This window comes from Myotis myotis, unplaced genomic scaffold, assembly GCF_014108235.1.
Source record: "Myotis myotis isolate mMyoMyo1 unplaced genomic scaffold, mMyoMyo1.p scaffold_m19_p_3, whole genome shotgun sequence".
Classification (NCBI taxonomy): Eukaryota; Metazoa; Chordata; class Mammalia; order Chiroptera; family Vespertilionidae; genus Myotis; species Myotis myotis.
Window position 1 is genome coordinate 117,607,512 of NW_023416335.1, and position 144,179 is coordinate 117,751,690.

Here is a 144,179-nt window from a genome sequence, read left to right on the forward strand (position 1 = left end):
GCAACATTACAGTTATGAAGTAGCAACGAAAGTAATTTTATGGTTGGGTCACAACATGAGGAACTGTATTTAAAGGTCCAGAAGGTTGAGAACCACTGGCTTAAGGAATGGAACTACCTTGTACCTAATTGCAAATACTTGCATGTGCTTGGTTGGGTATTGTTGTCCTACATTACTGGTATTTTGATGTCCTGGTCTGTAGCTCCCGAGCAACAATTAACCAGTGCAGATACCAGCTATTCAGCTAGCATATAATCCAAAGCAATTAAATTATCTAATACAACTTTAGCCAGAGCCTAAGGCCTCCCTTAGAGACGCAGGCCAACACTCTAACCACTGAGCAACACTGGCCAGGACAGTTATTTTCTAATCAGTAACTTGAGATATGTTAGGGATTTGCATATGTATTCTGACTTTTGGGGGTGTATCTTTGGCCAGAACAGGAGCACATATTAATAAACGTTCACTGAACTAAACTGACTTGCTACCAGGAGATTCAAAGATTGGGTAGAAAAGAAAAAGCACATTAGATTGAATAGGAAAGGAAAAAACATTCTGGGCCATGACCTTTTTCCCCAGTAATCCCTCCTCTTCTATCTGTTGCTGTGTAGTAGCACCTTAAGTTTTTGCTTGTTTCCATGGTTTGCTTGGGGTTCACGAACCCCAGTTGAGGTTTGTGTCTGTACAGCAAGAAAACGATCTAGTCTCATTTAGTCTGAGCGTATGGTGCTCTTTTGGGTTACAGGAGTCAGGGAAGCCCTCCTGAAAAGGCGTTCTCATTAAACGTCGCAGTTCCTAAGATTCAAATCGCTAGAACTGCTCCCCTTGCCCTTTCCAAAGTGGGCAGACCACCCTCCAGGCTGGGTGACTCACTTTTCTCTATGAACCTCCTTCTAGAGGAACAGTGGGAAAAGGTCAACGGCTACATCAGTCTGGTCTTTGCTTCACTTTACATCCTAGATATTCTCCCTAGAGTCCCATGGCTCTGTACTTACCTTGCCTCAATCTATAGTCCATTATATACTTGTAATTTCCCCATATGAATAATGTAATCACATTACCCTCGGTGCCTTTAAGAGGTTAGGCATGAAAGCCAGTGTATTTTTCTGTATCGCAGAAAAATCTCAGCTCCATGACTTAACTATGTGACCTCAAATAAATTGCTTAATCCTCTGCTTTATACAGTAATACTGAGATTAAACAGTAAAGTTTATAAGTTCTGAGCGTGGTGCCCAGCACAGACTATACACTCAGTAAATGGGCGATACATTGATAGGCAGAGATGACTTGGTAAATGAGATTTAAATTAGGCGCTCCAACTTAGATTTTGCAGGACACTGGCCCAGTGATAGTGAGGCCCAGAGTTGTGTCCCCTTAGTAATAACCTTGTGATGTGTGCTCAACAAAGTGCAGTGCAGCCAGGCTATTTAGAGTGAGAGACTGAAGCAAGGCATGGGGAAAGGGGATGCCAAACCAGATCTTGTGATAGACCATTCAAGCCCAAATATTTCATACATGTGAGAAATTCTCATCTGTCCAAATTCAAATAACAAACTCGGAGACAGAAGTATGGCAAAAACAAGACTTTTAATACGTTCTCAAGAGCAAGTGCCCATCCAAATGTACAGGCACACCTGGAGCAGCAATCATAGCCCATTTATTCAGTCCCTCCTCCGGTTCCTCACTGGCTGAGTATTATGGGGTCACCTGTTTCCTCATACGTCACCTAGGTCTCATTGTCTCCCATTGGGCCATTTTAAAAAAATTGGGTTGAGGCCTTTTCTAGTTGCGTCCACCTCCCCACCTAGTTGGGGCCGGTGCCTCAGGTGTTTCCACCATAATGCTGGCCCACGTCCACAGTTCTTTGCTCTTAGGTCCTCTTCCCTCCTCTCTATGTTCTGTTTGCCCTGGGGAAATTCAGAAAATTCCATCAAAAGCCGACCCTGCTGGAGATAGATCACAGAGGCCCACTTCCTATAACACAAACAAAAAATCCCACTACAATACTTCTAAAGGCACTATTCAATTTCCCTTGTTGCAAAAAATACTATTTGAAACTAGTAGGGCATTAACTTGACCTTACTATATTATCACAAAAGAAGTTAATCTGCATTCGTAATAATGCAAACAACCTTGTACCAACCACACTCAGAAATTAAACAAGATGCTATTAGGAAAAACAATTAACCAAGAATCTAATAAGTTCTGTAAAACCTTGCTGAAAGAATAAAAGAGCCAATAAATGCATATAGCATGCTGCAGGTATTAAGATGTCAGTTCTCCCCAGAGTATAACATCCGATATAATAAAAGGCTAATAAGCAAATCGACCTAATGGTGGAACGACCAGTTGCTATGACGTGCACTGACCACCAGGGGGCAGACGCTCAACGCAGGAGCTGCCCCCTGGTGGTCAGTGTGTTCCCACAGGGGGAGTGCTGCTCAGCCAGAAGTTGGGCTCAAGGCTGATGAGTGCAGTGGCAGAAGCCTCTCCTGCTTCTGCAGCAGTCAGGACATCCCATGAGGGCTCCCAGATTGAGAGGGCACAGGCTGGGCTGAAGGATGACACCCCTTTCTCACCCTCCCCCCCAGTGCATGAATTTCATGCACCAGGCCTCTAGTATTTATATAAATCCAGTCAAAATCCCAATAGAATTTTAAGAAAAAACTTGACAGGTATTAAAGTTCATCTTAAAATGTGTCCTGAAATAGACATGCACCTCACCCCACCCTCACCCCCACACCAAAATAATTAAGATATGGTGAATTTTCTTATCAGGTACCAAAATAAAGCATCAGCCTCAATAATTAAAGCTGTGGGGTATTGGTGCAGGAATAGTAACTGCTTGCAAAGTGTCCGAGGTTTATGCTATGCAAATACTTCAAATAGATTATATCCTATCCTATATAAGGATAATATGCAAATTGTCCCCTAGACTGGGAGTTTGACTGGAGTTCGACCAGGGGGCAGGGCTGGCCCAACCACCCGAGACCCCTCCCCCCAGCCGGCCCCACCCCCGCCAATTGGCCCCCCCACCCAGATTGGGGGCAGGACCAGCCGGCCAACCTCCCACATCCTCTCATTGGCCCCGATCAGGGCGGGTTGGCCAGACCCCACCCGTGCATGAATTGGTGCACCAGGCTTCTAGTTATTAATATAACCACCCATCTTTATTAGCCCCTTTTCAGATGATGAAGCTGAGGTCTAGAAAAGTTAAGTAACTTGTCCAAGATTTTATAGGGTCACAACAGGTATCTGAACCCTACTGATTTCAGGAGTCCAACCTTTCTCACAAGAAAAATATTAGCATCCACTATCTGTAGAGATCCTACAAATCATTAAAAAAAAACACAAAAACCTCCTAAATAACCTGGTATAAAAATGGACAAAGGATATTAATATATTAAAAAGTTCAACCTCACAAGTACTTAAGATTAATATCGTTTAGAGATTGCTGGAAAATGGGTGCTCATACAAACTACAGAGGTATATATTTTACATAGCATTTTTGGAAGGCAATCTGACATTAAGACATATAATTTGTATATGAATCTATCTAGAATCAATCTATCTAGAATCAATCCCAAAGAAACACTAAACATAAGCATAAAGAACCATGTACAAGGATATTCACTGCAGTTTTTTCTATTATATTGAAACTAGACACCTGGTGCATGAAATTCAGGCACTGGAGTGGGGGGGGATCCCCTCAGCCCGGCCTGAGCCCTCTTGCAGTCTGGGAGCCCTCGGGGGATATCCGACTGCCCCAGGGTGGGAGAGGCTCCTGCCACCACCACCGAGCTTGCCAGCCCAGTTTCTGGCACACTAACCACCGGGGGGCAGCTCCTGTACTGAGCGTCTGCCCCGTGGTGGTCAGCATATCATAGCAACCGGCTGTTCTGCCATTTGGTCTATTTGCATATTAGCCTTTTATTATATAGGATACTGGAAAGAAGCTGCCTACCAACAGGTATTAGTTGGAATAAATCATTGTACATCCATGCTACAGAATAGTACATAAAAAATAAATCTGCAAGGACAGGAACAAAAGTTTATGATATAGCATTCAAAGGGGGAAAAAGCAAGTCACAGAATACATAGATTTTTAACCCACTTGTTAAAAAAGAAAAAGAATCTAAGAGAATGAGAAAATGAGAGAGGAAAGAAGAGAAATAGAACAATAACATTTGTATACATCAGCCGTGGGCAAACTATGGCCCGCGGGCCGGATCCGGCCTGTTTGAAATGAATAAAACTAAAAAAAATAAAAAAAGAAAGACCGTACCCTTTTATGTAATGATGTTTACTTTGAATTTATATTAGTTCACACAAACACTCCATCCATGCTTTTGTTCTGGCCCTCCGGTCCAGTTTAAGAACCCATTGTGGCCCTCGAGTCAAAAAGTTTGCCCACCCCTGGTATACATGTTCTGAAAGAGTCTAAAAGAATATATGCCAAACCATTAAGGAGTGAATACTCTGGGGAAGAAAGTGGAATCAGGGCCTCGGGGTTGAAGGGGACTTTTACTTTTTACTCAAACTTACTTTCTGTATTCAGTCTTTATTAGTACATTTTTAAGGCAAGATTACAATTCTGTGAAAACGCTAAAAAACGACCAAAGGGAATAAAAGAGCAACAATGAGAAAATTACATATTAAGAACTACTAACACCTGCAAAGATTCAAAGCAACTGACACAATAAATTTTATTGTTTACTCAATGACAGGCTCTGGACAAAGTGAAGACAATGGAGACAATGACATGTTTAAACTCCTATCATAAACTGATCTGTTACAAATTTCCAGTGGTTCAGCACATTAAAATGTAAAATATATAAAGAAAAAAAACCAAGAAATGTAGATATTCAGATTTTTGCAGTAAAACGCAATATCCTTTAAAAAAAAGTTTGTTCTAATTGCATATTTAATTCTGACAGTAATTGAAAACACAAAATCACATTTTCCTAACTGCCCCCAAAACCTGGTTTTAGGGACTGCAGTATTAGAGAAGTGTGCAAAAATAAAAACAAAGCATTTATTAGAGCTTAGAAACAAAGCATTTTCCTTATTTTAATGTGTCAAGGTGCAAAAAATTTAAATTCCAAAAAGCCAATCGTTGCTATATGTGGATAAATAAAACAGACTTGACAACACTTTTATAATCAAACCCAACATTATACTAAAAGTGTGTGTGTTTGTGTGTGCATGCATGTGTGTATACACACACATTTATGCAATATCTATTTTAGAAAAAAGGTACCTTGGTGAAATGCTTCTGAAAATATTCGCTTGATGCACAGTATGTACAAAACCTTCTATATAAAAAATTAAATTATTTTCAATGAAATTCCATGTTTACATCCCGTCTGAAAACTGTAATTGACAGCTACATAGGTCTACCTAATGGTTTCTGTCTGAAATCATGGCTAAGGCCATTCTCTTTCCAAGGGCTCTCATTTCACCCACTCTATGTCACTAGTACTAATATAGACAAATATTACACAGATGCAATCTGACACGCCTATGTGTTATTACCTGGAGCTGTTAAAACAGGGGATAGTTTATAGTTGCTACAAAGAATACTTTTTTTTTCTTAAAATATATTGTTTCTCTATTCCAAATTAAGCACTTACTTAAGACATTAAGAGGCTGATGAGCCACTCCATTTGGTGTCAATGTCAATAGCCCTATAGGAAAGAACTCTGTATTGGAATAGCTAGAAAAGTTGCCACTAAAATCGTAGTGCATCTTTCACCTGCATAGAATCAATTTGGCTTAATAGCTCTTTGCTCGCAGAACACCAGTCTGGAGTTCAAATATGCTCTTGAAGGTTCATTTCAGATATGAAAAAACATCTCATATAGCAATATGAGAAGATATAGGATAATAAAATCTGTTAAAATATGTTCAACAAATTTTACAGCATGCCTCATCTAGAGTAGCTGTTAAAGGTTAAGGTGGGAAACGAGTATGGAAAAGACTAGGGGCAATGAAGTTGAGTAGGTCAAATATTTACAACAGTAACCATTTCATTAAGTCTTTAAGCAAATAACTGCAATGACCTGATACCTCTAGCTCATCATTCTACAAGCACTGAGAATTTGAAGCTGCAAAGGTGAAAAATGGAATACCCTTAGAAAAGGGGAACAGTCTGAGGCAAAAGTTGTAGGTCTGTAAATATATATTTATATGCACACACACAATTGTGTGTATTCTGTATAGATTTATGTACATATTCACAAGATGCCCTGCAGTGTAGTTCAAAAGACCTTTATCAAGAAACCAACTGATTCGGTCCTAGAGTTCATACCACCTATATAAGAAACACATGTGCATATATTCACATAATGTAAACTGTATCAACAAAAACATTGCTATTAAAACCAGGTTAAATAGGTTTTACTAACCAGCGATGTAATCAGAACATTTCGTATACTGAGAATCAAAATAAAGAAAAATATACAACTGGGTTTCAAATTCACAAGAAAAAAGAAGTTTAACAGGGCAAATCAGAACAAAGTTAAAATTCCAGAGTAGGGAAAAATATCAAAACTTTAGAAATATCTTGGGATGCAATTAAATTACTGCATCAATTTTAGAAAAATAGACTCAGAATAAATGATGGTGCAATGGATTCTCTAAACGCATCTACCCATATGTTTATCTTTTTCCTCTTTTGTTTCCAGCTGGAGGTTTCTTCAACTGAAGGAGTTGTCCTCCTGTTCCAAAACCTGCAGAGGCAGGATTGGACACCCCAAATGTCAAACCAGCTGATGCCGTGATGCCAGGATTGCTGAAGTTAAACCCAGATGTACTTGAGCTGCCAAAGCCTTATGTTTAGGGAAAAGAATATTCATGTCAGAAGTTAAGTCACAAAAACAAATATAAAAAGTGAGGATGAGAGGCAAAGTTCTAGCTACAAGAATACAGAATCTATAGAAATAGTACCTATCGTATGGCCCTAAATTTCTAACATAAAATTTTATAAGAGAACAACTTAGCAAATAGTTAAGTGGCACCATTAGGGACAGAAGTTTAACCATCCAGGTCAAAAGAGAAGTGTTAGGGCAAATAACTAAAATCTGCAGACTTCAAGCTGCCACTTTCCTGGGAATTCAATATGCCAAGGTGCCTTCCTTCTCAGTTCCTCCAGAAACATTTTATCAACATGTTAAAGATACTTTCACAACCTTTGGACCCACTCTTGCAATTTTAAGTCCTCTAAGAAAACAACAACACACAATTTTTAGGACAAGCAATACACCAAAGAGTAATACCTACTGTTTTAATTTTATAAGAGCCTGTGTAATTAAGAGCAAGTACTACTACTGTCTAGTTAACATTCTTACAATTCTGATGCCACTGAATTCTACTATCTTCCTCTGTTGGAACTTGATTTTAGACGCTATTTAATATTAAACAGAATTTCCTTCAAATTTCCTCAATTTCAGCACAATTTAACTGGCATTACATCATTAATTTAGACCTATTTTTTATCCCTGAACGCTGCACATTTAAATAAGTCATTATTTACAAATACAGAGAAAATGCAAAGTAGACAGTGTTTGGAGTTTTCTACCAGAAGAGTTAGAAGATTATATCTACTTCAAATAACGAACAAAGAACCCAATTGTAAGATGGAATGTAATAACTAAAGAAGATCTCTTTGGAAGAAAAATCATTCTCCTGAATGAATGATAAAAACTGAGTTAAAACTTAAACCCAAATGGGTTCATTTTTATAATAATGAAGAAAACTGTTTAACCATGAAGCTAGTCTTTGGGTTCAAAGAATCTCTTAGTTAAGAAAAGATATAATTATTTATTTTATCAAACTAGTTAAGTGTTATTAGAAATATTTTATAAACCTGAGATTTAGCTTATGAGATAAAGCTATATGGTTAGGCTTGCATACTTCATCCAGAGAACAGAAACTAAGCCAGGGATCTTTTTTGGATATTGGAAATAACAATACTTATGCTTTTAAATTAAATACTTTGCACCATTAAATTTGTCTGAAATTCAGGCTGAAACACACAAACCTGCACTAAGACTTCCTGAGGGTTTATTTGTTGTTCCAAATCCAAATGTGGAGGCCCCTGTGGTGCTGCATCCAAAACCAGAGCTAGTTCCAAATCCTAGTGGAAGGGCAATAGAGAAATATACAACGGCATGTAAAACACAGGTTTAAAGGACACTAACAAGTAAAACCCCAAACTATCAAACAGTCTAATAATACAGTGTTGAAACACACGGCCTTATGAAGGGTATCTGCTATTTACTCCTTTGCATAAAACCTCTTGGGAAAGAACCAGATTAACCCTGAGATAAAACATTTATATGTATTTAGACTAAGTTTATGACCCATTTGTAATTTTTAAAAAACAAGATCCTTCCAAATGAACTAGAAATTTCAGTAATCATTCAAGCATGATTTCAGTCAAACAGAAATAAACAGATCTACTTGGGGATATTTCATTTTGAAGGAAACAAAAAGGCTAAATTTATAATAAACATGACATTCACAGTAATTTAAACACAGAATACTGCAATGGTGATTTTACTCTGCTTTTTTACCCAAACATTTTCACTTAAGAACCTCTGCCATTGAAAAACTGCATAACTACATAATAATCAATAGGAGGCTGTTGCCATAGCATCAACCAATGTAACAATGAGAAAAAGGGAGTGGAAGCATCATGTTTTGTCTTAGTAATAGGACACTCACAATTTAAATAAAAAAATATTTTTCATTATATAAATTCCAAGAGATTTTGCTAGAAGACTCGTTTTTACTCTCCTAAAAGCCAAGTGCTTAAAAATAAAATTCAAATTCTTTTTAGGTTACTTTACAACAGCTTATCTAAAATATTGAGTTTGATAGTCTTACTGCCTCTGATGGCAAATTGGATTATAAATAGTAAGAATTATGCTGTTATGATTCTAGTAATTCCTAATAAGGTCTACTATATAAAGCTATAATAGCTTATAAACTTCCCCTCTTATGAGATGTATAGTTTAGTGGAAATAATGGAACCTTATTCATTATATGGCAATGTGCTCCATAAAACACAATCAACTTTTAATCATCCAGATCAGGTAATTATGAATGCATTTGTATTTAGCATGTTTTTACAGACTTACCTTACTAATTAGAATTAACTTATGAAACTATTAAAATAAATACAATTGCTATGTATACAAATATGTACACAGGCAAATATACCAAAAGTTGAGCTGTTCAAATTAAAAAAAATTATTTCCCCATTTAAAATGTCCATTTTCAGAAAAAGAAGATAATGATTAGGTGACTGTACATCCAGTAGTTTGAACTCCAAACTGATGTTAAGACTACTAATTTTAAGTTAAATTTATTGAAACTAAATAAATTTGAAGTTCACATTTTAGCATATTGCTTTGAATATAAGAACATCCCTGCCATTTAATTTTAATATTTTTTAATATTCACTATTCACAGATAAAATGATTTCTTAGGTTCTAAGTCTAATACTATACAGCACAGATTATGTTTGGAGAATTGTTTTTGGCAGATGGAAACTTAACTTCCAAAACAGTAGATCCTCTTAGAAATTTTTTACAGGCTGGTATCAATTCAAATGTATAATAGTGTAATGCAATTATTAGAAAAGTTAAAGTGTACCTCCAAGGTTTGAAGAACCTAAGCCACTTGATTGCAAGCCAGTGCCAATACCTGAGCCGAATGGCGTTCCAAAACTAACTCCCAGAGATGGCTGTGGCCCTGGTATAAAAAAATAAAAAATAAAAAACGGGAGGGGGGATAAAACAAATTTGCCTTACTCTTTCAAGATTAAAGTTTAAGAAATTGTTTTTTAAAATGAACAGTAATAACTTTAAACAAATTCTATTTGCTAAAACTTAGTTTTCAGGATGTCTCCCCAGCCTAATTTATCTGTCTCAACTGATTTACTTACCCCCCAAATTTTTTTAATTAACTTGTTCACACTAGACAAGAGGTTTACTGCATTGAAAGATGAATGTTAGTTTAACCTGCTAAATAATTTGAAATCTTTAATGTATTGTAAATTATAGTTCTTTCATACTTTTGCTTTTAGAATTATTTTAGCTCTCCCCACTTGCTTTCTGATAAAATTAGTTGGTGTAATCAGTAAAGGATTTTTACTTTTTTTGTTTTGCAAACAAGCTCCTTACCATTAGAGTCAAGTCTCAATTGATCAAAAGAGACTGAGGCTAACATGGCAAAACTATCATGTTACTTCATAAGAGTAAGTACCCAAAAAACTAGGCATGATTTTTTTTATGAAATATAAATCATATATATACAATAAGTAGATAAAAAACAAGACAATGTTTTATTTTATTAAATTTATTGTTCATTTTAAAGCAAATCAATTACACAGTAACATGACAATTCCAAATTGTTCACAAAAAGTGATATTAAGTCCTATTGTTAAGCTCTGTGCTACATTACACCACTTATCACCTGATTAAATAAGATAGATAATGAACATTTACAAAGGCACTGCTGTGTACCTTGACAGATTCAATACATTCAAGATTTCAATTCAGAAATTTCTTTCCAACATTTTGGAAAATGTACTCAGATGCAGAACGATTAGTCATCCTTTTCCCATTTGAAAGATTTTAGCTGAGTTTGTTTGGCAAGAATAGCATCAAACTTGCCTCTCATTTTAACTATATACTTTTAAAACTAAGCAGACTACAAAAATCTAAAAATCTCTCATTTGATAAATAATTTATGAAAACTATTCAATAAATTTCATAGTACAATCTTCAGTCTTGTCTTTTTCAAGCACAGTGATCAGTGCATCTCAAAGTTGAGGGATCTGCCAAGTAATATACAGATTGAAATTTAAAATTTTCAAAGAATTCAAAGCCTTCAAGTTGTTCAATGAATGAGGTTTGTATATTCAAAAGGTAGTGTAAATTATAAAGCATTAAAAAAAAAAAACCTGAAGAACTACATTTTGCTACACTGAGACAAAAACTGGACTTTTCAAATAGCTTCCACCCAGAAAACAAAGAATAAGAACTAACAGCAGCCAGAGTTCTCATATTACTATTAAAAAATAAATTAAAAAAAGATTAAAATTTTCACACCCAGTTTGAGATCAATTTGAGACTAAAATACTTGACAAGCAGCTCTTTTGTAAAATGTTACTACAGGAAAAAGAAACTAAGCATATTAATTTCTTATTTCTAACAAAAATACTATGTAGAAAACACATGTCCAGTTTCTTTAACACTGAGAGACTTAAGTGTCACATATTAATAGGAGGCACTGCTGGTGGAAGACCCTAGAGAATAATGCACACCACAGCCCTCAGCCCTACAAGTCATAAGAGTTACTCAAATAGCATGCTTTTTATTGAGACAGGGTCTATTTTTAAGAGCAACTCTAATCATCAATATTCAGGATGTAGGTAATGAAGAACTCTAATGATGACAAGACTTTCCATTGCACAACAGGTACATGATATTCTGAGTTTTGTACCTTCACACAAATTCTGAAGGCAACATTATTTATAAAACTAGTAGGCAAATGTATAACATTTTTAATAGTTAAAGACTCATAATAAATATCTCCCATGCCAAAGTATTAGCATATATATTATACTCTGGCCAGCATATAAATTAGTTTCACTATTAGAAAGCAGAATCTAAATCCTTCAGGCAGAAGTTACGTAAACAATTCAAGAAGTCTGTTTCGAAATCTGAATACTCATTCAATGAGAGGCTCTTTAGTGCCATAAACAAAACCAAGTTAGTAGTAATATATTCCAATGATCGCCCAAAGTGAAATCTTCATGTAGAGTAACATTTTACAAAAGTTACGGTATAATATACTCACACACAACAAAATCAAGTTTAATACTGTTAATTCATATTTTCCAGAATAAGTTCTACCCTTTAAAAAGTAAAATTGCATTCACAGGAAAAGAACTAAAGTGCTAAAAATTTTTATAATTTTCACTGACCACTCAAACATAGCTAATGTAATTAGTTTGGTCATATTCTAAAATAAGTCATATCTTAAAATAATAGTATTTCTTAAAAAAACAAAAAATGCCTTTTCCCCAATTTGAAAAACTTCCCTTACTGATTTAATGGGGAATGTTCCTTTGGTTATTAAATACAACAAAAATCATAAAACCACAGGAAACTAAAACAAAATACTTAGTTTCCTATTTAACACTACATCTTAAATGTCCAAACCTACACTAAAAGCTGGAAAGTAGGAATTCCTACCAAAACATCTCAGCACTCCTTGAAAACAGCAGCTAAGTCACATGAGAAAAGTCTTATTTATGTAAACATCAAGAACTTTTAAAAGTGTCAAAACACAACAGCAAAACTTACCCCCAGCACATTAGCTTAAAACAATCTACCCTACATTAAAATTATACTGGAAAAAAGCCTAATGTAAATTTTAAGCTTTTAAAGAGGCTTCAGAAATACTGGGGGGTGGAAAAGTGTACTCAAGCTCTACCAACATGTAATTTACCCATGTATTCATGCTTATTTCATACATAAATAGCCTGCTGGTTTTCAACAATTCTCTTCAGCCTTCAGAAGCAATAAGCATAAGTCACACAAGTCTGTCCTATTACATCTTCATTAAAAAACATCGAAGAATGATCAAGAAGTCACTTAAGTGCATACCTCCACATCCAAGAAAGACCACACACCATCTTCAGAAGGTAGTAGCCCAAGAAGCGATCTGCTTTTTTACATTAATGGAGTCAAGATTCCATATGCAAAAAAAAGCAAACTGCCTCTAACAACTCAAATCTTGTACAGATCAACAGTGATATATAAAAATAGCACACAAGCTTTACCTAGCTTCATCTAGATCATTTTTAAAATCTGTTACTGGTATTTAAAAAGATTTCACCGAAGTCATAGGACATAAGGAATAAGTCGTTTGCATAATGTAATTAATAGAGTTGTTTCTAAACAGGGTGTAAAATAAACACAAATCTAACAGACTACATAAATCTTGCTATAGTGGTGGCATGACTAAAATAACTAACATCTAAATGGGGAGAAAGCAGAAAAGAATGGAATATGGAGCCTGGTAGGTCTTTAAAAAAAACCAAAGGGGAAAAGAGAAGACAAAATGAAAAACTGTTATGATTGTTCAGCTTCTCAGTTCTAAAAATTCATACAGCTCAAAATGAAAACACTGCACGACTTTTTAGGTTGATAAATTACAATCCCTACCACCTGATTAAAAAATCTTATGTGGGTTTCAAAACTTCAGAGAACAGAGAAAACAGTCAGTTCCCCCAAAGTCTGACAAAAGTCACAGACAAAATTAAAGCAAATGAGAAAAAGGCTCCTCAACATGATTACTCTAAATTAAGCTATATTCGCCATCACCACAGAAAGCAAAGACCATACCTATAATACTGCCAGAACCTAGCACATAATAGGCACTCATATTTAGAGAAATGAACATATATCTTCATATATCCATAAGCCCAAAATGTATGAGTGAAAACCTACAAGCCTCTCTAACTTAGAATGGAAATCCTTTATGCGCAAGGAACACTTACCCAAACCTATGCTTATCTGATCTATTTTAGGACTGATATTTGGTTCTAAAAAGTAAATTGGGACTATGGTTGGTCTGATTAATTGGTTAAAGAATCATGAGAACTTAGGATCATAATTATGGGATAGGGATTCAATCCCAAAATGACTTTTTCCTCCATAACTTGAGAATACAACCCTACCTTCCAGCCAGCTAGAGAACTACTATACAGTGCTCCTATGAGCCACTATTCACATGGGTCCAGCCATGGAATGCGGAGGACTTGGCATAAATCCATCAGCAGCTGTTTACTGATGGGAAGTCAATTCTGTCATCTCCAAATGTGAAGAACAATTTTTTAAACTGCCAATAATGAGAAACAGAGAATGCTTCCCTATAGAGGCAGCATGAATGCAATCTACATTTTTTTTTTTTAACTTATTTTGTACTATAATTTATTCCTGGACTACATGGAACTCTCAGAAGGATACATGCTAGAATAGTAGGCATTACTAAAAAATGTATGAATGAATAAAAATAAAAAGTCAATATCCATTAAGACTATATATTTTTCTATATTGAACTTCAAGCCTACCAAAAAAGGAACTGCAGGAGAAAAGACAAGTAGCAATCTCCTAAAGACACAGGACCAAACTGAACACTGCAGAGCTGACCACAAATACGATTCTCTCGTGACAAGTGGAATTATACCAAGGACTAAAATAATCTACATTCCAGTATCTCACCAATGACTTATATCTGCTCAACTTTCTATTCACATTTCTTAATGTGCAATACAGAGCATCTCGAAACATCTTTTTCCTGCTCTTGCTTTTTCTTTGTTCATTTTGAAAAGGTACAAACAAGTCTAGCATATACTTTCTTCCAAATGTGATTTAGAGGGCCTGTATTCTTTCTTATCATTATACATACAAACAAAACTATTGGCCTTCAACACACCTTGAGTCAATAAAAACACACTTCATCCTGAATGTTAGTATTCTGTAATCACTATGTATGAAGAAATAAGAATGCACCATCTATCAGTATCATACATGAAAACTGCAATGTATGGCTGGATTATCTGACTTTAAAACAACAAATGATACAATCACGATTTTAGAATCTATTACTTCTAAATGTAATTCAGTAGTGAAACACCATGTTCTAAAGGGTATTTATAGCAATACAGCAAATAACATTAAGTAAATTCACAATATTCAGTATCTCGTTGCTATATAATTATTGCTAAGACTACCCTGCGTTTTTTTTATCAGGTATGATTATAAGTGTGTCCATCACAATTTTTAGACTGTATTGTATTATAGAAATTTCTTCAGTGCTAACACAAGGAAGACTTATAAAAATGCACATAAATGTTCTGCATTTTAACAGTAAGAAGCTATAACTTGAATGCATTCAGACCTGTAGCAGGCTGTTGCTGCTGTGTAAGTGTTGCAGCCATGGCTACAGCTGCTGCATTTGGAATGGTGCTGAAAGGGGTGGGTCCAGTAGTAACTCGGGGGGCATTCTGCCACTTCTTGACTTCTGCTCGCCTGGCTTCAAACACATCTACAGCATCCCCCAAGAACATCTTTCTGTAGCCAAGGTACTGTTCCTTGAGCACCTACAGGAATGAATAAAGAAAAGGTTAATCAAGTTTTGTGTTGACTTCGGTAATATGTGAATGAATATATGAAATAAGTTAGCAAAGACAGATCAAAGACAGAGTCAATATTATGAATTCCACCTAAATAAACTAGTAATGCAATGCATGGCATGGGAAGTGAAAAGTTTGAGAGTTCTAACACGCCTTTGAATATTTTCTTCCCCATTTTTTTCATATCTTTACAATAAACTGCCTAAAGTATTCTGGCTTCATGAAGCCCTCTTCAAAATGAGTTAGCTAAGCTTTAAGATATTAAAAATTTTATTCTAAATATTCCAATTTTTTCATGAAATTTTCTCCTCCAATGCCCAACCTTTTGATAAATGTTAGATTCAAAAAACTTGAAAATAAAAAGCACTAAATATATATATGTTAAATACATCTTCTAAAAGGCCTGGGTGACACATATTAAAATAATGTCCCTTAGCAGAGAGAACTAGGATGGTAAAAAGAGGACCTTTATCAATATTTGACATTTTGCAATGAAAGTGACTCATGTTGAGCTTGTGTAACCAAATGGCGGGGGGGGGGAAGGGCTTGAGGGAGGGGAATGAGTTTGTAATTTCAGAGTAAGAAAGAAAAATTACCAAGTTCATAAACTGGCTGGTTTACCGAAGGCAGCATCTGCCTTGATTCAAGACCATGAATAGAAATGATTATTTTTCACATCAGACTTATTAAATAGTTTCATTGAAGGTTTACCCTAATTTAGATCAGTTTTAAACCACTTTTTGAAGAAACGTAGAATTTTTATATTTCCTACCTGTTCTAAGCAGACATCAATAAATTTTAGGCTTTTTTATTATATCAGAACACTTACAAATCCTTTTATTTATAGTATTTAAGAGCTATCATCTCCTTTTGTGTGAATGTCACTAGTTGATGTTCCAATTTCCTGCCTCTATAATGGTGGGGCTGCCAAGAACTGAATATTGGGGAAAATACAGTCAGAAGTAGGGAATGTAATATGAGGAAAAGCAGATCTTTTAAAACTGATCTCCCCCAAGTCCATCATCCCTTCTTCTGTGTAATTAGCTGCACATATCCACACAATGTTTAGTATCAATAGCCCATAAATTTTAGTTCTACTTCAAATACTCAGAAAAAATGACCTGCCTTAGAGACTTGAAAAGAACTGGTTTAAAAACACACACACACACACAAAAAACCTGACATCAGTCCACGATTTATATAATTCATAATTAATGTCTAATTTTGTTAAATGTCACTGAGCCTCACTGGATCAGGTAATTTAAGGCTGTTTCAACAAATTGTCTCATGAAAACATTATTAAAAAAAAAACAAAAACACCTCTTGTTACATTTCTCTAAGTGAAGAAGTCCAGAAATCTAATGCAGCTGAAAATAAATGGCAAACAGCAAATCTGATCATGGAAAATCCTTTGTTTTTTGAGAATATGTATTAAAAAAAAAGAGTAGGTCAAAATTTCATGTAAAGTTTATTCAACATGATCTGGGGCTGCTTTGTGTGTCTGTCTTATTATGTTACAGTCATAAAAGGAGAGTTTTCAGCCCGGCCAGTGTGGCTCAGTGACTGAGCACTGGTCCATGAACGAGGAGGTTAAATTGTTCTATGCCTGGGGTGTGAGGTGTACAGGAGGCAGCAGATCAATGATTCTATCTCGCCACTGATGTTTCTATCTCTCTCCCTCCCTCTCTCTGAAATCAATAAAAACATATTAAAAACAAAACATTCTTTTGTCCCACAAATAAATAAATAATCCACTTGGTCTAGATAACCAGAAAAAATAAAATGGCAAAAAAAACTTACCTTTACATTTTCATGAATAGACTGAAGTTGTGCAGCTAAAGCTACAAATGTCTGATAAATTTTCTGCATAGCCATTGACAAATCTATAAGAGAAAATTATATTATCACATAAATATATACAACCAATATTAGTTTTCTATTATTGAGTCCAATTTCTGGTATGGTTAATGTATAAAAGGAAAAAACTACATCAGTATTTCCATGGATAAAAGAAAATAGCAGAGTGAGAAGACTAAGAGAAGGATGTCTATATCAGGAACCTGGGGGAAGGGGAGGAGCTCCTAAGACTTTTGCCCTTGTTAGCATTGATAATTCATAATAATGCATTTTGTATTTATAGGTAATAAAGATCTAATCAAAGACTTTTAAGAAAATTTTCGTATGGCAGCTTAAGACAATTACCAGTAGCTAGAGTACCTACTGTTTAACAACAGCTTAACCTCTCTCCTACAAACAACAAAACAAAAAAGAGTGCTATAAAAAAAAAAATTACCACGGAAAGCATGTTACCTTGAGGAGCTATGTGTGAATTATTTGCTTGAGTGGCAAGATGGTTTTCTAGTTCTTCAATCTGCTGTCTGTATTGCTGAAGCTGTACCTCAAACTGCTGAACCAAGATTCTGAAGTAGCTGTATAAAAACATAAAATCAGATCAAAGTTTTAAAAACATTATTTTCTTTATATTCAAAATACCAAATAAATAAATACATATGCCCATTGATGTAGGGCCCTTTGAGTTAGTCTGAGACATACTGTATCTTTAAATGGTGCAAATATTATTGAAACAGAAATCCAAACTCATAAGCTATCAAAAATAGATGTATATCCTTTTACTCCAATCATTAAAAAAAAACACCTCAATTAAGAGATAATCTAAAAAGCAATTGAATAGTCTCCAAAAGTATCAAGGTCATCAAAGACAAGGAAAGATTGAGTAACTGTTACAGACTGGAAGAGATTAAGTAGCAGTAACAACTAAATGCAGTATGAACAGAATCCTAGAGTAGAAAAAGTACATTAGTGGAAAATTGGTTCCTGGAACAAAAAAGCACATTAGTGAAAAAAATCAGTAAAATTCAAGTAAATTCTGTAGTTTGGTTAAATTATTTGTGCCAATGTTAATTTCATGTTCTTATAATTACACTAGAGGCCCACTGCAGGAAGATTCCTTCAAGAATAGGGCTTCCTGTGGCCGGAGCGAAGCAGAGAAGGGAGCGAAACCTGCTGAGGCAGGCTTTGCTCCTGCCTCAGCCGCCCTGTTTGTTTCCCTCCCGTCTCCGCAGCTTCACTCCCTTCTGCAGCACTTGGCTTCCTTCTAGTTTGTCTTCAGACTTCTGCGTAAGCAAATTAACTGCCATCTTTGTTGAGTTAATTTGCATACTCATCTGATTGCCTAGTGGGCGTAGCAAGAGTGACACCAATTTGCATGTTTCTCTTTTATTAGTGTAGACTATGATTATGCAATATGTTAACAGAGTAAGGGAAAAAAGAAAATTCTTTCTTATCACCACCATTTTTGCACATATTTTGCTAATTCTAAAATTAGTTTAAAATAAGTTTTAAAAAGTTTAATTGTTAATCAGAGTTTATAAACAAACTAGAGGCCCGGTGCATGAAATTCATGCACAGGTGGGGTCCCTAGGCCTGGCTGGCGATCAGAGCTGGGCCAATCGGGGCCCGAAGGCCCCAGCAGGGCCAGGAGAAGCGGCAACGGTCCCTGGGGCCGGAGTGGAAGGAACGGACGCTGATGCTGCCACAGCACGGTTCCCCGCCTCCCCCCCCCTCCTTCCCTCGCTGCTGCACTGCCATTGCAGTGGGCAGGTGGTGGGCCAGTTGGGCCTGCCAGCTGTGGGCAGGAACAGGAAGTGGGAGGTTGGCTGCCAGCTCAAGGAGGGAGCAGGCCCTCAGCCCCCATGGGAAAGGGACCATGTCGCTGCCACCCACCCCCAGTTCCCTGTCCCAGCCCAGGGCCCTGTACTGATTGGGCGATAAAGCCTGCCGGCCAGGGAGAGGAACCACAGGAGGTTGGCTGGCCATGGGAGGTTGGCTGTGGAAACGCACTGACCACCAGGGGGCAGCTCCTGTGTTAAGCGTCTGACCCCTGGTGGTCAGTGTGCGTCATAGTGACCAGTCGTTCCAGTCGTAATGGTCGCTTAGGCTTTTATATACATAGATACTTACAGTTCCTGTATCTATAATCTGAAAACACTATAGTGTAGAATAGAAAGAGTATGAAATTACTACTACTGTCCTGATAAATTTAACCAGAGAATGCTGAAAAGATAGAAAGGGACCATGAATAGCATGCAAAGCAGTCTGAACATTATTCTATATGAAATTGAGAACTGTGAAAGCTTTTTGCAGTGCAAAATGATACAATTCAACCCATTTCAAAATTAGCTCTGATGGCAGAATAAAAAGACACAAGAATAAAATACTAGAGGAAGTGCATTGAGGAAGCACATCCCATGCTAATCTAAGTAAGACAACAGAAATATCATTGCCATTCTTAATTTCCTGATTTTGATCATAATATCCTTTTGTTTAAGAAATACACACTAAAGTACTTAAGCATAAAAGCATCATGTCTGCAAATAATTCAAGTGGTTCGGGGGAAAATGTATATAAACTTAGAGAGAAAAGAACAAAAGTAATAAAAATGTTAACATGTAGGGAATCTAGAAGGAAGATATATGGGAATTTTTTTGTCTCATTCTTGAAACTTTTAAGTTTTAAAACATATCATAATAAAAAATTGTAAAAAAAAAAGTTAGAGACCAGGAGCCAAACAGACCTCTACCACTTACAAGCACAGGACTTCATCTCTTTGTGCCTCAGGCCTAAGACGGGAATGATACCAGCTGTAGAGGTTTTGTGGGAAATGAGATAAAGCATGTAAAGTGCTACGCACACTGCTTGGCATATGGCAAGCAGTTGAAAACTATTAGCTAGTATTATCTCTAGCAACACGAAAGGATATAAAAAGGAAACATTATATTTATCACATGTATGGTTACTACATGAATATACAAAAGTTGAGTGAAGAAATTACAGGTGGATTTTTTTTAAAGATATATATTTTTTATTGATTTCAGAGAGGAAGGGAGAGGGAGGGGAAGGGGGAGGGGGAGGGGAAGAGGGAAGGGGAGAAAAGGAGAAGGGAAGAAAGGGAGAGGGGGAGAGGGGGAAAGGGGGAGATAGAAACATCAATGATGAGAATCATTAATTGGCTGCCTCCTGCACATCCCCTACTGGGGATCAGGCTTGCAACCTGGGCATGGGCCCTGACTGGGAATCAAACCTGTGACCTCCCGGTTCATAGGTCGACATTCAACCACTGAGCCACCCCAGCTGGGCCAGGTGGATTTTTTTCAATTTTAACTTTACTTATCTACATTTTCTAGTTTTTCTTTCTAAAGATTTATTACCTATGTAAATAAAAACTATGCAAATAACTTTCACTTACCCTTCAATAAAATGAGGATAATAAACTATCCTCGTAGGGTTAACATGAGAATTAAATGGAAAAACCCATGTAAAGCGCCTATTAACTCAGGCTTGCTACAAAGTAAACTAAAAATTCTTAGCCTGTATATTGTTTATATTGGTCTGCATTTTTAAAGTTTAAAGAAACATTTGTTTTAAAAATTCCAATAACTTACTCAGCAGGAGCTGCATTTTCATGTTGGAGTCCAGGTGGTGTTTTCTGGGTTCTTAAAGCTATTTCAGCATTCTTTAACTCCTAATATACCAGAGGTTTAAAAGAAAACAAAGGGCCAGTTAAAAGTTAGGCTAAAAATACCAGTTATCTCTGGTTTGAAACTTCAAACAATGTAATTCCTGGAAGTTCATGCTGTGAGAACATAGTATGGATGAAACCCATTTACAAGTTGTAAAACCTCTTTCGAAAGAATACAAACTATACTTTTAACAAACTTTATGATGTTTATAATGAGCTGCTGATCTACTTTAAAAACAATGAATTTCTGTAGGAGTCATGAAGTTAATTTATCCACAGCAACAGACTATGCTACTATTTAAAAATCTTTAATATAAATGTAGAAAACACTACTGTAAAAAAAGCAAGGTAGCAGTAATAATGTTGAGGCTGATGATGGCAGCAGTTAATATTCTGGGTACTTACTATGTATCAGGTACTATGTTGAAGGCTTTACTTATCATGGTTAATCTTCAATAACGCTACAATTTAGATATTACCCTATTTACAGATGTAAAAATGGAGTTAGAGACATTAAGTAATTTGCCCAAGGCCATGTAGCTGGAAGACCTGAGAACTGAACCTAGGCAGCCCAATTTTTTTAAAGCTTACATACACACTCAACCATTCTTAAATTGCCTTTGGCTGGTCCTCAATGCCATTTCTATTTTCTAGTTGTTATTCAAGGCTAATATTCTGTTTTAACCCCTTACATCTCACATTCTTATCATTTCACTGACTTTTCAACTTCTACTAGTTTCCCTTACTTCTTTTTTTAAAGGATATTACCTTAATCTTTATATTCCCTGTAGCAACCTCTTGCCCTCATTTTATTGCCAAACTGTTAAGTCTCTGTTCTTCCCACCTCATTTTCATTCTTCCATACTATCTGACTTGGTACAAATGCCCTGAAGAGTTCTAGACCAGGGGTCCTCAAACTATGGCCCACGGGCCACATAGGGCCCACCAAAAACATTTATCCGGCCCCCCGGGGTGTTTTTGCCGCCCCTGCCGGTTGCTAAGCAGCCGACTGGTCCCAGGCCCACAGTGCGCATGTGTGGAATGTACACTGCACTCTCTGACTCCCCTCCTTCTGTCTGTCTCTCGACTCCTCCTCTCAGTCCCGGGTGTGATCGGACGAGTCACGAGCTTGCCTGTGCAGAGCCTGCTGCTGCCTGAGGACCGAGGTAAGAACAAGTTAGGATTTATTTTTTTTTGAAGTTAGGAAGTCTATTTTTTTTTTTATTTTGCAGTTAGTAGGGCCTTTTTTTTTTTTTTTAAGTTAGGAGAGCCTTTTTTTTTTGAAGTTTTGTTTTTTTACTTCAAAATAAGATATGTGCAGTGTGCACAGGAATTTGTTCATAGTTTTTTTTAAACTATAGTCCGGCCCTCCAATGGTCTGAGGGACAGTGAACTGGCCCCGTTTAAAAAGTTTGAGGACCCCTGGTCTAGACTATTCAAACTCTGACCCCTGCCTACTTCTCTAAGCACTGACTCTTGCCAGGCCCAGACTCATACTCAGGGCTCCTACTAGTAAACTGCTTGCAGATCCTCAAATATGCCTATTTTATGCCCCCATACCAATGCTTGTTATCCTTCCTTCCTGCCAGCTTGAGGAACACCTAAGTTTGTTTCAAGAACCAACACAAAGGTATCCTACTCTGAACAGATGATGTAAGTACCCACTTAAGCCCTTTGTGCCTCATCAGACCTTGTACTGAAACATACTACCTGACAGATTTAACTCACTCTCCCTAAAATATTGTGTTTTGACCCCAAATGCCTGTTGAAATGCTGTGTCTAACAGATACTTAAAAATGTTCACTGAATGCATGGCGGCCTCAGCAATGCCTTCAACAAACCACTTGGCACTTGCCCTATCCCCCCAAAATTTTAACCATCTTACTTACTTAAACTCTTGAGTTATATACCCTCCCAAAATGATGTATATAAGATTTTGCTTCTGTAAGGTTCTAGTCTACATAATCACAACACTGCTCCTCACCTCAGGATTGCTTATATTTCCCAGAAAAGCTTCCTCTGAAGAAAAGATTTTGGTTTAAATAAGATCAATAACTACTTCACTAATGGAGTCAGACTTTTTTTTTTTCAATTGGTAATTCACTACACTCAGGTAGATCACTAATTCCTGTATATGAGAAATAAGAATAATCTTAGATCACATTTTTTTGATAGCTCCTATAAAATTTTCTAAACTCAATTCGGATGATTTTTTCCTTAAGAAAATTTTATTTGACTCATATCTTCATTTTGCTACCTTTATACTCTACCCAATCTTTTATTATTTCATTCATCCCATTAGACTTTTAGAACCTCTAGAGTTGTCTTTTTATCTCTAAAAGACATTATATTAACAAGTATGGTATGTAACAGGTATTCCACAAATATTTGTAAAAGGAATCATCCAGTGTAAACAGTAGAAGAACCCCATTATAGCATTCATTTAAGTTTGCCTCCTCTATTACTTTATTAATGACCCTTTCCATATAATTTCATATTTCCAATATGAAATCCACAATTTCATGTAATGTTTAATCAGAGTCTAAACATTGTCCAATCTAAAAGCATAACTAACGTTTTTCCTTTAGAAAATAAATATCTGAAGATACATAAAAAAAGAGTAAGTGGGAAGGAAATGTGGGGAATACTTTTCATATTTAGCCAAGGAATTTGTGAGCAGGAAATTTGAAAGTAAACAATAAAGCTTTTGAATCTCCTTTAATATCATAGGTTAGAATAGCTATTTTAGAAACACATTTTTATTAAAAACATCACAAAGTATTTCCCAATAGTTGACTTGAAGACACGTAAGCTGGTACAAACTTCCAGTGATAAGTCCTAGAAATGTACTATACAGCACAGTGACTACAGGTAATAATAGTATACCATCTATCTGAAAGTTGCTAAGAGAGTAGATCTTGAAAGTTCTCATCACCAAGGGGGAAAAAAAGGTCTTTAACTATTTGTGATGATACATGTTGACTAGACTTATAGTGGTGATGATTTTGCAATATATAAAAATATTAAATCACTATACTGTATATCTGAAACAAATGTTATATCAATTATATTTGAACCTATCTATATATATATAAAGAGCCAGGGTCGGTAACATCCACAATGACCAAAGGCTTGACTGAATGCCCAGGCTGCGAGCGCAGCAGGCTCTGGTGAGTGGGGACTTGTTGCAGCAGGGATGGGGCTGGGGGAGGCGGGGCCGGCAGTCACACTCACGCACTCACAACCCCCCCCCCCAACACACACACACAGCGCCCACCAGCTCAAGCTCAGTCTTTTCTCCCTTTCTTTCCCTCCCTCCCAGCTCACTCTCAGAGCCTCTCTCAAAATGAGGACCCAGGGCAGGTGATGGTGGAGCTGCCCCCACTGGCCCCGCCCCCTCCAACCAGGAAAGAGGAAGTAGGAGGGAGGCAGGGAGGCCTGGAGGACTGCTGAGAAAAACAAAGAGAGACAGAAACTGGGAGACTGGGATGAAGAGAAGGAAACAAAATAGCAATATTAAAATATTTCCTCAATTAATAACCTTTTAATGTGCACAAATTACGTGCACCAGGCCACTAGTGAGTGTGTGTGTGTGTGTGTGTGTGTGTGTGTGTACACACACACATACTAGAGGCCCGATGCACAAAAATTTGTGCACTGGCGGGGGCGGGGGGTGTCCCTCAGCCCCACTTGTGCCCTCTCACAGTCTGAGACCCCTCAGGAGATAACGACCTGCTGGCTTAGGCCCACTCCCGGGTGGCAGAGGGCAGGCCCAATCCCTAGGTGCCTGCCCTGCAGCTCCTGGTTGGGCTCAGAGCAGGGCCAATTGGGGAGTTGAGGCGCCGTGGCCTGTCATGCACAGAGCAGGGCAGATCGGGAGGTTGCGATGCCACCCCCAGTCACACTCAGGGTAGGGCCAATTGGGGGCTTGGGGCGCCGCCCCCTGTCACACTCAAGGCAGGGTCGATGGGGAGGATGCGGCTCACCCTCTGTCACGCACAGAGCAGGGCGGATCAGGGGGTTGTGGTGCCACCCCGTCATGCACAGAGCACGGCCCATCAGGGGGTTGGGGAGCTCCCCCCGTCACGCAGAATAGGGCCGATAGGGGAGTTGGGGCACCGCCCCCTGTCACCCACAGAGCAGGGCTGATCAGGGGGTTGGGGCACTCCCCCCTGTAACACTCAGGGCAGGGCCGATGGGGAGGTTGCAGCTCCACCCGGTCACACACAGAGCAGGGCCCATGCGGGGGTTGGGGCGCCGCACCCTGTCACACAGAGCAGGGCCGATCAGGGGTTTGGGGAGCTCCCCCCTATCAGGCACAGAGCAGGGACAATCAGGGGGGTGGGAAGCCTTCCCCTGTCACGAACAGAGAAGGCAGATAGGGAGGTTGTGGCCCCGCCCCCTGTCACACACAGAGCCGCAGGGCAATCAGGGGGTTTGGATGCTGCCCCCTGTCATGCACAGAGCAGGGCGGATCAGGGGGTTGGGGCGCCGCCACTGTCACAGTAAGGGCAGGGCTGATGGGGAGGTTATGGCTCTACCCCATCACACACAGAGCAGGGTCCGTGGGGTGTGGGGGTTGGGGCGCCGCCCTCTATCACCCACAGAGCAGGGCCGATCAGGGGGTTGGGGTGCCGCCACTCTCACACTCAGGGCAGGGCCGATGGGGGGGTTATGGCTCTACCCCGTCACACACAGAGTAGGGCCCGTGGGGTGGGGGGGTTTGGGCACTGCCCCCTATCATGCTGATCCCGGTGCCGGGAGGCATATTACCCTTTTTTTTTTAAAAAAAAAAAATATATTTTATTGATTTTTTTACACAGAGAAAGGGAGAGAGATATAGAGTTAGAAACATCGATGAGAGAGAAACATCGATCAGCTGCCTCCTGCACATCTCCTACTGGGGATGTGCCCGCAAACCCAGGTACATGCCCTTGACCGGAATCAAACCTGGGAACTTTCAGTCCGCAGTCCGATGCTCTATCCACTGAGCCAAACCGGTTTCGGCCATATTACCCTTTTGCTATATAGGGTAGAGACCTGGTGCATGGGTGGGGGTTGGCTGGTTTGCCCTGAAGGGTGTCCTGGATCAGGGCGGGGGTCCCCACTGGGGTGCCTGGCCAGCCTGGATGAGGGGATGATGGCTGTTTGCAGCTGGTCACACACCCTTCAGGGTGGGGGTCCCCACTGGGGTACCTGGCCAGTCTGGGTGAGGGGATGATGGCTGTTTGCAGCTGGTCACACACCCTTCAGGGTGGGGGTCCCCACTGGAGTGCCTGGCCAGTCTGGGTGAGGGGCTGAGGGCTGTTTTCAGGCTGGGACTGAAGCTCCCAACCGCTCCTTTTTACTTTTTTTATTTGGGGCCAGCTTTAGCTCTGAGGCTTGGCTCCAGCTCTGAGGCCTCAGCTGCTGAAAGTAGGTATCTGATTTGTTTCAGTTCTATAATGGAAACTCTGTATCAACTCCAGCTCTGAGATCCCGGCTCACTGAAAGCAGGTTTCTGGGGTTTTGTTTCGCTTCTATATTTGTTACAATGTTCAAACTGCAGGCTCAGAGGCCGGCAAGGCAGGCGGGGAACGTTGGAGCCCTCCGTCACTGAAGCAAGCAAGCCCCTCATGTGCAGTTTAAGCTGCCTGGCTGCCGGCCACCATCTTGGCTGGCAGTTAATTTGCATATCACCCTGATTAGCCAATGGGAAGGGTAGCGGTCGTAAGCCAATTACCATGTTTCTCTTTTATTAGATAGGATAGATTAACCTCAATACCATATATTAACTAAGACTTAAGACTAGCAAGTCAACAATAGAATTTAATACCTATAATGCATACAATTTTATTTAATAACTGATAGATTAAAAAGACGTTTTTCTGTCAAGCTATTTTCCTCTTGTATAACAATTATGCCCACAGGCACTTCTATGAAATAAAATAGTTAGTAGAATAAGCTTTAGAATTAGAGTATTAGACTCTGAATCCAAGCTCTCCCACTCAATAACAAAGCTCTTTGCCTGTTTTCTTATTTATATAATGAAGTTAATAACCGTAGATATGACATAGGGCTGTAGCGATGACCCCAGTTTAGGGTTAATATATAAAAATTGTTCAGAATACTGCCTCCTCCGTAGTATGCACTAGATAAAAACTAGTAACTATTATTATAGCAATTTAAAAGTGTATGAGCTATACCAGTGATGGCAAACCTTTTGAGCTCGGCGTGTCAGCATTTTGAAAAACCCTAACTTAACTCTGTGCCATGTCACATATAGAAATTTTTTGATATCTGCAACCATAGTAAAACAAAGATTTACATTTTTGATATTTCTTTTATATATTTAAATGCCATTTAACAAAGAAAAATCAACCAAAAAAATGAGTTTGTGTGTCACCTCTGACACGTGTGTCATAGGTTCGCCATCACTGAGCTATACGGTTTTCTTAAAGCACTAGAGGCCCAATGCACAAAATTCGTGCAAAAATAGGCCTTCCTTCCCTGGGCTGCCGTCACCGGCTTCCCTCTGGCACCTGGGAAACGGGCTTCCCTTGCAGCCCCGGCTTCATCCAGAAGGATGTCTGGTCTAGTAAGCATATTATGCTTTTATTATTATAGATGTTTAATTAAACTTCCTAATTTAAAAAAAAGAGACCTATTTCCATTAAAAAAAAAAGAACCCAAAATAAAAAAACCATTATGATAAAATAACTTTAAATTAGTTTACCTGAGCAGTTTCTATTTTCAATTTGTCAATATTGAGAGTGTTTCTCTGTAATCCACTGGCAGCCAATGACAGAAGCTGCTTTAGAGCTTTAATATCTTCTTGTACTTTAAGCATTGCTTTTGAAGACATTCTACTAATTTCTTCTTGGACCTGTTTTTGTTCCTTCACAAATTTCCTTAAAGAAACAGAAAACTGAGTTTTTAAAAAATACACCTTTGGTTTCCCCCACAAGAAAAAAAGTACATTTACAATAGGTTGGTCAGAGTCTAAGTGTCTTAAGAAGCAAAAACTAAAAATTCATCTACAGCTCTCATGCTTTTTTCATAAAATTACAGCTACACAATTTTAATACCTATTGTTCTGCTTTTCCTCTAATTTCTAAACACATTTAAAATTTTAACCAAAGTTACAATGTTTAGGAGGAAGAGATGTTCCCCATAAAATATATTCTCCCATTCAAAGATATTTTATGTAGTTACAACTCGACACACTTACTGGAGATTTTCAACATCCTGGCAGATGACAGGAGGTAGATTTTCATCCTTCAGGGCTTTACTGTCCCTAAGAAAAATGCCACAGATGTATTAAAATCATAAAAAGGTGGTAACTCAGCTTTACTAGAATGTGTTGATAGAAGAAAATATAACAAATATTCCCCATTTATAGCTTTCTTGGATGATTTCAACGTTCTTTATAAAGAACAAATTTCCTGACTTATAAAATAAAATAACTAACAAATTATGTGGAGATTCCTTTACTAAAAAGACTGGCATCTATGTAAATGTTTAGTTAGTGACTGACATTTGACTAAATATTTAGAGGGAAAAAGTGAGAAAACACTACAGACTAAGTTCCCCCTGGCTCAAAAATTATATGATTGATATTTTATTCGGTTCAAAAATATGAGAGCATTCATTAAAGAAATTCGCAAAACTTTTCATAATGAGATGCTCACAATATTTTACTTTATTATTTTTAAACTTCAGTTTATTCTTCACAAAGTAGACCTAGGAATAGCTTAAGGGACTTAGAAATATTTAATGAAGGCAAGAATAAGTGACTTTGGCAGGCTGTAATGGAATCATGAGTTAGACTTCAGTTGCAGACCCATTACTACTTCCTGAATAAGCCTAAGCAAATCTCAGTCTCTCTCAGCTTCCTCGTTTATATCACAGGACTAAAATATACAAAAGATAATTGTGAAGAATGAAGTTGATCACCTATTTACAAATGCTTTCTTTAACATAATACAAATTAAGTGTGAAAATATCTCTAATAATAAAAGCGTAATATGCTAATTAGACTGGATAGCCAAACCACCTTCTGGACGAAGCCGGGGCTGCGAGGGAAGCCCGGGTCGTGGGTGCCTGCTTGCAGCCAGAGGGAAGCCCGGGTCCCGGGTGCCAGAGGGACGCAGGTGCCAGCAGCCTGGGGAAGGAAGGCCTACTCTTGCACGAATTTCGTGCATTGGGCCTCTAATAAAAATAATAATCTTGCCGAAACCGGTTTGGCTCAGTGGATAGAGCGTCGGCCTGTGGACTGAAGGGTCCCAGGTTCGATTCCGGTCAAGGGCATGTACGTTGGTTGCGGGCACATCCCCAGTAGGAGATGTGCAGGAGGCAGCTGATCGATGTTTCTCTCTCATCGATGTTTCTAACTCTCTATCTCTCTCCCTTCCTCTCTGTAAAAAATCAATAAAATATATTTAAAAAAATAAATAAATAAATAAATAATCTTCAAACATATATATGATGTATATGGAGGCTATTATTATTCCTCTTCAACCTTGGGAAATACATGGTACTGGCACAGTAATCTTCTATAATAATAAAAACGTAATATGCTAATTAGAGGGGACAGCCGAATGACCTTCTAGCAAGCTCCCAAGGGAGGGGCCTGCAAATGGCCCTCAGCTCCTTACCCAGGCTGGCCACGCCCCCATGGGGTGAGGATCCCTGCTAGGAGGAGTGGCCAGCCTGAAAACAGCCCTCAGCCCCTCACCCAGGCTGGCCATGCTCCCCCAGCAGGGAACCTCACCCCATGGGGCGTGGCTGGCCTGCAAACTGCCCCAGCTGTTTGCCCAGGCCTGCACCATCCCCAGTGGGGACCCCCACTCCAGTGGGGGTGTGGCCAGCCTGCAAACCACCACAGGCCCCTTGCCCAGGCCGCCCCACCCTGATCCAAGACACCCTTCAGGGCAAACCAGCCGGCCCCCACCAGTGCACCAGGTCTCTATACTAAAAAAAGGATAATATGCTAATTAGACTGGGAGACCTTCCGGACATTTTTCTGGACAAAGCCATGGTGGCGGGGCCAAGGTAGAGGTGGTTAGGGGCCAAGAGGGAAGGGCAGTTGTAGGTGATCAGGCTGGTGTGTGTGTGTGGGCCCATTGGGGGCGAGCAGGCCGCCAGTGGGGGTCAGTTTGAGGCTGGCGGGAGGGTGGGGGACATTTAAGGGTGAGCAGGCCGGCAGGCAGAGTGGTTAGGGGCAATCAGGCAGGTGAGCAGTTAGGAGCCAGCAGTCCCGGATTGCAAGAGGGATGTCCGACTGCCAGTTTAGGCCCGATCCCACAGGCAGTCGCACATCCCCCAAGGGGTCCCAGATTGGAGAGGGTGCAGGCCGGGCTGAGGCACAAACCCCCCACCCCATGCACGAATTTCATGCACCGGGCCACTAGTTTATATATAAAATAAAAGGTACACAGACACACACATATATTTTCATTTATATATATAAAAAGTGTTCCCAAAGTAAAGTTCCATGAATTGCTCAAGATTTAATAAGTTAAAAAAATACATATATATATATATATATATATATATATATATTTACATTTACATTTACATTTATATTTATAATTTATATACATTTGCATTATTTGGGGGAAAGCCAACCACTCCCTAGAAAGAACTGGTTATAAGTTTTCTTAAAGATTAAAAATTTGACCTTTCATAATCTTTTAGAGCAAATGTGTATTTTATTTTTGACAAAGACTGGTTAAATAATTTTTCTTCTAAATGCCTACATGGTTCCATGTACTTCCAACCACACCATTTGCATACAATTTAATAAATAAAACTTTTTAATTACAATATTTTAAAAGTTAAATTGTAAACTTACTCTGGTCTTGTTCCCGTTTTATCACCTAGAAAATTCAAGAAACTTTGTGTAAAAATAGGCAATTTAACAATGTACTATGCATACAAGTTTAAAGTTAATGCAAACTAAGATATAAATAGAAACTGTTAAGCATTTCTTAGATTGCCCCTTAAATATCATGACTTGTCACAAACCCCAAATACAGCAAGTTATGGAGATATATTTACATATATATAAAGAGTTCTGTATCTGATTTGCATCTATTTCTTTAAAGGATAAGAATCTTCTTTAATAAGACAATGAGAGAAAGACAAATACCATTATGATTTCACATATATGTGGAATCTAAAGAATAAAATAATATAGAAACAGATTCATTCATAGAGAAAAGACTGACAGTTGTCAGAGGGAAGGGGGGTTGCAGGTCTAGGTGAAAAGGTGAAAAGATTAAGCAGTACAAATTGGTGGTTACAGAATAGTCACAGAGATGTAGATTACAGCATTGGAAATACAGTCAATAATATCATAACTACTGATAATACATATGGGGCCAAGTGGGCACCTGAAGCAATGGGAGGACCACTCTACTCTAAAGTATGTGATTTTCTAACCAGTTTGAGCCGAAACTAATACAGAATAATACTGAATGTAAGCTGTAATTGAAAAATTGAAAAAAGAAAAAAAAATATTTGTTTTTAAAACTACCTTCCATGAAAAATATCCCTGCCTGGCAGTTTAATTCCTAAGAGCTTTACTTGATACTTTTTAAGGCCCAATCAGTATGAAAATACTAAAATATATCTGATTACCTGAACTTCTCTAAATATTTTATAAATGCAGAAAATTTTAAAATAAGGTTTTTGTGTCTGCAAAGCAAACAAAAGCCCTCACAGTAATAACATCTAAAAATAGAAAAAAGTAAAAGTGCTCCTTAAGCAAATTAATCAGTGACCTGCATGTTAAAGTACAGAAAATACAGAAACACACTAAAACTCAATGGTTCCTTCCAGCCTTTTTCTGCACATGCACATACACTTTTTAAATCATTTTTTTTAATTATATCTATCTATCTATCTATTTTAGAGAGGGAGGGAGAGGGAGGGGGGAAGGGAAAAAGGGAGAGAGGAGAGGAGAGAGGAGAGGGAGAGGAAGGGAGAGGATGGGAGAGGATGGGAGAGGAAGGGAGAGGATGGGAGAGGGAGGGAGAGAGAGAAACATTGATCAGCTGCCTCCTGCATGCTCCCTACTGGAGATTGAACCTGTAACCCAGGCAGGTGCTGACAGGGAACTGAACTGGTGACCTTTTGGTGCATGGAACTGCACCAAACAACTGAACACACTGGCCAGAACCTTACACACATTTTTTAAAGCAATCAGGATTTTCTTAGCATGTTGTGAATATTTTCCATGTCAATTAAAATGACTTTAAAAGATAACCGAGTGCATAGATGATGTAGCTGTATCACAACATTTATGCCCAACCCTTTCTTAGCAACAAATGTCTATATCTACTTGTGCACTACTTGATGTGCATTCCAAGAAGAGGAATTTATTGGTCAAAGAGTATGCCAGGGTAGGTCCTTTGACATATTACCAAAGTGATCCCTTACAACAACTAACCCAACTAACCCAACTTACCTTCCCATGTACTAGGAATAAGTGTATCTTTTCCATCACACTCTCAACATCAATAAACACGTTAAAAAAAAAAAATCATTGCTAGTATGTAGGCGAAAATGCCACTTCATTATACTCTTAATTCATATTCCAATTAGACAAGTGGATTTTTTCTTTCGTGAACTACCTGTTTATGTTATGTATTTTTTGAGGTTATTTCCCTTACTGGCTTCTAAGAGCTATTTCGACATTAAGCAAAGTAATTCTTTCTCATATATATCACATTTCTTGTCTTTTTTTCCCCCTAAGCCTTGCCGAAACAAGGCCACCAAAAATTTGCTTGCCTCCCCCAAAAGAGGGAGAGATGTATTTGGGAGAGATTTTCATGTCTATTTTTAAAACTAAATCCTTATAATTGCAAGATACATCTTGATTTCAGAAATGTTAAAATGTGCAAAAAGCAGCATCTAAAAATCAAGCATTTTACCTTAAATTTGTCATTTACCTTTTATCTCTGAACACGGGGTTTCTTTTTGTTTAACTCTTTAATCCAACTAAGTTTTTCATATTTTTTATCTCATTAATCCTAAGATATTTTTTCCTTTCTTAGTTTGACATTTCTGAAATTGGCACCATTGTTCTATAAACAGGGTCTTAGATTTGATGAGACAGTAATATAAGGTAGGGATTTCATTGTTTTCAAATAGTTCAACTATTTTATTGGCTAGTTATTATCTTGCTATTTCTTTGATACTCCATTTTACTATCTTCTATATATATAAAAGGCTAATATGCAAAGTGTCCCCTTCAGAGTTCAACTGAGATTGGGAGTTTGATCGCTTGCTATGATGTGCGCTGACCACCAGGGGGGCAGTGCAGAATGAAGGCCTCGCCCAGCAGCTGGGGAAGGAAGGCCCTGGCTAGCAGCCAGAAGGCCCTGATCATTCCTGATCACCAGCTAGGCTCAGGGACCCTACTCGTGCATGAATTTCGTGCACCGGGCCTCTACTATTTTATTAAAAAAATTAACACACACACAAACGTGTATATAAAACTTGCATCTGTTTTGAGACTAGTGTGGACTCCTGAATAGTCTCTCTAGCTTACACCTCAGTAATACCTGTGGACTACTATAAAGGCTTCTTAACAGTTCTCCACATCTACTCTTGGCTTCCTGCACATTATTCTCCACATGGTTGTCAGATGCTTTCTTACAAGACAAATTGCATCATGTCACATTACCCAGATCAAAACCCTTTGGTTGATCAGTATAATTATGAAACTTTTTAAAAATATATTTTATTGATTTCAAAAAGAGAAAGGGAGAGGGAAACATTGATGTGAAAGAGAAACATCAATCAGCTGCCTCCCGTATGCCCCCTACTGGGGATCGAGCTCACAACCCGAGCATGTGCCCTGATCAGCAATCGAAATGGCAAACTCCTGGTGCATGGAATAATGCTCAACCAAGTGAACCACACTGGCCAGGGCTAATTATAAAACTATTATGGCATACAAGGCCTTTCATGATCTCTGGGATCTAAATCTTTCTGTTCTGCAGGTATATTGGTCTTCCAGCATTCTCATCACTAGGACTTGCTCATGCTGCTCCCTCTTTTTTTTTTTTTTTTTAAATATATTTTATTGATTTTTTTATAGAGAGAAAGGGAGAGGGACAGAGAGCTAGAAACATCGATGAGAGAGCAATATCGATCAGCTGCCTCCTGCACAACCCCCACTGGAGATGTGCCCACAACCAAGGCACATGCCTTTGACCGGAATTGAACCCGGGATCCTTCACTCCACAGGCCGACGCTCTATCCATTGAGCCAAACTGTTTAGAGCCATGCTGCTCCCTCTTTACGGAATGCTGTTCCCTACCACTCTTCATCTGATTAAATCCCACTAATACTAAGGTCTACCTAATATCGCTACTAGAATAAGAAATCTCTTGACTGCCTTGACACATATAACAGATGAGGGAAATGGGGACGTTATACATATAGTCATGTGCATTAATTATTCTATGTGCTCCTTTTGCTCAATTCTAAAGTACCGTATGTATCAGAATAAGACCAAGGGAGAGGAGGTTAACTCCTTTCATTTTTCACTCCTTTGCTTCAATCTGCTCTTTCATATGGAGCCTAAAAGTAATTATAAGACAAGTAGTCTTAAAATAGAAGGATACTAGGCTATTACAACTGAGTAAAAAAATAAGTTGCTAAAACACCTAAGGCTATTTTTCTAATGACAGAGTTTCTAGAAATACGACATAAAAATAAGAATAGGACCCTATGTTTAGAATTTAGTAAATTTTTATTCAAAGAAATAAACCCGAATTGTTTAAGTTTAAAAGGATTTTCCAACTTTTAGGATAGTAATTCACCCTAGAATAAACAGTATCTCTTTATAATAAAACCCATGTCCAATTTTAAAAATTCTTATATAGATATATGGGCACTGACTACTATAAACCTTCAACCACTACCTCATTCTAGTTCTGAGAGGTTCAATGCAATATATATGTATATACTCTAGTAAGACATGCTTTCATCAGAAGCAGAAAAGATGTTGTAAAACAGAACAAAAAATCATACACAGGTCCTAGTTTGGCTCGGTGTATAAAGCGTGTCAGCCTTTGGACTGAATGGTCCCAGGTTCAATTCCAGTCAAGGGCACATGCCCAGGTTTGTGGGTCCAATCCACAACGTGGGCCTGATCCCCAATGGGGGGCATGCGGGAGGCAGCCGATCAATGATTCTCTCTCATCACTGATGTTTCTATCTCTCTCTCTCTCTCCCGCTCCTTCCTCTCTGAAATCAATAAAAATATATTTTAAAAAAATCATACACAGAACCAACAATAAAAAACTTTTCAAAATGAATTTGGCTAACTTTTAAAAAGAATATTCAGCATAGCAAGAAGAGCATTTTACTACTCACTGGTGAGTACATAAATTGGTAAAACCTTCCTGGAAAGCAATTTCACAATATATACCAAGAGTCTCCAAAATGTCCCTGTCTTTAAACCAGTAATTCAATTTCTAGGTATTTGCCCTAAAGAAATAACCAAGAATATGAACAAAATTTAAAATAAAAGCACATACTTAGACAGTATTTACTATGTGCCTGGCTCTGCTAAGGTTTTACAAACAGTAATCCTCAAACTAAATTATAAGTAGGTACTGTTTCTCCCACTTATAGATAAAAACAAACAAAAAAACTAAAGCACAGAGAGGATAAATAACTTGAATAAAGTCAACAAAGCTTGAAAATAGTTGAGCCATAATTTGAACCCAGGCAATTTAGCTCCAGAATTGACACTTTTTAAATTACAATACTACCCTGACTCTCTGTAAAGTTGCACAATGCAGTGATACTTTCCAGAGTAAAAGAACTGGAGATAAGCACTATCAATTAGATGATGGCTGACTAAATTGATATGTCAAGATTAATATTAAACAGCATTAAAATGTTTTAAAATTACTGACATTGACAAGTATTTGTGATATATTATTACATAAGGACAGGTTTCAAACAATATGTGTCATGCTCCCAAATAAAAAACATAAATCAATACATTAAGATAGCTAGATAAGACATAGGCACATACAAATCTCAATTTTCTAGAAAAATAAAACCTTAAATGCACAGCACACAAAACATTGATAAAAATACAATGCAAACAAACTTAAAAGTAAAAACTTTACTAATGAATATATTACATATAACTAACAATCTTCCAGACATAGGAATTTAAGTTCCCTCACAGGACTGTTAGAACATAAAATTATAATAACATTACTTACTCTTTTTATCTGATGAACTACTAAAATCTATACCACCAAGGCCTTCATTGCCTGCAGTTGAAGTAGCTGCTGTGGTTCCCAAAGCCAAGCTTAAAGCATTCTGTCCAAGACCTACAAATAAGCTAAACATCATTTATAAAGTTCACTGGAAGTCTTTATACTGATTACATCTTCTGACCAAAGCACTCCAATGCTTTTAAGTTGGATTCCAGATTCTCTTCATACTTGATTTAGGAAAAGAGCAAGAAACAAGTCTAGAGCAAGAAACAAGTCTAAATCTAAACAAAGACTGATAGTCTTGCTTGGATTCAACAGTATATGTAGTTTGAATGTGACTTTTTTTTATTAAAAGGGTCAGAATACATGTTAATTCAGTGTATGTGGACACTCAATTTTATGTTTGCAAACCCTCTCTAAAAAAGAGTTTTAGTATGTTTCCAGGTGAATACATCTTGTCTTACAATCATGATTTGGAATTATATACTTTTAAAATATTCTAGTATTGAATGTATTAATTAACTTGATAGGTGGAGTTAGTTAAGGAATAATTTTATAATGAAGTACATCTATCAAATCATGTACATTTAAAAAATCTTACAATTTTATTTGTCAATTATACATCAATAAACCTGGGGGTAAATAAGTAAATATCTAGTATGAATTTATAAGAGTATAATATAAAACAAACTGTTTTACTATCAATGAAACTTAAAGAATTAATACTTGGAAATCTTACAGTTCAAAATATCATACTCCCAGGTTCTTTGCATAAAACTTTTTTTTAAAGTAGACTTCATTTATTTAAATCCTACCTTACAAAAGAAATTAGAAGAGTTAGACTATAGTCAATTTTAAGTCAATATATACTAGTGAATCCATACATTCCCAAACTGATACAATTGTGGGTGGGTTTTTTTTAAGACAAGATGCCATTTACTTTAAAAACAGAGAAAACAGTGGAATGTATTGTTAAGAGCATGGGATAACTGAAAACTGGATTTAAATCCTGGCAATGTATGAAAAACCATAGCTAAATAAATAGCTTATTCAGTTTTTAAAAAACACCAATATAGGTTAATATAATCATAAATTAAACATTGAATATTGTGTCAAGAGCCTAAGAAAAATCAGGACAGATCTAAAAACTCAATAACAAGACACAAAAACAATCCCCTACCTCCCCTTTCGATTATTTTTGTGTCTTACTCTGATAGGAATCTTTAGGAGAGGTATTTAAATATTTATCATGCAAAGAAATGTATGTTATAGTCATCTAGTGATTTGATTATTAGAAGACATTTTTAATACCTACAAAGTTAGACAATAATGACAAAGTATTTGAAAGATCAATGAAATTTGAACACTACAAATTTCTACAGGTTATCTTCACCAACTCCTTTTCCCACATTCTATTGACTTGGAATTACTCCATTAAATTTAGTATTTGAATAGAAGACGCAAAAGAACTATAGCTTAAAAAAATAAAAGAACTATAGCTTTAACAGAAATCAAGTCACATTCCTTCATCTCTCCCACACAACCAGGTAAAGTAAGACACATATTAGTGAAACACTGAACTAGCCATTATAAATAAATCTAAGAATTTTCAAAAATTCTGTGATTTCAACATGTAGCAACTATTCCTAATATGTAAATTGTTAAACAGAAATTCTTGATGTTACATTGTTAAGTAATTATACAACCTCTTCAAATAAAAGGGAAGCGTTTCTCACTTCCACAAAACCCCACTGGCTTTCCTAAATTGACATTAGCTATCGCCAAAATTCAAAACATCTGTAGAATCCTTGACATAAGGCTAATTTCAAAATAAGCATGAAATGAGAAATCAATCTGAAATATTCATTCAATAGTCTCTTGGCAGGTAAGCTGATACTTAAGTATTGCCTGACTATAATAAAATTACTTAATATTGTTATTTTACACTCTTGCCTTCAAAGAATGCGAATACCCTTCCTGACATCTATAATAGAAAGCCACTCCTAGAACCAGGGCTTAAAAAGTCAAGATATCTTACCATGACTGTAGATACTAAATGATGCTAGACTATTCAACTGCTATTTATTAAAAAGATAAGTTTCTCTAGAAATTTTATTGACTCATCAAACAGGTCCTCTTCATTTCTTTATCTAGTCAGTCAATATTGAGAAACGGGAAAATGTATTTCTAAAATACTGCTAAGAGGTCCAATTATGCATTGAAAAACATTACAATTGTTTTCATACTAAAAGAAAAACTTAAATAAGACAAAGCAATCTGCTCAAAATGCCAAAATAAATTTTAAAACAAATATTTACTATTTCTAGAGAGTAAGTACCCTCAATTACCTGATGTTGCTGTGTTTGTACTCTGGAAAAGCGAACCTCCCAAACCAGCTAAGGCTCCCCCTAAAGAAAGGCCTGTTGATGCAGTCGTAGTTGTGGCTGTCGTTCCACCCAAATTATTGAGAGTAAATCCTGTGGATGCTATAAAAAGTGAGACTGTAAACCTTCAAGAGGAAACACTGTTTCTAGAACATAACAAATATAAAACACTTTCTTTAAAAAACTGATGTCCATGATAAAATTGGCTCTTGGAAAAACTACTCAATAAAGATAGAATTATAGCCGAGGCCGGTTTGGCTCAGTGGATAGAGCGTTGGCCTGCGGACCGAAGGGTCCCAGGTTGGATTCCGGTCAAGGGCATGTACCTGGGTTGCAGGCACATCCCCAGTGGGGGATGTGCAGGAGGCAGCTGATCGATGTTTCTAACTCTATCTCTCTCCCTTCCTCTCTGTGGAAAATCAATAAAATATATTTTTAAAAAAAAAGAATTATATACTAGTACACTTATGAATAAAGAAAAAAATGAGTGACAGAAAAAAAAGACTTTGGGTAATAAAAAAAAATGGTATCAGGTAACAGATTTCACACAGTAATAAAGAGTTTTCAGCCAGGCCATCAACTCCATCTTCAAATTTGAATGAATTTAAGCCAGGCAAGTTTATGCAAACTCTTTATTCTTCCCTGTAACCAAAATACTCTTTGAGAACAAATTATATATTAATGGTTTTACATTTTATTTTCTTATCTCTTCCCTGCTCCGCTCTCTGTAAATAGAGACCAACTTCCAAGATAGTATCTGCTGCTTTAGTGCCCAATGTTGATCTTTTACATAAATCAGTAATTTAATAGGTCAAAGTTGCTGAATAATTTAAGTAAAAAGTTCCCCAATCTGAAGTTATATTTCATAAAGGTGGCTACCTATGTACACTCACCAAATAAAGTTAAAATTTAAACATAAAATGTGACTTTCCATTCTGCCTCACCTGCTGGAGTTGATGTCAGAGCAGATGAAAGGGTAAGACCACTAGCTGAGGTAGAAGTAATAGGCAAAGCAAATGGTGTGGCAGATGCTGCAGGTTTACTGAATCCTAAACTGAAACCTGTTGTAGATGCAGATGTAGTGGCTGGAGTTCCTGTTTTAAAAAAAAAATCCTTCTTTTACTATAATTATATATATATATTATACCATACACAGTCAATCAGGATCCCTACAAGTTGGTGATCCTATTTTTTATAGATAGAACAAGGATGTACTTCTATATGTATGAGAGAAAAATATAAAATTTAACACCAAATGATGGTGAATAGTGAGTGAAAAGATGGTCCTGTGAGTTAAGAAAAGCAAAAGAAAATTGAATCAATGTGATAATACTGAAATTCAATTTAGTTGTACCCCTAGATCAGGGGTGGGCAAACTTTTTGACTCGAGGGCCACAATGGGTTCTTAAACTGGACCGGAGGGCCGGAACAAAAGCATAGATGGAGTGTTTGTGTGAACTAATATAAATTCAAAGTAAACATCATTACATAAAAGGGTACGGTCTTTTTTTTTTAGTTTTATTCATTTCAAACAGGCGGGATCCGGCCCGCAGGCCATAGTTTGCCCACGGCTGCCCTAGATTGACCTAAAACAGCATTTAACCTTTCTTTCCTTAATACCTAGCAGAAAAATGGCCCATCCTCTCCAAAACTATATACATGACAATTCTCTACTGCTTAAGATCCTCTTTCTTCTGGTTCCTGTGTTTGAAAGCACCCAGAATTCTTCCTACCCCCCTTTTGTAGATCTCCTTTTCACCTGTTCACTTCTTAACTGATACTCCCTATGGCAGTGATGGCGAACCTTTTGAGCTCAGCATGTCAGCATTTTGAAAAACCCTAACTTAACTCTGGTGCCGTGTCACATATAGAAATTTTTTGATATTTGCAACCATAGTAAAACAAAGACTTATTTTTTTTTTAAGACTTATATTTTTGATATTTATTTTATATATTTAAATGCCATTTAACGAAGAAAAATCAGCCAAAAAAAAAGAGTTCGCGTGTCACCTCTGACACGCGTGTCATAGGTTCGCCATCACTGCCCTATGGTTTACTTTCTGCTCCCTTACTTCCTAAAAGATCTCACCCACTTTCAGAATTTCAACTATAGGTACATGATCTAAATCTACACTTATCTGAGTCTGCATTGGTTAGCTCTACCCCTGATGTCCCTTTGGACCCCTATATTTCTCCCTTTTAAAAAAAAACTTTCCTAAACCCTCTATGGTTAATTCAGTTACTCAAGGCAGAAATCACAATCACTTTTGACATCCCTTCGCTCCCTGCATTCTATTAGCCACAAATCCTGTCAATTCTACTTCAGAGATATCCCAGCAATACAAGCATACTCTAAAACTTTAATTCAAGCCACCTCTCTCTCAATAAGTAGTACAATAACCTCTTAATTTATCTGTTATCAGCCTCCTCTAGCCTATAACCTATTCTTGGAATTACCTGTTACTCTTTTTTTTTAAAGAGGGATGGAGGGAGTGAGGAGAGAACAACAAAATACCCTCGTCATTCCCCCTGACATAAGGTTCCCATTAGCTTTCCACTGTCTCTAAAATAGAGTCTAAAGTGTTGGCATATAATCAATCACCTTTCCTAACTGGTCCTCTTGCTCCTCAAATCTCTCCCTACCATTCCTACCGCTGAAACCTAAACCCCCCGAGAACAAAGTATTTTTCCTATTTCCCTGGATCTTTATATAAAGCCTTTGCACTTTCCACTCCTCCGTCTAGAATGTTTCCTGTCCCTAAAATGAACTCCTACTCCTTCCTTCCTCTGCCTTCCTTAATGCCTTTCATACATCTGCTGGAGCATTTATCAGAATACCTAAGAACATAGTTTCATACTTGCCTATTCCCTTCACCTCACAACAGACTGAGTGTCTTGCTCACTCACTCAGCAGTTCCTGACATCCACACCTAATGCTAAATGTTCAGGGCATTATGCATTTAGCTGCTCAAAAATTTAAATGAAGAAAAGTATAAATGGCCTACATTTTGGCTTTTCCTAAAAGCACTAAGAGGAAAAAAAGCCAAAAATTATCCTTCTGGATTGACTTTACCACAACTGGAAGTTCCTGCTAGAGTACAGTGCTTTGAAATCATGTATGAGTTCTACAATCTCAGAAAATAAGAGGACCCTATTGCTTGCCCAATTGTCAAAAATTTTGATGGTAAACATGTAGTTCTGTTGACAATAGGTAAGTAGCAGCCAAGTGAAGAAAGTACACTAATCTTGAATTTATTTCAATTTTTAATTGAGGTTCCTCGATATCCTTTCACTCTTCCATTGCCTTTCACACATTATTTATTGCCATCCAAATTCAAGGCAGGATATAATCCTAGTTATTCACATTTCCTTCAGCAGATCACTGTAGAAAACTACAATTTTTTTTTTTTCAGCTGGAAGGGAATCCAAAAACTTGTTATAGTCCAATGCCCAAATTTTATAAATAACTAAAAGCTGCCCGGTATTTCAGTGACCAAAAATGTCCTCACAACTAATTAGAGGCACAACCAGGGCTTAATTCCAAGACTCTGGCCTATACTTTGTTTTTTCCACTAAAAGGACTCAAAAGACTGAAAAATGTATTGTGAAATAAATTTCAAAGAAAAACCAAATCTGAATTAAAAATATTTTAATTAAAAAAGGATTTTTAAAATACGCAAATACTGATGCTATTCCTGGAGACAAAAAGAGAAATAAAATGTAATCATCAGTGGAAGATGGCATTCTTTTGGTTTTTCACAAGGGCAAGACTTGGAATCACCTTCAGGGAGTGAGAACACTGCTAATGACCAAACATATCACAATTTCTTGTTCCACCATAACCATTAACTAATATAAACACTCTTCCTATAGCACTGATTTTCATATTACAAGCTGTAAATAATTTGATTAATTAGCAAATAAGATTTATAAAATGAAAATAATATTGCTTATAACAAAATTAAGCAAGGAATAAAAAAAAGCTACTAAGAAACAAAAACAAAAACACCTTGGCACACAGAGCTAAAGCGCAATGGCTGGTCTCATATTTATTACTGCAGTTATTTCATTTTTTATGCCTGGCTATGAAAGTGTTGCAATTAATGCTGGAAGGCCTATGCAAAAGGTGGTAACAGAGACCAAGAGGCTCTGAGGATAGAGAATAAAGGATAAATAAGGAAGCAACTTCAGTGAAACATATTTTTAGCTTTTAATAACAAAACAACTGTAGTACTGAACACACTTTTTATTATTGTAATGTCCACCAGAAATCTTACCCTCTTGTCCTTTTACCACTTAAACTATTAAATTATTTAATACAATAATTTAAAATATTTCTTAAAAATGTAAATTATAGCCCTGGCTGGTATCACTCGGTTGGAGGGTCCTCCCGTATACCTAAAGGTTACAGGTCCAATTCTTGGTCAGGGCACATACCTGGGTTACAGGTACAATCCCAGTTTGGAGAGGTATGGAAGGCAGCCAATCTATACTCTCTCTCACATCAATGGCTCTCTCTCCCTCTTGCTCTCTAAAAAAAGATCAGTAAGTATAACCTCAGGTGAGGATTTAAAAAAATTTTTTTTTAAAGAATGTAAACTATAATGTTATAGCAAAATAGGGTGTTGACTGCCCCATATATGGTAATTAATTAATGGCCAAATTGGTAAACTTGTCTTAATCTTCATTAAGGTAAAACATTGCATTATATCAGTGGTTCTCAACCTTCTGGCCCTTTAAATACAGTTCCTCATGTTGTGACCCAACCAAAAAATTATTTTCGTTGCTACTTCATAACTGTAATGTTGCTACTGTTATGAATCGTAATGTAAATATCTGATATGCAGGATGGTCTTAGGCGAACCCTATGAAAGGGTCATTCGACCGCCAAAGGGGTTGCGATCCACGGGTTGAGAACCGCTGCATTATATAATCTAATATAAAAATTTAAATTATTTTTATTTGCCATATTTAAAGAGCTATAACTTCTTTAATTCTTTAAATGTATGTGTGTTTTTCTCCCTTATGCAAAAGTAGATCATAGCTAATGACTAGGCCTGTCATTTGCCCTTAATTCCACATCCCTATATTTTCTTTCATCTTAGTATTTACCATTTTTTAAGTCTACCATCAATAACAATACTTATAAAGGAAGGAGATTCAGTACAGACTTGAAAAAGGATAAAATCCCAGACCTACTCTCTGAAAATGTGACAATCCTCACCTGTATTTGTTCCTCCTAGAGTGAATCCAGTGGCAGGCTTAGATCCAAAGAGCCCAGTTCCAAAACCACCTGAAGGAGCAGATGTACTTGCTGGAGTCGAGGTGCTTCCAAGAGTTCCAAAATTGAGGCCCACAGAAGGGTTGCTTGTTTATTAAAAAAAAAACAAAAACACAAAATAAGGTCCAGTAGAGCCGATATTGACTTAAGAGAAATGAAATTAACTCTTCAAGGTTAATTTCTTTCATTTAATACTAGAGATCCGGTGCACGAATTCATGCAACAGTGGGGTCCCTCGTCCTAGCCTGCAGGATTGGGCCAAAACTGGCTCTCCGACATCCCCTGAGGGGTCCCAGATTGCAAGAGGCCACAGGCCAGGCCAAGGGACCACACTGGTGCACAATCAGGGCCGGGGAGGGACATGGGAGGTTGGCCAGCTAGGGAGGAACCACAGGTGGGCTCCAGGGCATGTCTGGCCCATCTCACTCAGTCCCAATTGGCCAGACCCCAGCAGCAAGCTAATCTACCAGTTGGAACGTCTGTCCCCTGGTGGTCAGTGCACATCATAGCGAGCAGTTGAGCAGCCTTAGCATATCATTAGCATATTACAGTTTGATTGGTTGAACAGATGACTGGATACTTAGCATATTAGGCTTATAATATATAGGACTAGAGGCCCAATGCATGAAATTAGTGCACTGGGGGTTGGGGGGGGGGGGCGGGGAGTGTGTGTCCCTCAGCCCGGCCTGTGCCCTCTTGCAATCAGGGACCCCTCAGGTAGGGTCCCTAGGCCTGGCAGCAATCAGGGCCTATTGGGGCTTTCCTTCCCCCGGCTGCCAGCAGCTGGCCCCGCCACTGCCACTGCTGGCCTGGGCCTCCCTCTGTGGGGCCATCGCTGGCCAGCCCCACATACCCGCCACAGCATCACTGGCCGGTGGCCTGGGCCTCCCTCTGCGGGATGATCATGGGGCGATGGTGGGGGCCCCCCAACCAATCACATCGCACCCTAATTGGCAGGCCTGGCGCCAGTGCATGTCATAGCGTGGTCGTCCGGAAGGTCGTCTGGACAGTTGTTCTGCTCTTCAGTTGATTTGCATATTATGCATTTATTATTACAGATATCTAACGCATCTCCATAGGATACAAAAGGAACTAATAAGTTTAACCAAATTTAAATATTTTTCAGTTATCTTTAAAAATAAATCCACACATAAAATTAATCTTTAAAAAAATACAGTACCAATCTTCAAGAAAAGCATAATCTAGAGCAGTGATGGCAAACCTTTTGAGCTCGGCGTATCAGCATTTTGAAAAACCCTAACTCAATTCTGGTGCCATGTCACATATAGAAATTTTTTGATATTTGCAACCATAGTAAAACAAAGATTTATATATATTTTTTTTTAAATATATTTTATTGATTTTTTACAGAGAGGAAGGGAGAGAGATAGAGAGTTAGAAACATCGATGAGAGAGAAACATCAATCAGCTGCCTCCTGCACATCTCCCACTGGGGATATGCCCGCAACCCAGGTACATGCCCTTGACCGGAATCGAACCCGGGACCCTTCAGTCCGCAGGCCGACGCTCTATCCACTGAGCCAAACCGGTTTCAGCAAGATTTATATTTTTGATATTTACTTTATATATTTAAATGCCATTTAAGAAAAATCAACCAAAAAAATGAGTTCACGTGTCACCCAACACGCGTGTCATAGGTTCGCCATCACTGATCTAGAGCAATTAAGATTTCAGATCCCAAGTAATCGCAAACAGAACCACACATTCTTATTCTGCTTTCACCTGTTTTGTTTGAAAGTGAGCTATTTAAAAATGGCCACAATGCCCTAGCCCAGTGGTCAGCAAACTGCGGCTCGCACACCACATGCAGCTCTTTGGCCCCTTGAGTGTGGCTCTTCCACAAAATACCACGTCTGGGCGCGCACGTACAGTGCGATTAAAACTTTGTGGCCCATGCTCAGAAGTTGGTATTTTGTGGAAGAGCCACACTCAAGGGGCCAAAGAGCCGCATGTGGTGCGCGAGCCGCAGTTTGCCGACCACTGCCCTAGCCAGTTTGGCTCAGTGGATAGAGCGTCAGCCTGCGGACTTAAGAGTCCCAGGTTCGATTCTGGTCAAGGACACATACCTGGGTTGCAGGCTCGATCCCGTGTCGGGCATGCAGGAGGCAGCTGATCAATGATTCTCTCTCATCATTAATGGTTCTCTCTCTCTCTCCCTCTCCCTTCCTCTCTGCAATCAATAAAAATATATGTAAATAAATAAATAAATAATTTTAAAAAATGACCATAAGGAAATTCCTTGAATGTGGATCATTTTCCTTTTGAACGACTCCTTTACAATTCACATAATTAAACTCATTTGTTCTTCCCCAACATACCCAGAAATGGAAAAGATAATCTAAGTTGTCTTCACCATCTCTCTCTGCTACATTCATTACCATATTTATGAGGTGGGGGTGTAAGGTATCTTGCCAGAAAAAAAGCAGTAAGAATTGGGAGTAGGGGCAGTAGGTGACAGATAAGAATGAACATATCTTGGCAAGAGTAAAATGCAGTCCTGGCTAGTTTGACTCAGTGGATAGAGTGTCAGCCTGTGGACTAAAGGGTCCCGGGTCCGATTCTGGTCAAGGGCACGTCAGGGTTGCAGGCCTGATCCCCAGTAGGAGGCATGCAGGAGGCAGCCAATCAATGATTCTCTCTCATCACTGATGTTTCCATCTCTCTCTCCCTCTCCCTTCCTCTCTGCATCAATAAAAATATATATTTTTTAAAAAGAGTAAAATGCAAATCAAAATTACCCCAATCAAGACTGTGGCCCTAGCTGGTTTGGCTCAATGGATAGTGTCAGCCTGCAGACTGAATGGTCCCAGTTTCAATTTCAGTCAAGGGCACATGCCCAGGTTGCTAGATCCTCAGCACCAGGCATGAAGGAGGCAGTCTATCAATGATTCTCTCTCATCATTGATGTTTCTCCCTCTCCCTCTCCCTCTCCCTGTCTGAAATCAATGAAATCCTACCTAATAAAAGATCCTATCTAATAAAAGAGAAACATGGTAATTAGCGTACAACCGCTACCCTTCCCATTGGCTAATCAGGGCGATATGCAAATTAACTGCCAGCCAAGAAGGTGGTTACCGGCCAACAAAGATGGCGGCTAATTTGCATACATAGGCATAATGATGGGAGGCAAAAGGGGAAAGATGGAAGAATGGTGGCAGGCAAGAGCTGGGGGGCGGGCAAAGGCACCCCCAGCCAGTGATCGCCATCAGAAAACCCAGCAGGCCAGGCGACACCCCCGGCAGGGGTGCCCGTGATCGCCATGGCAATCGGAGGAAGAGCAAGCCGGGGTGCAGGACCACAGGGGCCAGGGGTGCCAACTGGCAAAAGGAGGGGCGGGGCCCCAGGCACAGCGGCACCCGGCTGTACCTGCAGTCCCCTGATCTGCGATCTTGAAGGGAGAGGCGGGGCGCAGGCACGGCTGCACCCGGGGGATCAGGTGCAGCCGTGCCTGTGCCCCGGATATGTGATCATGAAGGGAGGGGCGGGGTAGCAGGCATGGCAGCACCCTGAGCACTGAGTGCAGGCCCAGTTTGCAGCCTGCCTGCGGCCATCTGATCTGCAATCCCGAAGGGAGGGGCTGGGCAGCAGGGACGGCAGCACCCAGGGCACCAGGTGCTGAGGTGCCTGTGGTGCCCTGATCTGAGATCGGGAAGTGAGGGGCGGGGTCACAGGCATGGCTGCCCCTGGGGTTCGGGTGCAGCCATGCCTGAGGTCCCCGGATCTGCAATCCCGAAGGGAGGGGCGGGGCAGCAGGCATGGCAGCACCCTGGGCACAAGGTGCAGCCCCAGGGTGCAGCTGTGCCTGCAGCCCTCTGATCTGCAATGGCAAAGGGAGGGGCGGGGCCACAGGTATGGCGGCACCCAGGGGACTGGGTACTGAGGTGCCTGTGGTCCCCTGATCTGAGATCAGGAAGTGAGGGGCGGGGCCACAGGCAGGGGAGATTGGGCTGGTGGGGCGACCACAGAGGTCAGCCAGCACTCACGCCCCCAACCGGCTCTCCCTGGGAGTCCGGAGTAGAGGGCGCTCTCCCTGGGAACCTGGAAATCCGCCTCCCAGGGCAACTGTGCAGAAACCAAGCCTGCCGAGCCATGGAGAGGGCGACCTACCTGGAGGCCACGCAGCTTTTATAGTTGAAGTCGCCCTGGATGAAGGACTGGGTGTAGCAGCGATCAGAGTCGGCCAAGTCAGCCATGGAACCCCGGGTCCCCGCCAAATGACTAGAGCACATGGACTTCAATGGTCCTCGGTCACTTGCTGAGCAGCAGTCAGCCTGGACCAGGAATCAAACCCAAAACCTGACAGAATGGAACCCAAACCTTGCTGTGGCAGAGGAGCTCCGACCCACAGCAGGGGCCAGGGCACACCAGAGGGATATTGTTGAGGGGCCCTGACAGGCAGCACCCTGAGCAGTGGGTTAGAACCTCCTCCTGATACAGCAAGGTTGCAGGTTGGATCCCTGGCCAGGGCACAGACAAGAAGCAACCAAAGAGAGCATAGTAAGTGGAACAACACACTGATGTTTCTCTCGCTCCCTTCCTCTCTCTAAAATAATCAATCAATAAAAATGAAAATAAAAAATAAACCCTCTGGCCCTAACCAGTTTGGCTCAGTGGACAGAGCATCGGCCTGTGGACTGAGGGGTCCCGGGTTCAATTCTGGTCAAGGGCATATACCTTTGTTGGGGGCACATCCCCAGTAGGGGGTGTGCAGGAGGCAGCTGATATATGTTTCTCTCTCATCGATGTTTCTCACTCTCCCTCTACCTTCCTCTCTGTAAAAATCAATAAAATATATTTTAAAAAAATAAAAATAAACCCTCTGGCTTGCAGAGTTGCTAAAACAGTTAGAAAGCAAAGTCTCATCCCTTCCCGTTTATTCAACAAATACTTCATATGCTCCTTCAATAATCACACTGGGAATGGGTGTTTGTTTGTTTGTTTGTTTTGGTTAATCCTCACCTGAGGACATTTTTGCATTGATTTTTTTTTTACAGAGAGTGGGAGGGAGAAAGACAGAAACTAATGAGAGACATCAAATGGTTGTCCCTTGCTGAATCCCCGACCAGGGCCCTGGATTAAGCCGGCAACCCAGGTATATGCCTTCGATTGGAATCCAACCTGGTAACCTTCAGTCTGCCTGCAGAAGCACTATCCACTGAACCAAAGCAGCATTATTTTTTTTTCTTTTTAAGTCCTCCTCTCAGGATATGTTCTTTTCATTGATTCTAGAGAGAGAGGAAGGGAGAGGGAAAGAGAAAGAGAAAGAGAAACATCGATCAGTTGCCCAAGCAACCCACAACCTGTGTATGTGCCCTCACCTGGAATCGAACTCATGACCCTTTGGTGCGTGGGAGGACACTCTACTGATCCACACCAACCAGGGCCTGGAGGTACAATGAGTTCCCTCAGAGGGAGTGCTGCTCATCCAGAAGCCGGGCTCATGGCTGGTGAGTGCAGCGGAGGTGGCAGGAACCTCCGCGGCAGCACTGAGGAGCAGCAAGCCGAGTGGTAGGGAGCAGCAAGCAGGCGGACCATAAGGAGCGAGGGGTCCCAGACTGTGAGAGGGCACAGGCCGGGCTGAGGGATTCCCCCCCACCCCAAGTGCATGAATTTCGTGCACCGGGCCTCTAATATATATATATATATATATATATATATATATATATATATATATATTACATATATATATTTTATTGATTTTTTACAGAGAGAAAGGGAAAGAGACAGAGAGCTAGAAACATCGATGAGAGAGAAACATCGATCAGCTGCCTCCTGCACATCCCCCACCGGGGATATGATATGCCTGCAACCAAGGTACATGCCCCTGACCGGAATCGAACCCGGGACCCTTCAGTCCGCAGGCCGACGCTCCATCCACTGAGCCAAACCGGTTTGGGCAATATATTTTTAATTGTATTCATCAGCAGAAATTCTCTTCAGAATTTTTGAAAGAACAGCCAATAACAAGTGATGTGAACAAAGTTCACAGCTTTTCAACTGTTCTCATCAAGCCTCAGAGGCTCCAATTTGCTATTTATAGGTAGGAGAACAAATTATGAAAGTAGGCGAAAAAAAAAAGAAAGAAAACCCAAAAACTTGATCACTCAATAGAATTTCAAAAATTACACAGGAGAGTTAACAGAGATTGTAACAATTATGAAATCCCACTCATCCTACATATGGAATCTTTATTACTTCTCTCCAGGCCCTTCCAAACAGACATTAATTATCAAGAGGACTCAATGTCAGTTTTAAAAAGCTTGTAAGCCTGGGAAGTTTCAATTTAAGGGGAAGACAGTAATGTTACGGCTGGGATCCAGTACCAGTTCCCCATTGTGCTGATATGTAGGTGATACTACTTAATCTTTTTGAGCCTCTATTTTATCTGCAAAGTTGGACTAACAGTACCCTTAGGATTTTTTGTAAAATTAAGAGATCAAGCAGGACGAATTAACTTCACTCAATGCACGTTGTTGCTATTGCTATCATTAGGAACATGTATAAATTCTACTAAACACATTATACAATGCCAGCAAAGCACCGTGAGGGCTATAGAGAGGGAGGAGCTTAACTAAAGAGGTAGAACCTGAAATGAGTCCTCAACTCTGAATAGGAAAAACAAGAGGACATACACTAATTGTGTCTTAGTTTACCACTGATCTTAAAAATGATAGCAAGCTGGGGTGGGGGTGAGGGGTAGGTTGTCAGGGCAGGGCTGTAAGGCCTCACTAACAAAGCACAGATCTTTAAACACTCAAACTGAGTTTAAAAGAAACATTATTGGCATATTTTAATGATATCAAATTTAAAAAATTATTATGCTCCCCTTCCTCACAAATCAGTGATCTTTTTTAAAATATATTTTTATTGATTTCAGAGAGAAAGGGAGAGGGAGAGAGAGATGGAAACATCAATAATGACAGAACCACCGATCAGATGCCTCATGCCCCCCACTGGGGCTTGAACCCACTACCCAGCATGTACCCTTGACTGGAATTGAACCTAGGACCCTTCAGTCCCCAGGTCGACACTCTCTCCACTGAGCCAAAACACCTAGGGCCAGTGATCCTTTTTTTTTTCACTGCTATCTCATAAATATGCAAAAGATGTACAGTGAAAATATATATTTTAGATAATTAAAATATTTAAAATTTCTTGATTGAAGACACAATGAAGTGCTTCATAATTAAAGCTGAAAACATTACCAAAGAAAATACATCAAAGTGAAATGGTATTACTTTATCAGAGAAGCAAAACAGAAATGTCTCTGTGGCAGAGAAATTTACTTGAAGAAAAACAAAAAGCTACCCCAGACCTGACCCCTACCCAGTATTATCTGCCACTGACTCAACAGGATGTGAGCCAAGTTGACTCCAGCAGATCAGTAATGTGCTTTTAACTTCCCCAGCTTGCCTTAATGTGGACTTAATAACATAATAGCTAACATTTACTGAGCACTTAGCAAATGCAATATGCTCCATTTTCTACATGCTTTATCTCATTCAACAACTCTGAGGTAATTATTATATTCCTTTTCCAAATGTGGGAACTGAGGCTTGGAGAGGAACTTTCCCAGAGTGATACCAAATCACCAAATGGCAGCAGGAGCAGTCAGGCCTCCAAATTAGTATTCCAATGGAGAGATGTTAGTCTCTCCATTTGTTAATTTATCCACGCCTTTCTAAAACCTGTGTAAATGTAATTTATTGCCAATAGATAATTCACTTACTTGATCATTCAACAGCATTTATTAAAGTCCTTATTATATCCCAGGCACTGTTATAGGGACTGAGGACTAAGGATGAAATGGTAAGTAAGGCTCTGCGCTCTAGAAATTTCCAGTAAGAGAAAGAGATTAATCAATCAATCATTCCTTCAACAAATATATATTGAGCTTCACTGTGTCTACTGGAAAAACAATACAAAAAGGTCTCCACCCTCATGGAGCATCCATTCTATTGCTTGGATCAGACAATAAATAAGTCAACAAAAATACATAATGAACTGTTACAACTGTGGTAAGTGCTATGGTACAGGGTACTATAAGGATATAAACATCCTATAGGTCAGAAAAAGCCTCTCTGGGGAAGTAACCTTTTTAATCCCAAAAGTAGGCATTAGCTTGGCACATGGGGTATGAGGTAGTAAGGGAATTCAAAACAGATGGAACTACCCTAAAGCGGGAAGGGGTTTGGCCAAGAAACTGAGAAAAGGCCCAAGTTGCTAGAGCAGGGTTTTTGGAACTAAGATCAGGACCCTTTGAAATCAATTTAGTAGATAATAAGCATTTTTTTAAAATGAAATGCAACAGAAGAGAAAATATCAGTGCATCATATGAAGTGAGGGTATCTTTCTTGAAACTTTCAGTTACTTGTGTTCCTGAATTGGGTGATAATATAAATGCAATTTAATGGGTCTGGACCACTGAATTGGAGCAAACTAAAATGAGGAAAAATGGGCTCAGGATAAGCCTGTTGAAGAAGTTCCAGATTATTTGAGGGCCATAGCAAGGTTTATTTTTACTTCATTCCAATGATAGTGAAAAATCATTGAAGGGAGGCAATGTGAATTTTTAAAAAATATCAACCTGGCTACAATGTAGTAAAAAGATTGACATAAAAGTAGATTTTTGAGATTTAATTGAACTAATAAGTAGGAAATGATGGGCGCAGTTCTAATTTAACAAGGGAAAGGTGACTGCTTGAAAACCAGGTGGAAATCTTAAGTATTTTCATAAGAATGTAAGCTTCAGGAGAGCAGGACTCTTATTTGCCACCTAAAACAGAGCCTACTACACAGGAGTGTGTCCAATAAATATTTGTTCAAGGAATGACAACAGCTTGCAGCACTGAAAATGAAGCGAATAGAAGTAATTAAAATTACCAAGCCTTGCTGATTAAGTGTATAGAGTGAGAGAAAAGGAGGCATTAAGGAAAACTCCCAGATTTCTGACTTGATGTGTAGCCTGTGGTCCTCCTCCCTTTTTGACTACAATGCTGAAGGTATTTTTGCCTTTTTAATCGACAACAATATTCTCTAAGCTTCTATGCACACGTCTTGATTTAGTAAACACCATCTTTATCTTCAAAAGATTGAGTTCTAAAGATTAAATCTGTCATTAATAAAATGATTTTTAACTATTTTAATTGCCTCTTTGGGGGTTTCTGCTAGTAAAATATTTGTCACCGGTGTAGCAGGTTGCACAGAAAGGGATGAATATATTACCTACATTTTGCAATTTAATTAAGACAATGTGAGTCATTAAAACACAACATTCTCACTTTTGCATCCTGTTCAAAGTTATGCTATAAGAAAACAAAAACAACAGGACAGCTAGAGTCCCAAGAGGCACAAAGACTTGAAAACTCGTTAACCACGAACTCATCAAAGCTCTGTAATATCCCAAACTAAATTCATTATCAGGGAGAAACTTTGGTCCTTAAATTTTTCTACTCTTTTTCTAAAGCCCCACAATAAGCTGTATTTCATTCATTCGTACCACATTCATTCTGTGCCGGAGACGGGCAAACTGCTAGGGCCTTCCATCCAGCCAGACCTCGCCAGTGGAACCATGTCCGAACCATCGTAGATTCTGGGGCCACAACACAGAAACCATCCCCCCTCCATCCGCCCTCCTCGCAGCCAGGCCGCACGCAGTGCCCGGGCGCGGCGGCGAGCGGGAAGCCCACGAAGCTGGCGCGGGGCAATGGTTTTTCTCCAGGCCGACCGAGAGAGAAGCCGGCGGGAATACAGATGGGCGGGATTACCCTACGGGAGCCTCGCTGGGAGGACCTGGCCGGGAAGGCGAGGAAGTGCGGTTACCTAGACGCCCCTGTTCCGAAGGAGAAACCGCCGCCTGTGCCAGTCCCGCCGGCGGCTACGGTGGTGGAACCTAGCGTGCCGGTCCCGAAGGAGAACCCCGTAGACATGGCTGCTCCGGCTCGGCGCCTTCAGAACGCGCAAAGGGGTCTAGGATGCTCCTCTCGCATCAAAGCCGAAGCAGGCCGGGAAGCATTGCTTCCCGCCGCAGCCAGGACCTGGCGGCGGGGAAAACCAGGTCGAGGCGGGCGGCACAGCCACGCAGGAGAACGTCCCAGCGCCCGCGGCGCGCACACAGCCCGCCGGAAGCGAGGCCGCCGCGCAGGGAACTCTGGGATGGGGTGGGGGCCGGCGTACCGCGCAAAGCACCCTGGGACTGAGGTTGGGGCCCCGCCTCCTCTCTGGAGGTAGACTTCCCGAGTTCAAACAAAACCACACTATTTCTCTTTTAGTTCCATTTCGGCAGCCACGCTAACGTTATCTGTATTCCAGCGCTGTTGTATCTCCATTAATGCTTATGTCCTTGCCTACTTCCTAAAAGGATGCGCAGAATCCCAGAGTTGGGAGGGCCCTGTTGATCATGTCTATCCTCGCCCGCCCCCCCGCCCCCCTTTACAGGAAAGGTGATTTTAATCGTTCGTTGCCTGCCACTCTTTGAAAAACGAGGAGGTGTGTGCCTCCTAACAGTTTGGCAATCAATCAATAACAATTCACTCATCGGTTCAAAGACGTGAGCACCACCTTGGGCTCCAAGGCATGCGGGGCCCGATGCTGCGGCCACCAAGAAAATCCAGGAGAGCGTCCTTTCGCAGGTGGGCTGGCTGGCCCTGTTCGTGGTGCTGAGCAAACAGAAGCGGACAGGCCCTCCGAATGGCAGAGGATGTAAACTCTGTAAATAGTGTCAGCGTTTCCTGCCCGCTGACAGTGCGGGACCTGGGGGCGGAGCGCGGCTTCCCTCCCGGACCGCTGCCTCCCTCCTGGCTTTGCGGCGCTCCGATGCCACTGCTGACACTAGAGAAACTGCAAAAGAAAGGCATTTAAAAAACGACAGAAACAAGTATACGTATAATATAAGGTGAAATTTAGGTGTTCTATGAGCAGCCCTTAAACATAAGAAAAAAAGGGGGTTTAAGGAAGAGATCCCCTCTAGAGAAAGGATCAAGAAAACCTTCCTGGCGGCGGTGCCTTTTAGGTGCTGCCATCAACACGTGGGTCTTTATTTTTCTGTTGGGAATTGTCGCAGTACTCCTCCTGTAAATGCGATTTTTTTCTTGCAATAAAAATTTATCCATAAGTAACCACCAGATTTGCTCTCCTAAAACAGGATTCTCACCAGACATTGCCTTAATAAAACAAAACAAAACAAAACAAAAAAAACTCAGTGGTTCCAGTCTGGCTCTTACTAACCTCACATCTCACAACTCCCCTTAATGCAGCACTTTCTCTTCTGCTGAGCTTGGGCATTGCCACCTGCTATGGACTGAATTGTGTCCCTCCAAAAATTCATTCATTTCAGAGTAGTTTAAATTATGCTGCAGTAACTCCAAAAATTCCACAGAGGGGAGCACTGCAGAGATGGCAACTGGAATATTTGATGAAAGGTATTACAATCTGCCACATGCCTCTAAATTCACCAAGTTTAAAACTGGACCTCACAGAACCTTTCTCAGATAACTTCTGTTTGTCTTATTAGCAAAAAAGAAAAGAAAACACTTTACATCTTATGTTCTACAGAAACAAAACTCCAATGAAAGCTATGAAAGCCCAATTTGGTTATTAAATTTTAAAACTTGACAGTAAAATGATAATCACACAATCTTTATGCCTATTTATGTCTAAAACCTATCCAGCCAGAAAACCATGAAGCACTGGAATTTAACCTCCCTTATCTAGGGAGAGTAACACATCCTATTCCAAATGATGCTCCAAATATTCTTCTTGAACATTATGGGGCCTGAACCCTATGGGACCTGAACCCATGTATCAGTTCTGCATGAAATACTTTTTTCCACGATGAAGCAAGTGATTCAGATTCTACATTCTATGGCAAGCCCCTTTGCTCCCCCCCTTTTATATTGTGAGAATTCTATTAAGAACCCCCATATTTTGCTGATTTACTGGTTGTATGATGACATTGTTAATGTCATAATCAAACCAAATGATCTGAAAAGCAATAGCACTGTGAAAAATTTCTAATTTTGATTTTCATTAAAATATCTAACTAAGCTTTCTTCAATGGTATGTCCAGATCAGGATAACCCTTGGAGAAATATCAGTCAAAAGGCTGCAGCACATAAAGGAAGTAGGAATCTCACATCTATTTAAAGAGATCTGTAATATGTATGGTCTGATCCTATAAAATAGACAAGAGAGAAGTTACCTTTAAGATACTGTATATAACCAGTTGCCTTCTATCTTGAATTTATTCTTGGAAGGAGTCTGTTAACTTTGAAGATTTAGATAGTGTCCTTCCTTGTTAAAAATACTATTAAATTTTTAAAAGATCCAATGACAAAATTTATAGAGTTAGATCAATAATGAAACTGTGACAAAATGTTAAGAATTGGTGACTCTATAAGCAAGGTACAGTGGGGCCTTGACTTACCAGTTTAATTCGTTCGGAGACAGAGCTCGTTAAGGAGCTCCTTGTTAACTCAAATTACTCTGTCAACTCAATGCAAAAAATCAGCGGAGAGACAGCTGGTATCTCAAAAAACTCGTTAGTCGGGACACTTTTTTTTTTAAAATATATTTTATTGATTTTTTACAGAGAGGAAGGGAGAGAGATAGAGAGTTAGAAACATCGATGAGAGAGAAACATCGATCAGCTGCCTCCTGCACATCTACCACTGGGGATGTGCCCGCAACCCAGGTACATGCCCTTGACCAGAATCGAACCCGGGACCTTTCAGTCCGCAGGCCGATGCTCTAGCCACTGAGCCAAACCAGTTTCGGCAATCGGGACACTCTTAAGTCAAGGCCCCACTGTATATGGATGTTCATTGTTGTACTCTTTCATTTTTTTTGTTGGTTTGAAATATTTCAATAAAACAAGGTTGGGAGAAAAGACTAAAGTCAAAATAAGTTTCCAACAGATCAGAACAGGAATGATTTGTTTCCTGACAAAGTTTTCACATATAACCCAAGAAATGAGAAAAATGAAAGCAATCTAGGGAGTTTTTCATGAAGGTCAACATATTTAATTTAACATGTGGTCATTTAAAAAAAAATTATGTCCTTCCTTTTGGTGAGTGTGGGGGATGGGATGTGAAAAAGTTTTCATGACCTGGTAATGATAGTGAATGAGCATAATAGGAAAAGAAGCTTGTCAATGTCAAAATAAAATTAAGAAAGGAAGCTATCTTGTTGCCACTAATTTTCATTCTTCCCTTTTTCCTTAAAAAATAATCTCTATTCTGTTCAAAGTGGCACACTAACTAGATAAACGACTACATATCCAAGCTTCCTTTACAGGTAAATGTGGCTAATTAGATGTAAGTGGGAGACATAAGATGAGTTTTTTAAAAATATATATTTTTATTGACTTCAGAGAGGAAAGGAAAGGGAGAGAGAAACATCAATGATGAGATAGAATCATCAATTGGCTGCCTCCTGAGGCCCTCTACTGGGGATCAAGCCTGCAACCAGGCATATGCCCTAGTCAGGAATTGAACCTGTGACTTCGTTGTTCTTGGGTTGATGCTCAACCACTGAGCTACACCCAGCTGGGCATATAAGATGAGTCTTTCAATACCTGTCTTTGAGACTAGAACTTGACCATTGTCCTTCTGATGGCATGTTTCAAGACAATTAGATAACAGGTTGTTGTTGCTTGTCTTATTGTTATAGTCCAGTTATATTCTATTTAAAGGAGGAGATAGCTGGTGTACATCCCTTTTGCCTTTCTCCTCCTTCTTCCTTCTACTGCCTGGAACTTAGACAATGCTGGGTCTCCAACAGCTGTCTTAGACTATGAGGAACTTAAGAATAAAGTCATGTGCTAAGGAAGGTGTAGCAGAAAAAAATATTATGAACATAGATCTTCGATGATACCATAAAGCCAGAATACCAATCCTGGTCTGCCTACCTTCAGATTTCTTTCAAATGAGAGAAAAATCAACTTCTGTGTTGTTTAGGTCATTGCAGTTGGGTCTCGATAGTTAAATTTAGTATACTATTTTTAATAGGAATTCACACTAAATGGTGCATTTCACATGTGTTACTGAAGAAACATAGGAAATATCCAAGATGAACCAAGGTCCAAAATATCTACAGGACTGGACTATAACAATAAAATAAGCAACAACAACCTGTTATCTAATTGTCTTGAAACATGCTAACAGCAGGGCAATGGTCAAGTTGTAGTCAAAAAAAAAAAAAAAGGAGGAGCCAAAGAGGAAGAATTGATCTACATTTATTCTTTTAGTCTTTCAAGGAAGGAAGTCACTATACTTGATGAAGGCACATATTGTGACCAGTGGACCAATGTCAACTGCTGCGAACCAGGAATACAGTCGTAAGACTTTTCCATGGCATGAATGACATCTTTCTCAAGCCTGTCTAATTCCCTTTGCCCTGATCAGTTTTCCCATAACTTAATTAGGCCTCTTTTGGTACGAGGAATAGAAATTATTTCAAAGTAGTTCAAGTGTGAGTGTGTGTGTATAGATATATATGTGGGGGGGGGTGGTAGAGATGGGAAGACAGAGTTATTGTACAGATACAAAGAAGTTTCAATAAAATCTAGAAAAAGTGATATAGCTAGGCCTCAAGTATATCAGAAACCAAGATCTAGCTGGTAAGAAATTGACTGAAGAGGATTGCACCTCCTTCAGGGAATTGAGACCTATAGATCCCAGAGGATAGGGGAAGAGTTAACCAACTGACTCAGTGCCCAAGGGAGAAAGATAGGACCATTCAGGCATCTGCCACACAAAAATCAGTGATGCCAGATTATAATAGGACTAGTCAAGTAAGACCTGATTTTCAGGGAGCAAAAGCAGGAGTTAGAGGCTAGAATGGGGAGAAGGTGGAACAAGCTTGTCAAAACAGATTCCCCCCACCTCTGTCCCCACCTCTTTGCCCCCTGTTAGCAAACCTGGGGGGATATTGGGAGAGAGAAGAAGATTTGAATTGTATACAAGAACACATTTTTATTTATATTAGACTGAACTAAGTGACTTCTAAAAACTAGATTGTTCTAAAACCCACAAGTGACTAGTACTTTTCTAGGAGCTCCTAATGAGGAGAGGTGAAAGGAGAGGTAACAAAGCAGGCTTGAAGGGTAGCTGTGGAGAAAAAGAAAACTGCTGCCTACATCACCTCTTAAGAACCCAGGATTCAAGAAAATGGTTGTGCAATATAGAGCATGACCGACCACTCTATCAACTAATAGAATTATGTTTACTGTTCAATAGCAGGTACAAATGGACAGAAAGACCAGACATAGATACCATTTGGATAAATCAAGGTTTACTTACCTAAAGGATTCAGAGAGATGATCACACAGTTAGGATACACAGAAAAATGATTAAAATCTTCTTTAACACAATGTGGAGCAAGCTTCTAAACTCTCAAATCCTGAGAGAGCAAGAGTACATTGACCTTCTGGAAGCATAATAATATGTCTCCCTCCAACCCAGCATGGGGCTAAGACAGTCCTATGTTGCCTAACCTGGATATGTGCACTTTGCTGGGCCAGGGGTACCTCCTCAATTGCAGGGTTACAGAATACATAATATGATCACTTGAGTACATTATACAGTGCACTCAATTAAGAACAAATATTTTGTCCTTCACTCAGCATCCCCAAATGAACACAGCCTGATTCAGATAAACCTATGATCAGTGCTGAAGAGTTAGAATGAGTATCAGCAGGTATTCAGACATCTCTGGGGATACTAGGATGCATTCTGCTTAACACACACATATACACAACTATTATTTATTGAGAATTTATTGAGGCCAGCCACAATGCCTTAGTATTTCTGTTCAATTATTTCATTTCACCAACACAAATAACTCAAAGGAGGAGATGATAAGTACTACTATTTACAGATAAGAAAACCAACAATTAGAGAAATTAAGTACTAATAACTTTACTAAACTCACACAGCTAGTAAGTGGCAGAAATAAGATTTAATTTCAGATAGTTTTCATTCCAAAAATAATTCTGATCATAGCCTTCATCTTCTGCAATAATATACCTAAAAATAAAAGTTGAGAAATATAATCAAGTGAAATGTTCTTGCTCTTTTAATGATTTATGTATTTGAGAAGCACCCAGATTAGGAAATGTGAATGCTTTTATAATATCCCATTAACTGGTAAACAGTAAACATAATTCTAAAAGCATCAACATTTAAAGTATAAAATGTTTTCTCACATGACAATCATGGCATTAGACATCTCTGGTGCATTTTATAGGGAAGCTAAGTGGATTTAAAACAATTTTATTGATTGATAGAGAGAAACATCGATTTGTTGTTTCATTTATTTATGCATTCATTGGTTGCTTCTTTTACGTGCCCTGACTGGAGATAGAACCCACAACCATGGCGTATGGGGACAATGCTCTAACCAACTGAGTTACAGGGCTAGGGCCTAAGTGTTTTTTGTTTTTTTAAGAGAAAAAGTATTTATTTCCCAATACCCCTAATAGCTTTTTTTTTCTTTATTAAGATATTACATATGTGTCCTTATCCCCCCATTGTCCCCACCTCCACCCCTCCCTGGTTTTTTAAACAGTGTAAAAATAAATATTAAATATTAGGAAGAAATGAATGAAGATCTTTTGCCTCAAAGCTTTGGAATGTTAAAACAGGGCAAACTAACTTTTTGACTGGGCACAAAACAATGCTGCATCTCAAACAAAAAAGCAGATATTATTACTACTTGACTGATGGCTACCAGACTGAAAATTGAAAACATAGTTTAGAATTAGTGTCACTATATTAGCTTATGTGCACCAATAGAAATGCCTTCCTTCCATTAATATAATTGTTTCCTTTTTCTTTCTCATAAATATCCCTTGCCTTTGTCTGCTAATTGTTACACTATTCGGGTTTCTCCCCGAATCAGTGCTTTCTGGATAGCTATTCCTTTCCTTACCTCAAGTAAATATTTGTCGCCTCTCACTTTGGCTTTTTATATTTATGTGATTTCATAGTATGGGGGATTTTGATTGTTTCAAATAAGGCTAAACTAAATATATCTGATTATTTCCATAGACTAGATTCTTATGAATAGAATTGCAGCTCCAAGTAAAGAGAAAGCATTGACATCTGGTGCTGCCCACTGGTAGGGCGATGGACTTCAGGGACACCTTGCCCTCACCCACCAAATTCTCTTTTCGCAGCATGTCCTAAGGATTCATTCTTAGAAGAGTCCTCAGGGGCCCCCTCCACAGCCTGCCCTCCTGGTCCTATGCCAGCTTCCGTGAGGCTGGCGAGCCCCCCACTGGCAGGGGGCACTGTAGCATCTGCCGCGGCCCCAGACGGGGCAGGCGCCGCCCTCCCCCGCCGACGCTCCGTTACACCCGCCCACGCCCCTCGGCCGCGGGTTTGGGGAAGTGTTTCTAGGAGACGGCGCTGGCCGACTGCGCCTGCGCGGCGGGCTCGGCGGGGGCGGGCTGCGGGCCTCGGCGCTCCCCAGCGGAACTGGTTCCTGCTGGGTCTGGGTCGCCGCCGCCCAGGTTCTCTCGCTCATGGTGCGCCTGTGAGGCGGTCGACGTGTCCTCGGCATGGAGCACATCCGTACGACCAAGGTAGTGGGGCGCGGGAGATCCGTTTGCCGCCGGCCGGGTCTGACGGGGCGGAGGCGGGGGACGGGGAGAGCTCGGTGGGCCTGCCGAGGGCTGCGGACCGGTCGGGCGGGGCCTGGCCCTCGGCCCGAGGGTCCTGGCCCGGCCTGCCTGGGAGGGGCAGGGGGAGTTTGGGCCGGGGGGCTGGGCGGAGGCCTCCTGCACCCGCGGGAGCACGGTCTCGCTGTCAGTCCGGTTGAGGGGCGATGATTTGGGCTGCTTGGGGTTCATTCCCCTGAAATGTGTCGCCGCCCGCTCAGCACTTTCTTGGGCAAAATTGGGGCTGTTTGGGCTGCGAGGCCTTTGCCGCAGAGTCCCGAAAGCCGGTGGGACTACAGATGAGCATTTCGATGTTGTGTGAGCTTTTCTTATTCACGGCTAATGGTCTCGAGTCTCACTGGTTCTGGATGCAAATTTTGGGGAAGCTGAGATCAGCGCTCGGCCCCGCCTCACTTTCTGGTCTCGGTCTCCAGTCGTTGAAATTCGGTGTTTCCGTCTCTGTGTTCAAACTTTAATGTGTTTACAGTCAATAACCCAACGGAGGAGTTACAGGGAAGGGAAAAATATTACTCCATATTTTAAAGCGTCTGATGGAATTGTTATGCAACTGAGCTTATTAAACCCCATGCTCAATTTTTGTGTGTAAATGGCATTTTTTTTGGCCTTTCACAAACACGTATTCCTCTGATTCCGTTACAAATGGTAAAACCAAAGGAAATGACATAATAACATTACCAAATTATTTTACCAACAATATTTAAGTTAGACTTCAGCCAAAACCGGTTTGGCTCAGTGGATAGAGCGTCAGCCTGCGGACTGAAAGGTCCCAGGTTCGATTCCGGTCAAGGGCATGTACCTGGGTTGCGGGCACATCCCCAGTGGGGGGTGTGCAGGAGGCAGCTGATCGATGTTTCTCGCTCATCGATGTTTCTGACTCTCTATCTCTCTCCCTTCCTCTCTGTAAAAAATCAATAAAATATATTTAAAAAAAAAAAAAAGTTAGACTTCAACTTTGGGAGGGAGGAAATATAGAGACCAGAAGAACTGAACAACATGATTTTAAGATCTCTGGGAAGAGGACGACTCGCTGTGAATCATAACTGCCCCCATTTTGCTGAAACCAGTTAATTGCTGCTCATCCTTTTACCAGAAATACATCATCTTCATTGGTTCAGTGGAGAATTTGAGATGTCATTAAAATGTTTCACAAACCTTTGGATTTTTATTAGAGCTTGTTTTTAACATTGCATGTATTATTCTCTTATACAATAAAAGGCTAATATGCAAATTGTTCCCTCCACTGGGAGTTCACCAGGGGACAGGCAGCAGGCCCCCCTCTCCAGCCCCTCCCCACTCCATCAGGGATGGGTGACCCCTCCCCCCTGGCAGTCCTGCCCCCACCAGCTCCCCTCACCCTGATGGGGGGTGGGGCTGGCCAGCCAACCTCCTGCTTCTATGCCCCCCCCCACCCCCCAGCCCCAGCCCAATTGGCCTGATCAGAGTGGGCTGGTGGACCCCACCTGTGCATGAATTCGTGCAGTGGACCTCTAATAGCTAATAAAATTGAAAATCTAAAAACTAACTCCCTTTAAATAGTTTGTTGTTGTTTTTTTAAGAGAAGAAAGATAAAGGAACTAAATGAACTAAACAAACTCTAGAATTCAAGTGGCTGGCACTTAAAATTTGAAAACAGCCCTAACCGGTTTGGCTCAGTGGATAGAGCATCAGCCTGCGGACTGAAGGGTCCCAGGTTCGATTCTGGTCAAGGGCATGTACCTGGGTTGTGGGCACATCCCCAGTAGGGAGTTGAAGGAGGCAGCTGAATCAATGTTACTCTCTCATCGATGTTTCTAACTCTCTATCCCTCTCCCTTCCTCTCTGTAAAAAAATCAGTAAAATATATTTAAAAACAAATAAAATTTGAAAACAGAAGAGTAAGTAAATAACCAAACTAGTAGATGATGTAGAGATGGAAAGGACTAGAGTAGGCATCAGGTTAGGTTCTTGTCCTGGTTTCAGGGTTCCAGACATATATTAGATAATATCTGTGTGTGCACATGACTTCCTTCTATACCAGGTTGAACCTCATCTTTGCATCTCACACAAGGCTTGCTACAGCATACAATAACAAAAAATAGGTAATTGGTAAGAGTGAACAGAAAGTTGGAAAATCTAGGACCCCTTGGCTTATTTTAAGACCTTCTGCTTTAAATTAATGATGTATATTTTTGTTTTTATTTGTATAGTTGTAACTCTTCTTATTTTGTTGTTTATTGCTGGTGACTTTCACTTGGTCTACTGTTCCTCTTTAACTACCAGTTGATGGTATTTAATTTTCTGATTTAGTCTCTCTTTTTTTTTAAATTTCTTTATTGGTTAAGGTATTACAAATGTGTCCTCATTTCCCATTAACCCCCAACCTCCCCCCCCCCACCCCCCCTAATCATGCTCTCATCCTCCTGTTGTCCGTGTCCATTGGTTTGGCTTATATGCATGCATACAAGTCCTTTGGTTGATCTCTCCCCCTTACCCCTTCCCTCCCCTAGTTTCCCTCTGGGGATTGATAGTCTGATCGCTGTTTCTCTGTCTTTGGATCTGCCCCTGTTCATCAGTCTATGTTGTTCTCTATATTCCACAAATGAGTGAGATCATGTGGTATTTATCTTTGTCTGACTGGCTTATTTCACTTAGCATAATGCTCTCCAGTTCCATCCATGCTGTTGCAAATGGCAATACTTCTTTCTTTTTTACTGCAGCGTAGTATTCCATTGTGTAGATGTACCAGAGTTTTCTAATCCATTCATCTGCTGATGGGCACTTAGGCTGTTTCCAAATCTTAGCTATGGTGAATTGTCTGGCTACGAACATAGGGGTGCATATATCCTTTCTGATTGGTGTTTCTGGCTTCTTGGGATATATTCCTAGAAGTGGGATCACTGGGTCAAATGGGAGTTCCATTTTTAGTTTTTTGAGGAAACTCCATGCTGTTTCCACGGTGGCTGCACCAGTCTGCATTCCCACAAGCAGTGCAGAAGGGTTCCTTTTTCTCCACATCCTCTCCAACACTTGCTGTTTGTTGATTTGTTGATGATAGCCATTCTGAAAGGTGTGAGATGATACAGCATTGTCGTTTGGATTTGCATCTCTCGTGTAATTAGTGACTTTGAGCATGTTTTCATATGTCTTTCGGCCTTCTGTATGTCCTCTTTTGAAAGGTGTCTATTTAGATCCTTTGCCCATTTTTTGATTGGATTGTTTATCTTCCTTTTGTTAAGTTGCATGAGTTCTCTGTAAATGTTGGAGATTAAACCCTTATTGGTGTTATCATTGGCAAATATGTTCTCCCATGCAGTGGGCTTTCTTGTTGTTTTGTTGGTGGTTTCCTTTGCTGTGCAAAAGCTTTTTACTTTGATGTAGTCCCATTTGTTTATTTTCTCTTTAGTTTCCATTGCCCTAGGAGCATTATCAGAGAAGAAATTCCTTCGGCATGTGTTTGCGATTTCGTTGCCTGTGGATTCCTCTAGTATTTTTATGGTTTCCCGTCTTATGTTTAAGTCCTTTATCCATTTTGAGCTTATTTTTGTGTATGGTGTGAGTTGGTGGTCTAGTTTCATCCTTTTGCATGTATCTGTCCAATTTTCCCAACACCATTTATTGAAGAGACTGTCTTGACTCCATTGTATGCTCTTGCCTCCTTTGTCGAATATTAATTGGGCATAGTGGTTTGGGTCGATTTCTGGGTTCTCTATTCTATTCTATTGATCTATATGTCTGTTCTTGTGCCAGTACCAAGCTGTTTTAAGAACAGTGGCTTTGTAATACAACTTGATATCTGGTATTGAGATCCCACCTACTTTGTTCTTCTTTCTCAGGATTGCTGCAGCTATTCGAGGTCTTTTTTTATTCCAGATGAATTTTTGGAACGTTCGTTCTAGATCTGTGAAATAGGCCGTTGGTAATTTAATGGGGATTGCATTAAATCTATAGATTGCTTTGGGTAGTATGGACATTTTGATGATGTTGATTCTACCAATCCATGAACATGGTATGTTCTTCCATCTGTTTATGTCTTCCTCTATCTCTTTTTTCAGTGTCCTGTAGTTTTTTGCATTTAAGTCTTTTACCTCCTTAGTTAAGTTTATTCCTAGGTATTTTAATTTTTTTGGTGCGATGGTTAATGGGATTGCTTTTTTAGTCTCCCTTTCTGTAAGTTCACTATTGGTGTAAAGAAATGTCTTAGATTTCTTGGCATTAATTTTGTATCCTGCTACATTGCTGAATTCATTTATTAAGTCTAATAATTTTTTGATAGAGTCTTTAGGGTTTTCTTTGATTTAGTCTTATATTTTCATAATGGGTCCATGCTGGTGGTTTAGTTAAGGTCCTTCTACGGTTTTTTTAAGGACTGAAAGGTTTCTGACTAATTTTCTATTAAAATTACTTCTCAAGTGTGCTCCTTTATTACTTTGGGTTATTTTTCTAGCATTGGACCATTACTAACTACCCTGTAATAATCTTAAGTGGCTGTATGTGGACTGCAATTAAACAGATATTTGCTAGGTAGTTGTTATGTGTCAGGCACTGTACAGACACTAGGTATACAACAGTGAGCAGAATAGACATGGACCTCATAATGCATTCTGATAATTGTTGGATGGAATATTATAGTTTCTTAAATTATAGTTATAAGAAAACTTTATAAGTTATAAAGGTAGATTTGAACATAGCGAACTTTTTGTTTCTATTATGCATAGCCTTCACTGGGACATAGTTAATTTGCTGCAGAAATAATTGTATTTCAAGCTAAAAATGAATTGCTTTAAGTTTATTTAGCTGTTTTGAACTCTATGTAGTTTAGTCACTATGATCAAGAATTGACTGTGGAATAGTACTATTTAATTAGTGATTCTTTCTATGTTGTTCAGACAGCTATACAGTTGACCCTTGAACAAGGCAGAGGTTAGGGGTGCTGACCCCTGTGCAGTTGAAAATCTGTTTATAATTTTTGACTCCCCCAAAACTTAGCTATCCTCAGTATCCAAGGGGGATTGGTTCTAGGCACCTTCCCAATGCACCCCTAAAGATAAAAAATAAGTGGATATAAAAATGGCATAAATTAGTGCATACAGTTATCCTTCTGCGTATGTGACCTCCCAACCACGGATTAAAAACAGTGCATGTGTTTATTGGAAAAAAAAAAAAAATCCATGCCCGGCCGATGTGGCTCAGTGGTTGAGCATTGACCTATGAACCAGGAGGTCACAGTTTGATTCCAGGTCAGAGCACATGCCTGGGTTGCAGGCTCGATCCCTGGTAGGGGCATGCAGGAGACAGCCAATCAATGATTCTCTCTCATCATTGATGTTTCTATCTCTCCCTCTCCGAAATCAATAAAAATATATTGTTTAAAAATCCATGTATAAGTAGACCCACACAGTTTAAACCCATGTTGTTCAAGAGTCAACTATATTGAAAAAGTAGTAATTATATGCCAATAAAGCCAATTATACAATACTAGAGGCTCAGTGCACGAATTCTTGCACAGGTGGGATCCCTTGGGGTGGCCTGTGGAGATCGGGCCCCAGCTCACGCCCCCAGCCTCGCAGCCTCACAGCCCTGCCTGGCACCCTGCCTTGGCCTGGCGCCATCATCCCGCCTGCAGAGCGATTGATCGGGGCCGGGCCCCCTGCCTAGCTCCCTCAGCACCTGGGAGCCGGGTGGCGGCCCCACCCCCTGCCGCCAGTACTGGTTGCCATCTGCGGGCCGATCAGTGGGGCAGTTGGGCCCCTGCTCGCACCCGCCTTGGCCTGGCGCCACCTGCTCACCTGCTCCACCATCCTGCTGTGATCCCACTCTCATCGGGGCCCATCGGGGCTGGCAGCGTCTCCACTGCCACCTGCTGCCAGTGCCATGTTGCAGATGCCTGCCATGTTCCGTGCCGCCTCCTGGTGGTCAGCGCACATCGTAGCAAGCAGTCGAACTCCCCATCGAACAACTGCCCGTGGGGACAATTTGCATATTAGGCTTTTATTATATAGGATCACCTATAATAATAAAAGCATAATATGCTAATTAGACCGGACAGCCAAAAGAGCTTCCAGACGTCATTCCAGATGAAGCTGCCACAGCGGGGGCTGAGGCAGAGGCGGTTAGGGGCGATCAGGCAGGCAGGCGAGCAGTTAGAGGTGATCAGGCAGGCATGCAGAGTGGTTAGGGGTGATCAGGCAGGCGAGTGGTTAGGGCCATGATGGGCAAACTGCGGCTCGCGAGCCACATGCGGCTCTTTGGCCCCTTGAGTGTGGCTCTTCCTAAGCCTTAGGAGTACCCTAATTAAGTTAATAACAATGTACCTACCTATATAGTTTAAGTTTAAAAGATTTTGCTCTCAAAAAGAAATTTCAATCGTTCTACTATTGATATTTGGCTCTGTTGACTAATGAGTTTGCCGACCACTGGGTTAGGGGGATCAGGCAGGCAGCCAGGCAAGCAGAGTGTTTGGGCGCAATCAGGCAGTCGGGTTATCAGTTAGGGGCAATCAGGCAGGCAGGTGAGCAGTTAGGGGCAATTGGGCAGGCAGGCAGGCAGAGTGGTTAGGGGTGATCAGGCAGGCAGGTGAGCAGTTAGGAGCGATCAGGCAGGCAGGCAGAGGCGGTTAGGGGCTATCAGGCAGGCAGGCAGAGTGGTTGGGGGCAATCAGGCAGCCAGGTGAGCATTTAGGGGAGATCAGGCAGGCAGGCAGGCAGGCAGAGTGTTTAGGGGCAATCAGGCAGGCAGGCAGGCGAGCGGTTAGGAGCCAGCGGTCCTGGATTGCGAGAGGGTGCAGGCCGGGCTGAGGGACCCCTTGCCCCCCACCCCCGTGCACGAATTTCATGCACCAAGCCTCTAGTTTCACAATATTTACAATATCACAAATATGGTAGTTTATACAAAATTATCACTAATCTCGCTCTAATTGGTTTGGCTCATTGGATAGAGTGTTGGCCTGTGGGCTAAAGGGTCCTGGGTTTGATTCCGGCCAAGAGCACGTACCTCGGTTGCAGGCTCCTTCCTGGCCTGAACCCTGGTTGAGGCTCGTGCAGGAGGCAACTAATGGATGTGTTTCTCTCACATCAATGTTTCTCTCTGTCTTTCCCTCTCTCTTCTACTCTCCCTAAAAATCAATGGAGAAATAGCCTTGGGTGAGGATTAAGAACAACAACAAAACAAAACAAAACAAAATATTATTAATAATCTCTTAAAATAACACCACAAATTGGGTACATTATTTCCATTTTCAAATGAGGAAATAGGTTTACAGAGTGGAAATAATCTGCCCAATTAGCTCAGGAGGTATAGAGTGAAGTTTTAAACCAAGGTTTGTCTAACTTCAAAGACTATGTAGTGTCTTTTCCATTGCCTTTCTAGTTTTAATCTAATTGTAAAAATGTATTAATATCTTTTTTGAACTGTTATTTAATGTTTATTGCATATTAAGCTCGTTAATAAAAATTTGGTCATTTCTAACAGCAAGTAATCTGTAAAAGCATTTTTCTTCTATACTTAAGGATTACTTAATACTTTTTTACATTAATACATTATTTTAAAAAAAATATTCCATGATTAAACTGGTTTTGAAAATTGTTCTATCATGTACAAACAGTGACTGCTGCCCAAATTTTATTTGGTTTGTTGTAATGTTTTTCTAGTGTCTCTTTAAAATGTAGAGAAAGTTATAGTTCAATACACACAGGCAATGGAGTCAAACTGACCGTTAAAAATTTTAAGTCATTTTCCCACTCCTTTATGCAAGATATAAAGAAGCTTTCTTAGCTTACATCTTTATTCTGTCAAAAGAAATCTAATAGATTTTTTCAATCATAAACTATTATTTTCTTATGATGAACAGAATGATCAAGAGTGTGGCCTCCCATTAAGTATAAAAGTCATTTGTGAGGGGTTTACTTCATGTTTAAGCAAAAAATGAAATTAAGGTGGTCATGAGCTCGGGTGTCAGATATATAGTTGTTTACATAGTTCTGTTAAAGCACATTTCAGTGTTCTGCACAGTATGGCAGGCTATATATAGGCTGCTCTGGCATCATCTCTTGAATAAACTTCCAAATCCTAGCTAGGATTTAAGGCACTATAACAGTCATTGCTGGATTACCTAAGGGTAATAACAAGCAAAATGTATTAATATTAATTCAGAAATAAATCCTAAGAATAATTATAAGAGCTTTATCTTCCTGGAATGTTTTCTTGACATTAGTAAATAATATTTTTATGGTACTGTTTGTTGTATTGCTTATGGTCATTGTTTTTGTTTTGTTTTTGCTTACTAACCAGAGGTTTATCAGATAAAGTATTTTAGTAGAATACTAATTAAATGGATTTCTAGTTCTAAAATTCAGAAATATGTCATCCTGTTTTGGTCACATTTGGTTTAACTGTATGGCATCAGTAAAGATGTCAAGTCCAAATTTGAAATTCTAAAAGAGCATTTCCAATCTATACTTACGAGCACTGTAGCTACTGCCTATCACTTTGAGTGCTAATTTTGCCATAATGAGATAGTCTTGCCAAGAAACAGTGAGAAATATGCAGAGATAATTTAAGCAGTCTTCTTTTCCTGCCAGGCTCCAGTCCTTTGGCTAGCATCATGTGTTGATGTTGAAATTTGTGCTGTTTGTTAATGGAACTTTACAGAATGAAATGGAAGAATGTTTTTCTAACCTCTATATGAAAGATTGCTTCCTAGAGTTTGTTAAAGAATGGAATGTCCCATGAAAATCTGACCCCATTAGGGCTCAAATTAAGTTATTCCAAAAGTAATGCCCAATTTGTCTTAGATTGCTATCTCTTTTTGTCATTAGAATATGAGATCATACATGTATGTACACAAATATATATTACCTGTTACAAAGAGTGAAGGAGATGTAAAACTAACAATGGATGAAGAATAAGGAGAACATTGTATTGTTTTGTCTTGGAAATATGAGCCAATAGATTTTGAGGAACGCCTGAATGTTTTCCTCACAAAGTAGTAACTGTGTTTTAAAATAAAATAGTGTCATTTTGACTCTTACTAATATTATCCCAATGTACAGGTGAGAAAATAAACTAGCAGAGATTAAATGAAATAACTTCTCTTTACTCAACAGCTAGCTCTACTAAAGAAAAGGTGGAGCTGGGAACTTAAGTCCTGGTCTTTATGCTACCAGTCATGTTCTCTAAGCATTACACTCTCTTGCCTCAGAGAGTAATTATCTAATCAAGAGATTTGAGTTGTGAGGTAGGTCAGTGTGAGTAAGATGGGAAAGGAGAGGAAGGATGAGAGCAGCTTGGATGGTGGGATTTTTTTCTAGTAGGTAGCTGATGATGAATGTCTAGAGTTAGGGAAAAGGTCTGGCCCAGATAAATAGATTTGGGAGGTGTCAAGTGTTTAGGTAATCAGTGAAATTTCCTATTGTGGATGAGTGTGAGGGCTAGAGCCCTGGGAATTCTTGAAAGGGGGTAAGCACTGGAAGAAGAGCCAGACAAAGAGTATTTGGGATACAATAGAAAGTGGTGAATCACAGGTGGGAAGAGAACAGGGAACAGTCTTTCCAATCTAATTTCCTTTTTTGCTTCTTCTTCCTCTGCTCTCCCCTTATTTGCCCCCTCCTCTTCTGCTGCCTCCTCTGCTCCTTCCTTTTCCCTGGGGGCAGGCACTGTTCTAGGTACTGGGGAAATGGTGGTGAATAAATCAGACAAAAATCCCTGCCCTTATAAAACTTATTTTCTATTTGGGGAAGATATAACAATAAACAAAACTAATAAGTCAAATATACATATAACATGGTAGATGGTGGTAAATGCTGCGGAGAGTGCCAGGGTAGGGTAGGGGAGGACAGTTGTAAATATAGTAGAGACATCCTTACGGAGATTGTGATGCTTGAGTACAGACCTGAAAGTGGTGAGGGAGTGAGCCATCTTGATATGGGTGGAAGAGGCAACAGGAAGAGTCCCAACAGAGGGAAGGAACAGCAAGAGCAAAAACCCTATGCTGGGCATTCCTGATTGGTAAGAACTAGCAAGAAGACCAACGTAAGTGAGTGAAGGAGAGAGCATAAGTAGAAGATTAAAAGTTGGGGAAAGGGACAAGTTACTATAGAGTCTTGAAAGCTGATGCAAAATCTTTGTGATTACTGTGTGAGACAGGAAGCCATTCACTGAATTCCAGCTGTGTCTAGCAGAGCAGGAAAGCAAAGCAAGGTAGATCAGTAAAATGCCCCTGGATTTATGATCTGTTGTAGTAATGGGGGCACAAGAACAAAATAGATAAAAATCTCTGCTTTTTTGATTCCTACCTTCCACTTCAGGAAAACAACTTGATGTGTTTGGTTTTTTTTGATAGCTAATTATTGGCAAGATGTCAGTGCTGTGAGTGTGTAATGATTCTAAGAGTCTCAAATGGGTGACTGGCTAGAGAAACCTTAACAGCGTACTTTCTGCTTCTTTAGCCATTGTCATGCAGTTGTCTGTTGGTCACAGAATTTTGAAGAAGGCCATTAGTCCCTTGTCCTAGAAACTACTTTCCCTTTTGTTGGTAGATAAGTGTCTGAATTTTCCGAATGTGATTCTGTGTATGTGTGATTTCCTCTGTTTTTCATTTTCTCCTTTGTAATTAGCTAAAATTTGAACTTCCTATATAGACCATTAGGGTACCTTTTAGTGCAGGCCCCTACTTGGCAACAATTCAACTAAATGGGCCTTAAAGTAATGTTGGCATTTCCTGTACTCACCATAATGACCATGCCCTCCAAGAGTTGTAGATGCTTCCTAAATATCTCAGTTAGAGATATTTCCAAGAAAACACTGGGAAAAATCTGTAGTGACATCTGTAAAGTACTTTCAGTTCCTCAGTGAAAAGGGGGAAATATGAAGCAGCAGTTATATGTTCAGAAATTGGCTAAGTCTTTAGTTTAAAATTTGTATGCTAATGATCTTAGCAAAGAAAATGATCCTATTTCTTTTATTTTAAAAAAAGTATTTTAGGATTTGCAGGAAAGAACCAAATAATTAGTATATTTTCTCAGAAATAATCTTTTTTTTCTTTAGAACTTTAGTTTAAGTATTAACTAAATGTTTAGGGATAATTTCAGATTAATTTTATTATGTCACATCGATATAGAGATTGCTGTATTAAAATAGTCATATAATGATTTTCTATATGTTTTCTTGATTTGAATATAATTTTGCATTTACTAAGGTAATGAACAATCCACAAGGTGTTAAGGTCAGGATGGACTCTTTTTTTCTACAAAAAACAAGTGTTTTAATTTAAATTTATTTGAACAGGTGCTGTTATAAGTAAAAACTTTTCTCTGAAATTAAATTTCTTGGGGAAGCACTAATAGCCTTTTAGATGGTAGTTTTTGATTATTTCAGAAATCATAATGTCAAAATGGGGAGCCTTTTTTTCTTCAATTTTAGTAAGGGAAAAGAAAACACAGGGTGGGTCAAAAGTAGGTTTACAGTTGTTTGTATGGAAAATGGCACAATAATTAATAAATAATAATAAAAGGATAAACTCTGCTTAATGTACTCACGACACTCTGTATATGTGGGGAAAAAGTATAGAATTAATGCAATAATGGTTAGCTATCTGGTTTTGAAGCCCTGCACAATTTAAGGAACTATCTACAACCTACTGCGATAGCTGTGGATTAAAATTTTTAACTTGGTAATGGTTCCTTAACTTTGTTACCTATATTACGAATAGACAGAAATAAATACTATTTTTTCAAAACAGTAGTCTCCTGCACATCCCTAGCCAACTCTAATCCCACTCTTCAGTGGCTACCTTGTGCATGTGTGTCTACTATTAATAAAGATGTACTATGTACCTCACTGCTTCAGCTACCAAAGGATGCAGAAGCAGAATATGACATCTATACCAGGGAATTCAGAGCCATAAATAAGTATAAAGCTAAGACATTAAGTAATTAATATTCTGAGAAGGATTCCTGTTAGGAGACAGGGCATCAGTGAGCTTTGAAGAATGCTTTGTATTTAGTTAAGCAGAAGCGACTATTGTAGGAAGGGAGAACAGTGTGAGTAAAAGCACTGAGTTGAGCACAAAACAATGTCCTGGGTGAAGTGGTGAGGAAAATAACTTGGAGTTTGCAACCATTTAACTGTTTTCTGATTTATTTTTTCTGGGGTAATTTACTTCCATAACTCTACAAAATAACCTTATTATATTTATTACTTTACCTGCCAACTTTAAGTAAAATATATTGACTCTTGGCTATAAAAAAAGGTTTTTGCTTATTTATAGCACACCCTTCCTTTCTGTTTTCCATAATATCTGTGTTAATACTTTTTTACAGGGTTCTTCTCTCTTGGTTATATTTATACCTGTAAATAGTACCTATGTTATTTGTGGCTTATATATTTCCCAGGATATATGAAATTTAACATTCAATATTAAATAAACTCATGTTTTTTAGCAGAAGGAATAAAAATTTGAAAATGGTACATTTAAATCCTGGGATGACAGAAAAAGAATTTATACTACTTTTGAAATGAGAAATAACATTTTTTTCTTTTTAGGTTGAGCAAGTGAAATTACTTGACCGATTCAGTACCAACAACAAGTCATTAACAGGAACACTATATCTTACGGCCACACATCTATTATTTATAGACTCTCAGCAGAAAGAAACCTGGGTAAGCAGGACCTCTATTACCATAATTATAATAATGGTCTTAGTCTATTTCTGTGTTTTATTTTGAATGTGTACAAAGTTTTAATCAGTAGTTACCAATCTCAACCAAAAATTTTTCAGTCACCTAATCACTTCTACCCTTCCTCTTAATAAAACTGATATAATATGGAATGTGGAATTTTTTTATAGAATACCTGAAACTCGTATTATCTTCATAAATAATTATAAAAGACCTACCTGTCCCTTTTAATTAAAAATCTAAATAATATAGGTACATGTTAATAGATCAAATGTCATATTCCACAGTATATTTATAACATATTGCAATTAGGGTTTTTTATTTATTTATTGCTAGTACAAACAATAAGGTAATGTATACACTGTGCCAGAGTTTCTCTGGAATATTTGCCTAAGAGTAAAATTACTTAGATAAGTGGATATTCAACCTTACTAAGTATGTCAGCTTTCCAAAATGGTTGTTTCATCATATTCTCAGTAGAGTGTGATACATTGTTCACTATCCTCAGCAACATTGATGTTGTCAAATTTAAAATTTTTGCCTATCTGGTGGATGTGCAATTGTGATTTTAATTTGTTGATTTCAAGGAAGTTACCCTTTCAGATATTTTGGCTTTAGATTTCCTTTTATTTTTTCTGTTGGATTGTTTGTCCTGTTATTTATTTTGCAAAAGTTCCAGTTTTTAATGTTTTGTCAGTATATGTGTTATAGATAACTTCTCCAGGTGTGTGGCTTGTCTTGTGTGTATCTGTATGACTTTTAAACTTTAAAATTTTAGTGTAATAAATTTTCATTTTTTCTTTTATGGTTTATGCTGTTTTGTGACAAGGAATCCTTCCCTATGTTAAGGTCATATAGATTCTCCTATATTTTCTAAAAGCTTATGTTTTGTATTCTCAGTATAATTTTTTAATATATCTGAAAAATATTATGGTGGATGATATGACATAGGGATTAATTTTTATTTTATTTATGCATAACTGGCACCATTTATTGATTGTTTTATTCCATTAAGGTGTAGTATCAACTCTGTCATAAATAAAGAGAGGACCTGCTTTTGAGCTCTCTATTCTGTTCTTTTGGTATATTGATTACACTGTACCAAGAACACACTGTTTTATTGACTGTAGCTTTTAATAAGTCTTGATATCTCTTTGATTATGCTCTTTTGATTTCCCTAGGAAGGCTATCCAATTGATAAATGATTGCAATAAGTAAGTTAAGATACTTACTTGAGATGCTGATCTTAGAGAAGTTGTATTCCCTAGAGGCTCTGGATTTCTTGCCTATCCAGTGTTTGCCCAGGAGTTTCCTTTAGCAGGGCCTTATAAAATTATTAGTCATACTCTCATCCATTCTGCCTACCCTTTATTTGTCCGCTTACCTTAATATATTCTCTGTATGTTATTCATCTCCTAGAGTACAAATGGAAGTTTCTCATAGAGCTATTCTTTCAAATGTTGGGAATGTAGTGTTGGGGGCAGCTAAAAGATAAGCACGTTGTTCCCTTCTCTCCTTTTGTTGTCTTTGAAATGCTTTCTTATCAGTATATTTCCATAATCTCTCCTGAATGAAGTCTATTTTGTATACTAGGTCCATAGAAATGAACAGATCTAGGAGGAGCCTTACTTTAAATTTTTATTTTGTTTTCATTTTACAGATGATTAATTTTTCAAGATCACATAACTAGTTAGTGGCAGAACCAGGTCCCATCGTCATTCTTTCCCTGCAAATAATTTTGGGTCTTAATTGGAATTATAACCTATATATATAAAAGCCTAAGTGACCGTTAAGACTGAATGACCAGAACCACTGGTTGACCAGTCACTATGACACACACTGACCACCAGGAGGCAGACGATCAGCGCAGGTCAGTGTGCCACAAGTATGAGCTACATATGTGTAATATGTGTCATCTCTGTTATATAAATTTTTAATTACCATAGGACTTCTGCTCTCATTGGTCTTCTTTTTCAAGCTTTTCTTTTTTCCCCATTTATTTATTTGTTCCCCTTTTTTTTAAAAAAAGTCTTTATTGTTGAGAGTATTATACATGTCTCCTTTTTTTCTCCCCACTGCCACTCTTTACCCAGTTCCCACCCCACCCCAGACCTTCACCACCCTTTTGTCTGTGTCCATAGGTGATGCATATATGCATATAAGTTCTTTGGTTAATCTCTTTCTGCCCCCTCTCCCTTCTTCCCTCTGAGATTCAGCAGTCTGTTCCATGTTTCCATGCATTTGATTCTATTTTATTCATCAGTTTATTTTGTTCATTAGATTCCTTGTTTATTTTGATTTTTAGATTCAATTATTAATATATATTTATTGCCATTTTATTTTTTATTTTTCTTTCTTTTTATTTTTCTTTTTCTTCTTCCTCTTAAAGAATACGCTTCAACATTTTATGTAATACTGGTTTGGTGGTGATGAACTCCTTTAGCTTTTTCTTGTCTGTGAAGCTCTTTATCTGACCTTCAATTCTAAATGATAGCTTTGCTGCATAGAATAATCTTGGTTGTAGGTCCTTGCTATTTATCTCTTTGAATATATCTTGCCTTTCCCTTCTGGACTGCAAAGTTTCTGTTGAGAAATCAGCTGACAGTCGTATGGGCCCTCCTTGTAGGTAACTAACTGCTTTTCTCTTGCTGCTTTTAAGATTCTCTCTTTGTCTTTAACCTATGTCATTTTAATTATGATTTGTCTTGGTGTGGGCCTCTTTGGATTCCTCTTGTTTGGGACTCCCTGCTTTTCCTGGACTTGTAAGTATATTTTTTTTATCCAGGTAGGGGAAGTTTTCTGGCATTATTTCTTCAAATAGGTTTTTAATATCTTGCTCTGTCTTTTCTCCTTCTGGCACTCCCATAATCCGAATGTTGGTATGCTTGAAGTTTCCCAGAGGCTCCATACACTCTCTTCATATTTTTTTGTATTAATTTTCTTTTTGCTCTTCTGATTGGGTGTTTTTTGCTTACTCATATTCCAAATCGCTGATTTTGATGCTCAGCATCCTCTACTCTGCTGTTGAATCCCTGTAAATTATTCTTTATTTCAGTTAGTGTATGCTTACTTTCTGATTGGTCTTTTTTCAGGTCTTTGAGAGTCTCACTAAGAGCCTTGAAATTCTCACTAAGTTCCTTGAAGATCTTATTAAGATCATTCAGCATCCTTTTAACCATTGTTTTGAGCTCTGTATCTAGTATTTTGTTTAATTCCATTTCATTTTGTTCTTTTTCTGGAGATTTCCTCTATTCTTTCATTTGTGACATGTTTCTTTATCTCAGCATTTTGACTGCTTCCCTGTGTTTTTTTCTATGTATTAGGTAGAGCTGCTATGTCTCCTGGAATTGGTAGAGTGGCCTTGTGTAGTAGGTGTCCTGTAGGGCCCAGTGGCCCAGTCTCCCCAGCCCCCTGAGCTAGGCACTCTCAGTGTGCTCCTGTGTGCACAGTCTTGTTGTTGTTGAGCCTTAATTGCTATTGGTGTCATTGGGAGGAAGTGACCTCCAGGCCAGTTGGCTGTGAGGACCAGCTGCAACTACAGTGGGAGAGCTGCTGTGCAGGAGACACCCCTATGGATCAGGACTTGCTTTAGTGGGGCTCTGGTGCTCACTGAGTCTGCCCCTTGAGTGTGTTGCTCGTGGATGTGTAGAGTTGTAATCTGGTATGGTCTGAAGCTGTCCACCATGTGTACTGCCTCTGGGGTCTCCTGGGAGATGCAAAGTCAGCCACTGCCTGGGGCCACCTGGCAGGAGCTACAGAGAGATCTTCAGGTGGCTGCTACTTGTGTTGCGCTTAGAAGTGTCCAGGTGAGACCTAGCTGCTGGTGCCAGGTCTTGGGCCTCTTATTGATAGGTATGGGGTACACTGATGCCAGTTGCTGCTTGTTTGAGAGATTTTAGGCAAGTCTGAAGCCTGAGCCTGGACAGGCTATTCATATGGAAAAGCTGCTGCAAAAAGCTTGGTTGGGACTGCAAATTAGATGGGCTGGGGTCTCAGGGAATCACCAGGGCTATCGAACAGTGTGAGTCAGGTTGATGGAGACTCAGATATGGCTGCCAGTCAGCTCTGCGATGGAGGAGGTCTCAGCATAGGAATAATGAATCCTTTGAGCAACTCTGTGGGAGAAAACCGCCCCTGAGTTCTTACTCTGATGCCAAGTAATCCAGTTCCTCTGCATATGGCCCTGGATCTCTCCAAACCGCTACCCCAGCATTGGAGCTCGGAGGGAACTAGTCTGAGTAAGTCCATATGCCAGCCAGACCTGGGTCTCCAGCAGCCTCCCTGTCACTCAGCCACAATCCCTGCTGGTTTTATAGCCCAAAGTTATGGGGACTTCTCTTCCTGGCACTGGAAGCCTGGGCTGAGGTGTCTGGTATGGGGCTGGAACTCTTTACTCCTCATGGAAGGCCTCCACAGCTGAGATATCCATCCCTATTAAAAAAAAACACTCCATACATGGGTGTCGGGCCCGCTTGTTCTGGGCTCCACCCTCCTTCAGTCTTTTTATGCTTTCTTCTTTACTTCTTTAGTTGTAGGACTTCCATTCAGGATGATTTCTGAGTGATGGTTATTTTGTATTTTAGTTGTAATTTTGATGTGGTTGTGGGAGGCAATAAGTACTGTGTTTATGCTACAATCTTGGTTCTCCTTGAAACTTTACTTTTTTCTTCTTCTTCAAGCTTTTCTTGATTATTTTATGCATTTAATTTTGCATGTGACCTTTAGACTTAATATCTAAAGTTTTAAAAACTAATAATAGCAGCATATAAAATTATAATTATATAATACATATGTATAATACATATTATAATTATATAATACATATTTATATCTCACCTTACCTTTCCCCCCACACACATACTACCTAAAAAAGCAGGTTGGAATTTATGTTAAATTTTTAGGCTCATTTGGGATGATTTGATTTCTTGCCAGGATTGAGTTTTTCATCCAAAAACCTGCTACAAATTTAAGATCTTTTATTTTCCATAAAAGTTTTTTATAAACATTTTAAATTAGTAGGAATGCTATTGAGCAAAGGAAAATCTTTTTTAGTAGTACAGAATATGATAGGTAATAGGTAGGTATGATAATTATGTTTCAAATACCATCAAGTCCTGACTCTAATAGGACTTTCTATTCATTCATTCATTCAGTGAGTATTTGTGATGGAGAAGGTATCAACAATGACGCCTATAGTTCTGGCTCAGTCAAATTTAAATATGAATGTGTAATATATATCACTTGAAATGTTTTTTTGTTTGAAGAGGGTCATTATAATGTTCCAAGTACTGTGTTAGGTGCTAGAAATATAATGGTGCTCAACTTAGGTATAGTTTTGCTTCTTAGGTGAAGTTTCTAAAATCTAAGTAGAGAAATAAACATATACTACATAACAAATTACAAATGTACTAAGTGCTATGAAAGGAAGAATTTAGGTTGATATTTGATAAGAAAATGGAGGGAAGGGCCATGGTGATTATGAGGCTATATGCACTTCTTGGTGATGAGGTTTTGTTTTGTTTTTGACCAGAATTGAACCCCAGACTCTTCAGTCCACTGCCCATGCTCTAACTCCTGAGCCAAACTGGCTAGGGCTCGGTGATGAGTTTTAAGTGGACACCAGAAATAATACTAGAAATCTACGTGAAGAGGTAGAGAGCTACAATATCCCAGTTAGTAGGAGCAACTCAAGACTGTATATAGAGGATCTTGGTTCATTTGAGGAGCCAAAGAAGGCTCTTGTCATTAGAACTTAACGATGTTGGGGAAGGAACTTGAAATGAGGCTAGAGCAGTGGGAAAAATCTATAGTCATACCACCGTGAATGTGCCCGCTCTTACATGATCTCAGAAGCTAAGCAGGGTCAGAGAAGTGGGAAATAACAACTAGATAGCTTTGCCTTTTTTTTTTTTTTGATTGGGTTATTAATGGTTGTCTGCTTTGTAGAAAATGGATTGGGGGATTCAAGAGTAGGATATGAAGAGAGCATTTAGGATTATAGTTATAGTAATTTAGGTGAGAAATAATGTAAACATTGCAATTAGGGGGTGATAGTGGAGATGGAGAGAAGTAGACACGTTATAAAGATATTTAGGGGATGCAATTCTTGGGATTTAATGATGTGTGAATATGTGGAGTGATCAGGGTACATTTCTGGCTTGGGCATTGTCATTTAAAATTTTTAAGTTTGGGTTTGTAGTGTATAACATTTGAGACTTTATTTGGAGAGGACATTTCTAACATTTTTGCACTGTGGAAGAGAATAAGATACTTAGTACTTTTTATAATGATGGTAAATATTTTTTCATGCTGTAGATATTGCATCATCATATTGGCTCAGTGGAGAAATTGGCTTTGACGACTTCTGGATGCCCACTTGTGATTCAGTGCAAGAACTTCAGGATTGTGCATTTCATTGTTCCCAGAGAAAGAGATTGCCATGATATTTACAACTCTTTGCTACAACTGTCAAAACAAGGTACTGTTCTTAGAGACCAAAGCTTGCTCAATTTTGAAATGGATTATCTAAGGTACTTTACTTAGTATCTCATTATTGCCATTTTAGAGTTTAAGTTACTCTTTTTTTTAAAAAAAAAAAAAATGTTTTTATTGATTTTTTTAGAGGAAGGGAGAGGGATAGAGAAGTAGAAACATTAGTGAGAGAGACACATCATCAGTCTACTGCCTCCTACATGCCCCCTACTGGGGATCAAGCCTGCAACCTGGGTATGTTTCATGACCGGGAATCGAACTGTGACCTCCTGGTTCATAGGTCGATGCTCAATCACTGAGCCACACTGGCTGGGCTTACCAAGTGTACTGGTTAATAATGTAGATTTTTTTCAGTAGATTGAGTTACACATATGTTGATATATATGCTATTTTGTTGTATTGACAGCAAGCTTCAAAACTTCATATGTCAAATTTTCTGAAGGTGTTAACATCGTAGATATTTTTACGCTTAGAAATGTCAAATTTCATACCAAAAAAAAGAGCATTTGTGGGAAGTTTTACTTCATTACTTTATTTTGAAGAAAAGTGCTGCTGAAAGTTATCGTATACTTCAGGAAGCTTATGGTGAACATGCTTCATCTCAAGATACTTGTGAACGCTGGTTTAAACGCTTAAAAAGGGAAGATTTCGATGTGAAAGATAAAGAACGTCCTGGTCAACCAAAAATGTTTGAAGAACAACAATTACAAGCATTAAGCAATGGGAACAATTTTAAAGGAAGGAAAATTGGGTGCCACATCAACTGAACGAAAGACAATTGGAAAACTGAAACGTCATCAGTAAAATGTTGCTTCAGCGGCACGAAAGAAAGTCTTTTTGCATCGAATTATGACTGGCGATGAAAAGTGGATTTATTTTGATAATTCCCAAACGGACAAAATCATGGGTTGATCCAGGTCAACCATCAACATCGACTGCAAGGCCAAATTGCTTTGGAAAGAAGACAATGCTCTGTGTTTGGTGGGATCAGGAAGTTGTGTATTATGAGCTTCTAAAACCAGGTGAAACTGTTAATACTGATCGCTACTGACAACAAATAATCAATTGGAACCACACTTTGATCGTATAACAACCAGAATGGGCCAGAAGACATGGCAAAGTAATTTTGCTTCATGATAATGCACCTTCACACACTTTAAAACCAATTAAAGACATGTTAAAAGGTCTTGCCTGGGAAGTATTAACCCACCCACTGTATTCATCACACCTTGCTCCTTCAGATTACCACTTGTTCTGATCGATGGCACACACACTTTCTGAGCAGCACTTCAAAACGTACGAAGAAGTGGAAAATTGGGTCTCTGAATGGTTTGCCTCAAAACAAGAAAAGTTCTATTGGGACAGTATCCACAAATTACCTGAAAGATGGGGGAAATGTGTAGCTAGCGATGGACATTATTTTGAATAAAGCACTTTGATGTTTCTCTTGAAATTACCGTGTTTTCCTTGATCACAAAATCCACATTATTAACCGGTACACATGGTAAGTTGCTTTTGAGTTGAATTCTTGTGCACTCTATTCTAAAAAATTTGACCTAAAAGTAATTAGAAACTTCTGATCTGAGTTGTAATAATGGTTTCCAAAGAAGGGGTAATAGTAAGAACAAAATGAAGCATTTGTAGTACAGACTTAAAAAACTATCTATATATACAAAAGCCTAAGCGATCGTCCTATCGGTAGCTATGACATGCAATGACCACCAGGGGGCAGACACTCCGACTGGTAGCTATGATACGCACTGATCACCAGGGGGCAGATGCTCAACGTGGGAGCTGCCAAGCTGCAGTGACTTGACAGCTGTGGTTCTTGGGTAACACACCCGGGACCAGAGAGGGTTGAGCCTGATTCCAGGGTGCATCACCCAAGAACTGTCCTCTCGCAACCCAGGACCCCTTGGGGGTGTCGGAGAGCCGGTTTCGGCCTGATCCCCACAGGCCAAGCCAAGGGACCCCACCAGTGCACGAAACCATGCACGGGGCCTCTAGTCTATATATATAAAAGCCTAAGTGACCGAATGACCGGTTGACCGGTTGATATGACGCGCACTGACCACCAGGGAGCAGATGCTCAATGCAGGAGCTACCCTCTGGTGGTCAGTGCGCTCCCACAGCCAACTTCCCGCAGCTGGCCAACCTCCGGCGGTCCCTCCCCCTGGCCGGCCAACCTCCTATGGTCCTTCCCCCCGCCCCCCCCTCCTCCTGCGTATGGCCCTGATGAGGGGGAGGGGGCTGGCCAACCTCCCATGGTCCCTTCCCCCAGCTGGCTGGCCCCCACCCCCACCCCCTGATCGGCCCCGATCCCCAGCCAGGCTGAGGGACTCCACTTGTGCACAAATTTGTGCACCAGACCTCTAGTAGATTTATGTTAATGTTTTAGAAGTCTGTTGATAGCCAGTAGCATAGCCTTTGTGTTTTTGTTTGTTTGTTTTTTAAAGAATCCCACAGCCAAGGGGAGTGTCTTGGAAATTGATCACTAAAGGAAAAGTTAAGGAAGGTCAGGCTCTTCTGATAGCATGGGACTAATATATCTAATTGACTAGAGTGGTATATAGGGAGATGAGCAGAAAGAAAAGAGAGGGTAAATTCTACTTTAGTAGAGATAAGGAGTGAGAGAGATATAGGCCCTAAAGAGGAATCTTACCACTACTATGTGTTAGGGATCTGGAGGCTTCCTTTTCCCAACGTAACTTGAATTACATAGATATCTCCAGGGAGACAAAGCACATTAATTTCCGGATGTTACTTTGTTTGACATTTGTTTTGCAGTGGTCTAAGAGCAGATTTTTGTTCACTCTTTTATCCTAACACATAAAGCCTGTAACATTTATCCCATTTTCCAAGTCAAATCTTACAACTTCAGGGGCTTACGATTGTTTAGAAGTAAGTGTTCTCTGGATCTCTGTGCAACCTTTGCCATTTTTGGTCAAACTGTACTATAGGAATATATGGACAATTTCATGTTCTATAAGGCACCTCTAATTTTTCATTATAGCATTAGTCTTTATATCTCATTTGGGAATAGTGGTGGGTAGGAATTTATGTGTGTCTTTAAAATTTTACTTTTAAGAAAAGGAAACATTGCAGTAGAGTAATGTATAAGTCTAACTGTATTATTTACTAGCTTTTACTGATGATATAAATTGAATCTCAGATTGATATAGTGATGCCTTTAGGTATAATCATTTGCATCAAAGAACTGAGAAAATTTAAGTTCAAATATTTTCTGGTATTAGACATCTCTTTGAAGAGTTTAAAGAAAAATGGAGGGCTAAAACTGAAAATTACTTTTATTTGTCACTTATTAAGTCCTATAAGTTGCATTTTAACATTTATGCATTTTGTATTCTATAGCAAAATATGAAGATCTCTATGCGTTCTCTTATAACCCCAAACAAAATGATTCTGAACGACTGCGAGGTTGGCAGCTTATTGACCTGGCTGAGGAATATAAGAGAATGGGCGTGCCGAATTCAAACTGGCAGTTGTCTGATGCCAACCGAGAATACAAGGTAACTTAGCAACCTTCTGGGGAAATTCAGAAAATGTTAGTACCAGAGAGTCAGAAAGTGTAATAGCAAGTTGTCTCTGTATTGCTGTGTGCTGTTCTTGCATTAGTAAGTTTTAAAGTTTTATAAAGATGGTTTTTAACCTCATGGTTATGTTTTGATTTTTACAGATTTGTGAAACTTATCCTAGAGAACTTTATGTTCCTCGAATAGCAAGCAAACCAATAATTGTTGGTAGTTCTAAGTTCCGGAGCAAGGGAAGATTTCCAGTTCTTTCCTACTATCATCAAAATAAGGAGGTAGGCAACTTTCCTTTTGATTTTACCAATGTAGTATAACCCCTTTCAGGTTGTAGTATCCAAAACAATGCTCACTTTTATATTAAGATGTCATTGTTATAATATTGCTGATAGAGAAGTGCTGGCTTTTCACTTAATGACATTTTTTATATTTTAAAACAAAATTACCCTGAAATACAGAAACGTTCGTACTTGTCATCTATCTTTCACCTCCACCACCTCTATTCTTTCCTTCCTTTTAGTAGCAATTTGAAAATAATGGGATTAGGTAGATTCTCTTCCTTGCAAGTGGTTATCTTTTGATCCTGCTTGTATTGGGGGAAACCAAATAGTTTTGACAAACCAACTATTGAGAAAAGGGAGAGAATCAAGGACATTTCAGGCTCCCATTTAATAGTAAGCTCTTCAGATTGGAAGGATTTTGCCATATGAAGAGGCAGAGGAGGCATCTTTATACTGAGATAGGGATTGACAATATAGTAAAACCGTTGTATCTTGTAACAGTAGGCCAGAAGGTTCTGTATGTTGAATGCTTTATATGCATGAAATCCTCCTAGTAACTTGATAAAATAGGCTCTGCAAATTACCTGTAACTTTCAAATGGGAGAACTGGTTCAGAAAGGATAAATCACTTTTCCTATATCTCACAACTGGTAAGTTGAGTATTTGGATGCCGTTTCTGACTACCAGTTTTTTGTAACCTGATTTTTTTCTCTCAGGAAGCTTTTAAACTCTTCCTTTTCTGCAGTGTTCTAAAATTTCACAGTTATGTGCCTTGGCTTGTTGTTTTAAATTCTATCTGGAAATTCAGGTCTCAGTTTTGGGAAGTTGCTTCTTTGTTTCTTTGGTAACTTCCTCTCTTTTATTAACTTTCTTTTTACTTTTGTGAATGTTACTTGACAAGTAGGTTTCCTAGCATAAACCTCCATTTTTCTTCATTTTTCTCTCCAATCTTCTATGTCTTTCTATGCTTAGACATGTCCGTAAGCCTCACCACAAGATTCAGGGTAGTGGGGAAGATTTCCTGAACCTCACTCCAATCCAGTGCTTAGAACTGTGTTGGGGTTTTTTTGCCATAGTGTTTTTAAAAAAATATTTTTTTATTGATTTCAGAGAGGAAGAGAGAGGGGGAGATAGAAACATTAATGATGAGAGAGAATCACTGACCTGCTGGCCTCCTGCTTCCCCCCCCACTGGGGATCGAGCCTGCAACCTGAGCATGTGCCCTGATGGGAATCAAACTGTGACTTCCTGGTTCATAGGTCGATGCTCAACCACTGAACAACACTGGCCGGGCTGCTGTGTTTTAAAAATCCAAGAACTGTTTCTTGTTTTCTGAACTTTCTAGACGATTTTCTGTTCTTGGATGTGATGAACTTACTTCTCTGAAGAGGCTAAGGATTTTTTTAAAAAGAATTCTTGTGCTCCCACATTAGTTATCTCTTTGTTTGTTTTTCTTTTCTGTTTATTTTATGTGTTCTTTGTTAATTTGTTTTCATATTTTTCAGATATCTGATTCTTGGCCTGCCTCTCATATTTAAGAGTGAGGTACTACAAAGCTGTTTAGAAGTTTGTATTACGTGAATGTTCATTATCTTTGGATTCTTCTTTCTCTTGTAATGTTTGTCCCAATGTGTGTGTGGTTTAGTCTGGATCCAAGTGTGGGAAGAGGGATGGGAAGACCTCACGTTTTGTTATGCAGGCTTTGCTTAATCCTGTCTTTGGGGGATGCAGGGCTTCATCCCCAACTACAGCTGTTCCTACAGCCCAGAGTCTTCAGGTTAATCCTCTTCATAGAATAAACTTTTTCTCCAGGGTGAGGGAACATCTGGGATTGTTAACTAGATCATATATAGAAGTTCAGCCAGCTCTGTTGTTTTCTGTTTTACCTGCACTCAGGCTTTCAGAGGTACCAAATCCTTAGCCTGTCTGGGGTTTTGCTGTTCAAAATACCTGTTTCTTATTGACTCATAATGATTTAACATATTTCTTTGCTCCGGTAAATCGATTATAATCAATTTGCATTCATTTCCCCAATTTTTATTGACATTTCTACTCTATCTTTGCCTCTTTTCCCATTTTCTTTGACCTTTTGGTTTTATACATATTAAATTTCTTTATTAGAAATTCAAGGCAGGTTTTAGAAGGGAGCCATAGATAATAAGTAAAACTTTAAACAAAAGTTCCTAATCTACTTTTCATAACAAAATCATAGGGAGATAGGAGTAGTTATGGTTTCGTTTGACACACCCATGTTTGAATATACATTTTTAATTGGAAATCTGGGCTAAAAATAGACATTCAATGCCCAGCTTAACAAATCAGGAAGTAGGTCTGGAAAACATTTCATAAGACAATCCTCATTTTTTTTTCTATTTTATCACAATTTTGTGAGTTTTTTTAAAGACTTTAAACAACAGTAAATATCTAATCCAACATTCACTATTTCTTATAGATATTTTTGCTCTCTTAAATTGACTGTATTTTAACCCAAATTTGATTTAAAACTCATTTTATATCTCATTTTATATAGAGATTGCTGATTTCTAATTAGAGACCCAAAAACCTTTAGAAAGTAAAAATTGGAATGTTGCTTGCTATTTAAAAAAATTCTGTTCTGAACTTATTGACTGATCTCTTACTTGAACTTGAGTTGAAAGTATTTTATAATCTAGGGCACAGAAGGCAAGTATCTTCAGTTAGGTAATAGAGATTCGACCAGGTGTTGCTTCTAAGGACCCAGGGTATTTTTTTTTTTTTTTATCCAACTAGGTAAGGAGGCATTTAGGTTTCTTAGAATATTGGGAAAAATTAAGTAACACCAAGATGTTGTAATAATATTTAATTCAAATAAGATTTCAAAGTTAATGCCTTGTAATTTGTCTTGCCAACTTTTAAACAGATAGTACATTTGATTTTAACTTTTTTTTTCCTTTTAAGCATTTTATAAGACATGTTTTAGATATCTTTGCATAATCTGTTTTCTGTCTTTTTAAAATTAGGCTGCCATTTGTCGATGCAGTCAACCACTGTCAGGATTCAGTGCCAGGTGTCTGGAAGATGAACATTTGCTTCAAGCTATTAGTAAAGCCAATCCAGCCAATCGCTATATGTATGTCGTGGATACCAGACCTAAAGTATGTGCCTTGAATACAGTATAGTCTGTTAGTTCAATTATCTTTGTTACTTTAATTAATGAGAGTTGATTAATTTGTCCTCATTTAACATACTGGACTGAATCCTTGTTTTAAATTAACCAAGGGTAATGATACTAAGGAAATTAGTTTTTTAAAGGATACTAACTTAGGAGACTAATTTCCCAGTAACCCAGATGGTAATTTCTTAATTTCTGATATATATTTAGGAAAGCTGACTATTGATGGTGTAAAAGTATTATGTTACTGTGAAGAAATACTAAATAGTTTGTGTATTGTGAAAAATTAGCAATTCTATTAGAATTTCAATTGGCAAAACACTGTGTATTAATGGACCTTAATTTGAAATATGCAAGAAAATACGTAAAATACATAGTGAGTTAACTTAGGAAACATTGAACTAGAGCATCATAAATAGTGAACAGGAAATAATTGTTCTGTTAGCCATCCATTGTGTAAGGTTAAATTTTTGTCAAATGTCACAATCCATTTTTTCTTTTTTTTATAAACACAGTTAAACAGCCAATTCATATAGGATCCTGAAACTAAAATAATTAAAATCTGCAATGGTAATAGCTAACATTACTTTTAATTTTTATTATAGCATCGCATGCAGAGCTGGTGGGCTACACAAAAGAACATTGGCAGAATTATAGTGAGGATTTCTTCAGAAATCTGGAATGATGAAAAAATAAGAGAAAGCGATGAGAAAAAGCGAGTGAGCCATATAGACCACAATTATAGACAGCCTTTTTGAAAGGAATGGTAGCTGTTTTAGAAGTAATTCTCATCATTATGCAGTCTTACAAAAGATAACGAAGAAAACATATGATAAGATTAATTTGAGTAAATTAGGAGTATTAAAAATTAGAAACTGATACTTTGGTAATATTTTATTTTGTTAAAAGGAAAAGACTTTCTTAGAAGTCAAGAGTGTTGGTGATACCTCTTATAAGAAAAATTTTACTTTACTTCCTTGTATAATCTGGGTGGATTAATTGGTTACAACATTTTTAGGGTGCTATTAGATAAAAAAGATGATTGTAATACAAGACTTTTTGAATATAAGGTCTGAGGGCAATTTGTTTCTTAGGACCTAATATGTCTTAATTGTATAACTGACTTCTACAGAGAAAATATATCTTTCTTTGATTGTTTTGTTTGACCAGTTAAACTCAAGTAGTAATAATGTGGAACATTTTAAATATCTAATCATTAACCTTAGTAATCATAGGTGCTGAGTAACCAGTGAGTCAGTAAATATAATTTAACTGTACTTATTACCAACCTCAATCCAATGAATGATAAGCTACTATTTCTTTCTAAAATTTAGGTTCTGTTTCATCCAAGTATATAAGAATATTTAGTAAATTGTAATAATATGCTATATGAAATCCTACTCTCAAAGAATTAAATATGGCAAATCTTAAGTGAACCTCTGATAGCATCGATCTAAACACCCAAGGTCATGGGGCTGCTGGCAGTCTGTTTCTCCATAAAGGACCAATTTTTTGGAACCATTTCTTAGAGCTGTGTCAAGCTAATGGATTATATGTATTTTATATAGTGTATGGGCCTCCAGCAGTCTCTAATATAGAGGACCTAAAATAATCTCATGTATATTTCAGATCTGAATTTTAGGATCCCTGTGGCTTTGTGAATGATAAAATGCTGTAGGCTTGTTCTGAGTTGAATCTCATAGGCTCATTCTGAAAAATAAAAACTATCCAGCTCTGCTTCTCTCTGAATCATTTAGGATTCAAATAGGAGATCTTTCTAGTTTCAGATTTTGAAATATTTATGAACACCTAAAAACCTAAGTGAATTTGTTTTATGAATTATTTGTGGGGAACTTCTTGTTTGACCTTTCAATTATATAGCAATCACATTGTTTCTTTATAGTATTCCTTCATTGCTGTTATTAACATGTGAGACTTTTACTTATTTTTCATATGTTTTTATTGGAAAGAGGAAGGGAGAGAGAGAAAGATCAGTGTGAGAGAAAGACATCAATCGATTGCCTCCCATGCACCCTGTCCCAGGATCCAACCTGCATTATGGGCATGTGCCCTGACTAGGAATCGAACTGGCAACCTTTTGGTGCACAGGATGACACTCAACGAACTGAGCCACACAGGCCAGGGCGAGAGTTTTGCTTATTAAAAAATGGTAGTATATTTAGTTGTGGTGAATTCCTTTAAATTGTCTGCTAGCTAAAATATAGTTTATTTAGTGTTTTCATGATATTTTCGTAAGTTATAAGATAAAAGCAGTTTGTCTCTAAATTTCTAAAATTTAAATTTTTAGCTGAATGCAATAGCCAACAGAGCAGCTGGAAAAGGTTATGAAAATGAAGACAACTATTCTAATATTAGATTTCAGTTTGTTGGAATTGAAAATATTCATGTCATGCGGTCCAGCCTTCAGAAGTTATTGGAAGGTATGATTATTGCTTACCTTCTAGTCAGCCTTGTTCCATAGAAATATGCTAGTCAAACATTAAAAATGTTAAATTATGTACTTTGAAATTTTCTAGTAGTCACATTTAAAAAAGTAATAAGAAACAGTTGAAATTTTTTTTTTAATATATTTTTTATTGATTAAGATATTACATATGTGTCCTTGTCCCCACGTTACCCTCTACCCCCCCCCCCCCCCCCGCTCATGCCCTCACCCCCCCGTTGTCCATGTCCATTGATTAGGCCTATATGCTTGCATATAAGTCCTTTGGTTGATCTTTCCCCCTTACCCCCACCCTCCCCTACCTTCCCTCCAAGTCTCGACAGTCCAATCAATGCCTCTCCGTCTCTGGATCAGTCCTTGTTCATCAGCTTATGTTGTTCATTATATTCCACAAATGAGTGAGATCATGTGGTATTTATCCGCTCTCCAGTTCCATCCATGCTGTGGCAAATGGTAAGAGTTCCTTTTTCTTCTTCCTCTTCTTAAAGAATACCTTTCAGCATTTCATATAATGCTGGTTTGGTGGTGATGAACTCCTTTAGCTTTTTCTTATCCGTGAAGCTCTTTCTCTGACCTTCTATTCTGAATGATAGCTTTGCTGGATAAAGTAATCTTGGTTGCAGGTTCTTGCTATTCATCACTTTGAATATTTCTTGCCACTCTCTTCTGGCCTGCATGGTTTCTGTTGAGAAATCAGCTGACAGTCGTATGGGTACTCCCTTGTAGGTAACTGACTGTCTTTCTCTTGCTGCTTTTAAGATTCTCTCTTTATCTTTTGCTCTTGGCATTTTAATTATGATGTGTCTTGGTGTGGTCCTCTTTGGATTCCTTTTGTTTGGGGTTCTCTGCGCTTCCTGGACTTGTAAGTCCATTTCTTTCACCAGGTAGGGGAAGTTTTCTGTCATTATTTCTTCAAAAAGGTTTTCAATATCTTGCCCTCTCTCTCCTTCTGGTACCCCTATAATTCTGATGTTGGTACGCTTGAAGTTGTCCCAGAGGTTCCTTACACTATCTTCATATTTTTGGAATCTCTTTTCTTTTTTCTTTTTCGGTTGGGTATTTTTTGTTTCTTTGTATTTCAAATCTTTGACTTGATTCTTGGGATCCTCTTGTCTGCTGCTGGATCTCTGTAAATTATTCTTTATTTCAGTCAGTGCATGCTTAATTTCTAGTTGGTCCTTTTTCATGTCCTCCATGGTCTCACTATACTTATTGAGGGATTCATTAAATTTATCGGCGGTTTCCATAAAATTCTTGAAAAACCTTATAAATGTGGCCTTGAACTCTATATCCAATCGTTTGCTTTCCTCCATTTCTGCCATTTGTGACCTGTTTCTTTGTCTCCGCATTTTGGCAGCTTCCCTGTGTTGATAGAGTGGCCCTGCGCGCCAGGTGTCCTGTAGGGCCCAGTAGCTCAGCCTCCCCAGTTACCTGGGGTGGACACTCTTGGTGCACTCTTGGTGCCTTGGTTGTTGTAGAATCACTGGGAGGAATTGACCTCCAGGCCAATTGGCTGTGAGAATCAGCTGTGTCTAAAGTGGGAGAACTTCTGTGCTGAAGACACCCTTCTGGGGCAAGACTTGCTTCAGTGGGACTTTGGTGCTCACTGAGTCTGCTCCCTGAGTGTGTCCCTTATGGATCTGAGGAGTTGCAGTCTGGATGGTCCCCCTCTGACCACTGGGTACAGTGGCTCCTGGATCTAAGGAGGTGCTAATTCAGCCTCTGCCTGAGGCCACACAGCAGGAGCCACGAAGAGGCTCAGCTGTGAAGCAATGCAAGCCGCTGCGGGGCCTTGGGCCTTCTCTTGGAAGTTCCGGGTCTGCCTGGCTCGGCTGCAGTTAGGTACATTCACATGCAAAAGCCTCTGCCGCAGCCTGGGTGGGGCGGGGTCTCAGGGAATCCAAGGGCGGATCAAGGAGCTATGGCTGATTCTCCGCCCAGAGTTGCGGGTCTCAGTGACCCGCTAATTGCTGCAAGCACCTCTGAGGGAAAGCCGCCTTCAAGTTCGCCCGCTGCCGGACAGACCAGCTTCTCCCTGTATGAGTCCTGGGTCCCCAGAGACTTCCCGGAACCGTTGTTCAGAGCAGTCGGGAGCTTGTGATTCAAAAAGACAGCCGCGTCCTCAGGTGCCACCCCCTTTCCTCGCGCGCGCGAGCCGCCGTACCTCTGCACTTCACCTCCGCAGCGCCTCTGGCTCTCAGCGTGCTTTTCTTTCCTTCTAGTTGTAGAATTTACACTCAGCCAGCCTTTCTGTTGTTCTGGATGATGTTTGCTCAGTCCTTTGCGGTAATTTTCAATTGTTGTGTGCGGCGACAATTTCCCGGTGTTTACCTATGCCGCCATCTTAGTTTCTCCCTCGAAACAGTTGAAATTAATTTTAATATATTTAACCTAATATATTAAAAACATGTTAAACATGTAATCAATATAAAAAATTTGTCATGATTTACTTTACATTTTTTGCCTTTAAGTCTTAGACAATTTATACTTTCAGTACATCTCAGTTTGGACTACCTACATTTCAGGTATTCAATAGTCATTTTGGGTAGTAGCTACTATATTAGATAGTACAATGCTAATGGTTTTTATAAAAAACTAGAGGCCCAATGCACGAAATTTGTGTATGGGGCGGGGGGGGGGGTCTCTCTCAGCCTGGCCTGCACCCTCTCCAAACCGGGGACTCTTGGGGGATGTTCGACTGCTGGCAGTCGGACATCCCCCTCGCAATCTGGGACCACTGGCTCCTAACCGCTAGCCTGCCTGCCTGTTGGATCGTCCCAACCTCTGCTTGCCAACCTGATTGCCCCTTAACTGCTCCCCTGCCGGCCTGATTGCCCCCTAATTGCCCTTCCCTGTCAGCCTGATCGCCCCCTAACTGCCCTCCCCTGCTGGCCTGATCGCCCCCTAACTGCTCCCCTTCTGGCCTGATCGCCCCCTAACTGTTCCCCTATCAGCCTGATCGCCCCCTAACTGCCCTCCCCTGCCAGTCTGATCACCCCCTAACTGCCCTCCCCTGCTGGCCTGATCACCCCTTAACTGCCGTCCCCCGCTGTCTTGATCGCCCCCTAACTGCCCTCCCCTGCCAGTCTGATCACCCCCTAACTGCCCTCCCCTGCTGGCCTGATCACCCCTTAACTGCCGTCCCCCGCTGACTTGATCGCCCCCTAACTGCCCTTCCCTACCGGCCTGATAGCTCCTGATGGCCTCTGCCTTGGCCCCCGCCACCATGGCTTTGTCTGGAAGATGTCTGGTCTAATTAGCATATTACCCTTTTATTATTATAGATTACTATTGTTAGATATTCTTGATGAATCAATGCAGTTTAGACTAATTTATGGTAATGTTCCATTTAAATATTAAGATATCTTTCTACTCATGCTATAGAATTTAAAAAATTAAAATATCAGACTTTTTAATTAAACACTGCAAAATTTGAAAAATGAAATAGGAGTGCTTTTTTTTATTTTGTTGATTTTTTTTTAAATAGTGGTTTTTTATATATGTTTTATTGATTTTTTACAGAGAGGAAGGGAGAGGAATAGAGAGTCAGAAACAATGATGAGAGAGAAACATCGATGAGCTGCCTCCTGCACACCCCCCACTGGGGATGTGCCTGCAACCAAGGTACATGCCCTTGACCAGAACCGAACCTGGGACCCTTCAGTCCGCAGACCAACGCTCTATCCACTGAGCCAAACCGGTCAGGGCTATTTTATTGATTTTTTACAGAGAGGAAGGGAGAGGGATAGAGAGTTAGAAACGTCAATGAGAGAGAAACATCGATCAGCTGCCTCCTGCACACCCCCTACTGGGGATGTGCCCACAACCAAGGTACATGCCCTTGACCGGAATTGAACCTGGGACCCTTCAGTCCGCAGACTGACACTCTATCCACTGAGCCAAACTGGTTAGGGCAGGAGTGGTTTTTTTAACCATAAGGAATGACAGCAGAATGTAACAAAGAATCTGCCGTTGAATTTCTGATAGCATATTTTCATTTATAAAGAGTCTTGCCTGTTTATTTTGTCCTCTTCCCCAATTTACTCACCTAGAGATAATCTTGAATAGGAGAAGAAGAGGATAGCCTATTCTAATTGAAATGTTTTTCCCCCCCTTTTCAGTGAATGGTACCAAAGGGCTTTCTGTCAATGATTTCTACTCTGGTTTGGAGAGCTCAGGATGGCTTCGCCATATCAAAGCTGTCATGGACGCTGCAATCTTCTTAGCCAAAGTAACTCTTCGGCGCTTATATTTGATTTTGGGGTTTATAGTGGTTGGGAAGGAATGGATTTATTATGTGAATGCTGGTATCTTTTCCAGTCAGATAATTTTTATTTTGCTTTACCTTTTTAATGAGGTTCATCTAATTTGAGCTTTAAAAATGCCATGTAACACTTCATGTATGGGCTTAAAAACATTTCAAACACTTTAAATAGCATGTTTGTCTTTGTTTCTGTTTATATGCTTTGTGTTTTATCTTGTTTTTGAGAAATTATGTTGTGATAGCATTATCATTGCAGTGCTAGCTCTTTATAATGCAACTAGGGGCCTGGTGCACCGATTTGTGCACAGTGAAAGGAAATTAATTAGAAGAAATATTTTAGAGGCTGGGGAGGGACTGTGGGAGGGCTCCAGGGTGTGTCCAGCCCATCTTGCCCAGCCCATCTTGCCCAGCCCATCTTTCCCAGTCCCAGTTGGCCGGACCCCAGCAGCAAGCTAACCTACCGGTCAGAGCATCTGCCCCCTGGTGGTCAGTGCGCATCATAGTGACTGGTTAAATGGTCGAATGAACGGTTGGACACTTAGCATATTAGGCTTTTATTATATAGGATACTTAATGGTTTTTGAGTAAGTAGAACTTACTGATTCACTTAAATGTACCCTGCTAGAATCTAAGTATGTGATCTTTCTTTTCAGGCAATAATGGTGGAAAATGCAAGTGTGTTGGTTCATTGTTCTGATGGCTGGGACAGAACTTCCCAGGTTTGTTCCCTTGGCTCTCTTTTATTGGATTCCTACTACAGAACAGTCAAAGGATTTATGGTAAGGAGTTATAGTAAACCCTCGATTTTGCTGACCTCAACTTAATGGACTTCTGATTTAATGGACAAAATTTCCGGTCTGAAAGTCATATGTGAAAATTAACACCCTGTTGATTTTAAAAAGCTTTTAACCAAGATTTACTTACAATCAAATTAACAGGTTATTTTTTTGTTATTAATTCACTGTATTTAACAAATTTTAGCGAATAAGCCATATGTTGGAAAAAACACTAGTAATTTTATCGACATTAGTAAATATTACATATCTACAGTTATAGTCTACATATTTAAATCCAAGAATCACTGCTTATAAACAGTGTTTGGGGAATGATTAGCACATGATCTCACAGCATTGCCTGTAGTACTTGATTCTGTTGTTGCGTGGCGTGACTTTCTACAGCAGTTTCAACATGTGCCAGCTGAAGTTCCCATGTGCACTAAACCACACCCCAGCCATGTGCATTTGTTTACTCTTGGTGACTGGTGAATGCACGCATTTACTAAATCTATTCAGTATAAACTTAAAATTACAGTAATACACATAGAAAACCTTTCTGTGAAATTAAACTTTTCATACCTCCTTAATATTAATTATACAAATGTGTCTGTATAAGTAAAAACAGGTAAACTAATTTTTCAATTTTTTTTAACACACATTTGGAAAACCTACTTTATTATATAACAGACTTTCTGTTTTAATAGATACTCCCTCACTTGAATTAGCCTGTTATATTGAGGTTTTCCTGTATTTGGCTAGACCAGTGGCCTTCCCATAAGAGACATTGGGTAATGTTAGGAGACAGTTTTGATTGTTACAACTAACAGAAAGGGTTGTCTGGTGGAACCCCAGGATGCTACTAAATATCATATTGTACAGGACAGCCCTAAAACAAAATTATCTAGCCCAATGTACTGATGTTGAGAAATCTAGAGTTAGACTGATTTTCATTTGTGCCATCTCTTTGACAAAAAGTTTTAGATATAAAAGTTTTTTTCTAAAACTAGTGGTTCAGTGCATGAAATTCATTCACATGAAAAAGGAATTTATTAGAGGAAATATTTTAATTTTGCTATTTGCCCTTTCTCTATAATAGAAGTTTCAGAGATGAAAGAAAATTAGTAAAAACGTATATGAAAATATCCCTCCTGTCAGAGTCTGGGGCGTGCCATGGGACCCAGAGTCAAGTGTCCGTCCACCTGTGCGCGCCTCGAAATAGTGTGAGACCCAGGACTGGCCAGCCCCACCCCCATCAAGCCCCACAGGGCGGGGGGCACAGCCTCCAGTCCCCCAGCCTGGCACCAGGTGGGGGGTGTAGCCTCAGGTCCCCTGTCAAGCTCCGCCGGGCAAGTGGCGCAGCCTCAGATCCCCTGGCTTGTCCTCAGGTCCCCTGGCACAAGGGCGTGAGGGTGTGATGACCATTTGCATATTAGCTCTTTATTATATAGGATGTTACAATAGAAATATTCAGTATTTTCCCCTCATATTTATCTAATAAATGTGAGTAATGTAGTAAAACAAGGAAATAAGGATACTTAAAAATTATATTCTAGAACAGGGATGGGCAACCCCTGGCACACGTGCCAAACATGGCATGCCAGTAACTTTTGCTGGCACGCGAAACCCTCTCTTATAATCTTCCATTTACAATTTTTTTCTTAATATCGACTTTTTTATTTTTCAGGTAAATTCAGTGTAGGTGCATCTTAGATAAATCAATAATTTTACATAACAAGTTATCTTAAAGACCATAGATATGGATTGACGAGAGAGGGGAAGAGCAATTTCTATGCCTCTGTCTTAACTCTCCCTGACTTCCTAGATCTGACCAGTGTTTTGGTTTCATCCACATACCCTTGTGAATCTTTGTTCTCAGTGATGAATTTTGTTAAGTCTCATAATAGGAGTAGCCTGACGGATGAAAGTAGTAGCTCGTGCATATCTCTGAAGGTCACGAAATATAAACTGATGTAAAATCTCTGTCATCAGTGTTGCAGCAGCAAAAGTCCCACTGATAATATCAAACGGAGTCATAAAGTTCTCTGTCGGACTATCAGTGTACATGTATACATTAAAAAATAAATGTATTTTTCATCATCAAGTACTGTGTTTTTGTCACTAGAATGAATTTTATTATTTCTTCAAGGTTCTTCACATACGTACACCTTAAGAGATATCAAGTAGGCGAAACATGTTCTCAAAAAATTAGGGTTGGCACGCAGAAGAATTTTGAGTCAGAGATTTTGCTGGTTTTGGCATGCACTCACAAAAAGGTTGCCCACCCCTGTTCTAGAAGAAACTTTGTTTCATTCTGCTTTATTTGTTAACTAGAGGCCCGGTGCACAAAAATTTGTGCGCTGGTGGTAGGGGGGGATGTCCCTCAGCCAGACCTGTGCCCTCTCACAGTCTGGGACTCCTCGGGAGATAACCACCTGCTGGCTTAGGCCCACTCCCCGGGTGGCAGATGGCAGGCCCGGATCCTGCGCTGGGTCGCAGATGGCAGGCCCTCTGCCTGCCGCACATGGCAGGCCCGGCGGGCGGGTCACGATCCGCTGTGCCCCGCCCCGCCCCGCCAGCCACCGGGCCGTGCACATGGACGACAGGATGGGCAGATCGCACTGTGCCGCCCCGCCTGCAGTATGCAAATTTAACGGCCATCTTTGTTGGGTTAATTTGCATACTCTTCTGATTGGCTGATGGGCGTAGCGAAGGTACGGTCAATTAACATCTTTGTCTTTTATTAGTGTAGATTGTAGTTACATGTTAGGAAGAATGTTTTATATCTGAAGATTAAATTTGTAGTTGAACATATTTTTTGCTTTGTGAAGCTAAAGCCCTGCGTTCTGTTTTGTTTGTTTTTTAAATATGTTTTTTGTTGATTTTTAGAGAGGAAGGAAAGGGAAAGAGAAACATCGATAAGAGAGAAACATCACATTGATCAGTTGCCTCCTGCACACCCCCTACTGGGGACCAAGTCTACAAACCAGACATGTGCCCTGACTAGGAATCAAAGTAGCAACCTCTTGGTGCATGGGACATGATCAATCCACTGAGAAACACTGACTGGGCTTGTTTGTTTTTAAAGTATGATCATATTAACTCATCTTTTCAAAGTTTATATCTTAACTCATGGCAAGTAAATGAAGAGATGTGAGAAAGTTTTCATTAGTTTAGAATTATTAAATACAGTGCCATCTTAAAGCAAGAAAAGGTTTGACATCACTAGGTCTCTTTAGCACCATTATGTTGTGGTGCTAACATATTGAATCTGGGATAGGGTAAATGGAAGTGCTGTTAATAAAATAATATTCTGTTTACTTTGAGAGTGTAAGGTTAGGAATATTTTCTTTGCCATGTTTGTTTTTAATTTGTTTGTTAGACATCCAAATTAAATCATGTAATACACTAGAGGCCCAGTGCACAAAATTCATGCACGGGGGAGGTGATGGGAGTCCCTCAGCTCGGCCTGCACCCTCTTGTAATCCGGGACCGCTGGCTTCTAACTGCTGGCCTACCTGCCTGCCTGATTGCCCCTAACCATTTGCCTGCCTGCCTAATTGCCCCTAACCACTCACCTGCCTGCCTGATCACCCCTAAATGCTCGCCTGCCTGCCTGATCACCCCTAACTGCTCGCCTGCCTGCCTGATCACCCCTAACTGCTCGCCTGCCTGCCTGCCTGATCGCCTCTAACTGCTTGCCTGCCTCCCTGATCACCCCTAACCGCTCGCCTGCCTGCCTGATCACCCCTAACCGCTCGCGTGCCTGCCTGATCTCCCCTAACTGCTTGCCTGCCTGCCTGATCACCCCTAACCGCTCGCCTGCCTGATCGCCCCTAACTGCTTGCCTGCCTGCCTGATCACCCCTAACTGCTCGCCTGCCTGCCTGATCACCCCTAACTGCTCGCTTGCCTGCCTGATCACCCCTAAATGCCTCTGCCTTAGCCCCTGCCCCCGCAGCTTCATCCAGAAGGATGTCTGGAATGACGTTCGGAAGGTCGTTTGGCTCTCCGGTGTAATTAGCATATTGCGCTTTTATTATTATAGATGACCCAGGGACAATGTGAGAGTGTCTGAGGCAAAAGGAGCAGTGAGAGTTAAAGCATAGCTCCGTGACTGCATGGGATTAAACATGCATGAGTGTTGGGGGCTAGGGACTTGGGTGCAGAAGAATATAGGGGAATTGGGGGCCTGAGGAAGAGAAAAACTAGAATTTGGGTAGTGAGAACCATTAGAGGGCTTTAAAAAAACGGTTTGGTGCCTTAAAGGAAGAGGGGAGTGGGAATGGAGACTAGGAGACCAGTGTAGGAACTATTTTTTTTTTTAATTATTTTTATTTATTTATTTTTTTTAATTAAATCTTTATTGTTCAGATTATTACATTTGTTCCTCTTTTTTTTCCCCCCATAACTCCCCTCCTCCCAGTTCCCGCCCCACCCTCTGCCCTCACTCCCCACCCACTGTCCTCATCCATAGGTGCACGATTTTTGTCCAGTCTCTTCCCGCATCTCCCACACCCCTTTCCCCTCCAGGAATAGTCAGTCCATTCCCTTTCTATGTCCCTGATTCTATTATAATCAACAGTTCATTCTGCTCATCAGATTATTTATTCACTTGATTCTTAGATTCACTTGTTGATAGATGCATATTTGTTGTTCATAATTTGTATCTTTACCTTTTTCTTCCTCTTCCTCTTCTTAAAGGATACCTTTCAGCATTTCATATAATCCTGGTTTGGTGGTGATGAACTCCTTTAGCTTTTCCTTATCTGTGAAGCTCTTTATCTGACCTTCAATTCTGAATGATAGCTTTGCTGGATAAAGTAATCTTGGTTGTAGGTTCTTGGTATTCATCACTTTGAATATTTCTTGCCACTCCCTTCTGGCCTGCAAAGTTTCTGTTGAGAAATCAGCTGACAGTCGTATGGGTATTCCCTTGTAGGTAACTGAGTTTCTTTCTCTTGCTGTTTTTAAGATTCTCTCTTTATCTTTTGCTCTTGGCATTTTAATTATGATGTGTCTTGGTGTGGTCCTCTTTGGATTCCTTTTGTTTGGGGTTCTCCGCGCTTCTTGGACCTGTAAGTCCATTTCTTTCACCAGGTGGGGGAAGTTTTCTGTCATTATTTCTTCAAATAGGTTTTCAATATCTTGCTCTCTCTCATCTTCTGGCACCCCTATAATTCTGATGTTGGTACGCTTGAAGCTGTCCCAGAGGCTCCTTACACTATGCTCGCATTTTTGGATTCTTTTTTCATTTTGCTTTTCCGGTTGGGTGTTTTTTGCTTCCTCGCATTTCAAATCATTGACTTGATTCTTGCGCTCCTCTGGTCTGCTGTCGGGAGTCTGTATAATATTCGTTATTTCAGTCCGTGTATGCTTAATTTCTAGTTGGTTCCCCAATATAAGATCGAGGGTCTCATTAGTTTTCTTGTAGATCTCATTAAGTTTATCGGCGGCTTCTAAACAGTTCTTGAGAGACCTTAAAAGTGTGGTTCTGAACTCTATATCTTCCATTGACAATTTTGTCCTGTTTCTTTGTCTCCGCATTTTGTTATGCTTCCTTGGTGCACCCCCTAGTGGTCTTTGTTCGCAGTCTTATAGTTAAATCTTGATTGTTGTAGCTAATTCCAGGGAGGGTTTGACCTCCAGGCCAAGTGGCTATGAGAATCAGCTGTGTCAGCAGTGAGAGAACTTCTGTCCTCTAGGGAGGTGCTAATCTAGCCTTTGCCTGAGGCTATCCGGCAAATGCCTGTGTGCAGGGCTTGGGCGGGGCGGGTCCCACAGGATCAACAGGGTGGGCCAGAGAGAGCAGTTATGGCGGCTCTCAGTCCTGTCCCCAGGGGCTCTGTCTCTCTGAGTCCCAGCACCCGCTGCAAAGCTCAGAGAGAAAGCTGCACTCGCTCTGACCGAAGCCAGACAGTCCCGCTTCTCCCGTTTGAGTCTGGGTCCCTAAAGACTCGCCCGGATCTGGAGCTCAGATTCTGCGACTCCCTCCCGATTGAAAACGCCAACCGCGCCCTCCGCCGCCAGCCCGCTCCGCGCACTCCGCACCTCAGAATTTGACTTCAGCACTGCGCCTCCTCTGAGTGTCCGTATGCGTTTCTCTTTCCTCCTAGTTGTAGGACTTCCACTCAGCCAGCGTTCCTGTGGTTCTGGGTGATGTCCCTTCCGTTTTTTGGTTTCACTTTTGAAGTAGTTGTTCAAAGCAGCAAACTCCGGCGTTAACCTATGCCGCCATCTTGGTTCTCTCCCAGTGTAGGAACTATTGTGATAACTTGAGTTATTCATGGATAGATGTGGGGTACATGAGAGGAGTCCTCTTCTAGGATGATTTCTAGGCTAGGAACTCAGTTGTTAGGATGGATGGTGCTGTTCTCCTACCCTTCCCAGAGATAAGCAGAGGAATAAGTTTAGTGAGAAAGATTTTAGTGTTACTTATTGGTGTGTAGAAAAATGGCAGGAGGCTCATAGTAAGATCTGAGGTTACAGCCTGAAAGCCATGTACCTGAGGTCACACAGGTAAGAAAGGGGTGATGTTAGGAAGGGGTGATGTTAGGACTTTAGTCCATCATTCTGACTCCAGAAACTGCATTTTTCACTCATCCCATTATATAGCCTTCTGAGATATTTAACATCAAATTAGAGAAGCTAAAAGTGGCAATTTGGACACTGTGAAAAGAATATACTTGGTGATTATATATTAAATTATGAATTATATTAAATACTAAGAAGATATGTTGTTTAGGTTAGTTAGATTGAAAAAAATTAGAGTGTTATTATTTCAGACAGAAAACAGATACAGTCCATTCAAGAGGTTAGATATTAACATTTGAACCTAAATACAAACTTTTCAGTGGTCTCTTTATCACTTTTTAAAAAATACGGATTTTTTAAATTGATTGTGGAGAGAGGGAGAGAGAGAGAAACATTGATGGATTGCCTCCCACTGGGGACTGAACCCGCAACCTGGGCATGTGCCTTGACAGGGAATTGGACCAACAACCTTTTGGTGCATGAGACAATGCTCAACCAACTGAGCTACACCAGCCAGGGCTCTTTACCATTTTTTAACTATTATGTAATTAATGTACAAGTAAGTGAAAAGGTTTAAAACATAACTCGAGTCTACTACCCACAGTTAACCACTGTTAACATTTTTATTTACATTTCCTAGTCCTTTTTCTTGGCAAAAATCATTATACATACAAAAACGTAAATGCAACAGTGCTTTATAACATACATTTTTCACTTGAAATGTAATAAATACAATAGAAATAATTTAAATTATAAGACTCCTGTGTTTCTTTTTATGGATCATCTTCACTCTGTTAAACCAACCTCTAATCTAGGTTCTTGCTATCTTTTGTCTATAACAGTGGTTCTCAACCTGTGGGTTGCAACCCCTTGGGGGGTCGAACGACCCTTTCACAGGGGTAGCCTAAGACCATCGGAAAAAACATACATAATTACATATTGTTTTTGTGATTAATCACTATGCTTTAATTATGTTCAATTTGTAACAATGAAAATACATCCTGCATATCAGATATTTACGTTACGATTCATAACAGTAGCAAAATTACACTTATGAAGTAGCAACGAAAATAATTTCATGGTTGGGAGTCACCACAACATGAGGAACTGTATTAAAAGGTTGCAGCATTGGGAAGGTTGAGAACCACTGGTCTATAATCTTAAAACATTTTGTTTTGTTTGCAATGTGTAAATGCGGTTTTTAAGATAATAGGATTTAATCCATTCTAAACAAAAATATTTGAAAGTAATAAAGGAGAGTTTACTTTTTCTCATTAAGGTTTTTGTTTTTCATTAAGGTTTTAATAGAAAAGGATTGGATCTCCTTTGGACATAAATTTTCAGAGAGGTGAGTCACTGTTATATATTTACATAATTTTCAAAATTAGAAAAAATAGTTTAGAGTTCCAAAATGTTTCTGTTTTTAATCAACTTGTATGTCCAGTGGGAGGTGAGAGTGTGATATTTTTTTGTATAAAGACTAATTTATTTTGTTTATTTCAATTCTCTTATCTCTGTTAATTTTCAGGCAATTTATTAACCTTCCTGTTTGTCTGGATTGTAGTAGATAGAAGGCAATAGATCCTTTAAAATTGTGGTTGACGAAGGACTTGTATGCATGCATATAAGCATAACCAATGGACATAAGACACTGGGGGGTAGGGGAGGCCAGGGGATTGTCAAGGGCAGGGGGGAAAAAAAGGACACATATGTAATACCCTTTGTAATACTTTAAGCAATACAATAAAAAAAAAATAATGAAAGAAAAAAAAATAAAATTGTGGTTGAAAAACTTAGGTATAAATTGTTTCAATAAAAACTTTGCAGTTTTTTCTGCAATGGCACAATGTTTTAGGATTTTTTTTTAATGTGTGTTTAAATTTAACAACACCTGAACAATTGATTTCTTTCAGAGGCATTTTTAAAAGCTTGTACTTCTTTGGGGGGGGGTTAGGTGTGGCCATTTGGATGGAGACCCAAAGGAAGTTTCACCAGTGTTTACTCAGTTCTTGGAATGTGTGTGGCATTTGACTGAACAGTTTCCACAAGACTTTGAATTCAATGAAGCATTTCTTCTTCAGATTCATGAACATATTCATTCATGCCAATTTGGAAACTTCCTTGGAAATTGTCAGAAGGAAAGAGAAGAACTCAAGTAAGACTGATGACATGGGCTCCTTTTTTCCTTCTTAGCTGAGGACTAACATAAATTATAGTTGAATAAAATACATTATGAAATAGAACTGAATTTTTTGTAAAGATTTTATTGTCTATACTTCTGAAGTCAAGTATGCTCTGAATATCTCTCACATCCTCTGGTTAATAGTAGAAATACATTTTTTAAATGTGTTTTAAAGTATAGCATATATACAGAAAAGTACATGTATTATAGGTGTGAAGCTCAATAAATGTTAAAGTTTTCCACTTGTGTAACCAGCACTCAGAATAAATATTTCCAGCACCCTCGAAATACCCCTTATGCTCCTTTCCAATCTGAATACACACACACACACACACACACACACACACACACACACACATATTTTAAAATCTTTACATTTCATTTTCCAGAAACTATTGGTCACTGTTTTAAAGTGTGGTAAAAGATTGTACAACTGTTGGGTAATTTAAGGTAACATGAAGCCTTATAGCTCTCCTTACATTTTTAAATAGACAGTTCTTTGGGGAAATAAGTGTTCCTATGTTGGCTTCCAGTGTGTCTATCCTGATTGGATCTTACACCTGTTCTTCCCTAACTGGTCTTTGGATTAGAGGCTTCTGGCTAAAAGTGTGTGTGTGTATTAGGTTGGGCTTCTAAGATTAGATTTTTTATAGTAGTCAGTCAAGAGCAGTTACAGATTTTTTAAGATCTGAGTGATATATTAGAGAGGCTAAATCTGGTGGTAGTTTGAAGACAACCACATACTATAACTCCCAACAGAATTGAAGGCAGAATTGAGTGCAAGTGGAACATTCTAAAGATGTGTAAAGGGAATAACAAGTGAAATAGAGTATGACAGAGATGAACCAAATCAGAGACCATTAGGACTTTACCTCTGTGCTATAGTATCTTACAGTGGTTTTTTCATAATTAGGAGAGGTGACTTGAAGCACAGAGCTATTTTAGGAAAAACTATTGTCAATTATGAATATGGATGAACAAATCCTTATAAATAGGAAGGTGGTAATAAAAGTACATTTTTTTAGTATTTCTTTAAGAACATACCTATTAGTTATCTTAGGGGTTATGGAAAAATGAGCAGATTCTCCACTGTTTCCTCTGTGTCACTGGTTTATGTTTCTTTGGTAAATATACTATCTAAAATAATCTACGCTTTTTTCACCTACTTCACCTACTTACTCTTAGATTTGCAGTATAATTGGCATTTTAAAATTCTTGAATACTGTCCTGATTTTCCCTAATTTCCTTGTTTTGTACCCACTCACACTTAAATTTGTCCCTGCCCTGTAATACATGCCATTACAGCCCAGATATGGGGCTAGGAGAATGAGGCTAAACAGAAATACATTAGCATCTTATTCTATACTAGAGGCCCGGTGCACAAAATTCGTGCACGGGTAGGGTCCCTAGGCCTGGCTGGTGATCAGGGCCAATCAGGGCCTTCCTTCCCCCGGCTGACAGCTGCTGGCCAGGGTCTTCCTTCGTTCCGCGCTGCCCCCTGTTGGTCAGTGCACATCATAACAAGCAGTGGAGCTCGGTCGGTTGAACTCCCGAGGGGATAATTTGAATATTAGCCTTTTATTATATAGTATACAGTTGACCCTTAAACAACTTGGTGGTTAGGGGCACTGACCCCTGTACAGTTGAAAATCTGCATGTAATTTTTTAAGTTGATCTTCTGCATCCATGGATTTAAAAGTACTGTTTTTGATCATGATCGGTTGAACCTGTGGATGTGAAACCCAGGGATATGCAGGGCCAATTCTTTCTTTATTGAAAAAAAAATCCATGTATAAGTGAATCTGTGCAGTTCAAACCTGTGTCGTTCAAGGGTCAGCTGTATGTGTATGACGATTTGAAGTAGGTGTAACATAGACCAGACGAAAATTATGAAATTGTGTGAATTAAGAGAGGAATCTCTTAAAGTATGTGGTTTGAGAGAAAACAATATACCTGTGTTGTGTTTGATAAACATGATTTTAATAAATGACTATAAGTAGAAAAGGAGAGGAGAATACAGAATTCAGAGACAAGATAACATTAGACTATGAATAGAAGGAAAAACTATAACTTAAATCTACTTGTGAAAAAAATTGCCTGCTTTATAAAACTGAGTATTGGCATCTGTGAGAAAGGTCTTTATGTTTCTCCCATTATATAAGGTTAAAAGAGAAGACTTACTCCCTGTGGCCATTTCTTCTGGATGACCAAAAGAAGTACTTAAATCCACTGTACAGTTCCAGTTCTCAGAAATTTGCTGTTTTGGAGCCAAATACAGCATCTTTCAATTTTAAGTAAGTTGGCATCTTTAAATATTTATGTTCTTGTTTTTTTAAATAAATTTATTTATTGAAATTTTTCCTTTTTTGTCATAAAGGTTTTGGAGAAACATGTACCACCAATTTGATCGAACGTTGCATCCCAGGGAGTCGGTGTGCAACATAATTATGAATATGAATGAGCAAAATAAACAATTAGAGAAAGAGATTGAAGATTTAGAATCTGTAAGTATTCTGAATTATCTAATGTAATATATTTGGAGTATTAGTATTATTGTGTTCTTAAATTAGTGTAAATTAGTATGTATAGAAACCTTGCAAGTACACATGGTTGCTTCAAAGTTAGATCTCTATTTTGAATAGGTTAGTTTGAATCACTTTTCCTGAATTTTAAGATATATTGAAATAGCCGAAGTATATAGAGAAGTAGAAATATAAAATAATAAATACCAGGGTATGCACCACCTAACTTTGTGAGATTGTAACATTTGTCATATTTGTTTCAGATCTTTCAAGCTTTTGTTTTAAGAAATGAAACATGATATATTTGAAGACCCTTATACTCCTTTTCTTGCTCCCCCCATGTACTTTCACTTAACTTGGTGTTAATTATTCCTGTGAACATTTGTATACTTCTATGTATGTTTATATCCACAACTTATAATACTATTTTGGTGATTTTAAATACTATTTTTATCATATATTAAAAAATAAAAAAGAATATAGGTTTTGTATGCAGTGTAAAGGGCAACAAACAACATGAAGGCCCCTGTACCTTTCCCTCAGCTAAGAAGTTGCATGTTTGAAAAATATATAGAGATTGACATACTGTCGTGCTTCATTTTGCTCAACATTGTTTTGAAATTTATTCATGTTGATATGTGTAGCTTTAATGCATTTCTTTTGTTAATGATTACTGTATAATATTCTCTTGTATGAGTAGCTCACAGTCTATCCTTTCAGCTACTGAACATTTAAATTGTTTTTAGTTTTGGATTTCCATAACAATTAAAGTTGAATGATTTTCATATGTTGGCTGGCCATTTGGTTTTCCCTTTTCTGTGAATGACCTATCTTTTGGCCTATCTGCCCTTTTCTTATTGATTTGTAAGAGTTTTTTATATATCAGACACTGATTCTTTTTTAGTTATATATATCACAAATGGCTTGTCCTTTCCATTTTATTTACAGTATATTTTGTATAGATGCTTTGAATTTTAATGTAGTCAAGTTTATCAATCTTTATGTTTTATGCTTTTTTTTTTGTACCTTGTTTAAGAAATTTCACCCTAGCTGGTTTGGCTACGTGGATAGAGCATTGGCCTGTGGACTGGAGTCCCAGGTTCAATTCCGGTCAAGGGCACATGCCCAGGTTGCAGGCTCAATCCCCAGTATGAGGTGTGCAAGAGGCAGCTGATCAATGATTCTCTCTCATCATTGATGTTTCTATCTCCCTTTCTCTCTGAAATCAATAAAAATATATTAAAAATAAAAAATGTGAAAAACATTAAAAAAGAAATTTCTCTCCACCCTAAGACTTTTCTATAATCTTTTCTTTGCCATCTTACCTAATAATAGACAAACATGTAAATTGACCATCCCTCTGCTACGCTCACCAGCCAATCTGGAGAGTATGCAAATTAACCCAGCAAAGATGGCGGTTAATTTGCATATATAGGTGTGAAGCTGCGGAGCAAAGGCTGGAGCAGCGAAGGCCTGGGTCCTGGGTGCCGGAGGAAAACCAGTGCTAGCAGCCAGGGGAAGGGAAGGCCTATTGCATGAATCTCTTAGTGCAATGGGCCTCTAGTCATATATAATCAAAAAGAATTAGTAAGTATATATTTTAAAAATCCTAGACAGTTGTTATAACTTGGTCTTGTCTGTCTCTCAGGCAGGGGTGTTCCTTAGTCATACAAATAATGACTGCTTGAGTAAACTGGAGGAGGATGTGTTAAAAGAGGCAGGCACAAGATATAGGTAATTCAGGAATATTAGTTTGCAGATTAGTCCAGCGATTTGGAGAGTGCCATACTCTGCCAAAGATTACTTTAAAAATCTTCTGTTCAGTTTTTTAAAAAAATTCTGTGTTTTTAAAGCCTATTGTGCCCATCTAACAAACTATTGTAGGAAAACCATGTAGGTTTTATGCAATAAAATCTTTAGCTAAATAAGTGTGTATTTGTTGTATTATTATTTAGTTGTGATCTCAGAGTGAATGTCTCATATACATTTCTCATATACAGTTGTTTAAACATGTACTATGTGCAATTAGTAATTTTTTTCAAATTTGTATTTGTTCTAGAAAATTAATAAATGCAAAAATGAGCAAATAGATGGAGTTCTCACCAAGGAATTGTTACATCCAGTTCATCCTGAGTCACCTATCATCAAAACCTCCCTATGTTTTAAGGAGCAGACTCTGTTACCTGTGAATGATACTCTTCGAACTATAGAGGGCAGCAACCCAGCGGATAATCGTTACAGTGAATACGCTGAGGAGTTTTCCAAATCCGAACCTGCTGTGGTCAGCTTAGAGTATGGTGTGGCAAGAATGACTTGTTAGACTCCTAGAGTATTTTCTGGACTGACTGTAATGCAAGAAATGGATCATTGTAAGGATGATCTGTGTGCATGATGAAAAGGAATTTGTCTAATAAAGATCTTAGAGTTTAATGTAGGTTAATCGTTTAAGGAAGGAAAATAACTGCTCTTGTGAGAGGAGTTAGTGTAACTGCATTTCTAGTAAGGAATGACTCAGTTCTTTAAGAAACAAGTGATATTGACATTTATTCAAAACACAATTTGCATTGTATACTAGCAAATTGACATTTCTGTATGATTTATATGATAATTAGAGTCAAACTTAAGTAGCTTTACTTAACTATAATTTAATTACCAGTAAACAGAACTTGACAAGGCAGTCCCTTAATAAATGACATGGCATGTTCTTTCAATTATGCAACCATGTAACTGAATTTTTACATATTTTACCTATAGTGATGTTTAATGTTGTGCCATGAAAAATATTTCTAAGAAAGCCTTAAAATGTCAGTTTATTCTTTACTCTTAGGTTTTATAGCCAAGAGCAGAATTTTGTGTTTGGTTTTCTTTTTGCCAGCCTTATTTTATCTGTGAAGTCTATACTCATTACTGCAGGCCTTGCATGCTACACTACTCCTATATAGAAAGTTGCACAGGCACACTGTTAAGTTCATGTGTAGCTTATCCCACTTCCATAGTCAAAATGAAACCACAGTTTTTATTCCATTTACAATTTGCTTAGTACTACATTTGATGACTTATTATTTACAACATAGGTTACTGATTTTTTAAAGTATGTTTTAAGCACATTTGACTATCTTTCATATATGGGTTACTGCATTCTATTGATTCTTATTTTGTGGTTGGCTTTATTTTTTTGATAACTGTAATTTTAAAAATACAAAGTTCTAAAGCTGTTTTTAGAGCAATGAATAATATGTACATATTTTAAAATTGTTTTATCTCTCAATGAGTTATTGCTCTTCCTAGAATATTTTACTTTCAGTTTACCTAAACATTTTGGGATAAAAATCAAAAGGGGAATACAGATAGTTATATTTTGCTTGGTTATATGAATCTTAAAGCAGTCATTTCTATATGGAATACTATTTTCTGTTAATATATAAGTAAAAAGAGGAAAATGAAAGGTAGCCTAATACAAAGTTAATATTTAACAAATAACTGCTGGGAAGAGTTTCATTTTGCCATGTTTTGAAAAAAAAGCACTGGTAGTTGATGGTTAGGCAACCCACATTCACATAGGGCCTGGATGCCTGAGGTAGAAGTGCTGGAGCCAGCTGGCTTCAGAATAGAAAATGTAAGTAACATGGTGGCACGAGTTATAATTCAAGGGTATAAAGAAATCTGCAAAGAGCCCTTCATGCTTCTCTTTATTATACCTATATCTTTTATTAGTTTTGAGCATAAATATCTTTTTCAAGTGGAACAAAAGCTTTATTGTATGAGAACTTATCAAATCCCATTTATTTTTCCAATGCTTTTCTGTAACAAATTATGTAATTAAAATACCCCTTTATAAGCAGTAACAGAAATACACTGTATATAAAATATAATTTGTGATATTTAAGCACTGGGACAGGAAACTTAATCTTTGTGACCACAAAGGGAAAGCTTTTGTGCCTTGTTATTTGGTTCCAATACTGATTGTGGTTTTAGAATCTTCCATAGAAGACATTCTATAGTCAGCTCTTTGGTTTATTATCTTACAGTCTTCATCTTGAGGCAGATATATGTATGTTTATGTGTTCTCACATGGACTGAAAAATCAGTTAACATTCTATATAGGGTATATATTGGCAAAAGGCAGATTGTGTATGTCTTATAAAGTTGGATTTATGTTCAATGTGTTTGGGAATGTATAGTATGTAAATTATTTCATATATTATTTAAAGGTAATTAAATATTCAGGTTTTACTTTAAATGTTTTGCTTTTGGGGGAAAAAAATGGGATCAAGTTGTAGTTGTTTGTTTTCCCTCTCCTCGGCAAATGGACCTGCACCTTACGCTAATCATAACAGTATCAGGTTTGAGCACTTCATTTTCCAAAAGACAGATGTTGACAGTGGGCTAAAAGTTCCAGCAGATATAGCTGGTAACGTCATTAAATTTTCCTTTTGTGGCCTTGTCACTTCCTGTTGTTATAATCAGGATTTTATCTTGCCCTTACCAACTTGTTGATGGAAGGCAGTGTCCAATGAGTATGCACATTCAAGGTGAAATGTCTCTTCAAAGGCAGATCTGAATGTAAACATGAGGAAGAAAATGATTGGCAGAGAAGAATATTCATTTTATTTGTGGGTGTTTTGAACAGGGTTAGCTAGGCTAGAAATAGCTCAGGGAGTCTTGACTAAATCAAGATGAAAGGAACTTTCCTTCCTATCCTCCAAATTCTCTTTATTTGGTGGGATAGCAGGACAGTGCAGTAGTATCAGGATACTAAAAATAAAAAATCTTAGGTTTTACAGCACATACTTAGAGTCATTTTCGGTTACCAGCAAAATTGAGAGGAAAGTCCAGATATTTCCCATATACCCCTGACCCCACACATTCATAGCTTTCTCCATTATCAGCATCCCCCACCAGAGTGATACATTTGTTACAATTGATAAGCCTACATTGATGCATCATAATCACCCAAAGTCCATAGTTCAGAGTTTTCTTTTAGCATATATTCCTTGGGTTTGAACAAAATGTATAATGACTTTTAATAGTACCATACAGAGTATTTTCACTTCCCTAAAAAACCTTTATGCTCTGCCTATTCATTCCTCCTCTTCTTCCCCTCAACTCCTAGGAACCACTAACCTTTTTACTGTCTTCATAATTTTAGCAGAATGCCATATAGTTGGGATCATTTAGTATGTAGTCTTTTAGATTGGCTTCTCTCACTTAGTAATATGCATTTAAGGTTCCTTCATGTTTTTATCATGACTTGATGACTTTTTTTCTTTCTTTCTTAGCACTGAATAATCTTCATTGTCTGGATCTACCAGAGTTTATTTGTCTATTTATCCACTGAAGGACATCTTGGTTGCTTTCAAGTTTTAGCAATTATTAATAAAGTTTCTATAAATATCCATCTGCAGGTTTTTGTTTGGATAAAAGTTTTCAACCCCTTTGGGTAAATACTAAGGAGCATGATTGCTGGATTATATGGTAATAGTATGTTCAATTTTGAAAGAAATTCCCGAATTTTCTTCCAAAGTGGCTGCACCATTTGCATTACCATTAGCAACGAATAGAGTTCCTGTTGCTCCACATCCTCACCAGTGTTTGGGGTTGTCAGTGTTCTGGATTTTGGCCAGTCTAATAGGTGTATAACTAGCCTGGCCTTTTTTGACTTTTGTTTTTTCAGATCTACTTTAAAATACTGAAAAACTTCTAGTTAACATTCTTAAGTTGGATGAAATACTGATCATCTGCAAAACTATATAGAGCTATTGAAGACTCATCAATGACATTGATTCATTTTCATCAGCCAAGTTGTAACTATTTTGTTGGCTTTTCCATGTAGTAACCCAATTGGTATTACCATGTCTCAATTGATAAAAATAAAATGTAGAACCTATTTAAAAGAATACTTAACTAGAAAAAAACCATCCTGAATAATCAGCTGAAGACTAGCTGGAGAGAACCCTGATAACCAAGGATGGAAAGTGGAGAACGCATAGAGACTGATAAGAAGGGCTGAATGGGCAGATGTTTCTATCTGCTTTGGCCTTTTAAGAGAGTTCCTACATTTCCAGCTGTCTCTCCCTGGCAAATAGCATTTTAAAACTTGATTTCAGAGAGGGAGGGAGTAGGAGAGAACAATAGAAACATCAATGATGAGAGAGAATCATTGATCACCTGCTTCCTGCATGCCCCATACTGAGGATCAAGATGTACTATGGGCATGTGCAGTGACTGAAATGGGATCTAGTACTTACTCTTCAGTCCACAGGTCCAGACTGTTAGGCAAGCTGCTTTGCCATTTGGGCCATGTGATGAAGCAGATGGGGATGCTGCTTGGAGTCTTTGTAAGGCTTCTAGAGGCGATTATCAACACAGAAAAGACCTTCCATCCTCTGCAGATCGTATTTTCCTTTTGAAAATAATGCTTGGGTAACTACAGGGCATTGGTAGAGACTGAATGTTTAGCCCTGGATTACCAAGTTACTATGCAACTTGAGCTGACTAAACTGGGGTTATCTGACCCAGCAAGCCATAAAGTTGTGTGGGCACAGCATCACTCCATCATCAAATGCAAGTGGTAGGTATGTGATCAGCAGTCCTGGGAGGCACAGGTAAGTTACATGAAGAAATGACCCAAATGCCCACGATCTCCATTCTCTCCCCCAGCCTGCATGAATGGCCTCATACAGAGTTCCCTAAAACCAGTTGATAAAGAAAGAGAAGACTTAGGCCAGGCTCACAGATATTTGTGTATGATACGCAGGTACCACTCCAAAGTGGACACCTGCAACACTACAACCCCTCTCTGGGACATCCCTGGACAGCGGTGAAGGGAAGTCTTCCTAGTGGGCAGAACTCTGAGCAGCACTTTGGTTGTTCACCTTGCTTGGAAGGAGAAATGACTAGATGTGCAATTATGTACCAATTCATGGGCTGCAGCTAATGGTTTGGCTGGATGGTCAGAAACTTGGAACATGATTGGAAAATTGGTGGCAAGGAAATTTAGGGAAGAGCTAAATAAATAGAACTCTCTGAATGGGCAAAAAATGTGAAGATATTTGCATCCCATGTGAATGCCCACCAAAGAGTGACCTCAGCAAAGGATAGGATGACCCATTCTGTGGATACCAGTCAGCCTCTTTCCCCAGACACCCCTTTCGTCACCCAATGGGCTCATGAGCAAAGTGACATGGTGGTAGAGATGGAGGTTATGTATGGGCTCAGCAACATGGACTTCCACTTACAAAGGCTGGCCTGCCTTGGCCACTGTTGAGTGCAAGTCTGCCAGCAGCAAATATCAACACAGTCCCTGATATGGCCCAGGGTGGTCCCTATTCCCCAGGGTGATCAGCCAGCTATCGGGTGGCAGGCTGATTACATTGACCCATCATGGTAGGAGAAGCATTTTGTTCTTACTGGATAGACACTGGATGTGGATTTGCCTTCGCTGCATGCAATACTTCTACTAAAACTGCCACCTATGGACTAACAGAATGTCTTATCCACCATCATGGTATTCCACACAGCATTGCTTCAGATCAAGGAACTCACTTCACAATAGAAGTGTGGCAATGGGCCCATGCTCATAAAATTAATTGGTCTTACCATTTTCTGTACCATTGTGAAGTGGCTGATTTGATAGAGCAGTGGAATGGCACTTTGAAGACTCAGTTACAGTGCCAGTTAGGTAACAATACCTTTCTGGGACAGGGTGCTCAGGAAGGCTGTGTATGCTCTGAATCAGTATTCAATATACAGTAGTGTTTCTCCCATCTCCGGGAATCAAGGGATGGAAACAGGAGTGACACCACTATTGTCCCTAGTGGCCAACTAGCAAATGTTTGTTTCCTGTTCCCACAATGTCATGCTCTGCTAGCCTACAGGTCTTAGTTCCAGAGGGAGGAATGCTTTTACCAGGAGACCTAACAATGATTCAATTGAATTGGAAGTTAAGTGTGCCACTTTGGGCTCCTCATGCCTCTTGGTCAATAGGCAAAGAAGGGAGTTGCTGTGCTGGCTGGTGTGATTAATCCTGACTACCAAGGGGTAATTGTACTGCAATTCCACGTGGGAGGTAAGGAATACAGGAGATCCCTTTGGGCGTCTCTTAGTATTACCATGCCCTGTGAATAAGGTCAATGAAAAAATGTAACAATCTAATTCAGACAAAATTGCTAATGGCCCTGACCCTTCAGGGATATAGATTTGGGTCACTCCACCAGGTACAGAACCGTGACCAGTAGAGGTACTTCCTGAAAGCAAAAGGAGTACAGGATAGTGAAAGAAAAGTATTTATAATATTAGCAGTGACCACATGACCAGTTATAGAGTGATGATTATAACTGTCATGAGCCTGTGCTCCATGTTTTGTTATTAATACAAAACAAATATTGTTTTTTTCCTCTTATACCCTTATCATGTAGCATACACTGTATTGATTTTATATCATAATGTTTAAGTATTGTTAAGTTTTAAATCATAACAAGTTACAGGATATCAAGGAGAAAAGTAAACATCACTTAAAGACTTTATTTCCTTTTTTGGGGAAGGGGTTAGTGCTTTTTTAGTTGTACAAAAGATAATTGTATCATGTTAGGTAGAATTATGACCTTGTTATTATCTTTATTTGGAGATTAAATATGGTTTAGGAGGTGTGTATGAATGCCAAGTTGACAAGGAGCAGACTTGTGGTGTTTAATTTTGTATATCTACTTGACTGTGTTATGGGTTCCCAGATATTTGGCTAAGCATTATTTCTGTATGTGTCTGTGAGTATGTTTTCAGCTGAGATTGGTGGACTCAGTAAAGCAGGTTAGGGAGGGCATCATCCAATCCATTGGGGCTCTGAACAGAACAAAAAGTGAAGATGGACAGAATTCACCCCTTCTTTTGCCTGAGTGCTTGAGCTGGGACATAAGTCTTTCCTGCCCTCAGACTGGTTCTCAGGCCTTTGAACTTGGACGGAATTGTACCTCTGGCTTTCCTTGGATCCCCAGTTTGCCAATGGCAGATCATGGGATTTCTCAGCCTCCATAATCATGCGGGTCAATTCCTTATAATAAATTTATCTCTGTATATGGTTCTGTTTCTCTGTAGAACTCTGACTAATACAGCTATTAGCCTTAATTAGTACTAATACATTATCCTGTAGGACCCCAGAAGACCCTAGCTATTCTTCTTACGTTATTATTATTGTGGTAAAATGTGTCAAATTTACCATTTTAAATGTAAAATTCAGTGGTATTAAGTACATTTACAGTGTTGTACAATCATCACCCATATCTATTTGCAGCACTTTTTCATCATCCCAGCAGAAACTCTGTCCCCATTAAACAATAACTCCCCACTGCCTCTGGCAGCCACCCTTCTACTTTCAGGCTCTATGAATTTGACTATTCTAGTTATCTCATATAAGTAGAATCATGCAGCTTTTGTCCTTTGGTGTCACATTTAATTTAGCATAATGTTTTCAAGATTCATCATATTTTAGCATGTGTCAAATTTTTATTATTTTTTATGGCTGAATAATATTCCATTGCTGTATACACCACATTTTGTTTATCCATGCATCTGACTCTGGACACTTGAGTGGTTTTTAATCCTCTGACTACTGTGAATAGTGCTGCCATGAACATTGGTGTACAATTAACAGTTTGAGTCTCTGCTTTCAATTCTTTTGGATAAATATCCATAAGTTGAACTGTTGAATCACATGTTAACTCTATGTTTAACTTTTTGAGGAACAGCCAAACTGATTTCCACATTGGCCACACTATTTTACATTCCCACTGGCAATTCATGAGGGTTCCATTCTTCAAATTCTTGGCAACACTTGTTATACTCTACTTTTTTTTTTTCCATAATAGCCATCCTAATGGGTATGAAGTAATATCTCATTGTAGTTTTGATTTAATTTCCCTAATGATTAGTGACATTGGTCATCTTTTTATGTGCTGATTGGCCATCTGAATATTTTCTTTAGAGAAATGTTTATTCAATTCCTCTACTCACTTTTGAATCAGATTGTTTGTTTTTTGATTGTAGAAGTACTTTATATATTCTGTATATTAATCCCTTTTCAAATATATTATTTGCAAGTATTTTCTCCCATTCTGTGGGCTGTCATTTCACTCTGTTTATAGTGTTCTTTGATGCATAAAAAAATTTAATTTTGATGAAGTTCTACTTATTTTTTTCTTGTTTGCATGTACTTTTGGTGTCAAGTCCATGAAATTATTGCCAAATCTGGTATGAAGCTTTCCTCCAATGTCTTCAAAGAGTTTTATAGTTTTAGCTCTTATGTTTAGATCTTTTATCAGTTTTGATTAAATTTTTGTATATAGTAAGATATGGGCTCAACTTTATTCTTTTACATGTGGATAATCAGTTTTTCCAGCATCATTTATTGAAAAAATTGCCCTTTCCCCATTGAATGATCTTGGCACTCGTACTTAAAATTAATTGCCCACATATGTGAGGGTTTATTTCTCTATTTCTGGGCTATCTTATTCCATTGATCTATGTATTATCTTTATGCCAGTACCACACTGTTTTGATTATTGAGGTGCTGTAGTTAAGTTTTGAAATTAGCAAATGTGAGTGCTCTAACTTGGTTCTTTTTTCTTTTTCCTTTTTTCTAAAAATATATTTTATTGATTTTTTACAGAGAGGAAGGGAGAGAGATAGAGAGTTAGAACATCGATGAGAGAGAAACATCGATCAGCTGCCTCCTGCACATCTCCTACTGGGGATGTGCCCGCAACCCAGGTAGATGCCCTTGACCGGAATTGAACCTGGGACCTTTCAGTCCGCAGGTTGATGCTCTATCCACTGAGCCAAACCGGTTTCAGCTCTTTTTCCTTTTTTCAAGACTATCTTGGTTATTCATGATCCCTTGAGATTTCATATAATTTTTTAGATGTGCCTTTCTATTTCTTCAGGAAAAAACACACATCTGTAGAAATTTGATAGGCAATGCATTGAATCTATAGATTGCCTTGGATAGTGTTGACATCTTAATGATATTGCCTTTTGATCTATGAATAAAGAGATGTCTTCACTTATATGTGTCTTTTTAAATTCTTTGAGCAACATTTTGTAGTTTTCAGTATACAAGTTTTTCATCTTTTTGGTGTTGAATTTTGTCAATTTTTCTGTATAAATTGAGGTGCTCATGTAGGTTTTTTCCTTCTTTCTGATAATGTAATATATTACATTGATTTTTGTATGTTTAATCATTTTTGAATTTTGGAAATAAATCCCACTTGGCCATAATCTTTTTAATGTGCTGTTGAACTCAGTTTGCTCAGTATTTTGTTGGGAATTTTCCCATCAATGTCCACAAAGCATATTGGTTTGTAGTTTTTTTTCTCTATGGTACCTTTGGTTTTGGCCCAGCTATTTTTTATTGTTGGCATGATATAGGTCAATAAACCAGAGGAAGGATGACCACCACCCAACACTCACTTCAGCAAGGAGAGGAGAAAAAACATTTATCAACTTCATTAACTGACCCATCATCCTTCAACTCATTTTATTTTATTTTTTAAAAAATATATTTTATTGATTTTTTACAGAGAGGAAGGGAGAGGGATAGAGAGTTAGAAACATCAATGAGAGCGAAACATCGATCAGCTGCCTCCTGCACACCTCCTACTGGGGATGTGCCTGCAACCAAGGTACATGCTCTTGACCAGAATCGAACTTGGGACCTTTCAGTCCGCAGGCGGACGCTCTATCCACTGAGCCAAACCGGTTTGGCAAAATTAGGACTTGTTTCTTTTTTCCTTCAGCTCATTTAAAATTTTTCTTTTGTTATGGTTACCAAATATATGGAAATTAAAATAAACATGGCTAAAAAGCTCGTGTTAAATATATGAGAAACTCTACTCATTATAGCCACTTGAAAGCAAACACAGAATATTGTAAAATAAATGAAGTTGGAAATATGTTGAACAGCACACATGAGTGTGAAATTGGGCAAATGGAAGCTCTTATTTAAATTACCAGGTAATCAGGTGGTATAATCAGAGAGTATGCCTGTGGTAAAGTAGTGACAAAGTCACAGTGAAAAAGTAAAATGAAATAGGTGAAATTAATTTTAATGATATATTTTATTTAACCCAATAATTTAAAATATTATCATTTTAAACAAGTAATTGATACAAAATTATTAAAGTACTATTTAGTAAACATTTCATGTTAAATTTTCAAAATCCTGTACATCTTACACTTACAGCATTTATCAATTTGGACTAGCCACCTTTTATGTGCTCAATGACCACATGTGCCTACTATATTGGGCAGCCATTGGAACTTGCTTATTCAGACCTGTTGCTCAATTTAATTTTTGAAAGCTTGACAGATGAAGTTGTTAGATTTTTCTGGCCTCTGTCCTGAACGGAGCCAACTGTGTGCTTATGTACACGGTGGTTCCTATAGGAAGATGTAAATCAGTCCTGAAGCCTTTGATTATCTAATGATGTATTCCTTAGAAACAGCAGACATTGTCCAGAAACAAGTCCTCGGCAAGCATCTCGGCACTTAGGACAGGGAAGGAGGGCTGATGGCTAAGTGTTTATGGCAGGTCAGCGCCTCAGGGAATTTGTTGAGGATTTTAGGTTCACTGTCTCCAGCAGGAGGTAGACCTTTGGAACAGTTGGTAGATGGGGATCAAAACAGCAGGGAGTTGAAGAACAAAAGTTGAGTAGGCAGAGAAGTTGGCCTTTCTTTCTTCTCTTCCTGTTTGTGTGTGAGTGTGATGGAATGTGTGTGTGTATGACAATGATGTCTGTAGGAAGGTGGGTGTCTTGGATTTCCAGTGTATACCATCAACAGAAGCTCACTCAGGTCCCTGTCTTGTTCTACATTTCTCTTTCATCTCACTTGTGTTCCACCCCCTCCCAAAAAAATCCTTTTAATATATTTAATATGTGCCTTTGTAGATGCTTGTCCTTAAAAGTTTATGTGTTTTAAATTTACATAAGTGGTATGAAGCACTTCTTCCTGCCCATTCTATCTTTGTCTCACTTATGCTATCCTTTCTTTTAATGCTTTTTCTTCTTTGGTTCTTTCCTTTCAGCCATTTGGCATTTATTGAATACCTAGTGTAAGCCTGGTGGGGGGCTACAACATCACAGACTTTGTTTCATTAAAGTCTTGTGATAGTTCTGCAAGGATGGTAGCATATTTCTGATTTTGTAAAGGAACTAGCTCAGAGCAGTTAGGTAACCTGCCCACCATCATCACACAGCCAGCAATGTGGAGTCACACTCTACCTTCCTAATTCCGAAATCCACACTCTTTCTGTTATTTCAAAACCCTTCTTGTTGTTCCTTAGGAAAACATGTATGCATCCCTCTCTCTAATGAAAAAACCCCCCGATACAAACCAATTTGGCTATCTCTTGGGACCTAGGTAATCTAGCTATTTGCAGATTTGGCAATAACACCAGCTAACATTTATTCAGTGTTTATGGGAGGCAGTTTGAGAAGTAGTTAAGAGCACAAACTTTGGAGCCTGGCTGATCCCTAAGCCCTTAAGCATCTGTGGACTTTGGGCAAGTTATCAGCCTCTGCCTGGGGATAGAAGCCAATTTCTATGTGGTAGAGTGAGTGAATAGGAAGAAAATAGAGGCATGCCTTTTCATTCATTCACCCATTCATTCGTTTGGCAAGCATTTGACAACTCTGCCTGTGCCAGGTGTTACTCTAGGAGCTGGTGATAGAAGAGGACAGGATACAAAAAGTCTCTGCCCTGAGGAAGCTTATCTGCTAGTGACAGCATGTGAGAAAGCTGATTCCAAAGGAAGGATAGGGACCTCAACTTGAGGAGAAAAGAATCATAGGCAATAACTATAATTTATTGCTGTCTATTGTGTGCTTCTGATTAAATTCCATTCTCAAAGGCAAGATTTCATTTCTTTTTTTTTTTTTTTTTTTTTTTTTTTTTTTATTATTTTTTTATTGCTTAAAGTATTACAAAGGGTATTACATATGTGTCCATTTTATCCCCCCGCCCTAGACAGTCCCCTAGCCTCCCCTATCCCCCAATGTCTTATGTCCACTGGTTATGCTTCTATGCATGCATACAAGTCCTTTAGTTGATCTCTTACCCCCCTACCTCCTGCCCCGCAACCCTCCCCGGCCTTCCTGCTGCAGTTTGACAATCTGTTTGAGGCAGCTCTGCCTCTGTATCTATTATTGTTCAAAAGTTTATAATGGTCTCTATTATCCATGAATGAGTGAGATCATGTGGTATTTTTCCTTCATTGACTGGCTTATTTCACTTAGCATAATGCTCTCCAGTTCCATCCATGACGTTGCAAATGGTAAGAGTTCCTTCCTTTTTAGAGCAGCATAGTATTCCATCGTGTAGATGTACCACAGTTTTCTAATCCATTCATCTACTGATGGGCACTTAGGCTGTTTCCAGATCTTAGCTATGGTGAATTGTGCTGCTATGAACATAGGGGTGCATATATCCTTTCTGATTGGTGTTTCTGGTTTCTTGGGATATATTCCTAGAAGTGGGATCACAGGGTCAAATGGGAGTTCCATTTTCAGTTTTTTAAGGAAACTCCATACTGTCTTCCATAGTGGCTGCACCAGTCTGCATTCCCACCAGCAGTGCACAAGTGTTCCTTTTTCTCCACATCCTCTCCAGCACTTGTCGTTTGTTGATTTGTTGATGATAGCCAGTCTGACAGGTGTGAGATGGTACCTCATTGTTGTTTTGATTTGCATCTCTCGGATGATTAGTGACTTTGAGCATGTTTTCATATGTCTCTTGGCTTTCTGAATGTCCTCTTTTGAAAGGTGTCTATTTAGGTCCTTTGCCCATTTTTTGATTGGATTGTTTATCTTCCTTTTGTTAAGTTGTATGAGTTCCCTATAAATTTTGGAGATTAGGCCCTTATCGGATATGACATTGGCAAATATGTTTTCCCACACAGTGGGTTTTCTCGTTGTTTTGTTGATGGTTTCTTTTGCTGTGCAGAAGCTTTTTATTTTGATGTAGTCCCATTTGTTCATTTTCTCTTTAGTTTCAAGTGCCCCAGGAGCTGTATCAGTGAAGAAATTGCTTCGGCATATGTCTGAGATTTTGTTGCCTTTGGATTCTTCTAGAATTTTTATAGTTTCCTGTCGTACATTTAAGTCCTTTATCCATTTTGAGTTTATTTTTGTGTATGGTGTAAGTTGGTGGTCTAGTTTCATTTTCTTGCATATATCTGTCCAATTTTCCCAGCACCATTTATTGAAGAGACTATCTTGGCTCCATTGTATGTTCTTGCCTCCTTTGTCAAATATTAATTGAGCATATTGGTTCGGGCCGATTTCTGGGCTCTCTATTCTATTCCATTGATCTATATGCCTATTCTTGTGCCAGTACCAGGCAGTTTTGAGAACAGTGGCTTTGTAATACATCTTGATATCTGGTATTGAGATCCCACCTACTTTGGTCTTTTTCAGGATTGCTGCAGCTATTCGAGGTCTTTTTTTATTCCAGATGAATTTTTGGAGAGTTCGTTCTAGATCTCTGAAGTATGCCGTTGGTATTTTAATGGGAAGTGCGTTGAATTTATAGATTGCTTTGGGTAGTATGGACATTTTAATGATGTTGATTCTACCAATCCATGAACACGGTATGTTCTTCCATCTGTTTATGTCTTCCTCTATATCTTTTTTCAACGTCCTGTAGTTTTCTGAGTAGAGGTCTTTTACCTCTTTAGTTAAGTTTATTCCTAGGTAGCTTAATTTTTTTGGTGCGATGGTAAACGGGATTGTTTTTATAATCTCTCTTTCTGAAAGATCATTATTGGTGTATAGAAATGCCTCGGACTTCTTGGGGTTAATTTTGTATCCTGCTACATTGCCAAATTCATGTATTAAGTCCAGTAGCTTTTTGATGGAGTCTCTAGGGTTTTGTATGTATAATATCATGTCATCTGCAAATAAGGACAGTTTTACTTCCTCTTTTCCAATTTGGATGCCTTTTATTTCTTCTTCTTGCCGAATTGCAATGGCTAACACTTCCAGTACTATGTTGAACAGGAGTGGTGAGAGGGGGCATCCCTGTCTTGTTCCTGTTCTTAGGGGAAATGGTGTTAGTTTTTGTCCATTGAGTATGATGCTGGCTGTGGGCCTGTCATATATGGCTTTTATTATGTTGAGGTATGATCCTTCTACTCCCACCTTGCTGAGAGTTTTTATCAAAAATGGGTGTTGAATTTTGTCAAATGCTTTTTCTGCATCAATTGATATGACCATGTGGTTTTTTTCTTTCAATTTGTTTATGTGATGTATCACGTTTATTGATTTGCGGATATTGTACCATCCTTGCATCCCTGGGATAAATCCTACTTGGTCATGGTGTATGATCTTTCTGATGTACTGCTGGATCCGATTTGCTAAGATTTTGTTGAGGATTTTGGCATCTATGTTCATGAGGGATATTGGCCTGTAATTCTCTTTCATTGTGTTGTCTTTACCTGGTTTTGGTATTAGGGTGATGCTGGCTTCATAGAATGAGCTTGGAAGTGTTCCTTCCTCTTGAATTTTTTGTAGTAGTCTGAGGAGGATAGGTTTTAGTTCTTCCTTGAATGTTTGGTAAAACTCCCCTGTGAAGCCGTCTGGTCCTGGGCTTTTGTTTGCTGGAAGCTTTTTGATGACTGCTTCAATTTCTTCCATAGTTATTGGCCTGTTGAGATTTTTAGATTCTTCCTGATTGAGTTTTGGAATGTTGTATTTTTCTAGGAATTTGTCCATTTCCTCCAGGTTGTCTAGTTTGTTGGAGTAGAGCTGTCCATAGTATTTTTTAACAATCATTTGTATTTCTGTGGGGTCTGTTGTTATTTCGCCTCTATCGTTTCTGATTTTGTTTATTTGGGTCCTCTCTCTTTGCTTCTTGGTGAGTCTGGCTAGAGGTTTGTCAATCTTGTTTATCCTTTCAAAGAACCAGCTCTTGGTTTCATTGATTTTCTGTATTGTTTTTTTGGTCTCTATGTCATTTATTTCTGCTCTAATCTTTATTATCTCCTTCCTTCTGCTCACTCTGGGGTTTTCTTGTTGCTCTCTTTCTAATTCTTTGAGTTGTAGAGTTAGATGATTTAGTACCATTTTTTCTTGTTTGTTGAGATAGGCCTGTAGAGCTATAAACTTCCCTCTCAGGATTGCTTTCATTGTGTCCCATAGGTTTTGGATTGTTGTGTTTTCATTGTCATTAGTTTCCAGGATGTTTCGAATTTCTTCTTTGATTTCATTGGTAACCCAATCAATATTTAATAGCATGCTATTCAGCTTCCAGGTGTTTGAGTATTTTGGGTTGTTTTTATTGTAGTTTATTTCTAATATTATGCCATCGTGGTCTGCGAAGACGCTTTTTATGATTTCAATTTTCTTGAATTTGGGGATACTTTGCTTGTGACCCAATATGTGGTCTATTTTTGAATATGTCCTATGAGCATTTGAGTAGAATGTATATTCCCTGGCTTTCGGGTGAAGTGTTCTGAAGATGTCTATTAAGTCCATCTGATCTAGTGAGTCATTTAGGATTGCTGTATCTTTGCTGATTATTTGTCTAGAGGACTTATCCAGTGCTGTCAGTGGTGTATTAAAGTCCCCAACTATGATTGTATTGTTGTCGATGTCTCCTTTGATATCTTCCAGGAGTTTTTTTATGAATTTGGGTGCTCCTGCATTGGGTGCATATATGTTTACCAGGATTATATCTTCTTGTTGTATTGATCCCTTTAGTATTATGAAGTGGCCTTCCTTATCTCTTGTTATGGCCTTCACTTTGAGGTCTATTTTGTCCGATATAAGTATTGCTACCCCAAGATTTCATTTCTTAACAGCTTTATTGAGGTGTAATTTACATAATCTAAAATTCACCCATTTTAAGTCTACAATTCAAAGGTTTTTAGTACATTTATAGAGTTGTGCACCTATCATCTTAATCAGGTTTGAATATTCCCATCACTCCATAAAGCTCCTTCTAAGAGCAAGGTGCTATTTTCGTTTTCTCAATAAATGAAGGAAAGTGACCTATATGTGGGAGGAGCACTGACCTAAGGGCTAGGAGAACCAGGACCCAGTCCTAATTTTGCCACTATAGCCACAGGCCAGAACCTTCTCACAGGGTCTCGAGTTCCTCACCTGTGAAATAGAGGGCAATGCTTGCTAAGGCCCTTTATAGTTCTAGATCTTAAGACTTTATTTAAGGAAGTTCAGACTATCTCTAGTAGTTAGGGAAGGCTTTAGAAAGATTTAAAATCTAAGAGGAAAGGAAATGTTGATGGGAAAATTATCAGAAGGCATTTATGTGGGGGGATATTGGGAATTAAGTAGTTCATCTTTTTCTTTTATTATTGACACTAGTAGCCCTGCGCATGAATCCGTGTGTCAGTATGTCGCTGCCGCCTTCCTGTAGCTTCCCCAGCCCCCTTCCCCCTTCCCCCCTCATAGCTTGCTGCCCTGCCCCCTCCTTTAGCTCTCTGCAGCCCACTTGTACCTGGCTGGCCTACCCTCCTGCTGATCTGTGATCTGGTCATGACACGCTTGGTCATTAGGCCTCAGGGCATAATGGCTAATTAGCATATTCCTCTTTTATTATATAAGATTAGGAGCAAGCCACCAGTTTCATTATATTCCTTAGTTTTCTAAAAATGTTTGAAAGTATACACAGAGTTGTTTAGCTCCTTGCTTCTTATGAATAGCTAATTAGGAGTACAATATGCTGATGTTTTGAAAAGTTTCTGTAAACATTTCACACCAGTGTTTATTTTGCTGCTGGATATAGACTCAGCATCTTTTTAAAAAAATATTTTTTTTCTTGATTTCAGAGAGGAAGGGAGAGACAGATAGAAACATCAGTGATGAGAGAGAATCACTGATCAGCCACCTTCTGCATACCCCCCTACTCGGAATTGAGCCACAACCCGGGGATGTGCCCTGACTGGGAATTGAACTGTGACCTCCTGGTTCATAAGTTGATACTCAACCACTGAGCAACACTGGCTGGGCTAACCTCAGCATCTTTAATCAGATTAGAGAGCCAATTCCAAAAACACAAGAATAAATTCAGAAGTGATATTCTTAAAATTCTGTTTTTCTAGAGCCACTCTGGTAACAAAATCTATATTAGTTAGAATTTTCCAGAAAGACAGAACCAATAGAAAATATACAGAATATAGATAAGAAGAGATTTATTGTAGGAATTTGTTCACGCAGTTAGGGATGCTGAGAAGTTCCACAATCTGCCACCTGTGAGCTGGAAAACCGAGAAAACCAGTGGTGTAATTCTGTCCCAGGCAAAGGCCTAAGAAGCAGGTAGAGGATGGCTGATGTTATAAGTCCCAGTTTGAGTCTGAAAGCATAAGCTGAAGTCCAAGGGCAGGAGAAGAAGCTCAAACAGAGAATGAATTCATGCTCCATCCTTTTGCTCTATGTGGCTCCTCAGTGGACTGGGTGATGCCCGCCCAGCTTGGGGAGGGCCTTCTGCTTTACTCACTTCACCAATTCAAATGCTAATCTCTTCTGGAAACACCCTTACAGACACACTCAGAAATAATGTGTTACCAGCTCTATGGGCATCCCTTAGCCAGTCAAGTTGACACATAAAATTAATAGTCACATAAGGCAGACTCTTAAGGGCCTTTAGATCCAGGCCAAGGATTTGATTCAGTTGACAGCCATGGGGACAGCCCTGAAAATTTTGCTTACTGTTTTTATATAACAGTAAATGATCTAAGACATGATGTCCTGGAACAAAGGCCAAAGTTTAAATCTTATCATTCTTTTTGTGAATTTGATCAAATTAATGTCTATAATAATCTGTTTCTTTATCTATAGGTAATACAAACCTCACTGGGTTTAAGAAAGTTCATGGGTATGTGTGAAGCACATAGTCATGTTTGGTACCAAGAATTTGATGTTTTAAAGTTATAAAAGCTATTTTATATATAAATATTAATTTGGTGGCAACATATTGAGTGGATTGGAGGGAAACCAGTATTTCAATGCTTTTCAAAATATGATTCCTGGATCAATTGTGTCAGAATTACTTAAAATACTTTGTTCAAAATGTAGTGTCTTGAGCCCAGTTCCAATTCTGGTGATTCTAAATACTGGCTGGACCCCGTATATCATCATTTTCATATATTCTCAGGCAATTTTTCTACACATTTAAGTTTGAGAACCACTGTGACTGGTTAGCCCTCAGTAAATGTTAGTGTTTGTTTGTTGTTGTGTTTTGTTTTTTTTTTTGCTGCTGCTGCTGCACATTATTATTATTGTAACATAGTTAAATCTTAATCCAGCTCTTGAACTGTTTGCACAAATGAGTAGCATTGGAATGAATGTGTAGGCTTTAGCCAGGTAAAGAAAAGAGGAAAGTTACCCAGTGCCAGGGCTGACCAGCAGCCCCTGAACGACAGATGAACAGATTACTCAGACACAGTTTGACTGTGCAAGAGAGGGCTAAGGGGCCCCTGGCTCTAGTGGCCAGGGCAGCCTCTATTGCTGGCCTTGTTAGGCCTTTATTGGCATTTTTATCTTTTGATACCATCAGTAGGGTGAGTAATCTTGGGAGGACACATGTTTACACTGTCCTCTAGGCAAGGACATCCAGGGATTAAGCATAAGGATTCCAGTAAACACCCCAGGTCTCTGCATATGCACAGACTTGTTTGGAAAGGTCAAGGAATAATTAGGGGCGCTGCCTTCAACACTCCCCTAAGTTGGAATTCCGATAAACAGGGCAGGAGGCCTTCCACACACTTCCCTTTTCTCAGAATGTCCTCCTCACAAACTTTCCAACCAAGTTTCATGCTTCCCAACAATCCACCTAGAGCAAAGACCCTTAAATATGGAAGACTATGGCTTTGGCAGAGAACTGCAAGTTGTTCAGAATATGGTCATAATGAAAAGTGTGACTAGAGAGTAGTGAGAGTTGATGTTGGATGTTATATTGAAGAAGATGAAAAGGCAGTTTGAAATTTTGGCTTTAAGTGACATAGGTCAGATTTTATTTAAGAAGAATTGCTCTAGACTGGAAAGGATCAAAAAGAGGTTGCTGAGATAACCCAAGAGAAAAGCTGAAGTAAGACTTATGATGGAGGTGGTAGGAGCGAATAGATGGGGCTTGTTGATCAATACATTGTTGAGGGCCTGTGTGTGCATAGATGCAAATCAATGATGACTTCCAGGTTTTTCACAAGGGTAAATGGGTTGGACGGGACTACCATTCCCCTAGCAGAGCAGAATCAGGAATGTGAGGGAAAGATGTTCTTGGATTTAGGTATATTACATTGGTGATATCTATGGGACATCGATGTGGAGGTATTTTATTAAAACCAAATGTGGGTCTGGTGTTAAGAGAAGATACCTCAATTACAGAGGGAAGTCTGTAATTTCTAGTGGAAGATTAAGCTATGGATATGCAGAAAAATGATTAGGAGCATATTGTCTATGTCATTTGGCAAAAGCAGTTTCAAAATTAGCTAATAGAGGTAGACATCAGATTTCAGTGTATAGTTACTGGTAAATGGACAATGAGTAAGAAGTGACTATGAATGCAGACTACTTATTTTTAGGGGGAAAAAAGCTTCTTAACTTACCTATACAACTTTTCTATTAAAAGAACGGAAGTATATTAAACATGATTGATGTAAAACATCTGAATGCACATATCCAATGGCATGGAAATGGAAAGAGAAAAATGTCTCCTACGGGATTTTGGTCCTCGACATACATCTTCCTATAGTGAGGAGTGTCTTCCTCCTTTTATCCACACTCGCGGTGCCTTGCAGTACCCGGCAGCTGCACAGTAGAGAGCTTTACTGATTGGATGGATGGAGGATATACAAGCCCAGTCTTTTAGTTTTCTGTGTTGTTTTGTTTTATTTTGTTGTTGTTGTCTCTCCCTCCCCCCAATTTCAGATTAAATTGAAAGAAAATTAAAAGAAACGATGTTAACATATTGATACTAAGAATGATAATTTTAATTTTCAAATAGCCTGTCATTTTTCAAGTTTGTTAGGATTCTCTCTCTCTCTCTCTCTCTCTCCACACACACACACACACACACACACACACGTTCTCTTCCCTTCCTCATAATTTGCGCAGAACATTTAATCTAAATATTTTAGTATCTTGTAGAGCTTAGCAATGAATTAGGATTTTCAAATTTGAATGTTGACACTAGAAAATAAACACACAGGACCTTTGGGGATGTATGTAACGCTGCTCAGAACCCTTGTACGTTTAATGGCGATTCCACTTAGAAGGCCCAAGTGCTCTGAAGGCAGCCTCCTAGCAGCAGGGGCTGGGCCAGGAGTCAGGCCAGTGGCTTTTGGCCAAATGGTTTCTGAAAATGGGCAATATTAATGAATATTTAATGCTCCTCCTTCCTATACAGCTGCTGTCCTCTTTGTGAAGCTCTTGAATTTGGTGCTGGATTCCTTGATGGTTCCCATGGAATGTTTTTTATTCTGTATTGCATTCTCTCCATTTATCTTACCCAATGCTTTCTCTAAAGCCTCTGACATAGCATCCACTTTCTGGTTCCTGAACTAATAAAATGTATAGCAGTTGCTCTCACAGAGCTATATTTTAAAGGGTAAAATATAAAAAAAGAGAGAAAGCTGTTCTCTGTGGTAGGAAAGAGTAAGTGGTAGAGGGATGTACCCTTCAGCTGATTCTGTTCAGTTAGTCGTCCCTGATCGTGTGATGGTAAAGGTTTCAGGTGAACTTTATGAGGACAAGTGTTTGATCCCTCCAGGCACTTAAGTGACATGTGCATTAAGTAAGTAGCTGGTTCATTATAAGTGACCAATTCATGTTGTTACGCAAGAAATATTTAGTCAGTGATCTAAGCCAGACATTGTTTAAGGCACTGAGAAAATATTAACAGTAGTTCCTGCCTTCAAGGGTCTCCTAATATAGTAGGGGAAGTGACAGGCATGTCATACCAGAAAACTGATAGGTGAGATTACAGAGCTGTGTACATTATTCCACCTGTAACATTGCCTTGTACTTTTTTGTTATAGGAACAAAGGAGGGAAGCTTTAGCTGTTTCCTGTGGGTCAGGAGATTTCTATAGGAGAAATAGTGGTGGGGCTGAGGTTGAGATGATGAGTAGGAATTCACCAGGTGGAGAAGAACATTCAAAAAGGAAGGTTGAATGGACACAAAGGAATGAGGAGATTATGTAGTCTGACATGGCTGGAGCCAGGGCACTGGTGGGGAGGGGTGGTAGGAGGTGAGGTTGGGAAGGTAGTGGCCAGATCAGGCAGACTTTATACTCTTTTCTAATGGGTGTGGGTGCTGTGTTATAAGCCTCAGTGAAATGGAGGATTTTAAGCAGGAGGTTCATATTTATATTTTAGAAAGACATTTTGGAAGGAAGGTAGATTTTATTGGGCAGGTATCAGATGACTCTGGTGCCTTGCCCTCACTACTTCACTGGCCTCGGAAGTGCGTGGTGATGGATGGGAGCCAGTGAGTAGATGATCTTCTGGTCCCTCCTCAGTGAAAAATTGGCAATCTGCATGTTCCTGAGGAGTGGGATTGAGCCCCAGCTACCCACAGAAGTGATCTGAGTAACTCATCCTTATATTGGTTTTTGCTCCTCCCATCACTGTTCCGGCTCCCTTATTCCTGCTACCTTGAGTGCCTCCCAAATTAACTACCTGCTCACAGATTCCTAGTCAAGCTCTGCTTTGGAAAAGGGAGGAAGGAGACCCAGGCCGGGACCACAGGTACCAATGAGGAAGCTCTTGTTCACATAAAGGTGATAAAGGATCAAAGCAAAACATTAACTGTCAGGATGTCAAGTAGGAGGCAAATCAAAATGTCTTGATGGCCAATTTCCCATGAGGGGGGAGAAGAGGGAGGGATTTCTGATGTCTCTTGGATCGCTGGTAGGAATTGGTGGTATCACTGACCAAGCTGAGAAATAAAGCTTCTACAGCAGAAATGGAGGCTAGGTTGAGTTTTAGATGATGAGTAGGAATTCACCAGGTGTGTGAGTGGGAAGATCATGGGCTCCACTTTTCACATAAAGAATTTGGGGCACTGTGGGAAATGCAGGCAGAAATGGTTAGTAGGAAGTTGGATTTGAGAGTCTGGAGCTCAGGAAAGAGGTCTGTGCTTGGCAGTTTGTGACTCATGAAAGTACAGGAAGGAGAGGGTGCCTACATTTATTGTCTAATATCAGTGAAATGTAGCTCGGTTCCCAGATTTTCAGAGGAAAGGGCACGGTACAGTTGAGAGTGCCATGAAAATGTCTCTGTTTCCTACATCAGACTGTTCCCATCACTCAAAAAACACACACAAACAAACAAAGAGAATATTCTCTCCTTAATTTCAAGTGCATAAAAGAAGCTGCAAAACTGTTATTTTCTGTAGCATTTGAGGTCTTCCTCCCTGACATATGTCATCAGTTTGGCTTGAATAAACTCAAAAATTCAAAATTCAAAATAAAAGAAGGCTCATGAAGAAGACAAAGGTCCCATTTGAGGTAGGCAGACAGGCATGCTCACAGGTCAGGTGCACTGAGAGGCCACTGGAAGGTGCAACTGTTCAAGGACGGAGTGTGCTGGGGGACTGAGGAGACTGGCCTGGAAGTGGGGGGAGGTTTATCGGCTCTGCCAGCATAAACCATGTTCTTATTCTCCCCCTTGTCCTTCCTTTTGGCTAACTTCTACTCATCCTTCAAGTTTTCTCTTAGGCCAATGGATCCTTGAATTCATGACCGGCAGGAAGACTTCCCTTCACTCCCAGTCAGGGTTGAGTGGTCCACTTGTGCTCTCCTAGCAGTTCAGATTCATCTACGTGTATCACTGTGCAGTGAAAATGGTTACGTCTGCCGCCCAGATACATGATAAGTTCCTTGAGGACAGGGACCAAGACACATGTCATTTTGTATCCTCAGCGTCTGACATGTAACAGGCACTGTTAAAATTAATCATTGTTGAAAATAACTGAGAATGAACCCACGAAAACATATCAGATAGGGGTGGGTAAAAGACACTTGAGGAGCCCTGACCGGTTTGGCTCAGTGGATAGAGCATCAGCCTGCGGACTCAAGGGTCCTGGGTTCGATTCCGGTCAAGGGCATGTGCCTTGGTTGCAGGCACATCCCCAGTGGGGAGTGTGCAAGAGGCAGCTGATCGATGTTTCTCTCTCATCGATGTTTCTGACTCTCTATCCCTCTCCCTTCCTCTCTGTGGAAAATCAATAAAATATATTTTTTTAAAAAAAGACACTTGAGGAGACTCAGAAGGAGCTGCTAGAGAGGAGGGAGGCAGTCATAAACCACAACCTTTAAAAGTAATTAACATTGTATGGAAGAAACTGACAAGTGCTATGGGAAAAAGTACTATGCTTAGGAGGATGGTTCTATTCTGCTTAGGAATGTAGGGAGCACAGTCCCTGTGGGAGTGGGTGGGAAGGGGTGTACTGCTCAGCCCTCATCCTCCAGTTTGTCTATCTGAGCAATCCTGTATTTCCTGCTGCAGACCCCGGGATCTGCTGGACCTTTCCCTACTGGTGGTTTTCTCTGCTAGTACTGGGTCTAGAGTACAATACAGTTTATCCAACATTTTTCTTGCATTTTCCGGGGATTTACTGCTTCAACATTTTTTTTAATGTTGGAGACGTTTGCAAATGTTCAAGAAGTCTCAAAAAGTTGCCAGCCTCAGTAGCCGATGGCCTCCCTTTCAGTGTGTGCCCCCATGCCGCCTTTCCTCAAACCTCAGCACTCCCTCGTGACCCCTTCCTCCCAGGTGATGCCAGCAGAAAGAGTGGCTTTAGCTTTCACCCTTCCCATGTCCATGAGGCCACCCGCAATGACCAGTTTTCATGGCGCCTTTTGTCTGGCCTTCTAGGAACCCTGGGCATGTTTCGTTGCCCCTCCTTCATGGAACTTTTCCCACCAGCAGCTTCCACAAGCTCCTCTGGCACTGTGTGTGACACCCTTGCTGCCCCGTCCCCGCAGAGCTCTGAACAGCCACCAGCTCTTCCTGTCACTGCTTTTGACTTAGAGTCTAGTGTTCATGTCCTAGCATGAGGGGAACTGGGAAGGTTTCTCATATTTTCACTTACTACGGGGTAGGCATGTTGTGTTTCGTGTGGCGGAGAGGTCCTCAAACATGAGAAGGTTAAAAAAATTAACAATTGTTATTTTTGACCTAGTGAAATTTAAGTCATTGATATAATTCCTTAAGTACCCAAGCTCGTGATGTCTGGATACCTATTAGATTTATGGGATATATTGACATCTCTAATTTTTAAAATGTTTTTTATTTATTTCAGAGAGTGGAAGGGAGAGGGAGATAGAGATAGAAGCATCAATGATGAGAGAGAATCATTGATCTGCTGCCTCCTGCACGCCCCACACTGGGGATAGAGCCTGCAACCCGGGCATGTGCCCTGACCAGGAATGGAACCTTGAACTCCTGGTTCATAGGTCAATGCTATTCTCAACCACTGAGCCACACTAGCCGGGATCTAATGTTTTTGTTTTTAAAGAAAGTGACAAACAAATGAGCTAAGAATCAGAAAAGAGCAAAAAGAACAAAAAAGCAAAAAGAAAAGTTAACAATAAACAGAGAGGTAAAAATACCATAAAGAGTTATTGACAAGAGGACATCAGAAGAGTAAGAAACCCTAGACCTGTTTCTTAGGTGAAAGCAATTACATAGGCTAACTTCCAGAATGTCCACTCTGGGAGAAATGAAAAAACAAACCAGAAAAGGGATACGGCAATACCATCACCTCTCACCTGGGGGTTCAGTGATTACTAGTCTCCTCGCTGCCACTCTTGTTTCCGGTCTCAACACTGATTTCTAAAAATATACATTGGATCATGTCACTCTTTGCATTCAATCCTCCAGTATCTTCCCATTGCTCTTAGAATACCTCTAATCTCATCATGATGACCGAGAACAATTTCTCTTGACTTCCTTTATCATAACTTGCCCGCCTTTTCTTCCAATCCTTCTTTTTCTTCTTTAACCTGTCAAGCGTGTTCTGGCTTTGGAACCTTGGCAGTGCGGACCCCCTTGACCCTTGCGAGCCTGCTTTCCATGAAACCTCAGCTTAACTCCTTGACTCCTCAGAGACCCCATCTCTGACCTCTGTGTCCCGGGCAGCAATCTCCATCACAGGGCCTTTGCTTCATCTGTGGTTTCCCACTTCTGGGATGTAAGTTGTACTGGAAAAGGACTTCTCTAGGCACATTCCCAACCATATCACCAACAGCCAAATCAGCATTAGGCACAGTGATTAAATTCCTAAAATGTGAAGTCTCTATGGCAAACTTATGAATTAAATCTATAAAGTCAAACACAATATTTGTTGAAGAAATGACTGAATTAGTAATAGCAGTTTTAAAGTATAAAGCACAACGCTAATAAATAGAAAAATCTTTAAGTAGACAAAATGGAAAATTTGTATAGATCAGTAATAAAATTTTTTTAAAATTATTTTAAAGATTTGTTTTCCTCAAATTTCAGAATAGAAAACTGTAGCCCAGCCTCACCTTTTACCATAGATGTGAAATCCTACATAAAACAGTAGCAAATTAAATTTAACAGCACACTTAAAGAATAATTTACTCTGAGAATGCAAAATTTATGACAGGAAAAGAAATCCTATCTAATAAAAGAGAAACATGGTAATTAGCCGTACATCTGCTACCCTTCCCATTGGCTAATCAGGGAGATATGCAAATTAACTGCCAGCCAAGATGGCGACCAGCAGCCAGGCAGCTTGAAGCTAACATGAGGCTTGCTTGCTTCAGTGACGGAGGACTCCAATGTTCCCCGCCTGCCTTGCCAGCCTCTGAGCTTTCAGTTTGAAACATTGTTACAAATATAGAAGCTAAACAAAACCCCAGAAACCTGCTTTCAGCGAGCCGGGATCTCAGAGCTGGAGTTGAAACAGTGTTTCGATTATAGAACCCAAACAAACCAGATACCTGCTTTCAGCAGCAGAGGCCTCAGAGCTGGAGCCAGAGCTAAAGCTGGCCCAGAATAAAAAAAGAAAAAAGAAAAAAAGGAGCAGTTGGGAGCTTCAGTCACCCGCCAGACTGAAAACAGCCCTCAGCCCCTCACCCAGATGGGCCAGGCACCCCAGTGAGGACCCCCACCCTGAAGGGTGTGTGACCAGCTGCAAACAGCCATCATCCCCTCATCCAGGCTGGCCAGGCACCCCAGTGGGGACCCCCACCCTGATCCAGGGCACCCTTCAGGGCAAACCAGCCAGCCCCACCCATGCACCAGGCCTCTATCCTATATAGTAAAAGGGTAACATGCCTCCTAGCACCGGGATCAGCGGAGCCGAGAGGCCTCCTGGCACCGGGATCAGCGTGACAGGGGGCAGCGCCCAAACCCCCTGATTGCCCTGCGGCTCTGTGTGTGACAGGGGGTAGGGCCACAACCTCCCTATCCGTCCTGCTCTGTTCATGACAAGGGAAGGTGCCCCAACCCCCTGATCAGCCCTGCTCTGTGCCTGATACGGGGGAGCTCCCCAACCCTCTGATCGCCCTGTGGCTCTGTGTGTGACAGGGTGCGGCACCCCAACCCCCTGATCGGCCCTGCTCTGTGTGTGACAGGGTGTGGTGCCCCAACTCCCCCCACCCCCCACGGGCCCTGCTCTGTGTATGACGGGGTAGAGCCATAACCTCCCCATTGGCCCTGCCCTGAGTGTGAGAGTGGCGGAGCCCCTACGCCCTGATTGGCCCTGCTCTGTGTGTGACAGGGGGCGGTGCCCCAACTCCCCTATCGGCCCTACTCTGTGAGTGACAGGGGGGAGCTCCTCAACCCCCTGATCGGCCCTGCTCTGTGCGTGACAGGGGGGAGCTCCCCAACCCCCTGATTGACCCTGCTCTGTGCATGACAGGGTATGGAGCCCCAACCCCCCTGATGGGCCCTGCTCTGTGAGTGACAGGGGGCAGCGCTCCAACCCTCTGATTGGCCCTGCTCTGTGCATGGCAGGGTACGGAGCCCCAACCCCCCTGATGGGCCCTCCTCTGTGCGTGACAGGGGGCAGCGCCCCAACCCCTTGTTTGGCCCTGTTCTGTGCGTGACAGGGGGTGGCGCCGCAACCTCCCCTTCTACCCTGCCTTGAGTGTGACGGGGGCGGTTCCCCAACCCCCCAATCGGCCCTACCCTGAGCGTGACTGGGGGTGGCATCGCAACCTCCCAATCCGCCCTGCTCTGAGCCCGACCAGGGGCTGCACCTAGGGATTGGGCCTGCCCTCTGCCACCTGGGAGCAGGCCTAAGCCAGCAGGTCGTTATCTCCCGACTGCGAGAGGGCACAGGCCGAACTGAGGGGACCCCCCCTGCTCCTAAGTGCACAAATTTTTGTGCACCAGGCCTCTAGTGTATTAATAAACCAAACCAGTAACTCAAAAAGGGGAAAAAATTATCTCAGGTGTTGAAGAGATTTTTATGAAATTCAGAGCTCTTGTCTTATTGACATAAGAAAAATCCTTCAAACACTAGGGATCTCAAGGTGTACATTTGGGATAGAATATATTACTCTACTAAACAACAGCTAACTTAAATGTGAAACTGTAGAGGTATTTCCATTACATATGGGGGAAAACCCCAGAAATGTCTGCAATCACTATTGTTATTTACGTTTGCTTGCAAGTTCTGGTCAATGCAATTTGATAGAATAAGGAGGAAAAAATTATGGCCAATATTGTTGTCTACCTACAAAAACACCAAATAATCAAAAAAGCATTTCATTTGATATGGTTCAGTAAAGTAGTTGGATACAAATAAATATCTAAAAATTGCTTGCTTGCTTGTATACCAGCAAATTGCTGCATTCTTTACCTGTTCTGAAACAAATGGTCTGCCATAATTCGGAAGTGGAGCCAGAGCTTTTTTCACTAAGAAAAGATTATATTCTCTATTAATTGTTGTTTTGCTTATTTCTCACCTTGGAGGCTGAAGAAACTGCGCTACTTAAAACTGATCTTAAAGGTAAGAATCACTTAGATAAAGTAGGGTGTGTGTGTGTAGGGGTGGTGGTAACATACAATGAAATATTTTTGTGTTGTTTAAAGGGTGGCTTGCAAAAAAGAATTACTCAAGGAATCAATATTAATTGGTGCAGTTGAGTAATTGAAGACCTTTAGATGTTCCTTTTTGGAAAATAAATCATGAGAGTATTGATCGCTGGAAGTGAAGGTCACACAACGCAATGGGATTGAATGGAAGAAAAAGGTGAAGTGAGGTGGCACCTGCTTCTGGAGCAAAGGCATCAGGACATTATGAGGTTAACATTCCTTACCTTTCACCAGAGCAGACATTACAGTCCAGAGGCTTTAGTTTCCAAGGAAAGAGCGTCACACACGTAGGGTGCAAAATCCTGTTGCTTTCACGTTGCATGTTCTGTCCCTCCCAGTTACCGAGAGAGTTTCTGTCAGTAGGTCATCATCTGTGGCTCCAGACGCCAGTTAGCCTGTGGGCTGCTGCTGGCCTCAGGCCATGATCACATTTTCCCAGTCTTTGATGTGTGTACATATTTGTTGGGATCAGGTTGCTGTCTTCCCTTGGAATGAATGATCCTTGATTAGGAGAGCATGTCATATGTACATTTTTGCTGTTGTAATATCTTTTATTTTTGTTTGTTGATTGTTTAATGACCTTACTTGGACTAGTGGAATGCTACTGTTCTACCTAACTCTACTTCCCCTTTTGCTCTTTTTAACACATTTTATTGTTCTATTTTAATTTTGCTTGTGTATTCATTTATTCTTTTAATTCACATATATTAACCATCTACCATGGAATTTAGTGGTGTTTAGGCCAAATCCAGAAAAAAAACCCCCAAAAACCCAACTTTGTCCTTATTGAAACACACTTTGAGCTTCATCAGTACTTTAAATCTCAATGTGGGTAAGTTTTAGATTCTTTCTTAAGAAAATAGAGAAGGGAGAGGGAATAAGAGATTTTGGCCCAGGCTGGTGTGACTCATTTGGTTCGGCATGGTCCTGTGCACCAGAAGGCTGCTGGTTTGATTTCCGGTCAGGGCACATGCCAAGGTTGCTGGCTAAATCCCTGGTGGGGGCATGCAGGAGGCAGCTGATCGATGTTCTGCTCTCACGTAGATGTTTCTCTTTCTTTCCCCTCTCCCTTCCCCAACTCTCTAAAAATCAATAAAAAGTCTTAAAAAAAAAAAAAGAATAAGAGATTTTAGAATTCTAAAGATAGTAAAAAGCAAAAGTGTCCCAACCATCTGAGGGGACGGCTATTAACTTTGGTAAATTTGCTAATGTCAACAGAAAAAGTTGTTCTTAAATCCCACACACTTTAAAGATGATTGAGCTACAGGATCTAAATACCAGAGAAAATTTTGGCATCATCCTGTAGATGTTTACTTAGGTTGAGTTTGTAAAACTTATAAAAGGCACATGAAATTGAAACTGATCTTTCCCAATCAGTACCCATTCTTGCCTCTCTCTAACACAAGGCTGTTGGGTTTTAGGGTGGGGCTAAGTCTTGTTCATCATTATTCCTGGTGCCCAGCACTCTGCCTAGGACCGTGCTAATTTCAAATAAATATTTGTTGATTGGTTTAACATAAGAAATAGTGCATAGTGGCCTAGAATGTCCACATCCCCTTTCAAATTAAAGCCTGAGTCCTTCTTATTGGGGGATCACATGAAAATAGATGCTTGTAGGGTAAATTGTAACTGCTTTTACAGGAAATCAAGACTTGGGGAAATTGTTTCTTTTGATCCCAATTTTCTGCCATGTCATTAAAGTTTATGAGGGAGATGACAGAGCCAATAAACCTCCCCAACACACCCTATCCTTAAATGGCTGCACCTTTCAGTGACTTCCCAGTGCACTTGGAATACAATCTAACCCCCTCACAGCACATGTAACCTTTGCCGGGCTGCCTCCCTCTGGTGTGCTGCTGTGCTAGAATGTGATGAAAGGAACCTTTGTCCTCATCTTTTCTTAGCGAAGATAAAATCCAATGCACTGTCAAAGCCATGATATTACCACTTTATTATACAAATGTTTACTTCTTGAAAAAGACAGCAATGGGAAATGAAACAGTGGGATATCAGAAGAAGGGGCACTTTCACAGCACCCTGGGCCTCATCTCCCGCTTCCTCAGAAGGCCTGGAAAAAGAGCTATGTCTATTACTGAATTGGCCTTGAAGAGCAGGGCCTTCATTGTGCTGAGCTGGGTTTCCCACTGAGCTGCCACTCAAAGGGCAGTGTGACTGGAAGCCAATAACCCTGTTGCCATGGCCAAACAAGCACCCAAGTACCATCTCCACTGAGAAATAGCTGTGGGAAAATGTGGCTGCACTCACCAGCATCACCAGGGTCATCTTTACCAGCACCTTGGGACTAAAACTCTAAATTCTCTTTCTGCTCCCATAACGTAGGATTAGCTCTGCTGGTGGTGGGTTAAATTTTATCAGGTAGCTAGAGGCAAAAGAGAGGACTCTGTATTGACTGATCATCCTTTCTTGAATCTAGTTATGTACTGGAGGAGAACATGTGATTCAAATTCCTGACCTGTCATTGCAAATGCAATTCCCAGTTCAGAGATGTGTTCAATTGGGATTACCCAGGAGAAAAGGGAACAATTTTGAAACTCAAAAAAAAATTAAATTAAATCATAGTCTAGTTAATGTTTTATAATTAATTACTCCATGTACAGTCACCGATAATTTCAAAATCTTAAATCCCCAATCTGAGGTAATTAGCTTTTGGTAAAGTCATTATCTGCTTTTGATTTCATTCGTGTCATCTTAACTTCTCTTTGAAGTAACAGGATCCAGGTGTTAGGCTTGGGCCTTTTTTTTTTCTTACAGTTTTCTATTCCTTGGTCTAATAAAATGACTATTTTAGCTTTGAGCCATATACATTTTTAGAAAATGTTTCATTTTAGAATAGTCTTAGGTTTACAGAAGAGTTGCAAAGATGGTACAGGGAATTCCATATATTCCATACCTGTTTCCCCTCTTGTCAACAGCTACCATTACAATGGCACATGGTCACAAATAGGAAACTAACATTGGTACATTACTATTGAACTGTTAGTTTTCCCCTAATGCTCTTTTCTGTCCAGGATCTTATCTAGGCTACTACATTACATTAGGTGTCAAGTCTTCTCAAACTCCTTTGCTCTGTGACAATTTCTCAGTTTTCCCTTGTTTTCCATGACCTGGACAGTTTTGAGGAGTACTGGTCAGTGTGTGCTGAATTTGAGATCTGTCCCTCTATTTGGATGTGTCTAATGTTTTTCTCATGATTAGACGGGGGTTATGTGTTCTTGGGAGGAAGGGCAAGAGGTAAAGTGCCCTTATAATCACACCATATCAAGTGCACATGTTATTAACATGCCTTATCACTGCTGATGTTGACCTTGATCACCTGACTGAAGTGTTTGCCTGGTTTCTCCATTGTGTTAGTCAGGGATCTCCAGAAAAACAAAACCAATAAGATCTCTCTCTCTCTCCCCACACACTTATAGCCTATTACTCATATATATTATAAGGTATTAGTTATTTTATTATTTATTATATTAATATTGTAATGACATAAAATTTTATTTTATTTATTACTTATTATAAGATATTGACTTACATGATTATGGAGGCTAAGGAGCCTCATGAGCTGTAGTCTGCAAGCTTGAAACTCATATAGGGAAGTGGTGTAGTTTGAAGGCCTGAGAGCCAGAGAACCAATGGTGTAGATGGTGCAGATGATGGCCCAGTTGACCAGTCAGGCAGAGAGTGAATTCAACCTTCTTCCACTTTTTTTGTTCTATTCAGGCTCCCTACAGATGGAATGATGCCCATCCACTTTGGAGAAGGTCATCTGCTTTACTCAGTCCACCATTCAAATGCTAATCTCTTCTGCAAACACCCTCACAGACACACCCAGAAGTTATATTTAACCAGATATCTGGGCATCCTGTGATCCAGTCAAATTGTTGCATAAAATAACTCCATATCCATTGTGGAGTTACTTTTTCCCTCCTTCCAAACTCTACTGTTTGGAAGCAAGTCACTAAACACAGCCCATATTAAAGGAGTAAGGAGTTCAACTCCACCTCTTTGAATAATAGCTAAAATTATTTGGAATTCTTTTTTAAAAATTTATTTTTTGATTACAGTTGACATGCAATATTATATTATTTTCAGGTGTATAATATAGTTATTAGACATTTATATACCTTATGAAGTGATCACCCTGATAAGTCTAGTACCCACTGACACTATATGAAATTCTTTTGTAAAGGATATTTGTCTCTTCTTCCCTACTTATTCATTCATTATATCAGTAAGGACTCATTCATACTTATTTTATATTTTGGGTTATAAATGAATACTATGTTATTTATTTTGTTGCTCATAGGTTGAGCTTTGACCTTGGAGCTCTTTTAGTTTGAAAACTCATCTACTTTTAAAGATACAAAATTATTGTGAAGTTTAGAATAGAAATTAAAAGTCAATGGAGCAGTAGGCTAGGAGGATGCTGCATGAACATGCTCCCAGGAACAAGCTGGTATTACAACTAAAATATGGAAAAGCTCCTGGAATAATCAGTGGAAAACTCACAGGAGAGAACCCTGATACCCAAGAACCAAAGGTGGAGACCACATAGAGATTGGTAGGAGGGGCAAAGACTCAAAAGGGCTGGCTGGGCCCACAGACAGGAACTGAAGTCCCAGAGAAATATCTCTGTTGGGGGGGGGGGGGGGCGAGGGGAACGTGCCACCGAGAACTCTGAGACCTAATCCCCAAGCTGGGTTCCCCAGCAGAGAGCACCAAATCTGAGGAGGGTACTCACACAACATCTAGCTGTGAAAAGCAGTGGGGTGCTGTCTGCCAGGGAGTGGCAGCTGAAAGTTCAGGCACCGTCTTAAAGGGCCAACACACAAGAATTTCCTATGGAGCCACCCACCTTGTGCTCTGGCAGAGGGAAGGTGAAGTGGAATGGAGCTGTGAGAGCAGAACCCAGGACTGGGGACTCAGGGGATAGAGCTCGGAAGACCGACACCCCAAGTTTCCTGGGCTGAGTCATTCCCTCATGCAGTGGAGGACATCTTTCCCACATAGACATTTGCCTTGCCTGGGGAAAAATCACCTTGCCCTGAGGCCACTTAAGAGATTAAAAATAACAATTAGCCTCCAGGCAGAAGCAACTGCCCACCTTGTTGAAAAAAACTCTCCCCACACCTGAGGATGATTGCCTGGGGTAATTCAAGTCAGAATCCTATTAGTCTGTAGACAGAGGTGGTCTCTGGAAGCTTTGAGTCTTTGCCTGATCCAATTAGTCAGAAACAGCCTTTAACACATCCTGCACTAGAAACTGAGAGGTGTAGAGGATCTACCTAATACATAGTCACAAACCCAAACAGACAACTAAAATGAAGGGACAAAGAAACAACACCCAAATGAAAGAACTAGAGAATTCTTCAGAAGAGGTAAATGAAGCAGAAATAAGAAATTTATCTGAAACAGAGTTCAGAGTGATGATAGTAAAAATGCTCAACAGTATGAAAAAAGATACAGTAACTATGAAAAAAGAACAGTCTGAGATAAAGAATGACATAACACAAATAAAGAACACATTGGAAGGAATACACAGCAGATTGGGGAAGCTGAGGATTGAATCAGTTGAAAATATCACTCAATCAGAGAACCAGAAAAAAGTAATAAAAAAACAGGAGGACAGCTTAAAAAAAGCTGTGGGACAATGTGAAATGTAACAATATTAGAATAGCAGGTGTGCCAGAAGAGGCAGAAAGGGAGAAAGGAATAGAGAAGGTGTTTGAAGAAATAATGGTAGAAAACTTCCCTAATCTGGTAAAGGAAAAGTCACACAGGTTCAGGAGGCACAGAGAACTCCAAACAAGAAGAACCCAAACAGACCCATGCCCAGACACATCAAAATTAAAATGCCAAAATTTAAAGACAAAGAGAGAATCTTATAGGGAGCAAGAGAAAAGAAAACTGTTATCTACAAAGGAGTTCCCATAAGGCTGATACCTTATTTCTCATCAGAAACTTTACAAGCCAGAAGGGAATGTCATGAAGTACTCAAGGTAATGGAAAGCAAGGATCTGAGAGCAAGATTACTATATCCAGCAAGGCTATCATTCAAAATAGATGGTCAAATAAAGCTCTTCCCAGACAAAAAAAGGCTAAAGGAGTACATCACCACCAAGCCACCATTACAAGAAATGCTAAAGGCATTGCTGTAAGGGATTGCTGAGAAGAAGAAACACAGAGAGAAACCTAGCCTTACAGAATTAAAATGGCTATAAATAAGTACCTCTCAATATTAACCCTAAATGTAAATGGATTAAATGCTCCAATCAAAAAGCATAGGGTAACTGAATGGATACAAAAACATGACTCAACTACATTCTATCTACAAGAGACCCACCTCAAAACAAAAGATACACACAGGATGAAAGTGAAGGGATGGAAAAAATTTTCCATTCAAATGTAAAAGAAAAAAAAAGCGGGAATAGCAATACTCATATCTGATAAAATAGACATTAAAATGAAGGCTATCACTACAGACAACAAAGGTCACTACATAATCCTAAAGGGATCGATCCAACAAGAGAATATAACCCTGGTAAACATATATGCATCCAATATAGGAGCATCTAAATATATTAAAAAAACTTCTAGAGGACTTTAACGAAGAGATTGACAACAATACTGTCATAGTAAGGGACTTCAACACCCCTCTGACTTCACTGGACAGATCTTCCAAACAAAAACGTAACAAGGAAATAGAGAGTCTAAAGGACACAATGGATCAGATGGATCTAATAGACATTTATAGAACATTTCACCCCAACACAATAGAATATATTCTTCTCAAGTGCACATGAATCATTCACAAAGTTAGACAATATGCTAGAACACAAAACAAGTCTCTACAAGTTCAAGAAGATTGAAATCATATCAAGCATCTTCTCAGATCAGTGGAATGAAATTAGAAATCAACTACAGTAAAAACACCCCAAAACATTCAAACACATGGAGGCTAAATAACATGTTATTAAACAATGAATGGGTTATCAATAATAAGAAAGAAATAAAAAAACTTCCTTGAAACAAATGAAAATGAACACATTACAACCCCAAATCAATGGGACACAGCAAAAGCAGTTCTGAGAGGGAAGTGCATAGCACTACAGGCATACCTAAGAAAATAAGAAAAATCAGCAATAAACTATTTAACCCTACAACTTAAAGAACTAGAAAGAGAACAAGAAAAACCCAGAGTAAGTAGAAGGAAGGAAATAATAAGGATTAGAGCAGAAATAAATAACACAGAGACTAAAAAACAATACAAGAAGTCAATGAAACCAAGAGTTGGTTCTTTGAAACGATAAACAAAATTGATAAACCATTAGCCAGGCTCATCAAGAAACAGAGAAGAACCAAATAAATAGAAACAAAAGTAGAGAAGTAACCACAAACACCTCAGAAATACAAAAGATTGTAAGAAAATACTATGAACAACTATATGCCAACAAGCTAGACACTGTGAATGAAATAGAAAAATTCTTAGAAAAATACAATCTCCCAAAACTGAATCAGGAAGAATTAAAAAACTGGAATAGGCCAATAACAACTGATGAAATAGAAGCAGTAATAAAAAAAACTCCCACCAAACAAAAACCCACGTCTGGATGGCTTCACAGGGGAGTTTTTTCAAACAAAGAAGAACTAACACCTATACTCCTCAAACTATTTCAGAAAATCCAAGAGGAAGAAACACTTCCAAAGTCTTTTGATGAGGCCAGCATTATCCTAATTCCAAAACCAGATAAAGACAATACAAAGAAAGAGAATTACAGGCTAATATCCCTGATGAACATAGATGCTAAAATCCTCAACAAAATATTAGCAAATCGCATTCAGCAATATATGAAAAAGATCATACAC

General features: G+C 39.4%; 2 protein-coding genes across 11 annotated transcripts; one reads left to right on the forward strand and one right to left on the reverse strand.

Annotated features, from left to right (window-relative positions):
- Nucleotides 1-4,541: 4,541 nt before the first annotated feature.
- On the reverse strand, nt 4,542-53,813 carry NUP58 (nucleoporin 58). 6 transcript variants are annotated; one of them, XM_036297777.1, is made up of 15 exons: nt 53,501-53,812; nt 43,601-43,743; nt 39,321-39,470; nt 38,341-38,478; nt 35,996-36,106; nt 30,592-30,616; nt 27,967-28,032; nt 27,472-27,646; nt 20,680-20,759; nt 17,528-17,646; nt 17,018-17,100; nt 14,983-15,184; nt 9,661-9,759; nt 8,042-8,137; nt 4,542-6,830 (listed from the first exon to the last, which is right to left on the reverse strand). In XM_036297777.1, the coding sequence occupies exons 1-15, from the start codon at nt 53,605-53,607 to the stop codon at nt 6,661-6,663; spliced, it is 1,764 nt and encodes a 587-aa protein (XP_036153670.1). In that variant the 5' UTR covers nt 53,608-53,812; the 3' UTR covers nt 4,542-6,660. The 6 variants fall into 6 exon arrangements, with proteins under 6 accessions (XP_036153670.1, XP_036153671.1, XP_036153673.1 ...); XM_036297778.1 differs by lacking the exon at nt 53,501-53,812 and adding an exon at nt 51,408-51,430; XM_036297780.1 differs by lacking the exon at nt 35,996-36,106 and having other exon boundaries at nt 53,501-53,813.
- Nucleotides 53,814-61,099: 7,286 nt separating this feature from the next.
- On the forward strand, nt 61,100-111,615 carry MTMR6 (myotubularin related protein 6). Of its 5 annotated transcripts, XM_036296989.1 has the most exons (15): nt 61,244-61,262; nt 73,875-73,991; nt 75,670-75,879; nt 80,325-80,487; nt 83,874-84,031; nt 84,199-84,327; nt 87,330-87,464; nt 89,790-89,922; nt 94,067-94,176; nt 94,863-94,988; nt 102,814-102,863; nt 103,470-103,670; nt 105,860-105,991; nt 106,075-106,201; nt 108,279-111,615. In XM_036296989.1, the coding sequence occupies exons 5-15, from the start codon at nt 83,978-83,980 to the stop codon at nt 108,537-108,539; spliced, it is 1,458 nt and encodes a 485-aa protein (XP_036152882.1). In that variant the 5' UTR covers nt 61,244-61,262; nt 73,875-73,991; nt 75,670-75,879; nt 80,325-80,487; nt 83,874-83,977; the 3' UTR covers nt 108,540-111,615. The 5 variants fall into 5 exon arrangements, with proteins under 5 accessions (XP_036152880.1, XP_036152879.1, XP_036152881.1 ...); XM_036296986.1 differs by lacking the exon at nt 75,670-75,879 and having other exon boundaries at nt 61,101-61,262; XM_036296988.1 differs by lacking the exons at nt 75,670-75,879; nt 108,279-111,615 and adding an exon at nt 106,483-107,006 and having other exon boundaries at nt 61,102-61,262.
- The last annotated feature ends 32,564 nt before the right edge of the window (nt 111,616-144,179 follow it).

Bases quoted from the DNA above. Each gene is read 5' to 3' on its own strand.
- NUP58 (XM_036297777.1), bottom strand. From the start codon at position 53,607: ATGTCTACGGGGTTCTCCTTCGGGACCGGCACGCTAGGTTCCACCACC. The intron at 43,744-53,500 runs GTAACCGCACTT...TTAATAAACAAG, and splicing joins TTCGGAACAGGGGCGTCTAG to CAACCCTTCTGTGGGCCTCA. The intron at 27,647-27,966 runs GTAAGTGTGTCG...TGTTTCTTTAAG, and splicing joins CAGGATGTTGAAAATCTCCA to GAAATTTGTGAAGGAACAAA.
- MTMR6 (XM_036296986.1), top strand. From the start codon at position 61,239: ATGGAGCACATCCGTACGACCAAG. The intron at 73,992-80,324 runs GTAAGCAGGACC...TTCATGCTGTAG, and splicing joins CTCAGCAGAAAGAAACCTGG to ATATTGCATCATCATATTGG. The intron at 89,923-94,066 runs GTATGATTATTG...CCCCCTTTTCAG, and splicing joins CCTTCAGAAGTTATTGGAAG to TGAATGGTACCAAAGGGCTT.